Source organism: Mchenga conophoros, linkage group LG23, assembly GCF_057382185.1.
Source record: "Mchenga conophoros isolate Kocher_MC1m ecotype Shallow Benthic linkage group LG23, M_conophoros_male_GT1.1, whole genome shotgun sequence".
NCBI classification, from domain to species: Eukaryota; Metazoa; Chordata; class Actinopteri; order Cichliformes; family Cichlidae; genus Mchenga; species Mchenga conophoros.
Genome location: NC_140547.1, coordinates 53,038,149 through 53,174,274, shown reverse-complemented (window position 1 = coordinate 53,174,274; position 136,126 = coordinate 53,038,149). Strand labels below are relative to the sequence as shown.

General features: G+C 44.1%; 4 protein-coding genes and 2 long non-coding RNA genes across 11 annotated transcripts; 3 read left to right on the top strand and 3 right to left on the bottom strand.

Annotated features, from left to right (window-relative positions):
- The first annotated feature begins 6,637 nt into the window (after positions 1 to 6,637).
- pnpla4 (patatin-like phospholipase domain containing 4) lies at positions 6,638 to 12,766 on the top strand. 4 transcript variants are annotated; one of them, XM_085265325.1, is made up of 7 exons: positions 6,639 to 6,770; positions 7,154 to 7,342; positions 7,853 to 7,947; positions 9,729 to 9,864; positions 10,107 to 10,172; positions 11,106 to 11,258; positions 11,854 to 12,766. In XM_085265325.1, exons 2-7 carry the CDS (start codon positions 7,160 to 7,162, stop codon positions 11,983 to 11,985), a joined length of 765 nt encoding a protein of 254 aa, XP_085121451.1. In that variant the 5' UTR covers positions 6,639 to 6,770; positions 7,154 to 7,159; the 3' UTR covers positions 11,986 to 12,766. The 4 variants fall into 4 exon arrangements, with proteins under 4 accessions (XP_085121448.1, XP_085121451.1, XP_085121450.1 ...); XM_085265324.1 differs by adding an exon at positions 6,856 to 6,933 and having other exon boundaries at positions 6,710 to 6,770; positions 11,106 to 11,991; XM_085265322.1 differs by having other exon boundaries at positions 6,638 to 6,770; positions 11,106 to 11,991.
- A 7,163-nt stretch (positions 12,767 to 19,929) lies between these two features.
- On the bottom strand, positions 19,930 to 50,197 carry sts (steroid sulfatase (microsomal), isozyme S). 2 transcript variants are annotated; one of them, XM_085264443.1, is made up of 11 exons: positions 50,135 to 50,197; positions 46,381 to 46,437; positions 43,445 to 43,617; positions 41,899 to 42,020; positions 41,514 to 41,636; positions 29,334 to 29,739; positions 29,119 to 29,255; positions 26,522 to 26,659; positions 24,574 to 24,733; positions 24,228 to 24,349; positions 19,930 to 20,397 (listed from the first exon to the last, which is right to left on the bottom strand). In XM_085264443.1, exons 3-11 carry the CDS (start codon positions 43,597 to 43,599, stop codon positions 20,045 to 20,047), a joined length of 1,716 nt encoding a protein of 571 aa, XP_085120569.1. In that variant the 5' UTR covers positions 43,600 to 43,617; positions 46,381 to 46,437; positions 50,135 to 50,197; the 3' UTR covers positions 19,930 to 20,044. The 2 variants fall into 2 exon arrangements, with proteins under 2 accessions (XP_085120569.1, XP_085120568.1); XM_085264442.1 differs by lacking the exons at positions 46,381 to 46,437; positions 50,135 to 50,197 and adding an exon at positions 45,598 to 45,723.
- LOC146548370 (uncharacterized) lies at positions 35,705 to 40,605 on the top strand. Its single transcript, XR_014890695.1, has 2 exons — positions 35,705 to 36,260; positions 36,562 to 40,605. It is a non-coding gene; the product is annotated as an uncharacterized LOC146548370 (long non-coding RNA).
- Positions 50,198 to 53,379: 3,182 nt separating the features above from the next.
- Positions 53,380 to 53,970, top strand: LOC146548368 (uncharacterized). The gene is made up of 3 exons (XR_014890657.1): positions 53,380 to 53,501; positions 53,596 to 53,713; positions 53,803 to 53,970. It is a non-coding gene; the product is annotated as an uncharacterized LOC146548368 (long non-coding RNA).
- Positions 53,971 to 65,885: 11,915 nt separating this feature from the next.
- LOC146548367 (uncharacterized) lies at positions 65,886 to 71,182 on the bottom strand. 2 transcript variants are annotated; one of them, XM_085265474.1, is made up of 4 exons: positions 69,505 to 71,182; positions 68,353 to 68,413; positions 68,074 to 68,133; positions 65,886 to 67,666 (listed from the first exon to the last, which is right to left on the bottom strand). In XM_085265474.1, the coding sequence occupies exons 1-4, from the start codon at positions 69,510 to 69,512 to the stop codon at positions 67,469 to 67,471; spliced, it is 327 nt and encodes a 108-aa protein (XP_085121600.1). In that variant the 5' UTR covers positions 69,513 to 71,182; the 3' UTR covers positions 65,886 to 67,468. The 2 variants fall into 2 exon arrangements, with proteins under 2 accessions (XP_085121600.1, XP_085121601.1); XM_085265475.1 differs by lacking the exon at positions 69,505 to 71,182 and having other exon boundaries at positions 65,886 to 67,571; positions 68,353 to 68,842.
- A 33,186-nt stretch (positions 71,183 to 104,368) lies between these two features.
- On the bottom strand, positions 104,369 to 130,153 carry anos1a (anosmin 1a). The gene is made up of 14 exons (XM_085265603.1): positions 129,945 to 130,153; positions 127,237 to 127,296; positions 119,650 to 119,715; positions 119,044 to 119,266; positions 117,984 to 118,168; positions 117,180 to 117,309; positions 115,635 to 115,840; positions 115,280 to 115,406; positions 113,291 to 113,395; positions 111,601 to 111,689; positions 111,148 to 111,319; positions 109,635 to 109,861; positions 107,277 to 107,418; positions 104,369 to 106,309 (listed from the first exon to the last, which is right to left on the bottom strand). The coding sequence occupies exons 1-14, from the start codon at positions 130,125 to 130,127 to the stop codon at positions 106,260 to 106,262; spliced, it is 1,965 nt and encodes a 654-aa protein (XP_085121729.1). The 5' UTR covers positions 130,128 to 130,153; the 3' UTR covers positions 104,369 to 106,259.
- Positions 130,154 to 136,126: the final 5,973 nt, after the last annotated feature.

The following is a 136,126-nucleotide window of genomic DNA, read 5'->3' as shown; positions in this document are numbered from 1 at the left end:
TTCACACTGTGGTTATTTGTTGTGACACAACCAAATTAAAGCTGAGATTTAGAACACAGTAGTTTCTGTAAAGTTGTTCAGTAACAGCAAGACCACAAAACTTTTAAACCTTCTCTTTCAACTAAACTTGTCTGATTGCAGAAAACGATTGAGTTTCGACTGGGTATAATGTGATACAGGACACTGAGTTTTCTTTTTTCCTCCCCTGCCTGGGCATCCGTTCTAAAAATCGCAATTACAGTTGTTCCTCTTTTCTCCTCCTGAACGATATCCAATTTTCTCTTCCTTAAATAGTTTGTCCTCCAGTTTCCAGAGGAGACACTGTAAGATTTTAGAAATTGCTCTGAGACGCCGGGCTACTGCTCATTCCTGTGATCGATGCAATTCTACTTTTTTCCTGCTCGGCTTCTCAGAATGTTAACAGTCTCACATGGCGTGACACTGTCCTTTCACTTCGGCCTCAACTCAATCTACTCCGATGTTATTCAGTCAGGGCTGCTTGTTTCTATTTGTTGTCTGTAAGCAGCTAATCTTTAGTCCAATGGGAGATTGCTATGAAATACCACTAACGCAGAGCTGACATTATGATGAGTCATCTCCCAGTGAGGTGAGTAATTCTCACCTCCTCGTCCTCTGTATGCAGATCTGCAGCAATATGACAAGTACATGTTTGCACTGTGTTGATGTGATTGGCCTAATGGCCTTTCAGCCAACCATCACCTCTCATCTGTCGCATCGCGTCTGTTCTCCTTTTCTTGTTGTTGTTGTCTTCACACCCACATGCTGTCTTTCCATCACAACCTCAGCCTCTCTGCTCTGCTTTTCAATTTCACTTTGATTTTCTCCTCTCCCGGCTTGGCTACAAATTCCTTTTTTTATCTACAGGAACTATTTGATCTGTTAACAGATTTTCTTTATCTGTATGACCTTGTGATGGCTTTCCAGCAACACGTGTGGGAGTATATAGGGAGGACAAGGATGGGGTTTTCTTTCTCTATAATTGGCCTGTGGAAAAAAATTAAAGCTTTGTCAGCTGGCCTGAGCCCTGAGAAGTATAATTCCTCCTACAATTTCCTCCGGCCACTCAAATACAAAAACATTCAGCCCATGTTCTCACAGTAAATGTGACTTGAAGGGATAATGCTTCCTCCATCATTTTTCTGAAAGTGCCTCTTAATTATAACTTTGCTCTGGATAATGACTCTGATATCTGAAATTGGAGTTCTTCGTTTCTTTTATCCCAGAATTTCACAGACTGTGGGATGACAGTGTGTCACACGTACACTTTCTAACAGCTAAGCTTTGCCACAGGCTTTCCACTGAACAACTACCAGCTCCTTTGTCTAGAAGGATAATTAAATCACAGCTCAAGGCTAAACCTCTGCTGCTACTTGAACAATAATGAATGACTGAGGTTAGCATTGCTCTGGTACTTGTGTCACCGTGCTTGGGTATCTAAAAAAAAAAAGAGTTTCAAAATAAATAGATGACACAGCAGCAGGTACATGTTTTATTTGTGCTCATGAACATCTCTATTTGTTTCAGTGAGCTCCAATTTTTGTAGAAAGTGCTGTGAGCGGTGGTGAAGAGCATTCACTTAAGGAAAAAGAAAAAAGAAATGCTTTCTGGTTAGAGTGTGACTTGATTTACTGACCTTCTCGTATGAGCGCTCCCAAACCTTTCAAGGTCCTGTGGGCAGAGATTGCTGTAAAGTCTAAAGTGATTAGCATTTTCTATTTTCTTATTGACCACCACAAGCCTCACTCATACATACAAACACGTTGCATTTTATTTTAAAGGTGCAAAGCAGTTTCAGTATTTACCTGCCCTCAATGATCTAAGCACACAGAAGCAGCCGAATAATTCTTTGACAAGTGACAGGTACATTGTCTTCTTTATCAAAATGTTCCCTTTTCTGGACAGTTATACAACTGTATGAACAACGGCAAATGCACTGCAAACATATGATATAAAAGAAGACCTGCATAAGTATACATTAGGGGGTGGGGCGATCGTGGCTCAAGAGTTGGGAGTTCGCCTTGTAATCGGAAGGTTGTCGGTTCGAGCCCCGGCTTGGACAGTCTCGGTCGTTGTGTCTTTGGGCAGGACACTTCACCCGTTGCCTACTGGTGGTGGTCAGAGGGCCCGGTGGCGCCAGTGTCCGGCAGCCTCTCCTCTGTCAGTGCGCCCCAGGGTGGCTGTGGCTACAATGTAGCTGCCATCACCAGTGTGTGAATGTGAGTGTGGATGGGTGGATGACTGGATATGTAAAGCGCTTTGGGGTCCTTAGGGACTAGTAAAGCGCTATATAAATACAGGCCATTTACCATTAGACATAATTGGTGCTAGATTAGATCAAAAACAAATGCAGTTGAGAAATTTTGCACAGTTTAGCTACATACCTGACACGCTCATAGAGTACAAAGCAGACAAGGTGCAATGGAACCTGCATAGTCACTATATGCAGTCTTAAGTTGGTGAAAAGAATTCTAATGATCACTGTGCTTCTTTCAATACGGCTGTGATTTTTTATGAAAGATATTTAGGGTCATTTCGACGAACAAATTCTCACAGGCACTGTTTCCTAATAAAGAAGGGTGCCTCTAAAATAATAACAAATCTGACCTCTTCAACTTTCAACCCTGAGAGCACAAGTGAGTCCCTCCCTGTTTTACAAAAGCCTAATTAGCTACTGCAACACACAAAGTAGGGAATCAAAAAAAACAATAGCACCACCTGTTGGTGAGATTTCATAAAGAAACAGGACAAATAAAACAGAACACATACAGTGGTTTGCAAAAGTATTTGGCCCCCTTGAACTTTCCCACATTTTGTCACATTACAGCCACAAACATGAATCAGTTTTATTGGACTTCCAGGTGAAAGACCAACACAAAGTGGTGCACACGTGAGAAGTGGAACGAACATCAGACATGACTCCAAACATGTTTTACAAATAAATAACTGCAAAGTGGGGTGTGTGTAATTATTCAGCCCCCTGAGTCAACACTTTGTAGAACCAGCTTTTGCTGCAGTTCCAGCTGCCAGACTTTTAGGGTCTGTCTCTACCAGCTTTGCACATCTACAGACTGAAATCTTTGCCCATTCTTCTTTGCAGAACAGCTCCAGCTCAGTCAGATTAGATGGGCAGCGTTTGTGAACAGCAGTTTTCAGATCTTGCCACAGATTCTGGATTGGATTTAGATCTGGACTTTGACTGGGCCAGTCTAACACATGGATATGTTTGGTTGTAAACCATCCCATTGTTGCCCTGGCTTTATGTTTAGGGTCGTTGTCCTGCTGGAAGGTGAAGCTCCGCCCCAGTCTCAAGTCTTTTGCAGACTCCAAGAGGTTTTCTTCCAAGATTGCCCTGTATTTGGCTCCATCCTTCTTCCCATCAACTCTGACCAGCTTCCCTGTCCCTGCTGAAGAGAAGCCCCCCCAGAGTAGGATGCTGCCACCACCATGTCTGACAGTGGGGATGGTTCAGAGTGATGTGCAGTGTTAGTTTTCCACACATAGCGTTTTGCATTTTGGTCTCATCTGACCAGAGCACCTTCTTCCACATGTTTGCTGTGTCCCCCACATGGCTTGTGGCAAACTGCAAACGGGACTTCTTATGGTTTTCTGTTAACAATGGCTTTCTTCTTGCCACTCTGCCATAAAGGCCAACTTTGTGCAGTGCACCACTAATAGTTGTCCTATGGACAGATTCCCCCACCTGAGCTGTAGATCTCTGCAGCTCGTCCAGAGTCACCATGGGCCTCTTGGCTGCATTTCTGATCAGCGCTCTCCTTGTTCGGCCTGTGAGTTTAGGTGGACGGCCTTGTCTTGGTAGGTTTACAGTTGTGCCATACTCCTTCCATTTCTGAATGATGGCTTGAACAGCGCTCCGTGGGATGTTCAAGGCTTGGGAAATCTTTTTGTAGCCTAAGCCTGCTTTAAATTTCTCAATAACTTTATCCCTGACCTGTCTGGTGTGTTCTTTGGACTTCATGGTGTTGTTGCTCCCAATATTCTCTTAGACAACCTCTGAGGCCGTCACAGAGCAGCTGTATTTGTACTGACATTAGATTACACACAGGTGCTCTCTGTTTAGTCATTAGCACTCATCAGGCAACGTCTATGTGCAACTGACTGCACTCAGACCAAAGGGGGCTGAATAATTACACACACCCCACTTTGCAGTTATTTATTTGTAAAAAATGTTTGGAGTCCATCCATCCATTTGCTTATCCTTTTTCAGGCTCCAGCGCCCCGCTGGAGCCTATCCCAGCTGTCATAGGGCGAGAGGCGGGGTACACCCTGCCTCTCGCCAGTCTGTCGCAGGGCCAACACACAGGGACAGACAACCATTCACACTCACATTCAAACCTAGTGGCAATTTGGATTATCCAATTAACCTATCCCCACAAGCTGCATGTCTTTGGACGGTGGGAGGAAGCCGGAGTACCCGGAGGGAACCCACGCAAACACGGGGAGAACATGCAAACTCCACACAGAAAGACCCCGGCCTGGTGGTGGAATTGAACTCAGGACCTTCTTGCTGTGCGGCAACAGTGCTAACCACCGTGCCACCGTGCTGCTGTTTGGAGTCATGTATGATGTTCGTTCCACTTCTCACGTGTGCACCACTTTGTGTTGGTCTTTCACCTGGAATTCAAATAACATTGATTCATGTTTGTGGCTGTAATGTGACAAAATTCAAGGGGGCCGAATACTTTTGCAAGCCAGTGTAACTGTGCCTGACACATGACTGTCCGGCCTACAGTTAGCTGTTCTGGGTGTTTCTCATCGACTGGCAGCTGGTTCATCTGTGCTGCCAGATGCTTGTGGAGTGCAGTCAGCTTCTTCAGCCAGTAGATGTGAACCATGTCAGTGTCATGGTCCTGAGTCTGCCGACTCAGTGTTTCTTTATGCTTTTGTTTATTCTGAGTATGTTTTCTGTTATGATTTTGTTATAATGTTTGCCAGAAAACCATCAAATCTGAAGGAGTGAGAGAAATGTGCCAAGAAAGAATGAGTTGTATACAGTAAATCATTAGCGAAACGTCTTTGATAGAAACTAGAATAAGCAAGTGCAAATAAAGTAAATTTAAGAACTTGTAAAATACATATAAGAAAAGATCCAATAAAGCCACACCATAAAACACAGATAATAAAACATTAAAAACACAACATGGGTTTTCAACATTTGCTCTGTTGTTCCACTTTCCAAAGCAGTTTCAGTGAGGACCAGGTGCTCGTTCTGAAGTAGCAAAATGCCAAGACAGCAATACTCAAAATTATGTTCTATAATAAGATTATTCAATTATAAAGTTTTGCTAATGGCAGGCAAAGGTTTATTAAATTTTAATTTCATTAATTTAGAGTTCAGATTAAATTTCGTGTGGACATTAGAAGGATTTTCACTTTTGAACATACATTTTGATGGTCTGTGAGGTTGGTATGTTGCACAGTACTCTCATGAGTTTATGGACTATACATGCTGACCAGAAAAACAACAACAACACAAAAAAATCAGTCCACTCTTCTATCTCAGAGAAGCAGACAGATTTCATAATGCTATGGCGATTTGTGTCTTTATCAAAAAACAAACAAACAAAAACATTATTATATTATAAGCTAAAGAAATTGATTCTTTTCTACTCTCCTGGAGTACTCAAAGCGCTCTATACAGCATGCCACATCATACACACAAGCACTCTACACTTTGTCAGGGGTTTCTAACAAACATACACTTTCATACTGGTGGGGGTTAAGACTGGGGGAGCCAGGAATCAAACCACCAACCTTCTGATCAGCAGATGACCTGCTCTACCTCCTGAGCTACAGCCATCACCTGCAGTAGCCAAAGAAAAGAAAAAAACTGAACTGAGCTGAATGCATGTGTTTAGCGCCAGAGTTTGGAGGGCCAGGAGTGACTAAAATATGCCATTAAATAATTAATTAAACGTTTCATTAAATAATTAAAACTGGAATTAATTAATTTAATTAATATTTCAATAAATATTTAAATGCCCATTCATTTTATTTAAAACATGTAATCAATTATTTATGTCTTCATTTCCAATTTTTAAATTAATGACACATTTAATTAACAATTAATTAATTACTACAATATTGACACATTAAATTATTTATTTATTTAAATTTTTAATTATTTATTAACAGATTTAAATCATTATTTAATGGTGTATCTACCCTGACCCTGCGGCTGTCTTCATGAATTTATTTTATCTGTCAGCCTCACCCATCAAAGTCAGGGGGTGGAGTCAACACCATTGCTTTGGCCTGGTGGCCATGTTTTAGTGGGTGTTTCTCAGTGCCAACAATGCACATGTGGAAATAACTGAACTGTACTTTGAAATACCCTGTTTGTATGTCACCAAATATACTTTGAATATTTTTCTAGCCGGGAATGTAGTGTTTTAGTCTTGAAATATCTGGTCGGTTTGTCAAGATTTGTCAAGAAATTGGAATTAATTGATTAAATAAATATTTCAATAATTAAATGCCCCTTCATTTAATTTAAAACATTTAAAAAATTATTTATTTATTTGTTTCACATCTTAATTTTAATTATTGACACATTTAATTAATAATTTATTGGTGTATTTAATTAATTCATTTTGTCACTCCTGGCCCCCCATCCACAGAGTTGAACTCGCGTTATCGCGAGGTTGGTCTTATTTTGAATTCAGGAGCAGGGCTTTGTTTACTTCCGGTGTACACAGAAAGGTTGAAAACGGCTGGTTCTCCAAGAAAAGGTACTCAATATGTTGACAGTGATGGTTTCAGCATTAACCGCGTTATAGGAAATGTGCTTTCGTCACTTTTTGTGTGTGTTTTCAGCGAGCTTTGCTTTTCTGTCCTGTTATCCGATCACGACGGTGAGATAAGCATTTGGCCCTAAAGCTGAAGTTTACACAAGTAAGAAGCTTGGCGCGTACGCGATGAGGAGTGAAAAAAGGCTTTCTAATGGACACGTGCTTTCATGCAGTCATGTTTGCAGCAGGGCGGAGGGGTCAGACTTCCCTGCCTTCTTGGTTTATTCGTGCTACTCGTATATGTGGCACTAAATTGCAGTAATCACACGGCTGGACTCAACAACGCCACGTGTGACTCATGTCATGTTTGCATGTTTGTGCAGGTGTTAATGATGACGGTCCTGAATCTGTCCTTTGCTGCGTGTGGTTTCCTGGGGATCTATCACTTGGGTGCCATGGAGGCCTTTCTCCGGCATGGGCACAAGCTGCTGGGCTCCCTCGGGGCCTGTGCAGGTGCTTCTGCTGGGGCACTGGTGGCTGCTGTAATGGTCACAGCTCCTGAAAAGTTGGAGGTATGGTGTACAGTCCAGGGGTATGTGGGGTTAGTGAAACCCTCTGGTCTCTGAGCAAAATGGAGACAAACTATTTCTCGCTCCTGATTCTTGCTTCTTCTTTAGTACTGGCAGTTTTTATATGTGTGTGTACGGGACTAAAGACTTTGTCAGGGTGAATGATGCTCAGGGATACTTGCTGTTTTAGTGATGCACACTGTAACAGCCGATCCTATAAAATAACAACTCAGATGTTAGCGTACTCAGAGTGAGTAATTAGCTGTAAATTCAGGAATCTAGATGAACAACAAGCGATTGAGTGAAATGTTATTTACAAGGCGCACTGTGCTCATATATCCTCTGTTCTCAGTTAGTTTTGCAGATTTCAGACTTTGATTGTATTGAGATAAATCACCAGCTGTGCAGGAAAAATGAATCTGTGAGTGTAGAGCTGAGTGAATGAGCTTTGTTACACTAGTGACTGAATGATATGACTGTGCTTTCATAATGGTGTTTGTTTCCTTCTTCCAGCACTGCAAAGACTTCACCTACAGGTTTGCTGACGGTGTGAGACAGCAGCGGTTTGGGGCCGTCACACCAGGATACAACTTTATGCTCACACTCCGGTAACTACTTAGCAGAAGTCTCCTCAACAATCGCCGGGCAATGTTACACGATGGAGGTGTTGATGTCTCCCATTGTGGACCTGCAACACGTGTTGCTGTGAATACTGGTTGGTGGTCAATGACCAGCTTAAACACTGAAAACACTGTGGAGATATTTTCCACCTGCTGCAGCGTCATAGCTCTGTGTCACGCAGTGGAAGGTGCACTGAGTTTGTTTAATGCCACAGTAGCAGTAGAATAGACAGATTCATTATCCCCTGAGGTTAACTTGCAGTTACTTTTATGATCCTCATGTTTTGTACCTTACACCATTATCAGGTCAGAAAGCTAAAGCCTTTACCAAACCAGTCAGTCTCTTCAGATTCAGCAGGCATGAAGCACAAGTAGTATCTATGGGTTAACAAGCCTGTTTCAAACATTCCCACAGTTCATACTTCATGTCAGGACTAAACAAACTACGTAACCCTGGAGCACCGTCAGCTGTAGCTGTGCAAAGATGTTTGGTTCTTTCTAAACAAGTCACTGTTTGGCTGAATGGAGCCTGAGCAAGACGTGTTTGGCCCGGGTGCGATCAGGACTTTGTGGAAGAACAAGATTCGACTGAACTCTTAACACGTGCTTTCTGTCAGTGAGCTCGGGACGTTTGTCAGAAAGACTCAGCTGCAGGTCTGTTAATCAGAGTCATAATGGCTTTTTAATTTTCATCTTTTTGTTTTCAGCTTTGTTTGGTTCCAGTTTGCTTGCACTGTGCGGTTTCATGCTTCAGTTTAGTTTTTTAGTTTTAATGCAGTTATTATATTTATATACACTGCCAGTCAGACGTCTGGACACACTTTGTCATTTAATGATTTTTCATTATTTTTACTACTTTCTACATCGTAGATAAACCGAAGACATTCAATATATTTAGATTCCTGACAGTAGCCGCCCTCTGCTGTGTCGACAGCTGCAAACCCTCGGCCTTCTCTCAGTGAGCTTCATGATGTCGTCACCTGACATGGTTTCACCTCACAGCCTGTCAGGGTTCATTGGTGGAGTTTCTTGCCTTCTTAATGACGTTGGCACCATCAGTTGTGCAGCAGTCAGGTTGGTGCACAGCTGACAGCCCTATTTGACAACTGTTAGAGTTCATATTATGACAAGAACCAATCGGAGTAGAGAGAAACAACAGCCCATCATTACTTTAAGAACTGAAGCTCAGTCTGGAAAATTGGTCAAACTTTGAATGTGTCCCCGAGTGCAGTCGCAGAAACCATCAAGACCACGATGAAACTGTCTCAAGTCTCAAAGGACAAACACAGTAACTGAAGCTGAAAGCACACAAAGGTGAAAAACTGAATAATAATCTAAGAACGACAAACAGCACCCAGGACTGCAGCACGTCAAAGCTTCTTAGCTGCTGATCTTGGCCTAGTATTCCTAATTCTTCCAGCTTTAGTCTCAGGTGTGTGTATGCTATTAAAACTCATCAAATTATTCATATTTAATGATTTTTCATTTGCTGCTGACCGAGTTTGTGATAGACACAGAAAACAGGTAAAGAGGCAGGGGGCGACCTGCTGCTGGCGGTTAGTTTGTCAGTATCTATGCTTGAAGTGTAAGCTGAGGTGTGAGGAAGGCACACGGCAGCTGAATAAGGCCAGCAGGCTTCGGTCAGTGTAAGTGCTTGATAGCTTGATTAATAATCGCACGTCCCTGTAAAACAGTGTTTACGATGCCCTGTGGAGATGATTCCATTAAAGCTCTGACAAATGAACATCTGCGTGTGGATTTTCCCACAGGGAGGGGATAGAAGAGATTCTCCCCACAGAGGCTCACAGTCTGGCCACTGACCGCCTCTACGTCTCAATAACACACTCAGAAAGTGGCACGAACCACAGCGTGTCGACGTTTACCTCCAGGGAGGAGCTCATAAAGGTTCGCACCCCTCTCTGTAAACACACACAGTCCGTTTCAAACATGGTCATAAATGTTTATGATTGTTTTACAGCCTTGTTTCTCTCCAGTCTTCAGTTTAGTGCTTTTACTACTATAAATGACTCCGTGCTGTATATGAGCTGTTACCTGACTGCACGCGCCTCGTGACCAAAATGTTGAGCGACGAGCTGCTGAACCAAGTGTTTTTGCCGGATAACTGTCCCCCTCTTGTACCTGTCCAGGTCCTGTTAGCCAGCTGCTTTGTCCCAGTCTATGCTGGACTCAAACCAGTAGAGCTCAGAGGAAAGGTAAGGGTTTATGCCGGTGTCAGAACAAAATCAATTGGTTCATGATGTTCCGCAGGAACGAGCGACAGCTTGCTAGACTGATAAATCGAATGCTTTGCTGACTTCAGAGTGTTCGGTGCTAGAAAATGTTAAACATACAAAAGTAGATTATTGAGTGTGAGGAATGCTTGAATACATGTCAACTCTACTCTTTACTGGTAAAGACAACAGCCAGATATCACAGTCCAGGGTTAAAATGAGCTTTAACATGTGGGCACGAAAGAGGTTCTGAATAATACCTGAGGTTTTGTTACAACGAGCCAAAATGCCTGGTAAAGAAGATATTTGAATGTGTCTTGAGCCACTTTTACACATGAATTGTGGACGACGATGCATCATCTGAAGTTAATAGAGGCCTTTCCTTCAAATAGCACATAACAGGTCCTCTTCAGATGTGCTCTTACTGCTGGAAACCAGTGGAAACCCTGTTCCTTTGGTTCAGGTGAGGGTACACGCCACACCCACTCGCTGTAAATCCACGAGGCCTGTGCTGTTCTCACGTGGATGTAACCTGACATCACGTGGAAGTCATAGAGCGGACAGCTTTCTCTGCTCCGGCTGCTTCGTGCACCAGATTTGAACGTGTCCGTGCTGGTTGGGTTGTAGGAAAGTTCAGGTTTGCAGGGCTTGTCTACAAAGTATTTAATGACAGGATTATTTATGCAGCTGTAGCTCAGGATGTCAAGCAGGTCATCTGCTAATCAGAAGGTTGGTGGTTCCACCCTGGCTGCTTTTCTCTCCAGGCCATCCATCAGAGTGTGAACGTCAGATAAAACACACCAGCTTCCCTGTCCTGTTAGCATGTTTGTGATTGTCTGAAAGTCTAAACAGCTTTCTTTGCTCTAAACCTTTTTGTAGCTGTTGTGTGACCAGAAGGCTCTTTGTTTCCTGTAGAAATGGATTGATGGAGGATTCACTGACAGCCTGCCGATCCTGCCTGTGGGACGAACCATCACGGTGTCACCCTTTGCTGGACGGCAGGATGTGTGTCCGATCCACAGGGGGCGGTTCAAAACTCAACTCAGCTTGGCCAACATGAACATAATGGTGAGAACCGGAGCATCTGATTGGTCTGTAAGGAGAAACCTGGATTCCCAGATTATTCTCCACCTTCAGCTTTTTACCATAACTGAGCAGCGTGTACGGCTAATAGTGCTAAAGATATGTGCCAGGCAACAAAGCTTTCTCACTCTGTGAACTTCCTGTCAGTGCACGTGGAGCACACCACCACCCAGTGCTCCAACCTGCTGGTTGTATTCAGCTTCTTCAGCAGCTTCAAATTTCCGGAGAGTCCGAAACCAAAGTGCTGCAGTTATGAAACAGAGTCATGTTCAGATATGTGGAGGGTGCGTTCAGACAGAACTGACCGGTGTCCTTCACACGGTCACAGTTCAGATATTAGTCTTTGACATTACGTTAATAATAAAGGTAAAGAGTTCTGTAATCTTAGATGTGCTGCCAGAACCATAAATCTTTTGATCTCGTTAGAAGATGAAGTCGAGCTGTAGATGTTATTTGACCTGATCCAGCTCACAGCACAAAGTGCAGCACGTCCAGCCGTGAATGGCTGCGTGTGCGTGCAGAAGGACGTGTTTCTGTCACTTTGTTGATGTGAACGCAGTCTTTCCGTTGGCTTCCTCAGCTTTCCGTGGAGAACCTCAAACGTCTGAATCAGGCTCTGTTCCCTCCGTCCGCCGGCGCCATGCGTTCGTTATGTGAAGAAGGTTTCACGGACGCCGTGAGGTTCTTAAAGAGAGAGGGCTGGATGGGCTGAGCGTCACACATGGACAAATGGAGCGTGTGAAGCCTGGAGTGTCGTTTACCAAGAAGGAATAAACATTTTCTGTATTTATACGTACTTCCTGGGTGATTTTACTCACCCAGGAAACAGACACATGCTAGAAAAGTAACTGCACCGATGTTTGCATGCAGTGATGTTGAAGTGATTCAGCCTTTGACTTGGTGCATGTTTGGAAAGATGGTACATTGTGGGCTTCACTCAGATTACTTTGATCACACAGGCGTCCTCTCTGTGACAGCATGTGAACCTGGACTTTTATCATAGTTTCTTTTCTTTTGACTTGAAGCAAAGTGAAAAATATCGGATATCCGTGACCCGCCTCACAGAAAGGTTTGTGCCGCCCTCGTGGATGCCGGCGGCTCCCCCAGGACACGAGGCAGCACGAGTCTTTGAAGGGTTGGATGTTTGTGCAGGTTTGACTGCTGCTGGGTCACCGTTTGATTTCCTTCAGGAGCGACTTGGCGTGTGCGAGAGCTGCTCTGCACTCAGCCAGGCGAGGCAGCAGTTACACACATGCAGCAGACTGCAGAGGACGGGCTGGGATCAGGATATTCCAGGAACCCTCAGTGGCATTTCCATCTTTTCTATACAGTCTTTTTGGTGAACAGCAGTGTGAAGGCTGCGATGGGGCTGTCGGTGCTGCTGATCTTTAAAACCAGGAACTCCATGTGTTCTGTTTTTTGATGTCCTTTAAATGATGTTTGTTGTAAAATGAGTGATTTGAACGAGTAAACAAAGGAATGTCAAATAATAATGTTCTTGTCGTCGCTGTCATTATTCTCTCAGACCCGAGCCGGCTGTTGGGATGTCTTCGCTCCCTTATCGTCTCTTATGTAGCACGTCTGTGCTGACATGATGCCGTATGAAATCCATCATAGATACTGTGCATACTGACGAAAGTGACAGGGAGCGCCGCAGCTTCATTTTAGGCTCAAGACGTGCAGAAGTCCACCCAGGGATGTGCATCATGAACAGTCCTGAGTAGTACAGAACCTGAATGTTGTATCGTAGTCAGTTAAACATTATTAGTAACAGAGACCTGTGAAGATCTGCTGCAAACACAGAGGTCATCCTACTGTCTGCTGTCATCAGTCAACTTTTATTCTTACCTTTAACAACAAAGTCTTCAACACTAATGTCAACAGACAAACATGACCTGAGTCACCAGGACAGGCTTGAGTTTGTGTTTGAGTTCTTACTGAAACGATTCAGGATTGTTTTGCATTTTAAACTTGTAACATCTAAATTTGATTTCGACACACACACACACACACACACACATCCCACTTGTGCGTATTGTGTTATTATGTAAGCTCACCTGCTGCTTGTGGTAATAAGGCTCATTTAAAGCTTCCGCCTGCGGCAAAGAAACCCCAGCTTGTGTTTTTCTCCCTAATGTTGAGTCTCGTAATGAACTACAGTAGGGGACTGCTGTGTGGACGGAGGCCAGCTGAAGGAGCTCATTTGTTAGTGTAATTATTCAGCTGCTGACTTCAGAGTATGGGACTGAAAAGCTGTTGTTCACACCTGCAATGTGTTATTTGTGTGATAAGCCGTTCAGATCCACTGGAAAGCAGAGAATGCTTTTCAGCTCCTGGAAGTTTTTCATCTGCGAGCTGCACTGTCCTCTGGTCCTAAACGAATGCAGTGGAAACTGATTCTACAAAGGCCCAAAGAGGATGGAGGTCTAGTATTTATGCAATCCAGGAACATCCGTGCCCTTTGTGCTGTTCTGTCCACAGTTATTTGGGGAAATGGGATTCTGGGCTGTAACCACAGTACTGCAGTAGAAGCTCCCGCTGAGCCCCGGGGCTGCTGGGAGATCCAGTCGGCAGATATGATTGGTACCTTTGCACAGGCTAATAAACAACTCCACAAGCTGCAAAGATTTCTTTGTTACCCTCGCCTGCACGCTGAAGAAATAAGCAAAACATAACGGCTATTTCCTGATTGTTTTCTACACTGTACTGTCTGAGCATGAAGGAGCGTGACACGTATTAAAGTATATGGCCTAAACTGAGGGCGAATCAGGACGCGTGATATCCCACCCTGTGTTCTCAACAGACGAGCTCTGATGTGACTTACGGTCTGCAGTCCTCATCATAGTCAGCCTGTCCACGTTCCCTCAAAGCAAAGAGCTCACTGCTGAAACACACCAGGCTACAGGTCTGTTAGCGATGCTGAGGGTTGGTTTTATTTTTTTTTTTGCAGGCACATTCAGACAGTGTATCCAACTACAACAGGGCTGTCGAACTCCAGGCCTCGAGGGCCGGTGTCCTGCAGGTTTTAGGTGTCACCCTGGGTCAGCACACCTTGACCAAATGATTAGTTCATTACCAGGCCTCTGGAGAACTTCAGGACATGATGAGGAGGTCATTTAACCATTTGAATCAGCTGTGTTGGATAAAGGACCCGTCTAAAACCTGCAGGGCACCAGCCCTCGAGGCCTGGAGTGTGGCCAGGGGTGTCACACTCCAGGCCTTGAGGGCTGGGTACTTCAGACCCAGCAACACACTCAGACAATAACTAGAACTGAAGAAGCTTCTCGGATGAGAGGTGAAACGTCTTCAAGCAACTTAAAGAAGTCCAGACGCTTTTCTTTCCACGCTGTGGGCAGGTTTTATGCCTGAAACACACTGAACACATTTACAGGTCACGTGCCCCGATGCTCAGCCCCAGACTAAGCTTTCATTGGTTGTTTGTTCACACGCTCACATTCTGTGCAGTTTAGGCTGATTTCTTTGGATATTGATGAGTTCAAATTAACTTTTTTCCTCAGCTCTGAGGAATGAATAGATACTGCTGTTCTCTGATCTCTCAGTCCACTACCACCAGTGCCAGATATGATCACAGAGGTCCTGCGACTGTCATCAGCCACAGACGCACTGTTCATGGAGCTTTTCAGAGAAGTCAGGCTTGAACCTGTTACGGTGCTGCACAAGATGATGTTTTTCAGCCGTACATCTAAATGTGGTTCCAATAAGTTTATTTGAATTTCGAGCTCCAGTGACTGAACCTGAACTGGAACACACAGACACAATAACTGATTGTTAAAAAGATGCTAGGGCAGGTCCTGACTTAAACATGGGGTGGTGGGGTATGGAAAAGGGCTCAGATAAGACTGGCTGCAGGGGCCCGGGAGCCCCGCCCCTCCCTGAGCATAGTTCTGCTGCAGGTTACTTCCTGTTAAAAGGGTGTTTTTCCTTCCCACTATTGTAGAGTGCTTGCTCACAAGACATTTATAGTTTTCACTGTAATTATAAAGCACCACTGACACCATCAGTGAACTGGTGCTATAGATGAGTCTTCTCTGGGAAAATAACCCAAACGGCAGCAACATGGCTCTCTTCCTGGTGCTGCTGAAGGTTGTCACTGTCCCCCTGGCTGAGGTCAGCGTTATCTTGGATTCCAAAAGGTTTCATGCCATCCCACAGAGGTTGATTATCTTGTTAACAATTTCACTTCTTTACTGTATACGAATCTGCTCCTCTGAAAAAGAAATTCTCACATCAGAGGTATAACTTTCAAACACTCACCTGAAAGCAGATGACTCGTAAGCTGGAGAGTCACAAATTTAGAGGATCATCATTTAGCCTGGAGAAATAGTTTGCTGCTTTATAAGAAAGCCCTCCGCAAAGCCAGAACATCTTACTATTCATCACTGATTGAAGAAAATAAGAACAACCCCAGGTTTCTCTTCAGCTCTGTAGCCAGGCTGACAAACAGTCAGAGCTCTGTTGAGCCAACCATCCCTTTAACCTTAACTAGTAATGACTTCATGAACTTCTTCACAAATAAAATTTTTATCATTAGAGGAAAAATTACCAGTAATCATCCCACAGATGTAATATTATCTACAGCTACTCTTAGTACCATTGATGTTAAGTTAGACTCTTTTTCTCCAATTGATCTTTCTGAGTTAACTTCAATAATTACTTCCTCCAAACCATCAACATGTCTTTTAGACCCCATTCCTACAAAACTGCTCAAAGAAGTCCTGCCATTAATTAATGCTTCAATCTTAAATATGATCAACCTATCTCTAATGATCAGCTATGTACCACAGGCCTTCAAGCTGGCTGTAGTTAAACCTTTACTCAAAAAGCATCTCTAGACCCAGCAGTCTTAGCTAATTATAGGCCAATCTCCAACCTTCCTTTCATATCAAAAATCCTTGAAAGAGTAGTTGTCAAACAGCTAACAGATCATCTGCAGAGGTTTATTTGAAGAGTTTCAGTCAGGTTTCAGAGCTCATCACAGCACAGAAACAGCTTTAGTGAAGGTTACAAATGATCTTCTTATGGCCTCTGACAGTGGACTCATCTCTGTGCTTGTCCTGCTAGACCTCAGTGCAGCGTTCGATACTGTCGACCATAATATCCTATTAGAGCGATTAGAACATGCTGTAGGTATTACAGGTACTGCACTGCAGTGGTTTGTATCATATCTATCTAATAGACTCCAGTTTGTGCATGTAAATGGAGAGTCCTCTTCACACACTGAGGTTAATCATGGAGTTCCACAGGGTTCAGTGCTAGGACCAATTCTGTTTACATTATACATGCTTCCCTTAGGCAGCATCATTAGAAGACATAGCATACATTTTCACTGCTATGCAGATGACACCCAGCTCTATCTGTCCATGAAGCCAGATAACACACACCAATGCGTTAAACTGCAGGAATGTCTTAAAGACATAAAGACCTGGATGGCCGCTAACTTTCTGCTTCTTAATTCAGATCAAACTGAGGTTATTGTACTCGGCCCTGAAAAGCTTAGAAATATGGTATCTAAGCAGATTCTTACTCTGGATGGCATTACCTTGGCCTCCAGTAACGCTGTGAGGAACCTTGGAGTCATTTTTGACCAGGACATGTCCTTCAATGCACATATTAAACAAATATGTAGGACTGCTTTCTTCCATTTGTGCAACATCTCTAAAGTTAGAAATATCCTGTCTCAGAGTGACGCTGAAAAACTAGTTCATGCATTTATTACTTCCAGGCTGGACGACTGTAATTCATTATTATCAGGATGTCCAAAAACTCCCTGAAAAGCCTTCAGCTAATCCAAAATGCTGCAGCAAGAGTACTGACAGGGACTAGAAAGAGAGAGCAGATTTCTCCTGTTTTGGCTTCCCTTCATTGACTTCCTGTTAAATCCAGAATTCAAAATCCTGCTCCTCACATACAAGGTCTTAAATAATCAGAATCAGAATCAGAATACTTTATTGATCCCTGGGGTAGGGCTGGGCCATATTATACCGTTCACGGTAATACCGGTATAATGTTAGGCAACGATAGGAAAATGAAATATCGCGATAGAATGGGAGTAAAACGCGCATGCGCAGTGCCTTTGTTTTCATACGCACATGGCCGATTGTTGAGTGAAACAGATGAACCAGAATTGGTTTGTAAAAATGGTGCAACTTCAGTGATGTGGAACTGGTTTGGTGTTTGTCCGTCAGATACACGACAAAGCACATTTTTTTGCAGAACATGCAAGCAGCCGTCGTTATTGTCGTATTTGTCGGACTAAGATGCCCTTAAATCTGGGAGTAATCTGGGTCCTAAACTCCGTATACTTCAGGTCAAACAACACTGCAGCATCACTTAGAGTTAAAAACTGTCTAAATTCTTTCATCTTTAATAAAACGATCAGCGTTGCTGCTTTACCAGGTGTAACTATGAAGTTTAACTTCCAGGCATCCATGAAAACAAAATTTATTACATTTAACGGAGTTAGAAGCTAGCAGGAAGCTAGCGGAAGTTAGCTCGCTAGTTTCGCTAGTTACCTAAGCATGATATAGCATGTTCTGACAGAGATTTCTGAAAAAAATCAAACGTACAGCTCTGCTATCACTTCCAACATAAATGAAGACAGGAAACTAAACAGCAGTGACGTTTGTAGGGTTACTGAAGTTGGGCTAGCTGGTATATAATTATGTGCTACGTGATCGCTAGCAACACAGCTATGTTAGCATAACATAAACAGTGAAGCTGGAGGACAAACACTAACACTTTTCCACTTATAAAAGTTAACGTTAAGGTTCCTCATGGTTAGAGACAAATGCAATCGCATGGCAGGATGCTGTAAACGGACCAAACTTCAGTCAGGAGAACAACTGAGATAATCCATCCACAATACGAAGTTAGTCATTAATATACTGCAACAACATGGGAATAGAGCAGCTGCCAGAGAATTCAACATTAATGAATCAATGGTACAGAAGTGGAGGAAGCAAGAAGAATGAGTTTAATAAAGTTTGATTTATCTGACTGCTTTGTTTCGCTTAATGTGCCTTATAATCCCGTGCACCTTATGGTCCGAAAAATGCGTACTGCACACTGCAGTTTAATGTTGCAAAGCACCTCTTTTTAACTTCAGTGGATATTATACATGGTTATGCTCAGGATATGTCAGCCCATTTCTACTGGAAATGCCTTTTGGTTAAACTTTCAGCAAGGAATTTGCATTTGCACTGTTACATTTTTATAAAGCTTTAATGTACATAAAAACCAGCTTCTTGTTTAAGTGAAAATAAATGGAAGGTTGTCTTGTTGCGCTAGTAATGTTGTGGAGTTGTATTTTGTCTCGCATCAATTATATCGTCAGTTATATCATTATCGCAAATTTTCAAATATATATCGTGATAAATATTTTTGGCCATATCGCCCTGCTCTACCCTGGGGGAAATTGTTTTTTGTTACAGTGCTCCATTTTAAACCAACAGAGGTAAAGAAAATCAGGCTTGGTTGAACTAGTTACCTTTAAATCAGGCCCCATCTTATCTTAATGACCTTGTAGTACCATATCACCCTATTAGAGCACTTCGCGCTCGCTCTGCAGGCCTACTTGTTGTTCCTAGAGTATTTAAAAGTAGAATGGGAGGCAGAGCCTTCAGTTTTCAGGCCCCTCTTCTGTGGAACCAGCTTCCAGTTTGGATTCAGGAGACAGACACTATCTCTACTTTCAAGATTAGGCTTCAAACTTTCCTTTTTGCTAAAGCATATAGTTAGGGCTGGACCAGGTGACCCTGAATCCTCCCTTAGTTATGCTGCAATAGGTGTAGGCTGCTGGGGGATTCCCATGATGCACTGGGAGTTTCTACTTCAGTCACAGTTGACATCATGTTCATACTCTGCATTCAATTATTAGTTATTATTAACCTCTGTCTCTCTTCCACAGCATGTCTTTATCCTGTCTTCCTTCTCTCACCCCAACCAATCACAGCAGATGGCCCCGCCCCTCCCTGAGCCTGGTTCTTTCTTCCTGTAAAAAGGGAGTTTTTCCTTCTCACTGTCGCCAAAGTGCTGCTCATAGGGGGTCATCTGATTGTTGGGGTTTTGTTCTGTTTCGTTTGTGTTATTGTAGGGTCGACCTTACAGTATAAAGCGTCTTGAGGCAAATGTTGTTGTGATTTGGTGCTGTATAAATAAAACTGAATTGAACTGTATACAAACATGTCAGACCACACTACACTTTTGAAATCTAGCTGACGTTCTGTTTACAGTCCAAACTGTTGCTCAGCTCACAGATGGTCACCATATTCTCTGGAAACTAGTTCAACCAAGCCTGATTTTCTTTACCTCAGCTGCCTCAACAAAACCAGAAAATCAGTATCAGATCGTGGGTATCACAACATTTGTTAATCATTCATGACCCCCCCCCTTTGCAGCTCGTACTGTATCTCTTAGACTTGTATAAGACGATTCTCTGAACTTGTATTGAGGTCTAAGTCTCATAATATATTTTCTGATTTGACAGCTGACAACTTTACTGTGTTAGTCGCTCAGCTTTGTTGTTATCCAGTCTATTGTATTTTATAATTGCCACCTGTGTGCTGACTAGATTTCTAAATATGAAGCTTGTGTTACTACATCGAGTGACATAAAATCAGTGCAACAGATGACTGCGCCTGGACAAAACAAAGGTTTAATCGTGGATTTGAGAAGTTCATATGAAGTGTCCATATTAAGATTAGTGTGACTAAACAGCAGCAAGGATCTTCCAGTGCCGCCTCCACAGAAGCTTACTGGTACAGCTGGCACTGACAGAGCTGCATGACTGTGGAGCAGCAGGGCTGCAGCCAGGGCTTCCACATCAGGTTCGCGTGACTTAACTGGTTCTCCACTGGCTTCAGTGAGCGCCGATGCATCTTCACAGCTTCCTTCATTGTGGCCAGGACAGAGTGAAAGGCAGGCTCAGTGTCTGGGGTCAGCGGTGTGCTCTCTGATGGGTCCTTTGAGAGATCGAAGAGCAGAGGAGGATCGTGGAAGGTAACGTACTCCGGCGTGCAAAAGCAGATATGTGTATGGAAACACCCCGTCTTGTTTTCTGGGTAGAAGTTTGGAGTGAAGTAAAAAGCTTTCCACACCGAGCTACCTGAGAACGATAAATGAAAGCACTCAGTGCCACTTTCCCTCCATGAAGCAGGGTGCTGAAGTGCAGACTTTCAGCCTTAAATGTAAGACTTTTACAAACCACAGGAAGCACAACATTTATACATTTTCAGATGCATTAATTCAACAAACTAACAATTTTATTTTAATGCTTGGATGAAAATCTGTTGTAGAAAATGACCAGCTGGAGTCTAAAACCCATGGACATCAACAAATGCAGCTTTTCTTCCTGAGAGACGCTCCGTCAGGCATTTACTGCATCCACCTTCAGTTTGTGGATCCTTCTGGTTATCAACTGAAAAGCTGCTCTGCAAGATTTCGATCAGGTTTCTGCAGCATTTGTCTGAATCTGAGCAGAGTACAGCCCTGTGCACGTCACAGCTCGCCCTAATAAAGCTAACATTAGCTTCATCGTGTTTGGGCCTCTTATTTAAAATTACAGCAAGAAGCTATAAACTGTTAATTCAATATTTTCTCCATGGACGCCCCTCTCTGCCTTACTGCTGCTGTCCCAAAGTGTTAAAAATAGCTTTGCAAAGTCATGTTTTCCAGACTCATACATGTTAATGACTTTGGTTCTTATCTGTTCTAGAGTGTATTTTGTGTCATGATGTGTAACTTTTTGAGATCTTTTATCCTCCTTGATTCATCAGGTCACACAGTATCCAGTTAAACTCAGCTTTCCATAAAAATGGATTCATCACAGTCAGTTGCTGATTCGACATGAGGGGGGGATTACTTGAATAGCTATGGCCACGTAGGTTTAGTTTCTTTCTCCTAAATCATCATTTGGAAACTGCATTTTGTATTTACTTTGTCTTTGTCTAATATAAAATTTGTTTGATGATCTGAAACAGGATGTGGCAAATGCACAGCACTGTACATCTGATACATTTGATGAGGGAATAACCTCGCATGGTCATGAAACTGCTTGTCATTGAACTACCTAATTCATTTTAGATCTCTGCATGAAAGTGGCTGTAATTCAGTTAATGCATGTTTGTAAAACCCCTTAAATGAAAGCTGAAATACTTCAGTCACATATGGTTTGAAAACTACAAAAAAATGATGTCTTTGTCCAACAAGTTATGGACCTAACTGTAGATGAGCAGCCTACTGGATCTCTGCAGCAGCCACATGTTATCAAAAGGTTGATGAACAGAATCAACCTTTTGTAAAGTGTGTAATGTATGTTTTGTCAAATAATATCAAAGAGAAACACATTTTCCATTTGCCTTTTTTCATGACCTGATATGGTACATTACAAAATTACACCCTGCACAGGCCGCCACTCGGTCGCAGAGCTAACACTTACAGGCAGACAGCCGTTCACACTCACAATCACACCTATTCACAATTTAGAATAATCAGTTAACCTCACACTCTGCACACAGTGCTAACAACTAGCTGTTCGATATAACCATATATATCGATGACGATATAAAAGCGTCTATCGTTTCATTTTACGCTGTCGTTTGTTTCATGGTGTCGCAAAATAAACTGTTTACAGCAATATTTTTCATTGTTTTTCATCGTGGCTCTGCTGTCCGCTTGTTTGTTTTCCACATAAACCTTTCACAATAAAGTTCAAGATCCTTTTGAGACTTTTCTAAATAAACTGAATCACGTGAAAGAGCATGCAGAGAGTTTACGGATGAGAAGCAAAAAAGAGCCGTCAGGTGCTAAAAAATAAAGCTTAGACTCAAAGTTTGAGAGAAAACGGCGCCGTTACAACTTATGTCTAAAAATGTATCGTTTCATGCATCGGTTAAAACACTCGACTCCAGGTACATGACGCGCAGTTTATTCGCGCCAAACTTCAAGATGCCTTTGGCTTTCTTACTAGTTCTTTCTCTGATACTGTCAGGAATCTGGGTGTCTTGTTTGACAGCTCCTTTAAACTTGATAAACAAGTGTCTGCTGTTGTCAGATCTAGTTTTTATCAGCTTCGTCTCATCTCCAGGGCCAGACACTATATCCCGTATAATGACTTAGAAAAGCTCATTCATGCTTTTGTAACGTCAAGACTAGATTACTGTAACTCACTCTATTCTGGTCTCCATGTTACCCTTCTACATAGATTACAGACAGTTCAGAATGCTGCGGCACGTATTCTAACTAAAACCAAGAAGTTTGACCATATTACTCCGGTTCTTGCTGAGCTGCATTGGCTGCCTATCAAATACCGTATTCAATTTAAATTTTTGCTGCTTACTTTTAAAATTATCAATAATACTGCACCAACCTATCTTAAGGAACTTTTAAACCCTTATGTCCCTGCCAGGGCTTTAAGGTCATCCTCGCAGTTATTGTTAGTTCAGCCCAGATCTCGGTTGAAATCTAGAGGCGATCGATCGTTTGCCTTTGCTGCACCTGAGTTATGGAACAGCCTCCCGATTGGCATTCGGGAGTCTGATTCTATTTTTTCTTTTAAAGCACGCCTTAAAACTTATCTTTTTGAACTTGCCTTCTCTACCCGTTAAATGCTGACTGTTAACTGCGACCTATTGCATTAACTTTTTACTATTCCTTCATTCTTGGTGTTCTCTATCATGCGGCACTGGGTCTGCTATAATCTATGTGCTGCAGTCCATTTTATTAGTGGCTTTCTACTGTGAACATTGTCTGCTGTTCTTATTATATTTGATATTAATCCTCTTAACTGTATTATTTTATTGTTTTTCTGTAAAGCACTTTGGTATGCCTAGGCTTTTAATGTGCTCTATAAATAAAGGTTGTTGTTATTAATCTATTTCAGAAGTGGCCAACCCGCAGCTCCTGAGCCGCATGCAGCTCTTTGCCTGGTTTCATGCAGCTCTTATATTGAAGTTTGTGGTTTTTTTAATCTACGTGTTCGCTTCGTTTGAGTTTAACACTGTATTTTCATCAAATGCAAATGTGCGTGAGATGGAAATACCGCAAAGTTTCCCAGTAGGTGCGAGTGTCATGATGGGTGTGACCCTGTGTTTTGTGTTTGATTTATACTTGATTATTGCAAACAAAGCTTGGAGTTTCTGTTTCTGTGCCCTCCCCATGCTTCACGTTTGGTTCCACTGCATCATCCACAGGGAGCAACTCGCGTCTAAATCACTGAATTTAGACAACGTCATGAAGCCTGTGATGGAAATCATCAACTGCATCCACACACATGCACTTAACCACATGCAATTCAAGAATCTCATCGCTGAGCTGGACCCGAGGCTTCCAGGTGACCTGCTGCTGCACTGCACTGTGAGGTGGCTGTGATAAACCCAGGCACTCTCTCGCTTCTTTGAGCTTTTGGATGCCATAATAATAATAATAATGGATTGCATTTATATAGCGCTTTTCAAGGCACCCAAAGCGCTTTACAATACCACTATTCAGTCACTCTCACATTCTCACACTGGTGGAGGCAGCTACAGTTGTAGCCACAGCTGCCCTGGTGACAGAAGCGAGGCTGCCATATCGCGCCATCGGCCCCTCTGGCCAACACCAGTAGGCGGTAGGGTAAAGTGTCTTGCCCAAGGACACAACGACCAGGACAGAGAGCCCGGGGATCGAACCGGCGACAGATACGCTTCTCAACCCCCTGAGCCACAGTCGCCCATGAAACTGTTAATGGTAGAGAAGGACTATCTCGAGCTCTCGGACCTCAAGTGGATTATGGATCTGGTCTCTCTGGTCGACATGCTGTGTCACTTGGACAGACTGAACCTGACCCTGCAGGTTAGGTTAAAAATGCTGCCTGACCTGGTGCAAAGTGTGTTTGCACTTGTCAACAAACGGTAGAGGTTATCAATACGGCTTCATCTTTCTCTGTTGCACACTTACCGTTTTGGGGATGCCATCTGACAGCGTTCAAGTTGGCATTACAGTAGTGAAAGAGAAATTCATGCTTGGAACGTCCAGCTCTCCCCTGTAGCAAATCCATGAGGTCATGACCATCTATCTCCCTGCAGAAAGAAAGTGAACATGAATTACAATGGTGGCTGCAACTGATCAAAGCCTCTGGATTACCTTAACACCCCACTCTTCATTAGAAAACATGTTTCCTCTGCTCACATCCAGGATTCCCCTCACTGTGAATCGCTCTCACTGCCTCTCCTTTCTTTAAATGTGACCTAGATTTCAGGCTGACATAAGGAAGGAGCACAGTCTCACCGCTGTGCAGCCTCACCTGTCCTCTGGGACTGAAGCTCCACTCAGCTGCACCACAGTAGGAAACAGGTCCATGTGGCTGGTGGGCTCATCTATCTGTCTGCCACCAGGGATTTTCCCAGGCCAACGTAAAATTCCAGGGACCCTGATTCCTCCCTCCCAATTCGTGGACTTCCCTGCTGCTCGGTAAAAGAAAAAAAAGAACAAGAAGTCATGAAAATAATTCTCATCCGGCTACCAATTAAGCCTAAATGATAGCACTGCACCAAATCCCCACTGAGCCGTCTGCACAGGTGGTACTGTCATTGTCTACATTTGCTCTGCCGGTGTGTCTGCGGTGCTCTGCATCACGATTACAAATGAGCTGATCATGTTGAACTTGGAGCTCATAAATCTTAAACAACATTTGAAACACAAGAGAGCATAACGGCACAGAACCACCTATTTTACCAACATGAGCTAGACTTACACTCCAGGCTATTACGTTTTCCTTCATTAAGTTGAAATCCCAGTGGAAATCAATATATTGTGTTTACAGCACATACCAATCGAATGTATTACAGTTGTAGTGGTCTGCGTAACTGCATTCCTGTTGAGCGCTATGCTGGCAAAGCTTAATGCAGTACTATACATTAAGCATTGCCTTAGCATGTGCAGTGTGAAAACAGTGCTGGGTTAGTAACTAAAGGCACAACTGGCTTCTTAAGACTCGCCTCCTGCAGAGATGAAAGGGCAGCGAGTGGCTGCCTTATAAAAAGCTGCTCTTTGAATCAAACCTGCTGAGTCCCAACAGAATCCCTGACACGGGTCTGCTCACTGCAAACTAGTGAATGTGAATCAAATGAAGAATAATATTGCTAACATTTTTAGATATGGAGCTTTCGGCACATCCAACAGCAGAGCTTCATTGTCTCATAATTACTTGTGAATTTTCCTGAAGGAAACCGAACGAAGCTCAGAGGCAATGATCTGAGTCCTGCATGCTTGCAGTTTATTCCAGTGCACTGACTCTAAAAGCAACTCACTTTAAACCACTTAAATATTTCTTTGTTTCTCTGTTTGCTTGCAGGTCATTTTCTAACACAGCCAGTCTTTTAAATGTAAATGCTTATAACTGGTACGTATTGTAATATATTGTAAAGCACCTTTAGCGCTCAGTAAGACTCGAAACATGTCGTACAAATGCTGCTCTATTATTGTCAAAGGAGCTTGCACAGACATATTGCTACTCTATTATATTCTGTTTACATAATCTACTGCTTTAGCTGTCACCGGGAAGAAAACGTAATACTGTAGCAGTGAAATGACATAAACACACTCAGCAAAGTTAACTCTTCAACACATTTAGCCATCTGCACCACCCTGGTTGTCAAGTCCAGAAACTCCACATTCACAATGTGGCTGCCCCCTCATTAGATCAGTAACCGGCTTTGATTGATTAATCACCTCACGACCAGCTCCCGATCATCGGTCGTTTGGTTGTAAGAAAATCCAGCACGGCGCATGCCCAGCTTTACATGCCCTCCAGAGAGCCTGTTCTTCAACAGCTTCACTGGCTGCCCGTAGATTATACAGTCACTTGCTAAATATTGCTAAATATTGGTCCCTCCCTACCTGTGCTCCTTTCTTAGGTCTTTGTTCATCGCTCACCTAGTTGTTCCCTCTGGCCGTCTCACCACAGAGCAGAGCTGATCTGTTCCCCGGCTCTGGAATGAACTTCCTCTTGATATCAGGAATATCTTCCTTATTCCAAACTGGCTTACTCTCTTCAAGCACTGACTCTAATTGTTTTCTATCCTTTCGCTATTTGTTTTTATGCTTTGTAACGTGACCTTTGCTTTTTTCAAAGGCACCCACAAACAAAATGTATTATAATTATTAACTAAATGGTTAAAATCCTGCTGATGTATACAGGCAGAAAGGTCATTACAACCAAGAACAGTTTTCCGTTTTTCTTCTCGGTGTACCTTTATATATTCCGTTCGATCCCCCGTGGACATCGCCTCTGGCAGAGATTTCCTCCAGATGCGCCCCATGATCTGAAGTCAAGTAAACAAGAGTTTTTCCTCTCAAGCTGAGTCTGTCCAGCGTCTCCATGAGCTGACCTGAGAATACACACAGTGCAAACTCCAGTCTGTAATTATTTGGAAACATTTTTCCGTTTGAGTATGAATAACAGAACGAGAAAGAAACTGTAAAACAACACGTGTTAAAGCTGCCAGGCAGGAGGAAAAGAGGAAGACCTCAGAGGAGGTTCGTGTTTGTCGTCAATGATGTCATGCAGGACAGTGGGTGTGACAGAGGCAGAGGGACAGAGCGGGATGGATGCAGATGAACTGTGGTGACCCCTAAACGGAGCAGCTTAAAGAAGGAGGAAAAATACATCTTCTATATTAGATTGGTCAAAGTAGGGATCAGTGCTCGCTGGCTGCTCTGCTTTCTTTCTGTGCCTCTCTCCTCTATCTGTGCACGTGTGTTTGTGTCCTCATCTCATCAAGGCCACTCTTCACTGGACCGTTCAACAACACAATGAGTTAAACCTTCTGTGTTTGTGGTGCCTCCGACATCCTCGAACACTAAGTGTTTCTTCTGTACATTTCCCTGGATTCCCCTCCTTGGTGTGTGGTGGGTCGAACCCTGAGGTGGACGGTTTTATGTGGGTTCTCTTCCCCCCGGACCCCTGGAGCACTATTCCACTATTTGCATTATGTCTTTATGCAAATATACTTTCACTGTAAACAAACACACTGAACTTTTATCTCCTGAGTCCAGCGTGCCCATCAGCCTTGACACAGCGATTGTATTGATCATGTCCATCATTACTACCCATATGGAAAAGATATACATAAATCTTATAAAGTTTGTATCTGTCTTGTGTGAAACTTGTATGAAAAGCATGTAAGAGTGAAAACAGATATAAGATCCCTTGAAAAATTATATAATGAAACTTGTATGTTTTGGATACTTACTAAAACAATGTATGAAAGTAATGCGAAAGTGGCCACTTTCATGAGTAAATCATGTAAGCCTTATATGATTTACTCATGAAAGTGGCCACTTTCATGAGTAATCACATATAAGTTTTTACTATTTCTTTTCCATATGGGTACTGGACATTAAGTTTTTTCAGTCGCCAAAAACATCAAAGAATACTGTGTAAGAGACACTTTAATTCAATTCAACTTTATTTATACATCGCCAAATCAAAACAACTCACTTCAAGGGGCTTTATTTTTAGATCCTAATATAGAGAAAAACTGTTGGCTTTGAGAGTGCTGATGGAGAAGTAATGACTTATAATTGTAATGACAGAGAGACCTATTAACACATAGTGACTGAAGAAGAAACTCCCAGTGCATCATGGGAATCCCCAGCAGCCTACACCTATTGCAGCATAACTAAGGGAGGATTCAGGGTCACCTGGTCCAGCCCTAACTATATGCTTTAGCAAAAAGGAAAGTTTGAAGCCTAATCTTGAAAGTAGAGATAGTGTCTGTCTCCTGAATCCAAACTGGAAGCTGGTTCCACAGAAGAGGGGCCTGAAAACTGAAGGCTCTGCCTCCCATTCTACTTTTAAATACTCTAGGAACAACAAGTAGGCCTGCAGAGCGAGAGCGAAGTGCTCTAATAGGGTGATATGGTACTACAAGGTCATTAAGATAAGATGGGGCCTGATTATTTAAGACCTTGTATGTGAGGAGGGAAGGGAAGCAGGAGAAACCTGCTCTCTCTTTTGAGTCCCTGTCAGTACAGTAGTTATGATGATGCAGTTCTTCACTCCTATTTATACTCCTCTATACACCAATATTGCATTTAATTATTAGTAATCCTTACCCCAATCTAGTCGGCTCAGATGGTTGAGCTTCCTGAGCCTGGCTCTGCTGGAGGTTTTCTTTTAAAAAGGTGTTTTTCTTCCCACTGTCGCCACGTGAGACTCATAGCGATTTGTCTGATTAGGGCTTCTCCCTGACATGCAGTATACTAAGGTCAGGTCATGATAAACACTTGAATTAGGGGCAAACCTATATGGGTACATTTAAAGCTGTTATAACATATTATGAAATGCTTACAGCTGCACTAATTTACAGTCTTAACAGGTTTTATAAAATAATCAGCTCAATCTTTTCTAATATATTTGTGATAAATAATTTGAGCTGATGATTTGACGAGAAATGTATAAACAATATTTCCTATTTTGACTACAAAGCACAGTGAGATCAGTTCTCCATCCACAAGGTTTTAAGTGGATCTCCTCACATCTTCCACCTCGCCTCACTTACTGGTTCTTCTCTCCTCTGCAGCAGCAGGTGAAGCTGGGGGGGTTTCACAGAGCCTACCCTCCTAACATGATAAGATCGTGACAAGATGTAATTGCTATGACTACACACTTATCTTCTGTTCCCACTTTAACGAATATTCCTGAAGGCTCTTTCTTTCTTAGTGTCATTTGACTGAACTGGGCAAAGAGGAGAGGTCGGAAGCTTCTGGGCTTTTTTTACTGGATTTGAATGAACTGACAGACATAGAAAAGCAGCTTTTCCTTTAAACAGACAGAATGACCTACCCACACTCCAGTCCACCTCCTGCACAGCGTCCCCGTAGATACCGTGGCGGCTCGTTCCTCTGAAAGCGGCTGAAGCAAAGATGGCTGTGTGGACTTGGAGGAAAGAGAAAAGGAGCAGGAAAGGCCTGTTTGAAGTTCTGCAGAAACAAACAATGAATATGAAACATTGCAACAAGAGTTTTCAGATCCAGGTGAATCAGGAAAGCTTCACGTACCGCTCTATGAAGTCCACTGCCTCGTGGACCATCCTCTGTGTCATGTTTTCAGACTTATATGGCTGCTCCACAATGCTGTGGTCCCTCAGGAGAACACAGTTTAAGTATGGGACAGCCATGATGAACGCTACTGGCAAACCAGTGACCAAAAGCAACAGAAACATCAAGCTCAGGATCAACCTTCTGCCGATGACCCCTCTGTAGTGCAGCACAACTGCAGTGAGCAAAACGATGCCCATTGTTCTGTATGGCAAATTTTTATGGAAGTGGAAAATGGTGCCATGTCCAGGCTGGCAGTCCTTCAGGTTAGTCAGAGGGATACCGAAGAAATAATTGAAGCCGTGGTTGTTAGGGTGGTGGCAGTGATCGTCACGGCTCTCACAGTTCAGGCCCAGGTGCCATTTTCCTGCAGACAAGAAGAAGAAACAAAAACTCAGAAAGTAGAAACGCGATTAAGCTCGAAGCCACAATAAAAGAGTAAACTGTACACTTCCTATAACAAACAAATCTCACTACGGTTACGGGTATAAATATTGACATCAGTGTGAGCTGCTAATAACGCTCAAAACTGTCTGTGATGAGCACACGAGACCCTCGGCCAAAGACCTCTTTATTCAACTTGTCTGACATAACATTTAAAGCTGTACTTAATAGACTGGCGCTTACATAGCACCTTCCTGCTGTCTGCATTCATACACCAGCTTTTTCTGTGCCTAAGCACTTTTACCCGCGTGTTCACACACTCACAGGCACTGGGGTCAACTCAGGGTTCAGCATCTACCTCAGGATACCTCAAGACAGAGCCTAGGGGATCTGGGGCATTCACCACCTCTCTCCTTAACCTGGCTTCAACCAGTCTTTCCCATAGTGTACTTCTGTCATGATCCTGGGTCTGCTGACCCAGCGTTTTGTGTTTAGTTTATGTAGCCTTCAGGTTTCCTAAGTTCATCGTTATCATGCCTAGTTGTTTCCAGTTAATTTTACCCCTCGTGTTCCCACTATGTTAAGTCTCCCCTGCTTTTCATGTATTTCATGTCTGTGGCTTATGTTGTCAGTTCAGGTTGTCATGTCTATATCTCACTGTGTTTCCTGTTTTATTGTGAAGAGGTCTGGTGTGTCTGTGTTCATCATGTTCAGTTACTCTCCCCCTGTGACGTAATTATGTTCATGTGTCAGCTGGGTTCCCATGTGTTGCCACTTCCCTCATTATCCTCCTGTGTCCATTTAGTCTGTGTGTTCTCAGTCATTCTTTGTCAGGTCGTCCGTTGTATTCGTCTGTTGTACTGCTCATCCATGTCTCATCTCCAGGTACCCATGTCACTTCACTATGGTTAAGGTTTTTCATGTTTTGTTATTAGTTCACCCAGTTTAGGTTATTGTTTAGTTTTCACCGATGCCCTATTATTTTGTACCCTCGTTGCTAGCCTCAATAAACGGCTTGTTTTGTTAATCCACACCGCGTTTTGGTCTGCGTTTGAGTCCTCCTCTGCAACACATACGGTCTGCCCCAGCCAGACCGTGACAACTTCATGGTATGGCTCATCAGCATTAAAGCTCTGTAGTTACTACATCTGTGCACACAACCCTTGTTCTGCAAAACTCTCCATTTCTCAGGCATCTTCTCACTCTCTGTGACTGTTAAACAGTCAAAGGTCCACTGCCCTGTCTCCTACACATCTCCAACCAACCACCTTTTCACTCTTCATACACCTTCATAGCTGTCCTCACTTCCTCCTTTCTTAACCTCTGCACTTCCGCATTCAGCCATTCCATCCTATTTGCAAAATCCACACTAGGGCTGGGCCATATTATACCGTTCACGGTAATACCGGTATAATGTTAGGCAACGATAGGAAAATGAAATATCGCGATAGAATGGGAGTAAAACGCGCGTGCGCAGTGCCTTTGTTTTCATACGCACATGGCCGATTGTTGAGTGAAACAGATGAACCAGAATTGGTTTGTAAAAATGGTGCAACTTCAGTGATGTGGAACTGGTTTGGTGTTTGTCCGTCAGATACACAACAAAGCACATTTTTTTGCAGAACATGCAAGCGGCCGTCGTTATTGTCGTATTTGTCGGACTAAGATGCTCTTAAATCTGGGAGTAATCTGGGTCCTAAACTCCGTATGCTTCAGGTCAAACGAACACTGCAGCATCACTGAGAGTTAAAAACTGTCTAAATTCTTTCATCTTTAATAAAACGATCAGCATTGCTGCTTTACCAGGTGTAACTATGAAGTTTAACTTCCAGGCATCCATGAAAACAGAATTTATTACATTTAACGGAGTTAGAAGTTAGCAGGAAGCTAGCGGAAGTTAGCTCGCTAGTTTCGCTAGTTACCTAAGCATGATATTGCATGTTCTGACTGAGAGATTTCTGAAAAAAATCAAACGTACAGCTCTGCTATCACTTCCAACATAAATGAAGACGGGAAACTAAACAGCAGTGACGTTTGTAGGGTTACTGAAGTTGGGCTAGCTGGTATACAATGATGTGCTACGTGATCGCTAGCGACACAGCTATGTTAGCATAACATAAACAGTGAAGCTGGAGGACGAACACTAACACTTTTCCACTTATAAAAGTTAACGTGAAGGTTCCTCATGGTTAGAGACAAATGCAATCGCATGGCAGGATGCTGTAAAAGGACCAAACTTCAGTCAGGAGAACAACTGAGATAATCCATCCACAATACGAGGTTAGTCATTAATATACTGCAGCAACATGGGAATAGAGCAGCTGCAGAGAATTCAACATTAATGAATCAATGGTACAGAAGTGGAGGAAGCAAGAAGAATGAGTTTAATAAAGTTTGATTTATCTGACTGCTTTGTTTCACTTAATGTGCCTTATAATCCCGTGCACCTTATGGTCCGAAAAATGCGTACTGCACACTGCAGTTTAATGTTGCAAAGCACCTCTTTTTAACTTCAGTGGATATTATACATGGTTATGCTCAGGATATGTCAGCCCATTTCTACTGGAAATGCCTTTTGGTTAAACTTTCAGCAAGGAATTTGCATTTGCACTGTTACATTTTTATAAAGCTTTAATGTACATAAAAACCAGCTTCTTGTTTAAGTGAAAATAAATGGAAGGTTGTCTTTTTGCGCTAGTAATGTTGTGGAGTTGTATTTTGTCTCGCATCAATTATATCGTCAGTTATATCGTTATCGCAAATTTTCAAATATATATCGTGATAAATATTTTTGGCCATATCACCCTGCTCTAATCCACACCATCGGTCCATTTCTCTCCTTCAATTCAATTCACTTTTATTTATATAGCACAAAATCACAACAGTTGCTTCAAGGTGCTTTATATTGTAAGGTAAAGACCTCAAAAAGAAGACGCCACACATGTCCATTAAATTCTGCTTCAGTTACCATGCTGGCAACATTCAACGTCATCCTTTTGATTTCTAGCTTCAGACTCATGATCTTGTCTGACCCTCTCTTCACCTGCAAAACACTATTCACATAAAAGTAAAGATTACCACGACACTATTTCTTTCACCGTGGCTCAGGGGGTTGGGAAGCGCATCCTTAACCGGAAGGTCGCCGGTTCGATCCCCAGCCTCTCTGTCCTGGTCGTTGTGTCCTTGGGCAACACGCTTCACCTACTGCCTACTGGTGTTGGCCAGAGGGGCCGATGGCGCAATATGGCAGCCTCGCCTCTGTCAGTCTGCCCCAGGGCAGCTGTGGCTACAACTGTAGCTGCCTCCACCAGTGTGTGAATGTGAGAGTGAATGAATAGTGGCATTGTACAGCGCTTTGGGTGCTGTCGAGAAGGGAAATTATTTTACTGCTATTGTTAAATAATTGTCATTATTACCATTGCATTAATAATATAATCTGCAGCATGGATATTGCATTCAGAGGGTTAAACAGTGTCTCTTTCAGAAAGACTGAGTTGCAGGCTGACAGGAAGTTGTATGCAGAAAGAAGCAGGAAGTTATTTTGAGCCGCAGGCTAAGACGAGGCTTTAACAATGTAACAGATAGCTTTAAGAAGGCCTTAAGCAGTTATGACTATTTCATACACAATGCATATCTGTGCTTATTAAAGAGTTGGAGCTCGGTCAATTAATTGGGGGTCGGAAGCTTTGTTCGGCGCGATGTTCGGACAATCTATTGTGCAAGTGACTTGGAGCCATAGAAGGAATTGCAATACATGCTTACAAAACACTTATATATCAGATCATTTTATATTAAGGTTTTAGTAGAGGTTCTTGGTTAAAACATTTATTTAGTAGAAGACATACACATAGTCTCAGTGAGCTTCTGGTCTGGTAAAAGGTCAGAAGTGCAACAGGTGAATTGAGAAAGAGCATTTGAGGACGAGACACAGACAGTAGGTGAAGAGGTGACACAAAGAGCATGTGAGGTCGTGACACACACACATAGAGTTAAATTTATTTAGAGGAACCGTCCTTGTTGTCTCGGCAAGAAAGAGGAACAATTCATTTTAAGATAAGAACGGAAAGTACCACGCCATGAAAATAGAAGATGATTTTCTAGGTGAAAAGTCATGATGATGTTGATCTGATCTATGTATAAAATGTACCGGTGACGCATGAAGGGGCGTCAGTAAACAAACCCTGATGCTATAAAATATCTGTTCATGCTTTGATTAAGTCGAAGACTACTTCCTGTCTGCGTACAGAGTTGTCTTCCCACACGTGTGTTCATTAAAATCATCGTTTGACTTCACCCGGCCGGATCGGTGTGGTTATTCTTCGATCACCTCTTGTACCCTTCCTCAATATTGAATCTTAACATTTGGGGGCTTCGTCCGGTTATTGAGGAGGGAGAGTTGGAGGTTTAGACGGAGAAATCCGGGGTCTTAGGTGGTCTGACGGGCAGACATGAATTCCAGTGGTCTAAGTGAGTGGGCATAAGCCGGCTTATCCAAAAGGTAAGGCACTACCTGTTGAATTATTTCCAAAGTGTGCCAAATTGGATATGATAAAATTTAAGTCTACTCACTGAAGTTACTGGTGGATGTCTGTTTTGATTTTGATGAGAATGTCATGACAGTACTGAGGATTTAAAGCAGTTGGACTGCTGGAAATGATTTTAGTATGTTAGGGAATTTGGTTATTTTTTGGTTATAAGGTTGGACCTGCTTCAGTTATACACTTGTTTTGGGTGTTGATTGTTGTTTCAAAGTATTATAAATTATTTTAGAACGGAACCGAGGGGGTTCTAGGAAGCGCAGAGCCCGGAGGTTACGCTCCCTCCTTGTCGTGGACGCGCGACATTGACCTCTCGGCGAAGAGGGATAGTTCAGTGTGGTTTAACTGTGGGGTACAGGGCAGCCTGGAATTAAACTAGGAGTTAGTCTCCTTACCGTTTGGAACGGTACCTGCGCTTTTTTGGACAGGAGAAGTTGGTCTTCGGGCGTGTAACTTTAACTTAACACTTCGAGGTAAGCCTTGGCTGTGAAATGCCAAAAATAGAGCTTCAGGCAAAGTTTGGGTTGGTTGACGCTTTTAAATTGAGTTAGGGACTTTAGAGATGAGGCCAGAAACTGTTGGACAGATACTGGTTAATTGATTACAAAAAAAGTTGGACTTTTATCGGTTAGACCGTTAACTTAAATTTTTCAAAATTCGGTAGGTGTTAAAAGGCATAAAATCTGTGCAGTTGTAAATATAAGACGTCTTTGTGAATATAAAATAATAGATCTCTGTGTGAAAGGAGTCTGAGGCAATGCTGGAGCTATTTTCAGACGGTGTGTGTGAGTGAAAATGCAAATGAGTAAGCAGTGAACTGTTTAAGCCACAGTTGGTTTTACAAATACTGCTGCAAACATTGCTGAGTGATGTTATAAGAGTTTAGTTTATTTAAAAGGTGTGTGTGAGAGGATTATGAAATCATTGTGTGAATGATGCTACATTTTAGATCAAAAGTTAGTAGAATTACAGAGGGTTTGTAGATTGTAAATACAAAATAAGTTTGATTAGCCTGGAGAAACAGCAGAGCAACTGCGTGCTGTGTGTGTGTAACAGGAAATGGTGTGGGTGACAGGAAGTTTGCATGCCCATATAAGGTGACGAGTGAGCACCCAGAGAGAGAAACAGATGAGTTAAACTCTAGGCAGATAAAGCGAATGGAGGTTTTGAGAAAAGAAATGAAAAGGATATTAATTGTATGTTTTAGTGTGTCAACACAGATTACAGATAAATGAAGGTGGACTTCTCTCAACCTGGAATTTTGAGTACGGCGCCAAAACCACTAGAGTAGCATAATTGGGGGAAAACAGGCCAGATTTTGGCTTAAAATTTTACAGCTTGACCTCGCACTTGTCCCCATCCTGAGAAGAAGCTCAAAGGACAGTTAATCTCCTGATGAAGACCAACAGAACATCGTGGGCTTGAGAAGAATTACTAGCAGGCAAAAGACAGTGCAACGGAAACCACACTGACGACACCAGCAGCAGCATGTAAGGAACCACGAGGTGGAAACATGTACTGTAAATTACAGGCTGGGCAGTTGAACAGTGGGATAATGAACGGTGGTAAAGCACTGGACATTGATTGTCAGATTTGCCATGCTTGGAGTAATCTTGAAAGAGATGACTGAGAGGATCAACAGAAAAGAAGAAACCACGTGATGAACCATGCACGGTGGACAGCAGGCTGGTAAGAACAGTGTGACATGACTGTTTAAAGGCACTGAATGTGGTATTTTGCCAGGCTGGGACTTGATCCAAAAGGAAAATACTGAAGAGAAACAGAGAAGAAATAGACTGTGTTTGCTGGAATTCAAGACAACAAAAGGACACTGAGAGAAGAGGACAGTGACCAGTGAGAGGTGAAGCCGGACGAGTTCGACTGTGAGAATACAGGGTGTAATTGGACTGAAAGTGAAGCTTGAACTCATGATGGTTTAGAGATGTCCACCGTCACAAACAAAGAGGTAAACAAGAATAGAAAACATACATAGACAAAGTGTTACATGTGAAATTATTTCTGGAAAGAATCAGAAGTGAGATAGTTTTGAATTAAGAAATCAGAGAAAAGATGCATGAATTAAACCTGACTATAACATATAGAGGCAATGAAGAAAGCAGCTTACACTCACTGAACATTAACAAAATACATAGGAAAAGCAATGAAGACCTGCTTACACGTATATACATGACATAAGTTGGGATTTCTGACCAGAGAAAGGGAAACGGGTAGTTTAAGTACTTATGATAATAATGAAAATGTCTCAGTTGTGTTTCTATAGGGGCGAAACAGATCTGGATCAATTTTCCACGTGCAGCGGTCGGAAGAGACCTGTAGGTTAACTTGACTGGACATGCCAAGGCAAGTTTCTGGTTGAATTGTTTACAGCGCCATGTCTCCATAAACCTGACAAGTGGGCCCTAGCTTCTGGCTGAGGAGCAGGAAAGCTGTTAATAAGGTGGGAACTTAAAATTTGGGTTAGCAAATTTGGGAAAGAAACTGACGGCTTAAGTGGAGAATTGTGCAGGAGTCTGACACACTGCAAAAGCAACATATGCAAATTCACATACACAAGCAGAAAATGCATTAACCTTATGAAGACAAGACAAGCTCATCGAGATTGATGCATAGATACAGATTAAACTTGGCTAAGAACACAAACATATGCAATGAAGAACAGCTTGCTATTTTGTATGAATGATACAATGGTGTGAATGTTTAATAAAATACATTTGTGTTTGTAATTGAGGAATAGAAGAAGCCATATGATAAAGGGGGTTATGTTTTATGCTGAATTGAAGTATGTTACAGAGCATAAGGGGGTGATTTTTGTGTGCAAATTATGTGGTGGCAAGACTTGGGTGTTTAAGGTTGTTGAGGTTGTTGTGGTGATGGGTTGATTCTGTCAGTTAGGTTGTTGTTGTTATTTTTGTTTTTAATAGAGGGAGTTTTAGGAAACATGGACATGTCTAAAAAATTGGGCCCATTATTTTGTAACAGTGCACTTAAAGAAAACCTGTCAGGTGATTTTGTTTTGTTTTTATGAGCTAACAATCAGCTCTATTTTTCATTTCTGTTTTAAGCAGGCCTGCAACAGTGAATAACGGCGCTGAAAATTCTCGGGAAGAGCAAATATAAGGCGGCTTTCCAGATTACAATTGGCTGAGGAGAGCTACCTGTGGGGACTGATCAAGGTCGTAAGTCCCTGTAAAAAGGATTTTATGCGAGTCAATCCAGTCCAAAAGCATAAAGAAATATTTTCCTATGGAAAATAAAAAATGACTGAGCTCATTTTGCTGAGGGTGGAGAATCTGATCGTGCGGGAAGCTCCACTATCAGCAAATACATGGTGTGACTGCATGTGAGTGAATGTGAGGGTGAATAAACGTGGACAAACAATTTGCTTTTACCAGAAAAATTTTTGTTTTGTTGACTGGGGTTAGATTATGGGATTATAGTATATTGTTGGGAGAATGCCAAATGCTAAAGGGGAAATATTTTTTGATGTAACTCAGTTATCATTAATTGAAGAAACACATGACTGATAACTGTTCTGTTTTAAGTTTATTTTTATGACACAGATTGGATCATGAGTGGGGAAACTGAGCATTTTTAAGTTTTGTATAGTATCTTGACACATGAAATGTATCAAGATAAAGGGGGGTTTAGGGTTTATTAATTTAATTGTTTAATAATTTAGGATCATTTTAGGACCTTTTGGGTTTTTGATCATTTGGATATGGTAAAACTGAAACTGTTATTTTTAAGTTAAGGTTAAAGGATTAAAGGTGAACTTGTCACGGTTTGCGAGGCAAGCCGTGTGGAGTTGTAGAAAAGGACCCAAAAGGCGGCAGCTCTGGTGCAGGTGAATATTTATTTACAACGGTGGGCACAAAACAGCACTGGTGGAAAAACAAGAAACCGGAAACCTAAACTGGGTAAGCTAATAACACAAACCAGAAACGAGGATGCAGGGAGGTCCGGGGAAATACACAAGAGACGCAGGGAGACCGAGGGGAAACAACATAGACAAACCAGCAACTACCATAACAGAAGACACAACTTAAATACACCCAGAGAAAGTACGGGGAGAACATAGACATAACAGGCTGGGGGAAACATGGAATAAACACAAAGAGAGACGAGAGCTCATAAATACACAGAGGGGCACAAGGGGGTAAGAGTCACAAAGGGAAAAACACTTAGGGAACACCACAATAGGACACCTCAGAAAACCTGGCCTAAATAAGGAGCGAAAATACAAGGAACCAAGAATGCTGGGCCAACATGGCCCAGGACCATGACAGAACTGAATCCTGTTTAGAAGATACAATGCTGGTTTTTCAAAGCTGTGAATAAATCTTAGAGGGAAAATTAGTGAGGGTTGAAGGAGTAGAACAGGTTTGATTTTTTGATTTCTAGAAGTAGTGGTTATAATGTAGGCTTACACATACAGATATTACATAGGAGGTATTTTTAGGATAAAGGGGGAGCTTATAAATAGAAATGATTTTTATACATATTGCATTTTGTGCTTTTAAAGGAGTTGTGGCTCAAATTTGTCTCTGGAGGGTCACGAGCCTTTGGCTAGCGCTATGATTAGCCAATCTACTGTGAGGATAATATGAGTTCATGAAGGATTGCACACGCTTACAGACACAGAGTTAAGAAACACACATGACAGTATTGATTCCAGGCAAAAGGCCTTAAATTCATTTAGCTTTTAACTGAACTTAAAAGAAGGACCAAAGAGGAAGGAAAGCAGATATTTTGGTTAGGTCTGATAAATTAGAATTAGAAGGTATTGTTACATTAAAGGGAGCAAATGAAATAAAAAGGCTATACCAAAATGGGTTATAACATAGGAAATGTGAGGTTAAAATGAAGTTAACACATAGGAGTTGTTTCAAGGCAGCATTTAGCTATGATGAAATGTATACAGGAGTAATTGCTTATATGCTTAAACTTAATTGATTAAAGTGGTTGTTTTCTTTTAAGAGTAGAGGAACTTGCAGCAGCGACAATTTGTGCACAGGATGTTGATGATCAGATAAGGGAAAAATAGAGCGAGCAACCGGACGTGAAAGCAGGGTTTAAAGAGTTCTAAAGGGATGAGTAACGTTGAAGAGTATACATAAATACAAGTCAATAAGTTAAGAAGATAATTAGGATCAGGCTTTTGATTAAAGAGTCCCAGATAGGATAAGTTAGGGAGATGCAGGAAAAGGTGTTTTGTTTCTTTTGCAGAAGATCGATCTCGGCGACCACAGGAGGGGCGAGGATCCTGGAGATCTCGAGGTTCGAGACCACCAGAGAAGGGTCTGCGTGAGGACACAATGTATTGTGACCTCTGGTGTTCCAGAGGTCAAAAGAGGGAGTGTCGAGAAGGGAAATTATTTTACTGCTATTGTTAAATAATTGTCATTATTACCATTGCATTAATAATATAATCTGCAGCATGGATATTGCATTCAGAGGGTTAAACAGTGTCTCTTTCAGAAAGACTGAGTTGCAGGCTGACAGGAAGTTGTATGCAGAAGTGAAAGCAGATAGTTATTTTGAGCCGCAGGCTAAGACGAGGCTTTAACAATGTAACAGATAGCTTTAAGAAGGCCTTAAGCAGTTATGACTATTTCATACACAATGCATATCTGTGCTTATTAAAGAGTTGGAGCTCGGTCAATTAATTGGGGGTCGGAAGCTTTGTTCGGCGCGATGTTCGGACAATCTATTGTGCAAGTGACTTGGAGCCATAGAAGGAATTGCAATACATGCTTACAAAACACTTATATATCAGATCATTTTATATTAAGGTTTTAGTAGAGGTTCTTGGTTAAAACATTTATTTAGTAGAAGACATACACATAGTCTCAGTGAGCTTCTGGTCTGGTAAAAGGTCAGAAGTGCAACAGGTGAATTGAGAAAGAGCATTTGAGGACGAGACACAGACAGTAGGTGAAGAGGTGACACAAAGAGCATGTGAGGTCGTGACACACACACATAGAGTTAAATTTATTTAGAGGAACCGTCCTTGTTGTCTCGGCAAGAAAGAGGAACAATTCATTTTAAGATAAGAACGGAAAGTACCACGCCATGAAAATAGAAGATGATTTTCTAGGTGAAAAGTCATGATGATGTTGATCTGATCTATGTATAAAATGTACCGGTGACGCATGAAGGGGCGTCAGTAAATCAAACCCTGATGCTATAAAATATCTGTTCATGCTTTGATTAAGTCGAAGACTACTTCCTGTCTGCGTACAGAGTTGTCTTCCCACACGTGTGTTCATTAAAATCATCGTTTGACTTCACCCGGCCGGATCGGTGTGGTTATTCTTCGATCACCTCTTGTACCCTTCCTCAATATTGAATCTTAACAGTGCCTTGAAAAGCACTATATAAATCCAATCCATTATTATTATTATATTCCATGTAGAAAGTGTGAATCAAGCTGCCGTGCTCCTGGCTTTGCTTCTCTTCCACTTGGTCTCCTTCCATCAGCACACTGTTGGCCAACAGCACCAAAGGCAGTTATCATTAACCTGGGCCCCCCACAGTGTGGAAATCTTACTCTTAATGATTGACATGTTTGATTTGGCAGAGACTTTACACCAGAGGGAATAAAAAATGCACTGGCTTGTACCTGTAAATGCACTGTGCTGTCACGATCTCAAGCTCTATACACACAAACAGAATTTAAACTAATAATACACAAAAATCTGATTCACAGGGAAGGATGGAAAAATCAAGTCTCTGTACTAAGACCTGTCTACAAACACAGCAACATAATTGTCATCATTAAGTCATATCAGCAACGCAATCTAAACTGCAGATGTTAGAAACCTTGTTCCAAATCACTAAGTCGAAGGTAAGCAGGACTGCACTGCAGTGTGACCAGTGTACCAATGGTTAGACTCCCAATGACACTGGGAGTCTGCCAATGAAATGCCTATCCACGGTATACATTGCTCATTTCTTTCACGCCGTGTCTAAAACAGCTGCACTGGTAAGTTCACAGAGTCACCAGCTTAGACGCTACATCAGACAAATCACACCAAAGTACAGCACTTATAATGTCAGCTTCTAAACATGTTTCTTGGTGACATAATGCTTTTTCAGCGTTTCCACATATTCATATTCATTCCTAACAGATGTGTAAGGGTCTGACAAGCTTTTTGTTGTTTTTGCTAATAAGACACATAAGATTCATGCATCATACCTATGAGAGCAGTCTCGTAGCCTTGTTGTTTGACAACCTTGGCAAACGTAATCTCCTGGCTGGGGAGACCTCCAGATGCTGCATTAAATAAAAAGTCACCTGGTCTGATATAACCAGCGATACCTGGAAAGAAAGAAAAACAAAAACAAACGTGTGACTTCAGCATGCATAAAAAAAATGACTCAATTCACAACAATGTGCATAAAGAGTTTTATAGACAGTTTTATTGTAATTGGGCTCAAAGCGATCTTAAATAATTCACTAAATGAATGGCCTCTGTTAAAGGTGTTTAACGCTCCTGTATTCTGGAAACTTCTCCACCAGGCCAACATTGAGCACTGCTCCTGTCGGGGAAGCTTGTTTCTGTCTGCAGCTTTTAACTGGCCTGATCGCACTGGGTATCGTCCGGTGAGAAACGCTGCCCTGCTGGGAGTGCAGAGGCTGGCTGCAGCAATGTGGTGGGTCAGCTTCACCCCTTCCTTTGCCAGCTGGTCAATATTGGGGGTCCTGCAAATCACATCATCAGCAATTACAAAACAGGTTTCTCATCAAAGCAAAATATGTCAGACTTGTCAATGCCTGAAATAAAGTTAAAGCAACTTATCTCCAGCTGTTGCCCAAGAATCTCTTGCTCAGTTCTTAATGCCCAAATTTTCCAATCAATCACAAATCACCACTTTACTGTTATTTTACAAAATCAGTGTCCCTGTTTCATAAAAAAGGTCTTATCAAAGAAAAACTATGACTTAGATAAAAATCAGTAAACAAAACTAACCGGGACACGCCGCTGTGATCATTCTGAATCTACTCAAACACTGGAGATGAACGTAAATATTTGAAAGCACCGACGTCTTTGCAGAATTAAAGCTCTATTAAAATTCCACTCACCTTTACTGTAGCGAGACAGAAAGAAATATCAGAAAGAGAACCTCGACAAATAAAACTTACTGCATGGAAACAAGAGCACAGGAATAAAATCTCATTCAACAAATATAAAATGGCATGTATGTATTTTTATTATTGCACTTGGATGCAATAATAACTGCTCGACAGCAGTCATCTATAATAATATTGCCCCTACAAGCCAAAACTCCCCAATGGGCAGCACTCGACAGGAAGAGACCTTGAGTAAAACCAAGCTCGACGAAAGGCTCTTCACACAGAGGCCACAACAGGAAACAGGACAAGAAACAAATGAACAGACAAAGAAATCTTTATTCTCAATTAGTCGGCTCCAATTAAGTCAAAGGAGAATTTTAGAGCAGTACATTGAGACAGAGGTAGTTTGAGATTGATCTGAAAATATCTTTTAAAAAAGTTCCCTTGATTTTTGTACTTAGCTCACATAGGCTTCATATTAGCGGATATTCTTGGGTAGCGTCACTTTAGTATAATAAATGCTAAATGTAGCATTAAATAAAGCAATAAATGCTGAATTTATGTTGTTTGCCCAGCATCCAATACAGTGAAGTAATCCCAAATGATAATATCTCCTGCCATGGTCCTGGGTCTGTGGGTCCAGTGTTTGTGAATATTCTTTCAATTAGTTTGTTTCTGGTTATATTTGCCAGTCTTTTATGAGTCCTCTCTCCTCTACTGGGCTTCCTGTAGTGTATATCCAAAATATCAGAGGAACATGTTGTGCTCTTCTACCCTCTCTGCAGCCTGCTGTCCTGTTTATCTACAGATTCAGTAGTCTAACCCCCCCCCCAGACAACTGTGAACAGTTGAACAGTGAACAATCAACAGAGCCACAATCAAAGATATTCACTCCAGTATGGGAACAAAACGGCCTACAATAACAGGAGGTCAAATGAAAGAGTTCTGGGAGTAGCAGCTTCCCCCAATTTCTGCCAATCACGTCTCTAAGAACCAGTAGCCAAATTACACTTAAGCTTCACCAGCGTCAGTGAGAAGCAACATGTTCTTACCTCAGTGAGTTATTGCCATAACAGCCGAGGTCTCCAATTCCCAGGTCATCCACCATTATCAGGACAAAATTAGGCCTGTTGGTCTCCTGCAGAGAAGCACTGTTCACCTCTAAGAGCAGCAGCAACAGAGAGGACAGTGGCCACGTGGACTTCATGCTGTCAGAGCAGAAACACTGGAAGAAAAATCAAACCACATGTAATTGTAGTGTAAAGATACACTGACAGGTACCTGTATTACAGCCAGTAGTATTCTGGAGTTTCCCATCAATGACTCTGAAGCGTCCGTCAGTCGCTGTCAGTTACCGATGAATATAATTTAACTGACCATAGTTGACCATAGCTTTGACGCTACAGTAACATTTTCACAAGCATTTCACAAACCGTGGTGAAGTCATTAACCACGGACTGTACTCGTGTCTTCTCCTAGTGCTTTTAATCATGAATAATACAAACTGGTTATGATTCCAGCACACGGTCGAGTGAAAGGTTGACAATGAAGACTGTTACAGGCAGCATTAGCAACACGTTCTCACTCCCAAAGCGGAACATTTTACGCTAGGTGACACATCGTCACCATATTACGTTTTCACCTACCCACCACGTTCCTAAATGACGACCTCGGAAAAATGAGGAAATATGAGAACAGTCTGGACTCAATCTACACATGTTCGCTCTTTTTCTTCAAATCGCTTACAAACACACTATTTAACATCATTAAAGTCCTGGTTAAGGTCGGGGATAAGGTCATGTTTAGGGCTGGAATACAGGGCCCTAAACACGCGGGAGCGTCATTGCACTGGATTTCATAACCCTCTGTGTACCATAAGAAGGACCGAAGGTCTCCTTTCACGTTCCTCAGGAACGCCGCGGGATGTGACAAAACATCGGCATGTTACGCCTCGGGAGTGAGAACGGGCTGGCAAGAAAGCTGAGAAAAAGCTACTAACTCCTTTTACTGCTTTACATTATATTTTTATTACTTTTTTACATTTACACGCTTAGTTCCTTAATTTTAGAAACACGGGAAACTTGAACTGTCTGGATCAGTGCTTAGAAACCATGGTGGAAATGGTGTCCCCACACTTAAAGCAGCCACAGCCTAATCTTAAACAGGTAGGTTAGTAGGTTAGTAGAGTCCATGTGAGTAAACTGGTGGCACAGCTGTGGATGCATATAAGGCAAAACACAGAGCCTGTTTCTGTGACATGGGAACATCAAGAGATGTCAACAAAACACCAGGAAAAGAACTGTGGAGCTTCATAAGTGTGGCTCAAGTTTGAATACAATTGCAATTAAGAAATACAGATAGAAAGTTAACAAATATGTTTTTATATTTATCAATCTAAAAAAAATAAACATTTAGTCTGATTTGATGTTACAATTAAAAAAGTGTTTTTATCTGAAGAGTAAATATGTGGTTTCAACTGTATATTTGATGATTGTCAGCACAAAGAGAGAGAGAGAGGAGCAGAGAGAGAGAGAGAGAATGAGGACAGAACAGATGAACAAGAGCAGGTGAGACACACATGTTAGTCAAATGGTCGTTTACCAGAAGTATCACCGTATCACAGGTCCTCATGTATCTCGTACCTAGTGTTTCTTTTTAGGTTTGCTATTTTTCAAATTCTGTATTTATTAAGTTCTGCAGCTTGTTTGCACAACAAGGATAAATAATTATATAAACTTTTCTCAATCTAAATATTGGACTTTGGTAGAATTAAAAAATAAGTGTAGTGCAGGTCTATGATGATTTTTAGTGCTGCTATCATCTAGTTCTGATTCTGGTTCTGTCTTGGTTAAGTCCTCAGTAGTCCTGATTTTGAACTGTTGTAGTCCTGTTTTATTTCTGGATCAGTTCTGGGTCTGGTTGAATTGGGGTTTAGTCCTCATGTCTTGATACAGCCCGACTTTGTTCTGCCTCGCTGCTTAATTAAAAAACTAGTTTAAGGTGTCCTGCACATGTGATATTTATTTTTCCTTATATGAAGTCATTCTTTTTTGAACAAAACTCAAAACAGAGCCTATTAATCTTTCAGTCATTTGTACCCCCCCCCCCAAAAAAAAGAAAAAAAATGCGTTTTGTGTTTCTTTTTGGGTTCATCTTGTGTTTGGTATTAATTCTTTGGGTTGGTTGTCGTGTCTATTATCCCTACCTGTGTCTCCCCTCTGTGCTCCGTTCAGGTCCCTGCGTTTTGTTGTAAAACAGTCTGTGTGTTTCCGGTTTTACTTTGTAGGTCTGCTTCTCATCATGTCCATTAGTGTCAGCTGTGTCCACTCCTGCATGTCATCTCCTCATTACCTAGTGTGTATTTATAGTGTGTGTTGGCTTCTGTTCATCGTCGGATCGTCTGTGTTTCTCGGTGTAACAACGGCTCGCTGCATTACCTGCTCCCCGGTTCATGCTCAGGTTTGTCATTTAGTTTTCCCAGTCTAGGTTTTCAGTCATTTGTCTTTTCTCACTGCCTGTTCAAGTCGCTCCACTTCTGTAAATAAAACATCACTCTCATCACCAGTCAACTGCCTGCATTTTGGGTCCTTTTCCTCCTACACCACACGGCTCACCCCGCCAGCCGTGACAGTAACGCCACGAGTCCCAATGATCCACTTTGATTAGAAATGTTCCTAAATGAGAGTGATGACCAGAGGTAGTGTAGTCGCCATAATAAGAGATGCTCCAATTCCCCAAATACTGAGGAAAGGAGCTTTGGTGCTTCCTATATCAGCTCTGTTGGAGCAGCATACACTGGGCCATCTTTTCTTAATAGAGAGGAGAAAATGCTGTCCCATGATTCACTGGGACAGACCCTCCGGTCATTCATGAAAACAACAACATAATAAGCAAAGTTGTGCAGATCATGTAAATGTTCATTATAAATGCATATTTGCATTCAGTTCAATTAGTGAGAATTGTGTGATTATCATAAATTAATTTTTACCTCAGGTCTCGTGGGGTAAGTGATGGATGGAGGGAATTTTACTGCGTCACAGAAATCCTAAACAAGGAGGAAGGAAGACATTCCACTAGATCAAAGCAGTTAAATAGGTAATCAGGACATTTACATATATTTAAATATTAACAAAAATTCCCACCTGTGGGATTAATAAAGGTATCTTATCTTAAAATAACATGCATTTGATTTTATAGGCTAAAGGGCAGGATCTACTGTGCTATAATTTATATATTATGATGCAGTCAGTTTGCAGCAATAACTCGCATTCTGCCAAGAGCAGCAAAAACTAGTGGCTCAAAAAACTGCAGCCCTGAGCAGGGAGAGTCTCGTCCCATCCAAAATCAGTGTAAGCTCAGGCTTCACGCACGTTTGCCTCTTAAAACAGTGAGGCAGTTCAAAGGAGCCTGAAGGGAAATCAATGTGGTTTTGATGGAAATCTCTGACCACTGTTTATTATTACAAACTGCAATGTGTGTGAAAGCAGACCTAACATCATTTGCCATCAGATCCAATCCAATCCAATCCAATTTTATTTATAAAGCACTTTAAAATACCCAGCACAGGAACAAAGTGCTGTACAGAAAATAAGTTAAAACAATAGAATAACAAAAAACAGCAAATTAAATAAATAAAACACATAAGACATAAAATTAAAACAGCCCTATGTTAAAGCAAAAACAAGATAAAACAGCATCGAATCACCTAAAAACAACTAAAATAAAAATAAAAAACCAACATCTCACGTGGTGTCAAAGGCCAAGGTAAAGAGGCGGGTTTTCAAGAGTGACTTAAAAACAGATAAAGAAGTGGCCTGTCTAATCTCTAAAGGAAGCTCGTTCCACCGTTTGGGAGCTGCTACAGCAAAAGCACGATCTCCTCTAAGTTTACGCCCAGTCCTGGGTATCTTCAGGAGCAGCTGATCAGCTGACCTGAGAGAGCGGGTGGGTGTATAAGGCTGTAGCAGCTCAGAGAGATAAGATGGAGCTAGGCCATGGAGAGCTTTAAAAGTAAATAAAAGAATTTTAAAATGAATCCTAAAAGAAATGGGCAGCCAGTGAAGTGAAGCTAAAACAGGGGAAATGTGCTCAAACTTTCGAGTGCCAGTTAAAAGACGAGCTGCGGCATTTTGCACCCTCTGTAGATGACTAATATATAATGCACTGACCCCTATATAAAGTGCATTACAGTAATCCAGCCGAGTGCTAACAAAGGCGTGGATCACTGTCTCAAAGTGCTGCCGTGAAAGAATTGGCTTTATTTTTGCCAGCTGCCTGAGGTGAAAGAAGCTCGATTTTACCACGGCCTTAATTTGATTATCAAACTTTAGATCACAGTCCACTTTGACCCCCAGGTTTGTGACAGTTGGCTTAACATACTGTGCCAGGGAATCTACATACACATTGGGGGTCTCAGTGGGGCTGCCAAAAACCATCACCTCTGTCTTTTTATCATTGAATTTTAAAAAGTTAACAGACATCCAAGCCTTAATGTCATCGAGACACTGAAGTAATGGCTGTGTAAGGTATCTGCCTTTTTTCTTTAGAGGGACATAGATCTGACAGTCATCAGCATAAAAGTGGAAAGCAATGCCGTGCTTTCTCAGTACAGAACCAAGAGGAAGCAGATATAAAGAGAAGAGGAGGGGGCCTAGAACTGAGCCCTGTGGGACACCACACAAGAGGGGAGCGGAGGACGACGCATAGTCACCAAGGCTGACACAAAAAGTTCGCCCCGTCAAGTAGGACCTGAACCACTCCAGTGCTGTGCCCCTAATGCCCACCCAGTGCTCCAAACGAGAGAATAAAATGGCATGATCCACGGTATCAAACGCAGCTGTCAAATCTAAAAGCACAAGAACAACACAGTCCCCAGCATCAGTCGCTAAAAATATGTCATTAAAAACTTTTAAAAGGGCTGATTCAGTGCTATGAAAGGGTTTAAAACCAGATTGGAAAACCTCTAAAACATTTTGCTTTTCCAGGAAGGCCATTATTTGGCTGTAAACTACCTTTTCAAGAATTTTGGAAAGAAAAGGTAGTTTGGAGATAGGCCTGTAATTTGCAAGAACCATAGGATCAAGAGCAGGTTTTTTAATCAGGGGTTTGACTACTGCATGTTTAAAATCTTTAGGGACAACACCTGACATCAGACTATGGTTTACCAGCTCAAGCACCAAAGGACCAACTGTAGGTAACACCTCTTTTAAAAGTCGAGGAGGGACAGCATCATTTGGAGACCCTGCAGGCTTAAGATGACCAACAGTCTCCTTTAAAAAGGATAGAGTCACAGGCTCAAACCTGTCAAAGACAGCAGAGCAGGAAACAGAGACTGAGAGGTCGTGAGCATGAGGAGAGATTTGAGCCCTTGTGGAGGAGACCTTCTCGATAAAAAAGTGTAAAAAATTTTCACAGGCTTCTGATGAGGGCTCAATACAGTCAGTATATGGTGCATTAAGAACAGAGTTAATAGTTTTAAATAAAACACGTGGGTTGTGGCAGTTTGACAAAATAATGTCAGATAAGTGTTTTCTTTTGGCATCTTTTACAGTTCTTTGATATCGACACCAACAGTCCTTCAGCATCTGGAATGACACTTGTAGTTTGTCCTTTTTCCACTTGCGCTCAGCTCGACGGCAGTCGCGTCTGACAGCTCGGGTCAAGTCGTTCAGCCAGGGCTCAGATTTAGTTTTAGGCAGTCTGGATTTTAATGGAGCCACAGTGTCCAAAGCAGTCCGACAGGTAGAATAAAACCATGAGCTCAGTTCCTCAGTCTGGCTGCATAAAAAATCCGGGATCTTACAGATCTGGTCAAAGACTGTTGAAAAGTGTTCAGCAGTGGAGGAGTTAAAAACACGACAGCGCTGAGCAGCAGTGCGAGTTTTAACTGAGGCACAGGCAAGAGGAACTTCAAACAACACAGGACTGTGGTCAGAAAACACAGCATCACAAATCAGATGACGAGACGTTCCAGTTACTTAGTAGCACATTATCACATGGAGATTAATCGAACGCACTAACACGGATTCATTCATAGGACATTTCACTTGTATTCGTTACAGATTCTTCAGCCAGACGTGGCTTGCTGTGTGCGCTCTTCACACTTCACTTCCTCACCCTGCGCACAGAGTGATTTAGGACAGAGAGTTTTGGCACTGCGCTCACAGCTTAAGTGCCAATTATGCAATCGTTTTAAAAACATCTGCCACTCCTTAAAAATCTCGAAATCTTTATTCTAAAAATGATCAATATTGTTTTTTCTTATCCAAGTAACCTGCAAAGATCAACAGGGTAAGAACACGTTGGTGAAGCATTTCTACAATTTCGTTGGCACATGTTCAATGACAACAAAGGTCTATTCTATTCTATTCTATTCTATTCCATGTGCATGTTGTCACCCATCTTCTCCATACTGTAGTTTCCACACGGCGAGCACGCAACATCACGCATCACGTCAGGTTGTTGTTGTCAGAGGACCGTCCTTTCCTCAGTCAGTGTTCAGGACTGTGTGTCTGCATGCGGGAACATTTATCTTTAATGTGTGGCTTTATCCAAACTGCTATAAATGTATTGTTGTTATTTATTGTTGTTGTTGTTGTTGTTACTGGTCTCCATCCTCTAACAGAGGAGTTTTAGTAGCAAATAACTTTTGCCTTTGAGTTTTACTTCTAACCTGCAGATAAATGAACAGAGTTCGAGTATCCGCACATTTGCTCCTGCAGACAGACGGAAGTGTTACTCACCTGCTGAATGACAGACGGTGATCCGGAGCGCAGGCTGTACTGTTGCTCTGTGGGACGCTTCTCAAATCTTGCAAAGTTGTTTGAGCTCCTGCTGTGAAGCCAGAATCACGCGAGAAGTGGGGGCTACTCTGTTTTTCTGTTTAGCTTTAGTAAATAGAAGTACTTCCTGTCATGAATTTCAAAACAAAACTCCACAGTCAGACCAAGGAAAACAATGGAGAAAACATAATTAAAAATTCGCCCATCATATTTGACTAAGCCTGCACCGCCTGTCTTTGATGCTCAGCTCAGGGTTACACTGCTGCTCACAGTACAAACTACTGACAAATATGTGACCGATATGAGTCATGAATCAGGCCACTTTTTAGCCCTTTTTCGATTTAAGTCATTCAAGAACGTGATTATGATCCTGTCTTATTTCACCACCTCGGTGATTATTTATTGTACTTTTCTTTCTTTCAGAAGTGTCACTGACAGCACCAATGTCTCAAACCTACACACATACACAGAGATGGTACAAAGAAAATGAAGTGTTTATGTAGCACCCTTCTACTCTGCTTGAGCATTCAAAGCACTTTATACATCATGCCTCATTCACCCAATAGTGATGGGATTTCCGGCTCTTTTTAGAGAACCGGCTCTTTCAGCTCCCAACCGGATCTTCAGGTTGTTTTGTTGCTTTAATTAATTTATTATTAACAATAATATAAAATTATGCACAAAATGAATTACTAATGTAAAAAAACGTGGTTTTATTTATATGTTTATATATAAATATATACGGTGGCCCCTAGAGACAAAGCACGTACAAACTCCAAAACACATTTCTAGCGTTAACTGAACCTCCAAACAGAGCTACCTAGATCACTTAAATTACACAGTTGAAAGCAGGTGTGTATTGTTTGTGTATTTATACACAAGCACTCATATATATTCAAATAATTTAAAAAAAAGTTCATTTACCTGTTACTACCACACACCACATCCGGTCGTTGGTAGTGATGTTCGATTCGTGAACGAATCGTTCAATACTCGAGAATCACTTTACTGACTCGTGAATCATGATTCACAAGCCCAACTGACTCACTGACTCATCCCTGTTGCTGTTAGCAAACTAATTCCATTATCGTAAGCATAAGCGAATCACTCAGGACTCACTCACCCCCTCCCTCCTGGCTCACAGCTTCTTCTTCTTCTTGGTTGGCAGCCAATGTTAAGGTGCATTACCGCCCCCTGGCTCACAGCGCAGTGGACATTTAGATGAGAAAATATATATTTGACACACTTAAGGAAAATACTAATAAAATACAAATAAACAAAATAAATGTTTATTAAGCAATTTTGATAGGAAATTGCTTAATTTTAGAAATGTTTTTGCTTTTTTTCTCTATAAAATAGTTTTGGGGTTTTTTTTATCATTCATCTTAGCAGTGGGATTTACATGAAAAGGGAAACAAATTAAGTTTGAGTGAAAATGTAAAATTTTTGCACTCTCTGATCAACTGACTCAGTGAATCAAATGACTCAAAAAACCCGATTCACTTTGGTGAGTGACTCATTAACACTCGATTCAGTAAAAAGAATCAAATTTACCATCACTAGTCGTTGGTACTTGCTGGCTTGTGTAGCCACTAGGTAACAAAAGCTCAACACTGCCCCCTAGCATCCTGGAGCACTTCTGTTGTGTTTTGTACGCGTTTTGGAGTTTTTATGTGTTTTGGAGTTTTTACGTGCTTTGTCTCTCTAAATATACTTTTATTTTTTCACTCCACATAAAATGTAATAAATAAATCATATAATACAAAAACCAACTATTCACATTTCAACTTTTAACTAATTAAATTTTCAGCTTTTTCCTTTTAAACAAATTTAAAGTGAAACAACACAAAACACTGCAAACCACAACACAATTAAATATAAATGAAAATATGAAAACTAAAAGAAGATGCATATTCTCTGTCATATGGACCTGCATGAATAAACTTTCTCAATCCTTTATCATCTGCAACTGAAAATAGTTGTGGATGATTACTATACCTTTCTAATGTGACGTTGTTGTCCCTGCCTCTCTTTCTCTCTCCCTCCCGCTCTGTTCCTGTGCTACTGAGTGTAACTACCGCCCCTCCCCCCTCTGCCCAGCGCAAAGCACAAGGCTGGCGTGCAGAGTGAAGCGGGAAAAAGTGCGAGAGAGAGAGAGAGAGAGAGAGAGAGAGGGTGAGAGAAAGAAAAAGAAACCATGGCTCCCAATAAGGAGTCGGCTCGTGTCGTTGACTTCAAAGAGTCGGCTCTAAGAGCCGTTTCGTTCGCGACCGACACATCACTATCACCCAAGCACCAAGTGCTTTCTATGTAACATTCACACATGTTCATACAATGATGAACGTATCAAAGAGCAACTTGGGGTTCAGTATCTTGCCCAAGGATACTTAAGCATGCAGGCTTGGGCAGCCAGGGATTGAACCTTCAGATTAGTGGACGACCTGGTCTACCTCCTGAGCTGCAGCCGTCCCCACATAGATGGAACTAGCACGCTTTCCATTCACAAACTTTGCTCTGCACTGTCAACATATGCACAAATATTTGATTAAAGTGTGGTGGACCACTAGAGGGCTCCACTCACACCCAGTGTAGAGGAAGTGTGTTCCTGTGTTTTGTGGCGCGATATGCGCAGTTGATGTTGGAGACGAATAAAGAAGGAGTGAGAACTGAGAGCTGTGTCGTTGATGCTTACCTCCACAAAAGCATGATTCTACGAGTATCTGTAAATAAGACGACACAGTGATACTGGTCAGTGCATTTCAGAGAAAGATACCACTAGCTTCTTTCTTGGTGGTGCTCTCACACTTTTTTGCTTATTAGGATTCAAATTTATTGTCTTTACACATGTGTGAATGCAGGGTGACGAAAAACAGTTTGCATCTAATAGGAAGTGCAAAGTGCAGTAAGTGCAATAAGAGCCGATTATATACAGATAAGTTAAATAGAGAGCAAATACACAGATGTACTGATATATACAGTTGAGGGTCGTTTAAATGGTGGAATAGTTATGCACTGATTATGTCCAAAGAGACCAAATATACAGATGAACTACAGACAGATATACAGATGATCTGTATAGCTATATATGCAGGTGTAATATGAACAATTATACAGATGTGCTACATATATTCAGATGTATGTGTTAGGAGGTGGTGGGTAGGTGTATTGTTGTTGTTTGGGTTTTGTTTTCCTTTTTGGTTATAGGTAGGCGAGGCTGGGCTTGATGGCATTCCAACACACCTGCGACGCATCGGACGTCATCAGTGAGCGCTCTTAGGGAGCTGAGTCACGGACGTCTGGTGTCGGAGTATTGTCGCTGTCACAAGTGGTAACTAGTCAGCACAGGCTGCATCTGTTGATTTTACGCTGTGGAGCTGTATGTTTTAAAGGATCCACGTTTCGCCTACTTTTCTTTGTCTTAGCCTGTTCCATCGCCTGCCCGCCTACCTAGGATTTTGTGTTGACTATTGTGGATCCGCGACGGAGTGCTACGTACCATCAGGCGGCGTTCACCGCAGCGGCTGTGGTTTGGGTGGTCAAGTAAGCTCTCCAACTCTCTCCGTCCACTTGTGTTTAACGTTCGGCTATCAACGGTATGTCATAAGCCCTGTTTTGTTCCCTGTTGTCAGGTAGCTCCGGTGCGTCTGCTGCCTACCTGCATGCTTCGGCTCCGTCTCATCGCCTCGGTGTTTACCTCCTGGCACATTTTTATTTATCACTGTATATAGCCCCTTCCCTTGTAAATATTCCCCCTTACTCGTGTATATAAAAACTTGCATCACTAACTATTCTGCGTCCGTGTGTGTTTCTGCCACGTAATCCATCTGTGTAATCCAGCCCACCTAACAGTATGAGGTAAACAGATCTACAAAGTGCTATGAATATATCTACAGTAGTGGAAGCTTAGCTCTCTGAACAGACTATAATAGTGAACAGTGTAGGCACTATAACAGAGACTATGTCCGTGTCCTAAACCAGCGGTCTCCAACCTTTTATGCGCCACGGACCGGTTTAGGTTTGGCACTATTTTCATGGAACGGCCTTTAAGGTGCAGCGGATAAACACAACAAAATCAAACTGTCATGATTCGTTGTGTGGCAGGCAGGAGAAGGACCCAAGATGCAGACTCACAGACACGGGGATAAACTTAAAGATCACAGTTTTAATGCTGGCTTAAAGGTGAAACACAAAACAGTACTGAACTAAACTGGAAAAACTAAACATGAGATGTACCAGGAACCACGGGGAGAATAACACACAACATGAGGGAGAACGCGACGCCGAACAGAGGGAGACGCAGACAGAAATACACAGAGGGTTAACGAGGAAAGTGGGAACACACGGGGAACACAGCTGACACAGATAACCATAACGAGACAGGGCGGGGTGAACATAACACTGACGGGAGACGGGCAGAGTCAAACAGGAAGTACACAGAGGTTCAGACAGGAGGAGAGAGCACGGGGAGAACACAGACATAACAGGCTGGGGAAAACATGGAATAAAACACGAAAGGGGACAAGGGCTCATGAATACATAGAGGGGCACACAGGGGGTGAGAGTCACAAAGGGAAAGCACACAGGGAACAACATAACAGGGCAACTCCGGAAACAGAACCTAAACAGGGAACTGAATACAAAAATACAAGAGAACTAAGAATACTGGGCCAACCCGGCCCAGGACCATGACATCACCCCCCCCCCCCCACAAGGGCTGGCTCCAGACAGCCCAAACACAGGAAAACAAAAACCAAACAGAAAACGACCCAGGGCGGGTGGCGGGGGCCCAGGACGGAGGGCCCGGAACAAAAAACAAAAACGAACAACAGAAAACACAGGAGCACAAGACCATAGTTCAAATAAAGTTCAAGGGGCCGACCCAGAGCCCACCGGCACAAAAGTTCACGGGTCACACGGTCGGGGGGCCGACCGGGCGGGTGGCACAGGTGACAGAGCTGGTCCGGAGGCCGGCCGCGCGGAAGGCAACGGCGGCAACGAAGGAGATGGAGCAGTTCAGGAGGCTGGCCGCGCGGAAGGCAGCGGCGGCTCTCCAGTGTCAGGCGTACTGGCCGAGGCCCGGTGGGCACAGGACCAGTCGAGGCGGGACCGGTCGAGGCGGGAGACTCTGAGGCTGGGCCAGACGAGGACGAAGACTCTGAGGCTGGGCCAGACGAGGACGAAGACTCTGAGGCTGAGGCTGGACCAGGCGGAGCTGCAGAGGCTGATGGAGGTTGAACGGGCCCCTCGGACCCTCCAGTGGAGACAGGAGGCTGAACGGGCCCCTCGGACCCTCCAGTGGAGACAGGAGGCTGAACGGGCCCCTCGGACCCTCCAGCGGAGACAGGAGGCTGAACGGGCCCCTCGGGCCCTCCAGCTGACGTGACGCGAAGCGGTGGCGTCGCCGCAGGGTGCCGGATAGGCACACCTGGGAGTCCAACAGCAGAGGCAGGATAAACTGTTATGAAGGCCCCTGGCTGGACTAGGAGCTGAGGAAACACAGGCTGCTGAGGCACAAACCCAGAGAGAGAGAGAGCAGGTAAAAAACAGTCTATAGGGCTTAACATCTTAACACAAGAAACCATGAAGTGGACAGTGGTAGGGACCACCAGTTCTGAGCCAGCAATCATTAGGTTCCCAAAGTCTGCATCAGTCCAAAGTGGCTCAGAGGTTACTAGCCCAGTCTGTGTAGTCCTAGGAGAGGTCAACATAAGCTGGTTGGACTCAACCGGTGGTAGTGTGCGGCTCAGAGGAGCTGGTTCGACCATACGGAAAACAAGAACCACCACTCGATCCACAAAAACAAAGCTTAGATCATCAGGAGCTGACTCCTGGAAAAACAGTAAATACACAGATATGGACCTAACTAATGGCACCGTGGTAGCATGACTGTGGTGTGTTGGATGGATGTGTTTGTTGGAACCCGTACCCGCAGTGATCTGTGGTTTCAGAGTGCTAACCCTATTGAGTGGAGAGACAGATATAGGTGAAACGGTACGTGAACCATTAACTGAAGCAGGTGACACTTCAGGCTGAGAGAGGGTGGTTACGACATTGTTCAGGGCCAAAACCCTATCTAGTGACGAGTTCATAGAGGCAGGAGAAAATGGTGTCACATAAATCCTGACCCCAGCTTCCATCTCCTGAGTGGTGGTTATGGTGCTGGAGCAAAACAGTTCAGAACCACCTGGTTTGTTATCTATGGGGAGACAGGAGACGTGTTGTGACATTACAGTGTCCTGGTCACCATGATCTGCTGTTATGTGTGCATCTTGGTAACATGCTAGGGGTTCATGACCAGTGTTCACAGTCTCTGGTTCGTGAAAAGCAAGTGTAGCTGGGCACACCGGAGCACTAGCTATGCTTTCGTTGCCTTCATTCAGTGACTGATGGAGGAGCAGGGCCGGCTCAGGAGGGAAGAGAGAAACCACAGGCAACTCAGATTTAGTTGGAACTGCAGACACGGAAAGAGACACCAAAGGAAACACCTCCCTACTGCTATTAAAACCAAAGGCGGTGGGAAACCTTGTCAGTCTGTGAATCGAGTCTGTGGTCCCTGCCGGGTTGAGTGAAGCGGGAGCGGAACTGTCTCTGGCCTGCGGCTCGGTGAATGGCTCATTGCTAGCCACCTCACTGGCTAAGTCCGTAGCCTCCTCACATGCCTTCCGCTCAGAGGTAACTTGGAGCGACTGGACAGTTTCACTCACGAGCGTCGGGCGATGCGGTGGCGACGCGAACGCCGTTTTCTTTTGGCCGTGGGCCCCGTAGACATGGGAGATGGAGGCTCCTGAGGCGTCGCAGCGGCTGAGGAGGCGGTAGTAAGCGGAGTGGCAGGCGGGAGTCCCAGGCAACTCCGGGTGCCCCCAAGGGCTAGCCGTGTCCCGCGGAAAACCTCATCGTAGGGGGGAGCGAGCCATGGCTCCTCTCGTAGCTCTTCCTCCGGTTGCGCGCATACGGCGTGCTGCCGCTCCTCGAGGTCGGAATCCGCGCCCCCCACAGCCACCTCGTGTTGCTCAGTGGAGGGCAAAACGGGCCGTGGCGGTGCGCGACAGCGGCGGGAACGCCGTTTCCTCTTAGGGGCGGCCGTGGGCTCAGCCTGGCCTTCCGTGGCGACCGGCTCCTCGCCCTCAGACCACATCCGTGCCAGGCAGGAAGCAGGAGACGAGTAGCCCGATCGCGGCGGCGAGGGTGGGTGGTCGATCTGTGGTGGGACAGCTGACGAGAGCTCCTCCTCGGTGATAAGCCAGGGCTTCCAACGGAGCTCGTCCTCCCGATACGCCCGTAGCACCTGCTGCCGCTCCTCTTCACCGAAGTCGCTGGCCTCTGGCATCTCCGTGCGCCACGTAGTGTAGACAGGCGGTGGCGAAGATGTAGAAGCTGAAGAGAAGCGAACAGGCGGCGTAACGGTGGTGAGCCCCATGGTCCCGATCCTGACCGTTTCCGGTTCTTTCTGGGACAGCTGCCCCGGGGGGATTGCCCACGGCGGACACAAGAAAGTCCCGGATGTGGGGGCGCAGCGCGCCGAATAGCCACGGGAGCCCGGACACCATCCGCTGAAGACGGACGGCTACGGTCTCCCGGTATTCGCCTCTAGGCAGCGTCGCCCATTCCTCACAGTGGTATTCCACCGTGTAGACCAAGTCTTCCTGGAGGTCCGCGGAGGGGTTGTGAGCTGCTGGGTCCAGTTCGGGGTCGCGTTCTTCTGTCATGATTCGTTGTGTGGCAGGCAGGAGAAGGACCCAAGATGCAGACTCACAGACATGGGGATAAACTTAAAGATCACAGTTTTAATGCTGGCTTAAAGGTGAAACACAAAACAGTACTGAACTAAACTGGAAATCTAAACATGAGATGTACCAGGAACCACGGGGAGAATAACACACAACATGAGGGAGAACGCGACGCCGAACAGAGGGAGACGCAGACAGAAATACACAGAGGGTTAACGAGGAAAGTGGGAACACACGGGGAACACAGCTGACACAGATAACCATAACGAGACAGGGCGGGGTGAACATAACACTGACGGGAGACGGGCAGAGTCAAACAGGAAGTACACAGAGGTTCAGACAGGAGGAGAGAGCACGGGGAGAACACAGACATAACAGGCTGGGGAAAACATGGAATAAAACACGAAAGGGGACAAGGGCTCATGAATACATAGAGGGGCACACAGGGGGTGAGAGTCACAAAGGGAAAGCACACAGGGAACAACATAACAGGGCAACTCCGGAAACAGAACCTAAACAGGGAACTGAATACAAAAATACAAGAGAACTAAGAATACTGGGCCAACCCGGCCCAGGACCAGGACACAAACCAGTACCGGCACCAAAAAAAAGATTTATTCATAACACACGGGAAAAGACCCAGGGAAACCGAGTTAACGATAAAAATGATAACAATAAAAACTGATAAAAAACCCGAAAACCATAAATTTCACACCTGAGCCTCAACTCTCGCGGCCCAGTACCAAACGACTCACGGGCCGGTACCATACCGGCCCGTGGCCCGGGCGTTGGGGACCGCCTTCCTAAACTATAGCCGTACCCAATTTGAGCATATGGTGAATGTTGAGAATGAATGACAGTCATGATCATGGTCATTGGGAGGGATGGTGGGAGGAGGAGTGTCCAAGGATCAAGTGATTCTTCTTCAGAGTCCCCAAGAAAAAAAAGGGCTCTGATGGGCCTTCTTGACCAGGCTGCAGGTGGTAGTTGACCAGGGCAGATTCTCAGAGATGTGGGTCCCCAAGAACTTGAAGCCGGAGACCCGTTCAACTGCTCTGCCATTTATGTAGATGGGGACATGGGTTACTGTCTTCTCCCTCTTGAAGTCCACAATGAGCTCTTTGGTTATGCTGATATTCAGGAGCAGGTTATTGTCAGCACATAGCTAGGTGCTTTACCTCTTCCCTGTAGTAAATGTATCTACTCATGTGTTTCTTTACATCGTTTAAGCAAAATAAATGAATATGAAACATAAATTGATACTTTTACATGCAGGTAGGTTACTGCGACTCTTTGTGTTCCTGTCTGACTCCGTATACAGAAAGGCAAGACCTGCAACCACCAAATTACCTACAGCTGTTATACATGTATTAGACCACCTGTCATTTAAACAAGAAAACACCAATATTTTTATTATTTACTCAAAGTGCACACATTTGTTGTACATTTGACAATTAACTTGTACTATAATACATTGTACAGAGGGGGTTGTTAATCAGTGTCAACTGCTTTAGTGTTAATGACAGTAGATGCACTAAAGGGGCAACAATTCCCTAAAATAGGAATGGTTTTACAGGTGGAGGCCCGTCACATTTTCTCATCTTTTCTGGGTTTTTTTTACTGGATTTCCATTTGGCTAAGGCCACCATCACTACTGGTAACATGAGGTGAGACTTGGACCCTAATGAGGTTGCATAAGTAGTCCAGTTACTCCAAAATAGCACATCAATACGCAACTTTGGCAGGTATGCTGTGTCTCCCAGCACAGTCTTAAGAGCATAGAGGAGAATCCTGGGGACAGGCAGTGACTCTATCAGAGCTGGAAAGAGCCTTAGGAGGTCGTTCACCCACCAGCAGGACCAGGATCTCCTCCTTTGTGCAAGGAAGAACAGGATGCCAGGACTGCCACAACCCTACAAAATTACCCCCAGCAGGCCACTGGTGTGAACGTCTCTGACCAAACAAACAGGAACAGACTTCATGAGGGCCCGACATACTCCAGCCTGGCACCATGGACCCAGACTGGTATTAGCCGTAGAATACTGGAATTGGCAGGTCCATCACTGGCACCCTGTGCTTTTACAGATGAGAGCAGCTCCACCCTGAGCACACATGACAGACATGAAAGGGTCTGGAGAATCTGTGGAGAGTGTTATGTCACTGTCACGGGGTGGAAAGGGACAAGTTATCTAAGTTTTTTTACTGTGCATGTTTTTGTTGTGTTTTATCTTTTTAATGTTTTAATATTGTACATTGGGTTATTTTTATGAGTTTTACTGCATGTTTTAATGGTATTTATTTGTTGACTTGTCCTGGAAAGACTCCGCCCCTACCTGATAATAAACGGATCACACCTGCGAGAGATCCCAGAGAGGCCAATAAGAGGGCCTGGCAGACCACAGGAAGCAGTTCGACCGAGAGGCAAGAGAGGACCGAAGCATGAAGGCACCCATGAGTGTCACGGGAACCCACGAGAGCCTGAAGTGACACGGAGGCTTAGGAGATGAGGCCTGAGAGGCCTGACGTGAGGCTTCAGGGTGAAGTCACAGAGGCGTGACACATGGCGTGGGACATGAGGCCTGACATGAGGTTTGAGAGCAACACGAAAAGAGTGACACATAAGACGGGTTGGTGCTTGGCATTCCAGGGCACGATACAGCACCAGCGACTAGGGACGCGGAGCGAACAGTTGGACGGCAGTAGCAACAAGAGCCCAGCTTGTGCACTGCGGGAGAGCAGAGGCGGCGAGACAGCTGGTGCCGATTTGCAGTTTTAAAGAAGCGGCGGGCGGAGTCGAGAGCTCTGCCCACCCGGGGTAAGTCTTCGACTTATCCCCTTTTATTGAATGAAAACTGCCTGAAAAGAATAGTGACTGCCGCTCCCTCCCTTTCTTCAGCGTACCAGGACGCGGAACGCGGGGAGGAAGGCGAGGACTCCGCTGGGTTTCCCTTTTATATCACTTCGCTGGATTTCTTAGTTCTTTGTGACTTTTATACCGTGGCGGATGCCACTGGACTTTTAATGTTGTGTTTTATTGATTTTTATTGTGTTACCCCTTGGCCAAGGTTGTTTTAATTCATTTTACATTTTTAACTATTTAAATATAATAAATTATATTTTAATTATACAGTTTTTTAATCGTGTGCTTTCCCTTGGCGGCTCCACTGCTCTGTCCGTTTGGAGGAAGGTTTCCTTCCTTTAGAAAAAACACTGTGGAAATAGAATCACCTTCCCTCCGTTACATCACCGGTTACATCATTCTACAGTATATACAACGGTGTGAAGACCCCATACCTCACTCTGCCCGCTCATATGTGGTGTTGATGCATGCTGTCCTAAAGTGGTACCAACGAGCCTCTGCCAGATAACAGCTGGTGTCAGCATGGCCCCTCCCAAGAATCCTCAATATCTGCATGTATTTAAAATTGAGAGGTGGGCACCAGCACCTGAGGTGAGGCTGAATAAACAGCCTGTCCTCTGGTCGCAGTTTAGCGTGCCCACCCCCAAGGCCCTATGTGTGTGTGTCATGAGAGTGTAAGTAATGTGAGTGCCTAAGGTGTGGAATAAAACTGAGACAGGTGGCCAAGAGGGGACAGAGGAGGAATGCCTCCCCTGAACCGCAGTGACACACCTGTACCCCGTAACACGTTATTAAGTAACGCGTTACAGTAACTACGTTATTATTGTGGTAACGAGCACGGTAACTAGTTATTATGCCAAAACCAGGAACGCGTTACTCGTTACTGGGATTTAGAGAGGCTCGTTACTCGTTACTTCGTGTGGTGGCATCGCGGAGCTTCCACAGATTCAGTAACATCAGCAAGTGGTGGAGGCCAGCAGGTGGATGAAGGAAAAGGGACGCAGGAGGAGAGGCCCGAGGCGGCCGCCGGTCCGAGTGTGAACTGAACTTCAGGTAAGAAGTTATGACCTGCAGTCTCTCTGGGTCAGATATGAACCAAGTGTAGGTGGAGTTTATTTTCGTTGTGCTGACTTTTTCGTACTGCGTGCTAGCTAGCATGACGGAGTTTCTATACAGCTGGGTGTGTATGTGTTAGTCCCCATAGGGAAATAGTTCCTCTGCATTTAACCCATTCACCCAGTGAAGCAGTGGGCAGCCACCAATGCAGCGCCCGGGGAGCAGTGTGTAGGGACGGTACCTTGCTCAGGGGTACTTGTACAGAGTGAGAGGCTCCTTGAACCAAAACAGCTACCACAGCATTCATGCAGCACCGTGCAGGACCCTCTGGTATGAGGCTAGTTGGTCAGGGGTTCATCCTACAGCACGATGACCCAAAACATCAGTCCAAGCTGTGCCAGAACTACCTCAGGAAAAAGAACAAGATGGTGAACTTGAAAACATGGAGTCCAGCACAGCCTCCAGACTGAAACCCCATCGAGCTGGTTTCAACTGGACAGAAGAGCAAAGCAACCTACAAGGTCCACATTTATGGGAACTTCTGCAACAGATATGGGACAATATTTGATTTCTATTGTAGAAAGAAGCCACGGCTGTGTTCAGCTGTTATATCTGTCAAAGGGGGCTCCTGATGAGTCAAAGGTTAGAATACATTCTGGTCTATAAACGGATTCCATGAATTCTGCTTTCTTATTTGTACTATGCTTTCCTTTCAGAGTTCAATGAGACATTAAACTGAATAATTTTCAATAAAAACTGGAAAAATTGAGGTGTTCTAAAACTTTTGATTGGTATATGTAAAATTACCCTCTGGCCCCTGCAGGCAGTCTTTAACCTTCAAGCTGAGGTCCTCTACCAGAGGTGTGGGAGTTTGAGCTTCCTGCGCAGTATCTTAGCTGTTCCTACGACTGCGCTCTTCTGGACAGAGATATCTGATGTTCTTCTATCTCCTCCTTTGGCCAGGTTATTATCCCTGCATGGGATCTGATCGCAGACAGGGCATAGGTGTTAACTGCCTGGATCTTGTTCTTCCCATTCAGCTGAGTTGTCCAGACTTGCCTGACTGCCTGGAGCTATTTAGTGGCTGCAGCTTTCCTGGCCACCTCTTCATTATGCCTGTGGGTGAGATGGCCCTGTTCAGTGAGCCTTTGTGCTCTATGGATGTGGGAAGATCAACCAGGATAGAATTATTTTTCATTACAAGATTAAAGTTAGCCAACAACTTTGTTTTGAACCTTACGTCTAAGAGGAGCCAAACAGTGAGGAGCCAAAGCTCTGTCACAGCACGACTAACTGAAGAGGGGGAGCTATGAGTCAAGTCTGATCCCTCCAAATAATCACTATCAATGTCACTTACCCATTATATTGTATATTGTATAGCTTTCTTGTTATATGTAAAATTGTATTTATTTAAATTTTTACTTTTTAATTATTTTACTTGCATTTTTAATCACTTTTATATTTAAATATATTTAAATGTTCATTTGCTATTTATCTAGGGATTGAGAGTAACGCAATTTCTATTCTCTGTATGTCCTGTACATGTGGCAGAATCGACAAATAAAGTTGACTTTGACTTTGACTATCCTATTTACCAGTACGACACCTGTACAGCCCACAAGAAACTCAGCCTACAAAAACTCTGATCACTGCATCTACACTATGTGGACATGGAAACCCTGCAGCTGCTGGCACACAGATGTCAGTGCCACAGTAGGTTTGGAGCTCTGCAGTTGGCAACATTTACGCACTGTGCACCTTAACACGTGCACAAATCAGTGACCTAATTCTGTAACGTTACTTGGTCTGCCACTGTGTAAATGGACTGATTCTTATATAGCACTTTTCTACTCTCCTGGAGTACTTCAAAGCGCTCTATACAATGTGACTCATTCACACATGCACTTCTTCTCAAGTGCAAACTAATAAACACAGTCTGATAGATGCATCGAAGGGCAACTTGGGGTTACCACCTGAGCCACAGCCACCCCCCAACTCAGGCTGTCTGAGTTTCTTTGATTCTTTAACTCTCCCAATATGCAGTGAAACCATTTACTGTTGATCGTGGGATATTTAGGTGTGCAAATTCATAACCTGACTAGTTGCAATAATGGCATCTCATTACACTCCCGCATTCAAACATTTGGGAAATACTGACCCATTCAAACGAATGTCCGTAAAGGGAGGAGGCGTGGCTAAGTGCCTGATTTTATACAACTGTGGCATTAGGACTGAAAACATCTGAATTCAAAGACTAAGATCTCTGACCCATGTGGCATACCTTGCCATTGTGCAAAAAGCTAGTAAAATAACATTCACTTAATATTCTGAGGATTCACTAAGTTAAACAACCTCCACACATTTAACTTGTTTGTGTTTTAAAGTATCTTGAATTTTATCTAACACGAGGAATAGTAACGTTTCTGCATATGCAGAAAGTGTGCGTGCGGATAGTTTTGTTCACTGTTGCCTGTGCACATGTACATCTCTTTCTTGAAGCAGTGCTTTGTGGCCAGGTGGACCATCTTGTAGCTTGCAGTGAAGATAATAAACCATCAGCACTTGACTACACCATTATTGATCTGCCTCAAAACCCAGCAATTAAACATCGTCATGAACAGTCAATTCACATCCCTGCAGGTTTCTGCAGCCCCCACTGTGCAAAGCTCTTAAAAACACTCCCCTCTTGTCTGTGCTATCTGATGCATTAAAGAATTTTTATTCTCTTCAAAGACTGTTTCATTGTCAGCCTCCTACACAAAGGGTGGAGAACACAGCGCACCATCCTCCTGCAGGCTGTCTACTAAACACCTAAGGAACTGAGAGGCATCAAATGCATGCTGATACGATCCAGTTATGGCAAAGCCCTTTGAACTAATACTGCGTCACTGGCATTAGGACATAAAGTACCACAATATATAATACAGAGTATGAACATGAATAGAAAGCATATTGGCAAGGTCCAAACAAATGAACATCTTTAACTAAATGAATGCAAAGCTGAAGCAGGACATGGCTCTGCAACCTTCAGTTCATCTTTGAATGCTTATAACAAACTAATAATTTCACATAGAAGAAATCTGATTATCCAAAAGATAATAATAGATCTCTGCATCTAATGTGATGTATAAACTGTTTTTACAAAGCACCGCTCAGATGGTTGGTGTTAGGTATTTTAGTACCATGGGAGCATTTACTGGATATTGTTTTATAGTGACATTATACAGGAAAACTCTGTCATTCAATAAGGCCCCTTTGTTTTAGTTATTTTTCTCTTTGACCCAAGAATTGATGTGTGAGAATCACAGGCTGGTACAAGGTTGAAATACCACAGAGATCACTCCCTCAGCTACATTAGTTTCTAAATCTTTTAGACGCCTGTTGAAGGCCAAATGGTTTGTTTCAGAATTCACTAATGAAAGAACTCTTTATTTCGTGCCTTGAAAATATGTCGCTGAGATAATCACAATTGTAGCTGAACTGATAAACTATACAAAGGATGCTTCTTCACCCAAGGGCAGGAAGACGCTCCCTTATCTTGGTCTGTACTGGTTTAAACTGATAATCTGCTGTCTCATGAATTTTTCCCTCTATATAAACTGTTGTACTTGTGAATAAAGTTGAGTCAATTTGGGAAGACAACCTGAAGCAGTCTCTGTTTTCTTGTTCTCCCAAGCTGCTCCCGAGCTCGTACTAACACGCTGAATGGCATGCTTGAATATTACTTGAGAATATATTTGACTGTGTTACAGACTAAGGGACTTTCTCTGCTGATAGACGTCCACGCCTCGGAGGAAGCCGATCCACGGATTAGGCCCTGGAAACCGTTTCCTTCAGTTGGTAAATGTTTTTCTGTTCAAGCATCTGACTTGTAATAGGTCTGGAAAGAAAACTACATATGCAAAAAAATGTAAGCACAATACTACCCTAATTATTTATCATAACACATGATCACATGGCTTTGGGGGCTCGAGGCAAAGCTCTCCATTTACCTGACTACTTCTTGTTCCGGACCTCACCTCATGCCACTGTCACCAGGCAGAGATCAGGAGAGTTTGTAAGACTCACACTGATCCACAGTGTCCCTTTGTTGACACTACTCGCTAGCTATTTGAATACCAGTTAAACAATCCATGTTGAACGGTGCAGAGAATTCATCTGTTTGATGGCAGAGACCTCAGGATGGACCAAAGACACAGAGGGCTGTGACAGAAAATGTGAAATACATCATTTACACCTTCATTTCATAAAAGACGCCGAGCATAGAAAATTTTACTTTAAATACTCCCAATTTCATTTGGAATTTTATAGCCGTACAAAGTCAACAAGAATATCAGATATGATACCAAGCAAGCTTTAAGCAAACCAAGGAAGAAGCAAAATTAAAAAGAAAAATCATCATGAAACATGAAAACAACAAGAATACAATGAAAAAGAAGCTCCCAAACTGAATGTCTGAAAGAGGAAAGCATGAGAACAAATACAAAGACGTGAATAGGATACAGGGATGCTCTGCCAGCCTCCCTTGGGTTTTTTATTAGCTGGCTTGGTCCAGAGATTGTGTCAGGGTTTAGAGAAATCTAGTATTTCCCCAGTTAAATGTGATTCATTACAACATGAAAGAGTCACACAAGCAGAAAAATAACACAATCAGCATAATATGGGCGATTATCCAGATTTTGGCTCTAGTGTCTAAACACACCATTTTACAGAGAAGCTAGTGAGCGATGAAGAATTTCAGCAGCAGCTGTAACCATGTGAAACACTGCATATCGGCAGAAGGCTCACGTGTGTTTCATTTACCAATAAATTCTTTACAAATCCTACCATGTGGATTCATGGATTTTTCTTTCACATTCTGTCTCTCACAGTTGAAGTGTACCTCTGGTGCAAATTACTGACCTCTGTCATCATTTTAAGTGGGGGAACTTGCACAATCGGTGGCTGACTAAATACTTTTTTGCCCCACTGTATGTTTGCTGGGAGCAGTTCTGGTTGTACAGTCTGACAGCTGCAGGGAGGAAGGACCTGCAGAAACGCTCCTTCATGCATCGAGGATGCAGCAGTCTGTCACTGAAGCAGCTCTGCAGTTCAGCAGCATTTACATGCATGGGGTGGGAGACTCTGTCCATCAGAGATGTTATTTTGGCCACAGTCCTTCTGTCTCCCACCACCTGCACTGGGTCCAGGGTGCATCCCAGAACAGAGCTGGCCTTCCTGATGAGTTTATCCAACCTCTTCGTCTCAGCTGCTGATAAACTGCTGCTCCAACATACCACACTGTAAAAAATGACAGATGCCACCACAGAGTCATAGAAGGTCTTTAAAAGCGCTCCCTGGACTCCAAATGACCTCAGCCGCCTCAGCAGGTGGAGTCTGCTCTGACCCTTCCTGTAAAGAGCATCAGTGTTGTGGCTCCAGTCCAGTTTATTATTCAGGTGAACACCCAGGTACCTATAAGAGTCCACTATCTCAATGTCCACTCCCTGGATGTTCACCGCTGTCAGTGTGGTGGGTCTGCGTCTCCGGAAGTCCACCACCAACTCCTTGGTTTTCCCGGCGTTTATCAGCAGGTGGTTCTGCTGACACCAGTCTACAAAGTCCAGAGTCCACCGTCTGTACTCGGAGTCGTCCTCACCTGTGATGAGGCGACTATGGCAGAGTCGTCAGAGAACTTCTGTAGGTGGCAGCGTGGGGAGTTGATGGAGAAGTCTGCAGTGTAGAGGGTGAAGAGGAACGGTGCCAGCACAGTTCCCTGTGGGGAGGGAGAGGTGATGAGCTGTATGCCTCCTTGGTGTTGGCATACAATAAGTCCAATGTTTTATTGTCTCTGGTGTAGCAGGTAACATACTGGGTGAAGGTGGGGAGAGTGGAGGACAGGGAGATGTGATTAAATTATGTGTATAATGATGTTCTCATTTGGGCTGCAGGTACCTGTGATAACATTACACATCAACTATTTTTTTGATCAATGCATAACCAATATATATCAAAAAATAAACTGTTTTTTCACACATTTTCTGTATATGAATTTTACTTAAATCTTTCGTTTAAGAGGATGACGTGAATACATGAGAAAGAGATGGCATGTCATGAGAAATGTACCACTACACACCAAAGACAAGAAGGCAATCACTTAAACATCAACCAACATGCTCTGGTTGGACATATATGTATGCATTTGCATGTATGTATTTCTCTTTGTCAGTTTAACAGTTTCTGTTGTGCCCGTCACTGCTCCCTGTCTGTTTTCTTACCTGCTTCTTCCTGACCTTGTACTTTCTCCTCACGTTCCCTCTTTCCTCGCTCCCTTTGCACTGACAATCATACACAAATAGATTGTATGCAATGAGATGAAAAATTACATTAATATGAAAAAAATTCTGTTAAGATCACTAACAAAAAGTCCTCTCAGTGTACTTTCAACCAAAAGGCAAATAACCAAACCACATGAACATCTAATAAAAGATATAAACATTGATACACTGATCCAACATTATTCTTGATTGACGGATCATTTGATCTTACACTTTTACCTGATGTGGCTCCTTTTTTTGAAAAAACGTCCTTATATCCATTATGAACCTGGCTGTCTCTCTGTACACAAACACACACGCACACAACAGTTATAAGGTTAATGGGCATTCAGTCAGTTAGCATCCATTTCAAACAGGACAGTGGTAACAACAGCAGGCTGCGGACAATCTAAAGTTTTAGATTTTAAATAGGCTGTATACATTTCAATGGGAGCAACAGGACGGGTCAAATGTCGCTGAATTTACTACAGAGTAGGACGGATTGTAGGGCAGCAAACATCGTCGGAAAACACGTTTTCAACACTGCAGGTTACCTGGTGTAATGCTTTTCAGCTAAAAAGAAACATGGTCTGACTCCTACCTAACTGTAGAAAGAGTAACTGAAGGTTAAATGCAGCTAACATGCCCTGTTTTAAGCCAGGCACTTACACCTCTGCACCGCTGCGTCTCAGCCACCATCGCTCTGGCAGCCAGAGCGCTAGAGTCAGAGTAGGGGAGAGCTGGAACAAACCATTTTGGGAGGGGGGGTTATCTATACTTTTGTTGTTAAAATATTACGCCTCAAACAAGTACAGTACTGTATGCTTTTTATATTTTTAGTAGTGTGTCACACAAACAGCAAATATTCTCAAAAAAGTAAGAAATCTTTGGGGGTGCTTTGATTAATTTCGCACAATTACACTGTGCTATCAAGTTGCTTGACCATTACACAACTTAAATTTAGTCCCAACTTATCACATATGATTAGGTGGTGTATTTGTGAATCAATACAAGTTTGTGACATGTTCTTTTAAACGACTCAACCTAATAAATTAACAAGACACTGTGCTACATCGAGAAATATAGAAACCAGGTAACCAGGTACTGCTCAACAGTAGCCGGGGGTGGAGCTTAGCAAATGCGTCAGATGCGTTCTGTTCAAATGAATGTTGTCATAGCATTTATGGAAAAAACACATTTTGAAAAATGCTGGCAGAGCTGGTACATGCACTTTGGATTACAGAGGAGAAAAAGAGAGGAGAGGAAAGAAAAAGAGATTATTTTTTAAGGTAAGGACCGCTCGACAAGTGACATTTGCTAAAGTGGAATTATTAAGGGGACATGCAGTGTCCACGTTTATGTTCAACTTTTCTAAACACAGTGTGGAGGGACCTGTACATGTGTTGGTCTTCTAATGCTGGGCAGACACTGTGCGATTTTTTCAGCTCCTGCTCAAACTGTACGGTTGACTCGCAGGGGTCATAGGTCACGATGCAGGGTCTCACACTATACCGCCCGATGCTCTGATGCGACCTGAGTGCTCACACTGTGCGTCCATAAAATGAAGGTTATAACAGAAATTCTGTCGCTCGCTCTCTCTGTCTTTCACTCACACAGACACACCACCACCATCAACTTTGCTAAATTGCTAATGAAAAACATTGATCAGCTGTGATTGAGCAGCAGTGTAGATCCAACTATTTTCACGGTTGTTGTGGTCGTGATCATTTTGTGAGGCCACATCGAAAAGGCTCGGATGAGCTTTCCAAAGTTCTACAAGTTGTTCCTCCATCGCTTGTGTCCAGATCACACGCTGCACTGCTGCTCCGTCTTTTTCGCTGACATTTGTGTTTGCGCGTGCGCAGTGTGACAAACTGCGGTGACACCCTCACGACGGTCGCGAGGGTCGCTCACGACCAAGCGATTGATGATCGGGAGCTGGTCGTGAGGGGTTAATCGCGTCTCGTTACCCCACGTATACTATACGATGCATGACGCACGATGAAGGCCAAAATCGGGCCGATCGCCAAAACGGTCGCACGACTCAAAAATCGGCTCAAAATGGGCCAAAAATCGCACAGTGTGAGCCCAGCATAAGGCAGCGGTCCCCAAACCACGGACCGGTTTATGCCCGACAATATTTTCACGGACTGGCTGTTCTAAGGCAGGGGTCCCCAACCCCCGGGCCTCGGACCGGTAGCGGTCCGTGAGTCGTTTGGTACCGGCCGCGAGAGTTGAGGCTCAGGTGTGAAATGTCTGGTTTTCAGGGTTTTTATCGGTTTTAAGCGTTATTTTGTTATCGTTTTTATTGTTAACTCGGTTTTCCTGGGTCTTTTCACATGTGTTATGAATAAATCTTCTTTTTTTCGATACTGATACTAGTTTTATTTTGTTGTATTTATCTGAGACACTGGTCCGTGAAAATATTGTCGGGCATAAACCGGTCCGTGGTGCAAAAAAGGTTGGAGACCGCTGTTCAAAGGTACCTTCTTGCTGCATAAATGCTTTAAAGAGTAGAATTTGATATTCGCTGCATGCATGTACATGGGTGCTCACATTTTGTAATTTCTTTAGTGTGATATAACCAAGCAAGTACTATCTTACAGCCTGTTCTTAGACAAATCATGTTTGTGTTCATTTTCCTGCCTACCGCTAGACTCTGAGTAACTGCTAAAATCTAAGAGGAATGAAAATGTTTGTATCTTAGGATCTGTTATCTTTTGTTTGGCTACAGAAACTATGTGTGTGTGTGTGTGTGTGTGTGTGTGTGTGTGTGTGTGTGTGTGTGTGTGTGTGTGTGTGTGTGTGCTTCTCTTTCCTAAAAAAAAAAGTGAGATTTGTGCCATAAATCAGGTCGATTATTTTAATTAGAATGTGTTTTGTTCAAATGAATGTTGTCATATTATTAATAGATTGAAACCTTTTGAAGAGTGCAGTAAGGACCGCTCAGCAGGTGACATTTGCTAAAGTGGAAATGTTAAGGGGACATGCAGTGTCCACGTTAATGTTGAACTTTTCTAAACTCAGTGTGGAGGGGACCGGAGTGTTTTTGTGGCGTGGGTGTGGTGTGATCCTGTGCGCGTGCAGGAGTAGCTCGGAGTGACATAATCTGGTGCGCGTGCGAGAGGTGGCCCGGATTGAGTGGTGGCTGGGTGTGGCCCCCTCTCGTGCGCGTGTAGGAGGGGCTTGGAAGGGTGTAATCTTGTTGCGAGTGCAAGAGTTTGTCCAGTGTGACACTCTCTTGCGCACGTGCAGGAGTGTGAGGTTCAACGCTGGAACGTTGAGCCTCCTCCCCCCCACTTCCGGACCAGGTTATGGATCGTTCCTCAGTGGGTTTGTGAGAGGTGGCCCAGATTGAGTGGTGGCTGGTTGTGGCGTAATCTTGTGCATGTGCAAGAGGTGTGTAGGAGTAGCTCAGAGTGTGAGGTTCATCTGTAGAACGTTGAACCTCCTGAATCCCTCCTCCCGGACCAGGTTATGGACCTTTCCTAAGTGCACGTGTGAGAGGTGGCCCGGATTGAGTGGTGGCTGGGTGTGGCCCCCTCTCGCACACGTGCAGGAGGAGCTCGGAGTGGTGTAATCTGGTGCGCATGCGAGAGGTGGCACGGATTGAGTGGTGGCTGGGTGTGGCCAACTCTTGTGTGCGTGCAGGAGGAGGTTGGAGTGTTCAATGTTCCAGCGTTGAACCTCCTGAATACCCCCTCCCGACCAGGTTATGGACCTTTCCTCAGTGCACGTGCGAGAGATGCCCCAGATTGAGTGGTGGCTGGGTGTGGCCCCCTCTCGCACACGTGCAGGAGGAGCTCGGAGTGGTGTAATCTGGTGCGCATGCGAGAGGTGGCACGGATTGAGTGGTGGCTGGGTGTGGCCAACTCTTGTGTGCGTGCAGGAGGAGGTTGGAGTGTTCAATGTTCCAGCGTTGAACCTCCTGAATACCCCCTCCCGACCAGGTTATGGACCTTTCCTCAGTGCACGTGCGAGAGATGCCCCAGATTGAGTGGTGGCTGGGTGTGGCCAACTCTCGTGTGCGTGCAGGAGGAGCTCCGAGTGGTGTAATCTGGTGCGTGTTTGAGAGGTGGACTGGATTGCGTGGTGGCGTGGGCGTTGCGCACTCTTGCAGGAAGGGCACAGAGTGGGTAATCTTGTGCAGGAGTAGCTCAGAGTGACATAATCTGGTGCGCGTGCGAGAGGTGGCCCGGATTGAGTGGTGGCTGGGTGTGGCCCCCTCTCGTGCGCGTGTAGGAGGGGCTTGGAAGGGTGTAATCTTGTTGCGAGTGCAAGAGTTTGTCCAGTGTGACACTCTCTTGCGCACGTGCAGGAGTGTGAGGTTCAACGCTGGAACGTTGAGCCTCCTCCCCCCCACTTCCGGACCAGGTTATGGATCGTTCCTCAGTGGGTTTGTGAGATGAGCCCAGATTGAGTGGTGGCTGGTTGTGGCGCCATCTTGCAGGATGAGCTCCGAGTGGCGTAATCTTGTGCATGTGCAAGAGGTGTGTAGGAGTAGCTCAGAGTGTGAGGTTCATCTGTAGAACGTTGAACCTCCTGAATCCCTCCTCCCGGACCAGGTTATGGACCTTTCCTAAGTGCATGTGTGAGAGGTGGCCCGGATTGAGTGGTGGCTGGGTGTGGCCCCCTCTCGTGCGCGTGTAGGAGGGGCTTGGAAGGGTGTAATCTTGTTGCGAGTGCAAGAGTTTGTCCAGTGTGACACTCTCTTGCGCACGTGCAGGAGTGTGAGGTTCAACACTGGAACGTTGAGCCTCCTCCCCCCCACTTCCGGACCAGGTTATGGATCGTTCCTCAGTGGGTTTGTGAGATGAGCCCAGATTGAGTGGTGGCTGGTTGTGGCGCCATCTTGCAGGATGAGCTCCGAGTGGCGTAATCTTGTGCATGTGCAAGAGGTGTGTAGGAGTAGCTCAGAGTGTGAGGTTCATCTGTAGAACGTTGAACCTCCTGAATCCCTCCTCCCGGACCAGGTTATGGACCTTTCCTAAGTGCATGTGTGAGAGGTGGCCCGGATTGAGTGGTGGCTGGGTGTGGCCCCCTCTCGCACACGTGCAGGAGGAGCTCGGAGTGGTGTAATCTGGTGCGCATGCGAGAGGTGGCACGGATTGAGTGGTGGCTGGGTGTGGCCAACTCTTGTGTGCGTGCAGGAGGAGGTTGGAGTGTTCAATGTTCCAGCGTTGAACCTCCTGAATACCCCCTCCCGACCAGGTTATGGACCTTTCCTCAGTGCACGTGCGAGAGATGCCCCAGATTGAGTGGTGGCTGGGTGTGGCCAACTCTCGTGTGCGTGCAGGAGGAGCTCCGAGTGGTGTAATCTGGTGCGTGTTTGAGAGGTGGACTGGATTGCGTGGTGGCGTGGGCGTTGCGCACTCTTGCAGGAAGGGCACAGAGTGGGTAATCTTGTGCAGGAGTAGCTCAGAGTGACATAATCTGGTGCGCGTGCGAGAGGTGGCCCGGATTGAGTGGTGGCTGGGTGTGGCCCCCTCTCGTGCGCGTGTAGGAGGGGCTTGGAAGGGTGTAATCTTGTTGCGAGTGCAAGAGTTTGTCCAGTGTGACACTCTCTTGCGCACGTGCAGGAGTGTGAGGTTCAACGCTGGAACGTTGAGCCTCCTCCCCCCCACTTCCGGACCAGGTTATGGATCGTTCCTCAGTGGGTTTGTGAGATGAGCCCAGATTGAGTGGTGGCTGGTTGTGGCGCCATCTTGCAGGACGAGCTCCGAGTGGCGTAATCTTGTGCATGTGCAAGAGGTGTGTAGGAGTAGCTCAGAGTGTGAGGTTCATCTGTAGAACGTTGAACCTCCTGAATCCCTCCTCCCGGACCAGGTTATGGACCTTTCCTAAGTGCACGTGTGAGAGGTGGCCCGGATTGAGTGGTGGCTGGGTGTGGCCCCCTCTCGCACACGTGCAGGAGGAGCTCGGAGTGGTGTAATCTGGTGCGCATGCGAGAGGTGGCCCGGATTGAGTGGTGGCTGGGTGTGGCCAACTCTTGTGTGCGTGCAGGAGGAGGTTGGAGTGTTCAATGTTCCAGCGTTGAACCTCCTGAATACCCCCTCCCGACCAGGTTATGGACCTTTCCTCAGTGCACGTGCGAGAGATGCCCCAGATTGAGTGGTGGCTGGGTGTGGCCAACTCTCGTGTGCGTGCAGGAGGAGCTCCGAGTGGTGTAATCTGGTGCGTGTGTGAGAGGTGGACTGGATTGTGTGGTGGCGTGGGCGTTGCGCACTCTTGCAGGAAGGGCTCAGAGCGGGTAATCTTGTGCGCCCAGATTTTATGTGGGAGCAGCGCCCTTTCGCACATTAGCGAGAGGGCGCTGCTCCCACGCGTTTTTCCTGTCCCTGCAGGAGCAACAGGAACTGAAGGAGGAGCAGGAGCGGCTGGAGATGCGACAGGAGTAGCAGGACCTGCCGGACGAGCATGAGCAGCATTCTTCACCTGATGGAAGAGACAGGAGCAGCAGCCATCATTAATAAATGCAACATCATATCAAAATAATAAAATCAATCAGTGTCATTCATAAAGTTGAAGTTGTGTCACTTCAGTCTTCAGCACTTCCTCAAAACATGAAGAAATCCTTTCTCCTTACAAATATCTCTGCCTCACATGATTCTTTGATTAAAACTCATTGTTTAAGTTTATTGGTAAATATTGACACTGATACACACTGTGAATGTGTATGCCAGTGTTGGTGGTCATCTCAAGTTCACTGTACAGATAAATATATATATACGTATACATAAATATATGTAAATACGTATAAAGTATGCATTTTTAATGTGCCGTGCTCAGTTATGTTGCAGCGCTGACTCTACAATGTGGAAGGTCGTAAAAAATGAAGAAGAACCATTAAATCAGAAGATGTGTCCAAACTTTTGACTGGTAGTGTAAATAATTATATGATCAACAATGAGATGAGAGACTTTTTGTCATGGCTGGGGCAGCAGACGTGTGGTGGAGTTAAATGAGGACCCAAGATGCAGGAAACGGCTAGATGCAGGTGAGTGTTTGTTTACAAAGGGTGAAATATAAACAGAAACAAGGGTGGCGAGGACTGCACAAAGACACGAACCTAACCTGGGACAATCGGTGGCTGACTAAATACTTTTTTGCCCCACTGTATGTATATGTGTATTTCATGAGGGCATGTGTGTATTTCCAGGGTAATACTGTCATACTGTTTTTGTCCTCTTCATTGCTGAATGTTCACCTCCGTCTCTACACACATCCACACACACACTCGCTCTCCAGGTCAGAACCATGAAAGGCATCCGCAGCCTGCAGCAGTTTGGAAGCGCTCCCATATACTGACAGCAGAATTAGGTCAGAGCGTGAATGTGGCAACAGGGAGATGCAGATGTATGTGCACACGAGTCAATACAGCAGTGCAGTAACACAAAAACAAAAAAGATGAAAGAGACTTGATCAAAACTCTTGGCCCTCGGGGTTTTCTGTTACACAGAAAGGCAAGATTCTAATAAACATGAAACAGCTTTCTTTTGATTCAGAAATAAAGCAAACCTTCACAATAGTTTGTTTTCTCTGAACATGCCAATGCTTCTTTGGATTTCATCCCGTTTCTATCTGCATGCAGTTGCTGACTTCAGAGATGACGGGAGACACATTCAGACTAGTTAGATGGATGCTGTGTGCTGGCATTTGGACCGGCTCTTCATGATTTCATTTGGCTGAAGATGCAAAGGTTGAAAGTGTTCATTCAGAGGCCCGGCTCTCTCAGTCTGCACACACAGACTTCAGTCTTTGCAGTCGAGTTTCTCTGCTTTTAATGGTTTTACGCGCCTTATACAATATAAATCAGAATACTTTATTAATCCCGAAGGAAATTAGGGACCTGGAGGCAACTGACATTGTGACTTTGTGCTATATAAATAAAACTGAATTAAACTTAGAGCTGACCTTTAGTAACTATGTGTGGCTTTTTAAGGGCAGGTATGTATGTGTCCGAGCAGTAATCGCTGCATAATTGTAGTATTTCTTCAAGATTTGAAGGTACAATATCAGGATGCAGCCCTTGTGAGCCAAAGTAGATCTTTGGATCTTTACTTTGGAATTCTAAGAATATAACATTCCAGTTTCTGGAGAAGTTCCTGAAGAACATCACAGAAAGCTGGTTTCGTTGGACAGACCTGGCCTCGGGAGGCTGGATTAAAATAGGAGGCTTGCAGCAGAGATGAGGAGCAGTCCAACACTGATGAACACAAAACAAAACAGTGTAGCCCAGTGGTGAGACACGGTTCAAGCAGGAGCCTGATGATTATTTGGCAGCCTTTTGTCTGGGATTATAGATTAATGAACTAAATACACAGCTTATCTGATCATCTGTATTAACATTAAATCAATGCCTTACAGCTTATACTCTGAAACTGATGCTTACTTGGTGTTTGCTGCCTGGAACCTTTAAAAAGTACCCAGGATGCTTGGGGACTCTTTCGGTCCGAACACGCTTTAGAGGAAACACAGGTGGGTCACCACAGGCCTCCTGCTCGAACATTTCTGATTATCCAAAATGAAACTTTGTCAAAGCTTCAAAATATTGCTCTGAAATTTTAGCTTTATAAATCAAATATTTAAAACTGGTCCCCTGACCCAGTTCTAGGCCTTTGCTTCACACACTGAAGTCAAATTCAAATTCAAATTCAAATTCAAATTCAAATTTTTATTTGTCACGTACACAGTCATACACAGTACGATATGTAGTGAAATGCTTGGACAACTGCTCGTGACCTAAAGAAAACAAAAAAGGAAAAGGCTATGAATAAGATAGGAAATAAATATGAAAAATTAAAAAGGGTAAATTTAACTAGGAAGGAATAAAATATAAATTAAGGTTAAAAATGAAATAACTGTACAACACAAATTAGAATGAAGGGTAAATTTAACTGGGAAGAATAAGATAAAATATATAAATTAAAGTTGAAAATAAAATAACTGTACAACAAAATACACAATATAGAACTATATAAGAATGTATGAAGAAATATAAATAAATATATACACAATAACAGCAGTGTGATTTAAGTAATGAAGTGAAATGAAGTCTGATGTTTGACCATGAATATCTCAAAAACTCTTAAAGCCTGAAATTTTCACTTGCCTTTCTTACCATCAGAATTGATCCAGATCTGTAATTTGGGACCTACATGTCGAAAATATCTGAGTATTAGCTTGCTAATCTATTAAAAAGGGGCAATTTCTGGATGGTACATACTTGTATTTCACAATAAGGCAAAAATAAAGCAGTTCAGGAAGAGACAACCAGGAACTGGTTCTAACTGTGTTGGAAGATTTTGAGTTTCAACGATCCAGCGACGAACAGCAGACACCTCCTGGCTTAAATGCTGATCGTCTTAATGAGACCCAGGTGTCTCATCTCCCGAGGGCGTGGACCGAGGGCGTGAACCCGCAGTGAGCTCCGCCCCGGCGAGAGAGAAGAGGGGAGGGAGAGCGGAAGATAGAGAGAGAAACAGAGGGAGCGTGCCGTGGCACTTTAGATGCCAAGGACTGCTGTGTGACACATTTTGTACATTTGTCAAAAGTATTTGACACTGTAGATCATAACCTGTTATATCACAGACCTTTCCCTACAGACCAAGCTATTCACTGGTTTTCAAATAATCTTTCTGATCGTAAGCAGTTTGTTACACTCCATGACTGTTCTTCTTAGTCAAACACTTGTTGTAATGACTAACTGCTCCTGACATGTTGGAGATGTTTGCTCTTTATACAGTAAAGTTACAGCAGGATACAAATAACATCAGGCTGATCCTGCCACGATTTGTTCCCTCGGTTCAAATCACAGACAAACAGGATCCCACAGCTGTTTATGTTTTTGAACCTATTTTGCACAGAGAGACATTTTTTGACAAATGTATTGATGCAATGTTGAATATTATTACACAGGAAAAAACAACTACAGTAAAATAATCCCACCGTGACGCCTCTGCCTTTGTAAATGGAGGGACAGTAACTGCGTGTAAAACCTGCAGACAGTCAGATTAACAGTATTTTGTCTCTATCATTCTGCAATTCATCTCCTGTAAACAATAATGTGGCCACAGCGTGACGTGAAAAAAGGTGCATACCTCTGACGTTGTGTGATGAACTCTGCATTCCTCGTCCGCAAAAAAGTAGTTTTAAAAATCTCCGTTCTCGGTGATTCGAAACGCTGTTTCCGTGTGGACGAAACAGCTGCGTTGTCAAAAACACCCGTGTAGGTGCGGACGCAGCGTAAAAGAGTTAGTGGTTTATTTTAATACTGCCTGTCATTATTGCAGGTTACTTGTATTTGCTTAATTGTTCACTAAATGTTTGAGGTGTGAAATAAACCACAGTGGAGTTTGAAAACATGAAAACATATCGGTGGTTGGAGGATGGGTTTTTTGTTTTTGTTTTTTTGTTTTTTGTTTTTCTTGGGGGGGGGGGGTTTAGGTGGTGGGGTGCGTGAACATTTTTCTTGTGAAACAAAGGGGGGGCCTAGCAAAAAAAGTTTGGGAACCACTGATTTATATGAACACTCCTGTTAGTCTCCAAAAACTGATTCTGTTCATCTGGATGTTTTCAGTGGGAGAAACGTTTCGTCACTCATCCAGGTGACGTCTTCAGTCTCAGCTGACTGCAGGTTCCAATCTTATAAACAGGACATTTGCATAATGACTGAAACCAGCCCACTGAAGCAACAATGGGCTGGGAGGTCAGCTCCTTCATCATTAATATGCAAATTCTCATGACCATTGATCAACAACCACTGATCAATAACCATGAGTCCCTAATTTCCCTCGGGATGAATAAAGTATTCTGATTCTGATTCTGATTCACAGAGAGTTGGGGAATGGCTGCAATCACAGCATTGTAAGATGGTGACAGATGTACCCTTAGGCCCCTCCTCCATTCAGAGATGGTCTTTTCCTTTTCACGTAAATGGCCTCCTTGACTCCGCCCTCAAACCAGCGTTCCTCCCTGTCCAGGATGTTACATCCTCATCATTGAAAGAGTGTCCACTGGCCTGTAGGTGTAGGTAGACTGCAGAGTCCAGGCCTGACGAGGTGGCTCTGCTGTGTTGGTCCATCCTCTCAGCCAGAGCTTGTTTGGTTTCCTCGATGTATAAATCCTGGCACTCCTCCTGCACTTAACAGCGTACACTGTGTTACTCTGTTTGTGTCGGGGACCCGATCCTTGGGCTGGACCAGTTTTTGGCGCAGCGTGTTTTGGGGTTTAAAAGCCACAGAGACCTGGTGTTTAGAGAAAATGTGTCTCAGCTGTTCTGATACTCCTGACACGTACGGGATCACTGCAGGTTTACACTTGGGCGGCGATTGTCCTTCTCTCCTGGATCGGCTGGAGCTTTCTTTAGGTGCCTTCCCAGCTTTGACAAAAGTCCAGCTGGGATAACCACATTTACTCAGGGCCTTCTTGTCAGTGGTTGTTGATCAATGGTCATGAGAATTTGCATAATTAAGATTAAGGAGCTGACCTCCCAGCCCATTGTCCCTTCAGTGGGCTGGTTTCAGTCATTATGCAAATGTCCTGTTTATAAGATTTGTGGAAACCTGCAGTGAGCTGAGACTGAAGACGTCACTTGCATGAGTGACGAAACGTTTCTCCCACAAAACGCTACGTAAAAATGAACAGAATGAACTTTTTGGAGATTTACTTTCCTGGATGATTGAGATGCATCAAGACTCCTGTTAGTCCTTTACAGATGCTGGACGCTGTTTATCATGGAGCACTGAGATTCATTCATATAAAGCGCCTTGAGGCGACTTTTGTTGTGATTTGGACAGAGGTTTGAAAGAGGAGTGAAAGAAGCATCTACGTCCACTGTGAGCGACCATCTTTGAACAGAGGCGGGGCTTACGACACCAACGCTCTGCCATCTATAATCCAGTTTTGAGATCCCTCCCCAGACGCCTTAACGCCCACTCACATCCTGGAAAATCTGACCTCAGGAATTCGCATGATAAGGTGGGGCCAGGTTTCACAATGAGCTCACCCGAAACTCTGGCTGATTGTGACCCACACCCAGTTTCCCACCTTGGCTCAGGCGATTAGAGGATCATCAGGGGGTCCTTTTATGTTGTGTGTCTCACTGTGTTGTGTGTCCACATTCTTAGACTTAAGAGCTTAAAAGCTCCTCTCCTCCTCCCGTTCCTCTGCCCTCATCCTGCTTCTTCTTTTGACTGGTCACTTTTGGATTGCAGATAGCTCTATAAGAAGCTGCATTCCGCTTGGCCTGTCGGTACCTGTCAGCTGCCTCTAAAGTCCCACAGGCTAACCAAGCCCGGTAGGACTCCTCCTTCAGCTTGGTGGCTCCCCTCAACTCAGGTGACCACCATTTGGTAAGGGGGTTACCACCACAACAGGCACCAGCTGACTTGCGGCCGCAGCTCCGTGCAGCAAATTCGGCAACGGTGCTGAACATGGTCCATTCGGCCTCAATGTCCCCAGTTTCCTTTGGAATGCTGTTGAAGCCCTGCCGGAGGTGTGAGTTGAAGATCTCGCGGACTGAGGCCTCTGCTAGACGTTTCCAGCACCCCCTCACTACGTGTTTAGGTGCACCAGGTCTGTCAGGTCCACCAGGTGGTGATCAGTTGACAGCTCAGCCCCTCTCTTTACCCGAGTGTCCAGAACAAATAGTCGCAGGTCTGGTGATACGATTACAAAATTGATCATCGACCTGCGGCCTAGAGTGTCCTGGTGCCACGTGCACTTATATTCACTCTTATGTTCGAACAAGGTGTTCGTTATGGCCAAACTGTGGTTTGCACAGAAGTCCAATAACAAAACACAGCTCGGGATCAGATCCGGGAGGCCGTTCCTCCCAATCATGCCCTTCCAGGTCTCACTGTCATTGCCCACATGAGCGTTGAAGTCTCCCAGTAGGACAACAGAGTCCCCAGGAGGAGCACCCTCAAGTGCTCCACCCAGGGACTCCAAGAAGGCCGAGTACTCTGAACTGCCCCTCGGCGCATAAGCATAGACAACAGTCAGGACCCGTTCCCTGACCCGAAGGCGAAGGGAACAAACCCTCCACTGGGAGAAACCCCAACATACCAGCAGCAAGCCGAGCGGATACCAAGATACCCACCCCAGCCCGACGCCTCTCACCAGGGGCAACTCCAGATTGAGACAGAGTCCAGCTCCTCTTCAGGAGACTGGTTCCAGAGCCCAAGCCACGCGTTGAGATGAGCCCGACTATATCTAGCCGGTACCTCTCAACCTCACGCAGTAGCACAGGCTCCTTCCTCACCAGAGAGGTGACATTCCATGTCCCAATTGCCAGTCTTGGTAGCCAGGGATCGGTCTGCCAGGGCCTCTGCTCCTGGCCGCCGCCCGACTCACATTGCACCCGACCCCTACGGTGCCTCCTGTGGGTGGTGGGCATGCAGGGAGATGGGCTCCTGTCCCTTTTTCGGGCTGTGCCCAGCCGGGCTTCATGGACTAAGGCCTGGCCACCAAGAAAAAATGGATTCCACGTAAAAAAACAAAAACAAAAATAGGACTCTAGGGTGGATGGTGGTTATTCAAACAAACAAAAAACAAAGCCAAGGTGAAAACTAGTTGACCCACCAAAGCCTATCTCTGGACAACAGGCAGAATAGTTGTTGCTGTGGTAACAACTAATGTGGATCAACACAAAGAATAAAGAAAGAATAAAAGCCTAACTGCTCTGTTGAGCAAAAGGAAATATATGAAATCCTGCGCTCACTCGCCTTTTTGTTCAAAACTAAAATTACAGACACTTGATCATGCATGTAGGTGTCAGTCACTAGCTCCTGGCTCTACCACTCAGTGTTAGCAGGCAAGGAGCTAGCAGCACTCTGCAGCCCACATCCTATAAATGTGTCAGCAGCCAATCGTCTTTCCAACCTTTCGGAAGAGTGAAGACTGAAGAAATACCAGCCTTCCTTTTTGGTAAATGGTAAATGGACTGGTTCTTATATGGCTGAGCACTCAAAGCACTTTACACAACTTGCCTCATTCATCCATTCAAACAAACACTTTTTTCAAAGTGTCTGGTCTAATTCATGACCTACAGCTTTGAAATAAGATTCTGGACTCATCGCTCACTGTGTGACAACAACAAAAGGCACCAGTCATCCTCCAACCGGTCTTCCTCCAACACCACAGTGTTTGGGATTTTCACATAGCAGTCTAAATCAGCCTTAGAAGACTTAATCTGGTGTTGGGTCTACATGCAGAGGTCTGCTCTCTTTCTCAGTGCTGGATAATTGTGTTGATCCCACAGGACCTGATCTGTGTTGGATCAAACATGTCACACTCAGAATCAGGAAACGTGCTGAACAGCATTTCTTCAAGTCCCCGTCATATGCATCTTGACAGGATTACAGGAAGCAACTACTTTTTTCAGTAGTGTATTATTGTAAAGCACATTTGGTTTCCCTCCTCGTCACATGTTCTCAACACTCTCTCAGCTATTTTTCACAGTCCATCTGCTCAACACTTGGTGTGGAGGAAACAGCTCATGATGGAATTTATTGTACTTAACTAAGAGCTTTGTTAGATGTTTGGATTTCTACTTTTCTACTTCAGTTTCTAATTCTGTACTTATTCATTCAAGTGTTTGAAACTGGATTAAAGAAATGAAATACTGCAGTGGTGTCGATATCCACTACTTAAACAATGTGAATGTATATAAGGATCAGTTCATCCAGGGTTGCTGTGGTTCAAACTGATGGCCAAAGGCTGCAAAGCTAAAGCTATGCACAGTTCTCTGTCATGGTTGTTCAAGCTCTGCACAAAAGCAGATGCCCTACCCCAACACCATCACCTGGGCTACATGCAAATAATAATGAGTTTGTCCTCCGGTCACTCAGTTCAGGTTTTCCAGAGCACTGATATATTGATTGGGGTTGAATGCAGACTGACAGAGGTCAGCGCTCATTCACGGTGCATTGCTTTAATCCAACAGCGGCACTGCCAGTACATTTTGATGATCATGGCTGGGCCTCCTTAACCACGAATGGCTGCATAAGTGCAGGTCTGAGATAGCAAAAAGAACCTGCAGGAGAGGGAAAATATAGAAAAAATTAAATAGAAATTAATTTTGAAAAGATGCACTTTACTGATACAACCATGAAATCAAACCATTCTGCACCTCCCAACTGATCAACAATAACAAGCCTAATTCGGCTTTTTTATTTCATCGATTGATAAATGATTTATTTAACTGAACTGGTTTCAGCAGATAAGTATAATGAATTTGCATTTTTCTACCAAAACAAAGTTTCCAATATTAGATGTTATATCCTAGTAATTTATCGAGCACTGCCTCACATCCTGATGAAATCACAATTCTCGCCTGTCATTTCTAAAGTCTTGGATCTCTTTGCTTCACCTCATTCCCACCAAAGTATTCAAATCTGTATCTCACTGTCTCACAAACCATTTAGAAAATATTTAGAAAACAGCTCTCTACAGTCTTTTGTAATGACACCACCGGTGAAGAAAAAAAACTTGGACTCATTAAGACTCACAGTCCTTATGATAAGTATCAATCAGGGTTCAGAACCAATCAGAGCACAGAAAAAGCTCTTACTAACGTCATGACCTGAGGATCATCATGGGGTCAAAACTAATGATGCCATTAACTGTTGGATGTCTCCGAAACTTTTAGGACGGCAAAGAAACAAGACACAAACAAACACAGTTCATCATACATTTCTCTGAAAGCCTCGGCACGATTAGTGACCCATCTCAAATTGACTCTGAGAAATTGATCCACACATTCGTATCAAGTAGGTGAGATTATTGCCACGCTCTATTTGCAAGGGTCTCCAAATCACAATACCACAACCAGAATCTTTACAGGTACATTTGACCACACTGAAGCACTGAATGTAACACAGAATAACCCTGAAAATTCTTCTTTTAGTTAGCAAAGCTCTCAGTGGTTTGGCCCCCAGTACACCTCGGACATGCTCGCTGTCTACAACCCAGTCAGACCCCTCAGCTCATCAGGTTCAGATCTGTTCCCAGAACCGGATCTCAGTCAGCGGAGGCTGCTTTCACTTATTGTGCTGCTGTTCTTTACAACAAGCTGCCTGCTGACCTGACATCAGTTACATCTGCATTCACACAGGCCTGCACTCAGTAGGTGTTATTGCTGTTTTCATTGGCTTCAGACAAACTTTTTTCTGTGTTAAACACATTGAGTTTTCATGTAATGAAATGTTCAATATGAATAAAATCTGCTCTGATAGCTGTCTTTAGTCTGTGGGGGTTTCTGGGTCCGCTGGTTCTTGTTCTCCTCTTCACAGACTCTCTGTGGGGTCCAAGTCAGGCAAGTTGACTAGACAGTCAAGCAAAGCATTCGGTACCAGTCGTGGCGCTGTGGGGAGGCTCTACGTAGGTCCTGCTGGAAAAGGAAATCAGCGTCTTCACAAAGCTAGTGAGCAGATAGAAGCATGAAGAGGCAGACACCAGCAGAGGGTCACTCCTCCTCCACACTCTAGATTTCTAAATGAAAAGTAAAATTTACTTTGATTTGAAAAGAGGACTTTGGACCAGCTCCTTTTCTCCATAAACTCAACCTCAATCTAGAGGATTAGTTCCTGCTTAGGTCAAAGGTTCCCTTAGACAGCGAGGTTGAAGGAACCTGAAGCTGCTCTTCAGATGTCCCGTGTGTTATGGAGGGGGTGGGACTCATTGTCCATGATTACCAGCAGTCTTGTCCACGTTCTGTCACTGATCGCCTCCTCCAGGGTTTCGAGCTCTGTGCCAACAACAGACTGGGCCTTCCTGATGAGTTTGTCTGCGTCCTTTGCTTTGATGACTGCATAACAAAATCAGAGATAATGAGACAGGGGAAGGAAAGCTTACACAAGGCACGAGGACTATCAAAATAAGACAGGAAACACGACAAACAAAGAGACAGAAACCCAAACTCAAGACACACAAACTTGATGCAATAAGCACATGTTCAAGTTCAAGGAGACTGGAGGGAAACGCTAAAGGGAACCTTAAGCAACCTAAAGTCATCTAACATATTACGAGGTAACAACAATACGGGAATCAGAAAAAGTCATAAGCAGAAGGAAGCAAAGCTGCACCAATAGAAACTATAGATAAAAACAATAATGAGTTAACAAGATTCAAAACAGAACTCGTAGTCTTTGTGTGATCAGTACAACTAAAATCAAAACTGATACCAGTCTCTTTCCATTTATTGAAGGGAAAGTCAGAGGCTCACCCCAACAAACACAGAGTAACACAGCTTGTATAGTTGTTACAGTGATGCACCAACTGACAAACCTGCTGCAAAAACACATCATTAATTTGTGATTATATCTCTCCAGTGTGCTGTGAGCGCTTCTTATCCCACGAAAACTGAATATTTTTCAGAATATTAGAAGGCAGAGGAGCTAGCTTCCTGATGGATTCCTTCACATTTCCCGATGTGATGTGACACATCTGATTAGGGTTATTATTATAACATTATTATAACAGGTTATTATTACATTCACAGTAAATGTTTCTTTAAAACCTTTAATAAGAAGCGTTGAGAACTATCTACATGCTGGCAATGTGACTGCTGTCCTAGAAATGTACATGTGTACTTTATAAGGAGTCTTTATAATGCAGGACTGTCGTAAGCTCAGTGAATCAGATGTAATTATTCTCTTAATAAATGACTGTTTTTATGTCATATTATGAGGTAACGCAGTGATTGTTTATCCCCTCGCCTGCCTCTGAGGTCTCTCTCTGGGATCAGTCATAAGACTCCAGTTTTGCTTATTTCGTGTTTTGTATAACATAACAGACGCTGGAACAGATAAACAGATAAACAGGATGGCAGAGGACGTCAGTAGGCAGCGCACACGCCGTCAAATTATATTTCTATTTCAAGGTCTTCCCACTCATTAAGAGCCAAGAATTCATCATCAAATCTCTTTGTGTTGCTGTGTCCTTGTGCGCAGTTCAGTAAATACAGACACGGTGTTAGCACCAAAGCAGCGCCGCCTGTCATATCATCAGTAAAAGCACGGTGTGTGCAGAGCTGAACTATTGCTTTCCCACATTACGAGCTAGAGCTAGATATTATCATTAATTATGGTTGTCTACACCATCATAAAACACTAAATGAACTGAATGAAAAGACGGAATAAATGTCTCCAACAGATGTGTGCAATCAAAAGGACGCATTTGTAACAAACATATAAGCATAAAACATTTCTGATGCTCCCCACACAGCAGGTTATCATCTCATTCCAGTTCCTTTAAAAACACGCTCCACACGGTCCATTTCAGGGCAAAAATAACGTGTTGCCTTTCATGTTTAACACATCAAAAGTTTCAATTTATTCTTCCTGAACAAATTCTGTTAACCAAAGCCAATCTCTGTGTTTGAGAGGGAGGGGGGCTCTTCTGAACTCTCACACTGTGCAAGAGATGTTGTGCAAATTCAAAAACGCCCACTGCCATCTCCACTCTCTCTCATGCACAATCACTTACGGTTGCTTCAAGTGAAATACACATTTTCCGTGTAAAGTTTCCACAAACAATATGAAACGCACAAAGTGCACTATGTGTATCACATCGTTTAATGAAGTCAAACTGCTATAACTTCATTCAGTGATACAGTGAAACGTTTTAATGTCCCACAGTACAAATTTGGTGTCATGGAGATTGTCTAATCTGATCCACACAATAATCCAAAAATAATCCACAATGACTCCTAAAATAAGGACTAAGATTATGTTTTCAAGGACAATCTCTTTGTTTGACAGGAAGGAAAGAAACCTTAAGAGGCTAAGACGGGGAGGTGGGGCGAAAAAGAGGAAATCAGTGAAAAGAACGGAGAATGTTTAAGCATCCAAACAGGATCACAAGATACATACAAATGACAACGAGACTGACAAACAGAAATGAGAATGCTGATCTCATACTTCTGCTACCTTTAAGGATAAGCAGACAGAAAGCAATGAACATCTTCCATAACGCTTTGTTGGTGTAGCCAGATGGGCTACTCGCCTTCCGTTGTTTTTCTTCTCTCATTCTCTCTCTCTCTCGCTCGCTCTACCACCCTCGCTCTCTTTCCACTGCACTCGCTCCTTGTATCAGGTGATCGGGTTAATTGGGAACCCACCTGCACATTGATTGCAGGGTGGCGCTAGCCTGTATAAAGCTAAGCCGATGTCTTGTTGGATTAATTCCTCCCGAGCTTCTGGTACGATACAGCAGTAAATGCTGGCGTACTGCGACGGACTGATCAGCAAGAGCCGATTATACGACAGCTACAGGTATGCTCTCGCTTAACCTTGGATTCCCTCCGAATACTGGAATTGGTGTTAATATCCTTTTCCGGCCTGTTGTAGCGCAGCAGTCTGTTTAATTCTGCCATTGCGGAGAGAGGTGTTCGTGGTATCTCCACCAATGAGAGTATAGTGCCTCCGGTCCTGGGGTAAGCTGTTAGAACTACTTTTATTAGCATTCATAGCTATAAGAGTTTAAGGTTACACTTATCTGTTTCAGGGTTCACTGCTGTACTCACCTCGCCATGGTAAATTGTCCAACCTAAATTGGAAGAGTGGACTGCCTGCTCAGTTGCTGTTGTGAACTCCTCCTTGGTGGAGTCTGCTGTCTTGTCTCGTTTTGTCTTATCTTGTTTTTATTAAGTAGGCTTACCTTTTTTTGGGTTCGCCTGGTGTTCTATTTTACCCTGGACTGTTGCTCGTACCCACACTTCTGTGATCGGGCTGAAGTGATTCTCTGCCCGAGTGTCGTGCTGGGACTCTAAATCGCCTGGGTGGCCGGTCTCAGCCGGTGGGGAGCCAGACCGGCCTACGCTTGAGAATAATTATTACCAGCACGAGTGGTAGTTTGACCCGTGGGGAATAAGCCTTTCCTGTGTGTGTGTGTGTGTGTGTGTGTGTGTGTGTGTGTGTGTGTGTGTGTGATTTCTTTTATTAAAGTTATTAACGTGTGTTTTAGTCTTTTTATGATTTGTAGCGAGCCTGACGCTCAGTGTCCTTTTATTCTTTTAACATACTTTTCTGTGTTTTATTTCAGTGAAGGAGGACGAGCCAGTGGCCCTGGGACCTCAGGTGGTGGGTCGTTTTCACTTTCTTTTGTACAGCACTGGGTGGTCTGCAGTGATTCTTTTGGTGTGATTTTCTTTTGGTTCCACGGCTGCTGGTAAGTCCAAGTTCCACGATTGTTTATTTTTACTGTAGGACACTGTCAATAATGACGCTACATCTTGCCTTTTAATATTTTATTTATAAAATATTATTTATAATATTTTATTTCTATAAATAAAACTGTTTTAATATTGGAAGCCAACCTGCCTCAGTGTGCATCCTTGAATCTGTGCGGTCTTCTTTTATTCCTTTTATTTATTTTTCTTAAATATATTTCCTGGGGGTGTAATTCCCCTAGGTGGCGTTGTCCAGTTTATTTATTTTGTGCATAACCCCGCCGACCACTTGGTCACATACTTGGCGTTGTCGACAGGATGCACGTTTGAGGTAGATGTTTGGTTTTGTAAATTGTTTTATTTTTTTGCAACGAGTCTAGTTCACCTGTTTGAAGGCTCTATTTGTTTTAGAGTGTGATTATAGACAAGACAGCAGTATCCAGGTAGAAGGAAGAGTAATAGGATTTTAGCACCTTGCTGATTTAATTTTCTCTTTTTTTTTTTTTGGGTCAAAATTTATTATGGAGGAAGAATTGCAGCAACTTAGAGACTTGGTAGCGCAGTTAAGGGCAGATAATGAGCAATTGCGCCGGGATGGGGGCGCTGTGCTCGAGTCTGGTGGCGGGGCCGCGTCGTCCTCTTTCGTACCAGCTGGTTGCATACCAAATGTTGGTAGCCAGGCCGCCGTTACAGAGCGTCTGGTGGTGGTGCCTAGGGACCGTAAATGTCCCATGTTCAATGGTAGAACAGGCATCAATATAGCTGAATGGGTCGAAGAGGTTCAAGCATGCATGCGTGCCCGGCACCTGTCTGTTGCTGATCAAGCTTTCTTTATTTTTGACCATTTAGAGGGAGAAGCAAGGGAGGAGATCAAATTTCGCCCTAATTTAGAGCGAGGGGATCCTGCTCGGGTGTTGACCATTTTAAAGGAACTGTATGGCAATGCGCAGTCCTATGTCACTCTGCAGCAGGCTTTCTTTTCGAGGAGACAACGGGAGGAAGAGACTTTGCAGGAGTTTTCCTTAGCGCTAATGGCTCTGATGGAGCAAGTAAAACAAAGTGCACCTGATGGTATGCGTAACGCAGAGGTGCTGCTCCGAGACCAATTTGTAGAACATGTTGTTGATAGTGGTCTCCGCAGAGAGCTTAAACAATACGTTCGCCGTGTGCCCACTGCCACCTTGTTAGAGGTGCGCGGGGAAGCAATTAGATGGGAAAGAGAAGGGTTTTCAGGCGGTGTTCGCGACCGTGGCTATTCTCAACCATCGGCATATGGTTTTCAGTGTGGAGTGCACACTAGCCCTAGGTTCGCTCCTGTTGGTACACCCGAGTCCGAGTGGCGTGAGCTAAAGGAACTCCTAAAGCGCCAACAAGAGCAGTTAAATCAGCTCACTGAGACAGTGGCTTCTTTACAGAACCCCCGAAGAAGTGTTCGGCCTTCACGGGCTGGCTCGGTGATTTGTCGCCGGTGTCAGCAGCCAGGACACTTTGCTAGGGAGTGCACTGGGGAGCGGGCTTCACGCCGCCCTAGAGCAGGTTCTGATTCAGGCCCTCCTTACGCCGCAGTTGGCAATCATCTTCCCGCTACCCAGTCGGAAAACTAACGCCATCTGTGCTGCAGAGTCACAGTTCAGGTGGGGAGTTCACTGGCTCACAGAAAGATAGGATTGGCAGGCTAATTTCATCGTGTCCAAAGATGGATGTGCTTATTAGTGGGGTAACTGTCCCTTGTTTGGTGGATACTGGGTCCATGGTTTCCACCATCACAGAAAGTTTCTTTTTGGCACATTTTGCCCCTTGGGGACAAGAACGCCTTCAGTCATGTCATTGGCTACAGCTTCGGGCTGCCAATGGGCTTGCCATCCCTTACATTGGCTATTTGGAGCTCAGTGTACTCCTGTGTGGCAAGGAAATGCCCTCTTGTGGAATCCTTATAGTGAAGGACCCTCCTGGGGCTACGCCCTCTGTCCCTGGCATCTTAGGAATGAACGTAATCCGCCGCTGTTATCAAGAACTGTTTGGGGCTTTCGGTGGCTCCTTGTTTCATTCTCCTTCTGTGTCACAGGCACCGAGACCAGTTTTGGAGGCCTTACATCAGTGTCACCAGTCTGCAGCCCAAGCCCCAGAGGACCCTGTCGGTACCGTTAAGGTACAGGGCCCGCGGGCCGTGCGGATACCTGGTGGTGTTATGCAGCTGGTGGCCACTACTTGTTCTCAGCAGTTGTCAGGTCAGGCTGTGCTTTTTGAACCTTCTGAGTCCGGGTTGCCAGTTGGGTTGCTGGCCTCTCCATGTTTGGTTCAGGTGGATAAGGGCGTTGCCTACATCCCAGTCACCAATGTAGGGACAGCGGAAGCTGTTCTCCACCCGCGGACCCGTTTGGGAGTGATAAGCAAAGCTACTGTTGTTAGCCTCCCTGCCGGTGTTAGCGAGGAACACTCTTTTCCCGTTACCGTTTCCTCCCATACAACCAGCAGCCCTGCTCAAGAGATGGTGGATACGATTGACCTGTCTGCTCTCGCTGAGTCAGAGCAACACGAGGTACGGTTACTTTTGCGGAAGTACCGCTCTGTTTTCTCCACTTATGAGGGAGACTTGGGCTGCACAAACCTCATTTCGCACGACATACCGCTACTCGATGACGCACCTGTCCGGCAGAGGTACAGGCGAATTCCTCCTTCTGATTATGAGGCTGTCAGGGCTCATATCAACCAGCTACTGGAGGCCCAGGTAATTAGGGAAAGTAGCAGCCCTTATGCCTCTCCCATCGTGTTGGTCCGCAAGAAGGATGGAAGCCTCCGGCTGTGCGTTGACTATCGTTTGCTGAATAGCAAAACAAGGAAGGACGCCTTCCCCTTACCTCGCATCGAGGAAAGTCTGGATGCCCTAGCTGGCGCACGCTGGTTTTCTACCATCGACCTGGCCAGCAGGTACAACCAGGTGCCAGTTTCTGAGCAGGATAAGCCCAAGACCGCTTTTTGCACGCCGTTTGGCCTGTTCGAGTGGAATCGTATGCCATTCGGGCTGTGCAATGCTCCTGGTACCTTTCAGCGCCTAATGCAGAGGATGTTCGGGGATCAGCAGTGCCAGTCATTACTGCTGTACCTAGACGACATCATTGTGTTCTCCTCGTCTGTCTCTCAGCACCTGCAACGGCTAGAGATGGTGATGGCAAGGCTGCAGCAACAGGGGCTCAAGGCTAAGTTAGAAAAGTGTGCCTTTTTCCAGCAGAAGGTTAACTACTTGGGCCATGTAATCTCCTGTGAGGGTGTCTCGACCGATCCAGCCAAGGTTGACGCAGTAGCCAAATGGCAGTGTCCTCGTTCCGTGTCAGAGTTGCGATCCTTTTTGGGTTTCGCCAGCTATTACCGGCGCTTTGTGGAGGGGTTCGCCGCATTGGCGGCTCCCCTGCATCAAGTGGTGGCTAAATCGGCTGGCACAAAGACAAAGAAGGGCTCGGGACAGAGTTTGAGTGCTATTTGGACCCCTCAGTGTGAGGAGAGCTTTGAGGCCCTGAAAGCAAAGCTTGTGTCTGCACCTGTGCTAGCATATGCTGACTTTACGCGCCCATTTATCTTGGAGATTGACGCCAGCCACAGTGGTTTAGGTGCAGTTCTCTCCCAAGATGTAGAAGGTGTCGTTAGGCCAGTGGCTTATGCTAGTCGAGGTCTTCGGCCACATGAGCGCAATATGGACAATTACAGCTCCATGAAGCTGGAGTTTCTTGCACTCAAGTGGGCCATGGCCGAGAAGTTCCGGGAGTACCTGCTGGGGCAGAAGTGTGTGGTTTACACCGATAACAATCCACTCAGTTACCTCTCTTCAGCTAAGCTGGGTGCCACCGAGCAGAGGTGGGCCTCCCAGCTGGCGGCATTCGATTTTGAGATCAAGTATCGCTCAGGCCGCAGTAACAGGAATGCTGATGCTCTCTCTCGACAGTATGAGACGAGCTCCAGCTTGGCCGAGGGTGTGTTGCCTGGGACTTGTGTCCCGACTTCACTTCGGCAGGCTCAGTGTCCAGCCGTTTTGCCCTCCGTTACTCAGTTGGAGATTGGGGCCTTTCCATCTCACTCCCTGGAGGATATTCGTGCTTTGCAGGAGGCTGACCCCCTCCTCAAGGATTTCTTGGTACACTGGAGGAGGCACACCCTGCCCTCTTCGGAGGAAAGGAATCAGCTCCCCAAACCAGTCATGGTTCTGCTGCGTCAGTGGGATCGTCTGGTGGAGAAGGATGGCATCCTTTATCGCCGTATTTTGCGTCCAGGTGGAGGTGAGGAAGCCCTCCAACTTGTTCTCCCAGAGGCTCTGAAGCCTGAGACCTTGAGGCAGCTGCACCAGGACCATGGGCACCAAGGTATTGAGCGCACCACTGAACTGGTCAGGCAGCGTTGCTATTGGCCCGGGATGTCCTCTGACATCAAGCAATGGGTTCGGCGTTGTGAACGCTGTCAGGTCGCAAAGGACTCAGGGTTGGGGCCTCATAGTTATATGGGTCACCTGTTGGCGTCTAGGCCAAATGAAATCCTGGCCATAGACTTCACGGTGTTGGAACCTTCCCGTAGTGGAGTTGAAAACGTTTTGGTTATGACTGACGTTTTTAGCAAATACACTGTTGCAGTCCCTACTCGGGACCAGCGGGCCTCTACTGTGGCCCAGGCCCTGTTAACAGAGTGGTTTTTTAAGTTTGGCGTTCCAAGCCGCCTCCACTCTGACCAGGGTAGAAATTTTGAGAGTTTGGTGATGCAACAGTTATGCGAATTGTATCGGGTAGCCAAGTCCCGTACAACCCCTTACCACCCAGCGGGTAATGGGCAGTGCGAACGGTTTAACCGAACCCTCCATAACCTCCTCCGGACTCTGCCATCATCTCAGAAACGTGACTGGGCTGCATGCTTACCGCATGTGCTCTTTTGCTATAATAGCACGCCACATCAGGGCACCGGAGAGTCACCGTTTCTCTTGATGTTTGGCAGGGATCCTAGGCTGCCTATTGATTTCCTTCTAGGCCGCGTTCAGGACCCAGTGCCTGGAGAGGTACAGGACTGGGTGGCCGAGCACCAAGCCAGGTTAATGGTGGCTTTTGAGGGAGCTCGGGCACGGTTGTCGCTGGCCGCTGACCGTCGTAAGGAACGGCATGACCAGAGAGTCCACCCTGTTCCTTTAAAGGTCGGTCAGCTGGTGTATCTTCGAGATCATAGCACCCGGGGCCGGCACAAGATCCAGGACCTTTGGAGCTCTGTGGTCTATCAGGTGTTGAGGGCACCCCAAGAGAACGGGGCTGTTTATACCATTGCCCCCGTGGGAGACTTGGAGAAGGTTCGACATGTCCATCGTGACATGTTAAAGGCACAGGTCAGCCTAGGGCCACCTACACCTGGTCCACCGGTTCCACCCCCACCTGTACCCGCTGACTCAGAGCAGACCTCTCTGAGTGACGACGAGTTGTGGCTCCTTGTCCCTGAGGTACCCTCACACCCTGTCGCACCTGTGGTGTCACTTCCCGATGCCTCTAGAGTTCCATCGGTGGAGCTCAGGTCTACTCCCAGTGTGATTGTAGCACCCTCGACCTCTGCTCCCCCAGGTTCTTCCTCAGGCTCTGTTGAACAGTCTGAGGTGAGTGGGCCACATTTGCGGAGAACAGCACGTTCAACAGCTGGTCATCACTCAAATGTTTATCACTTGCCACGTCCTGTTGAATCTGCGTCAGTTGCTAATGCTCAGCTTGCCATATTCAGGCCATGGTGTTAGGTTCCTTGAGTTATTGTCGGGGCGCCAATACAAAAAAAGGGGGGTAGATGTAGCCAGATGGGCTACTCGCCTTCCGTTGTTTTTCTTCTCTCATTCTCTCTCTCTCTCGCTCGCTCTACCACCCTCGCTCTCTTTCCACTCCACTCGCTCCTTGTATCAGGTGATCGGGTTAATTGGGAACCCACCTGCACATTGATTGCAGGGTGGCGCTAGCCTGTATAAAGCTAAGCCGATGTCTTGTTGGATTAATTCCTCCCGAGCTTCTGGTACGATACAGCAGTAAATGCTGGCGTACTGCGACGGACTGATCAGCAAGAGCCGATTATACGACAGCTACAGGTATGCTCTCGCTTAACCTTGGATTCCCTCCGAATACTGGAATTGGTGTTAATATCCTTTTCCGGCCTGTTGTAGCGCAGCAGTCTGTTTAATTCTGCCATTGCGGAGAGAGGTGTTCGTGGTATCTCCACCAATGAGAGTATAGTGCCTCCGGTCCTGGGGTAAGCTGTTAGAACTACTTTTATTAGCATTCATAGCTATAAGAGTTTAAGGTTACACTTATCTGTTTCAGGGTTCACTGCTGTACTCACCTCGCCATGGTAAATTGTCCAACCTAAATTGGAAGAGTGGACTGCCTGCTCAGTTGCTGTTGTGAACTCCTCCTTGGTGGAGTCTGCTGTCTTGTCTCGTTTTGTCTTATCTTGTTTTTATTAAGTAGGCTTACCTTTTTTTGGGTTCGCCTGGTGTTCTATTTTACCCTGGACTGTTGCTCGTACCCACACTTCTGTGATCGGGCTGAAGTGATTCTCTGCCCGAGTGTCGTGCTGGGACTCTAAATCGCCTGGGTGGCCGGTCTCAGCCGGTGGGGAGCCAGACCGGCCTACGCTTGAGAATAATTATTACCAGCACGAGTGGTAGTTTGACCCGTGGGGAATAAGCCGTGTGTGTGTGTGTGTGTGTGTGTGTGTGTGTGTGTGTGTGTGTGTGTGTGTGTGTGTGTGTGTGTGTGTGATTTCTTTTATTAAAGTTATTAACGTGTGTTTTAGTCTTTTTATGATTTGTAGCGAGCCTGACGCTCAGTGTCCTTTTATTCTTTTAACATACTTTTCTGTGTTTTATTTCAGTGAAGGAGGACGAGCCAGTGGCCCTGGGACCTCAGGTGGTGGGTCGTTTTCACACTTTCTTTTGTACAGCACTGGGTGGTCTGCAGTGATTCTTTTGGTGTGATTTTCTTTTGGTTCCACGGCTGCTGGTAAGTCCAAGTTCCACGATTGTTTATTTTTACTGTAGGACACTGTCAATAATGACGCTACATCTTGCCTTTTAATATTTTATTTATAAAATATTATTTATAATATTTTATTTCTATAAATAAAACTGTTTTAATATTGGAAGCCAACCTGCCTCAGTGTGCATCCTTGAATCTGTGCGGTCTTCTTTTATTCCTTTTATTTATTTTTCTTAAATATATTTCCTGGGGGTGTAATTCCCCTAGGTGGCGTTGTCCAGTTTATTTATTTTGTGCATAACCCCGCCGACCACTTGGTCACATTGGGAACAGTAGCAGCAATCAAGAAAAACATTGAAAAACAACCACAGAGCAGATCAGGTGTTACGACGCCCTGAAGTCACAAAGCAAACTGCAGGAAAGAGAGAAGAGAGGAGACATAGTGTAGCATGTAACCGACCTGCTGACGTCAAAGTCATCATAGGTGATCATTCCAGTCCTAATCTGTTTTGGAGAAACTGACATTTTTGGAAAGAAATACAAACAATATTACATATTCTGATAGAATTGATTAGAGGCGGGACTAGGGTTGTGGTCGTCACTTCATGTGACTTAATGTATGTCACTGACCTCCTACATCAGGTGATGCCACAACTGCTGGTCCCAATAGGAAGGTTTCCTATTATTTTATGGTTTGAATGACCTTTCTACTAGTGCATTTAGGCTCAAAGGAGGTCAGGGTCATAAAAATGGTCAAATATAGTATAAAGAAAGCAATGAACTACACTTGTGTAAGTGTTAACATTAGATATTGGAAACATGAACACAAAGCCAGCTGCACAAAGAGACTTTAAAGTGATCGCCACAGTGATTCTGCTTTAAAATCATCAACAGGTGCAAACTGAGGTGCAGCCTGACTGATTATAATAATAATAATAATAATAATAATAATAATAATGGATTGCATTTATATAGCGCTTTATATTATCACTGCTCGAAGGTCACTTTGGGTTCCTGGCTAGCTTAGCGTTAGCATGCTATCTGTGCAGCTGCTTGCAGAGAGCAGCATATTGCAGTAGTTTCTGTCTTAGATGCCATATAATAATAATAATAATAATAATAATGGATTGGATTTATATAGTGCTTTTCAAGGCACCCAAAGCGCTTTACAATTCCACTATTCATTCACTCTCACATTCACACACTGGTGGAGGCAGCTACGGTTGTAGCCACAGCTGCCCTGGGGCAGACTGACAGAGGCGAGGCTGCCATATCGCACCATCGGCCCCTCTGGCCAACACCAGTAGGCGGCAGGTGAAGTGTCTTGCCCAAGCACACAACGACCGAGACTGTCCGAGCCAGGGCTCGAACCGGCAACCTTCCGGTTACAAGACGAACTCCCAACTCTGGAGCCACGATCGCCCATATTCACACTGTAGACTGCACATCAATTTCCTCCCTTGACACTTGAACTGAAATCAGCTGATTGGAGCTCAAGTGGAGTCGATAAACGTGATGGCAAGCTGACAAGTTCAAGGAACTGAGCTGTTAGGAATCAGCTCGTTACAGATCATTAGTTAAGGTTAAAGGAATAATTGCCTCAACAAAACTCTGACTCTTTGTTCACCTGCCTACAGCGCTGAAGAAAGACCTGTGATTGTTCTTAGTGTCTTCAATCACTGATCAATAGTAAGCTAGCTAGCTTTTATAGAACTTTTTATAGCCTCTGTCCTCTATTCTATTCTAGAGGGGGGTGTGGAGCAGGGAAATTATTTTACTGCTATTGTTAAATAATTGTCATCAGTACCATTGCATTAATAATATAATCTGGAGTTTATATTGCATTCAGGGGTTGAACAGTGTGTCTCTTTCAGAAAGACTGAGTTGCAGGCTGACAGGAAGTTGTTTGCAGAAGTGAAAACAGACAGTTATTTTGAGGAGCAGGCCAGACGAGGCCATTTGAATTACTAGGTTATTCAAAATGATCATTGCTGTAACAGAGTAACAGATAGCTTTAAGAAGGCCTTAAGATGCTTATGCACACAGTTATTATGTTTAGTAGAGGTTCTTGATTAAAACATTTATTTAGTAAAAGTCATATCCATAGTTTCAGTTCGATTATTACATATACGAGAGTGGTTTCTGTCTCTCTGTCTGGTGAGGGGTCAGGAGCTAGTCGCGAGGTGAAACAGGGTGCAATTGTGGTTAGCACGCAGACACACACACACTTTTAGTTAGATTCATTTATGGGGGAAAGTTTAATTATGTTTTGCTGATGTTGCAAAGAGCAGTTTGTCGCAGAACTGCTGCTGAGGTGTCAAGATGACAAGCGAGCATCCGGCAGTGACAGGATGCACCTGTTATGAAGATGGAAGACTATGTTCTTTTAAACTGTGTTAAAAGGTCATTGTGGTTTTGATTTGACGTATGTATATATCCTGTCTGTGACGTATGAAGGGGCGTCAGTAAACAAACCCTGATGCTATAAAATATCTGTTCATGCTTTGATTAAGTCGAGGACTACTGGCTGTCTGCGTACAGAGTGTCTTCCCACACGTGTGTTCATTAAAATCATTGTTTGACCAAAGACCTTCTGGACCAAGGCTGGTTTGTACTCTCCTTCCTCAATTTTGAACCTTAACAGGGGAAAAGTCATTTTCCAGACTAAATAAAGATCTTCTAAATTAGTGAGATGGCATTTCCGTCCAAGCTTATAGGTTATGTGCTTTAAGGTGCACACGTGAGAGTTATACCAGGGAGTCAAGTACTTCGATTTGATGCTTTCTTTTTCAGAGGAGCCACAGTATCCAGAGTCATACAGTGTGAGGATGTTATACAATTACTAAGATAACTGAGTGTACACAGTAGCTGCTCTGGGCTGTGTTGCACATGGTATTGATGAAATTAGCAGTGGAGGAATTATGTCCTTAAATGTAGTTACAGCACTTTCCAAAGACATCTGCTGTAGTGAAAAGTATTCAGCACTGTTGTGTGATCCATTGTTGTAGAGTAGGCCAGTTTATAAGTGCTCAGGCCAATAAGAATCAAATTTTATTCCCAAAAACATTTTCTGTCAGGTTCAAGGTTCAAGGTTCTTTATTTGTCACATGCATAGTTATACAAGTATAACACACAGTGAAATGTAGCCATATATATATATGCCTCCTGTCAGGCATCATATCGGCTAAGATGAACAGGCACATGGGTCAATACATGAGCGGGACACAGAAAGGAATTGGCAAGAATACCAGAGGCGCAAAACACCAGCTACTGGTAGACAGAACAATCAGCCGAGACTGCAAGACCAGACTGACCAACCTGTGCACGGCCTGGATTGATTACAAGAAGGCCTATGACTCAATGCCCCACAGCTGGATACTGGAATGCCTAGAATTGTACAAGATCAATGGGACCCTAAGAGCCTTCATCAGGAACTCAATGGGGATGTGGCGTACAACACTAGAGGCCAACCTTAAGCCCATAGCACAAGTCACCATCAAGTGCGGGATCTACCAAGGAGATGCTCTGTCCCCACTGCTGTTCTGCATAGGCCTGAACCCCCTCAGTGAGATCATTAACAAGACTGGCTACGGATACCGACTACGGAACGGAGCAGTTGTCAGCCACCTCCTGTACATGGATGACATCAAGCTGTATGCCAAGAGTGAACGAGACATCGATTCACTGATCCACACTACCAGGCTATACAGCAATGACATTGGAATGTCGTTCGGACTGGAGAAGTGTAGTCGGATGGTAACAAAGAGAGGGAAGGTAGTCAGAACTGAGGGGATTGAACTACCAGAAGGCAACATTGCAGACATAGAGGACAGTTACAAGTACCTGGGGATCCCGCAGGCAAATGGGAACCATGAAGAGGCCGCTAGAAAGGCTGCAACCACCAAGTACCTGCAGAGGGTCAGGCAAGTCCTGAGGAGTCAGCTGAATGGTAAGAACAAGATCCGGGCCATCAACACGTACGCCCTGCCCGTGATCAGGTACCCTGCTGGGGTAATAGGCTGGCCAAAGGAGGAGATAGAAGCCACTGACATAAAGACAAGAAAGCTCCTTACCATGCATGGAGGGTTTCACCCCAAGTCCAGCACCCTGAGGCTGTACGCTAAGCGGAAGGAAGGGGGCCGGGGACTGGTGAGTGTCAGCACCACAGTCCAGGATGAGACAAGGAACATCCAAGAATACATTGGGAAGATGGCCCCAACTGACCGAGTGCTCAGTGAATACCTCAGGCAGCAGAAACCCAAGAAAGAGGAGGGAAACGAGGAACCATCATGGAAGGACAGGCCCCTGCACGGTATGTACCACCGGCAGATAGAGGAGGTGGCTGATATCCAGAAATCCTACCAGTGGCTGGACAAAGCTGGACTGAAAGACAGCACAGAGGCACTAATCATGGCAGCACAAGAACAAGCTCTGAGTACAAGATCCATAGAGGCTGGGGTCTATCACACCAGGCAAGACCCCAGGTGCAGGCTGTGTAAAGATGCCCCAGAGACAATCCAGCACATAACAGCAGGGTGCAAGATGCTAGCAGGCAAGGCATACATGGAACGCCATAACCAAGTGGCCGGCATAGTGTACAGGAACATCTGTGCCGAGTATAACCTGGAAGTCCCGAGGTCAAAATGGGAGATGCCCCCAAGGGTGGTGGAGAATGACCGAGCTAAGATCCTGTGGGACTTCCAGATACAGACGGACAAAATGGTGGTGGCTAACCAACCGGACATAGTGGTGGTAGACAAACAGAAGAAGACGGCCGTAGTGATCGATGTAGCGGTTCAAATGACAGCAACATCAGGAAGAAGGAACACGAGAAGCTGGAGAAATACCAAGGGCTCAGAGAAGAGCTCGAGAGGATGTGGAGGGTGAAGGTAACGGTGGTCCCCGTGGTAATCGGAGCACTAGGTGCGGTGACTCCCAAGCTAGGCGAGTGGCTCCAGCAGATCCCGGGAACAACATCGGAGATCTCTGTCCAGAAGAGCGCAGTCCTGGGAACAGCTAAGATACTGCGCAGGACCCTCAAGCTCCCAGGCCTCTGGTAGAGGACCCGAGCTTGAAGGATAAACCGCCCGCAGGGGCGTGCTGGGTGTTTTTTTTTTTTTGTTTTTTTTTATATATATACACACATATAGTATATACACTGGGTGAATGTGCAGTAGTAGCAGCAAGCAGGTGAATTCTGTACATTAATATGAATAGACATCTGACTATTTTACAGGATAGACAATATAAACATATTTAAAATTAAAGGAATTGAAATGTACATTGTGCCTTGGTTTAGTGTCTGGAAGAGTCCTGTCTCAGTCAATTATAGATGATGTGAGAGGGCGGGTGTGTGTGTTTAGGGCCCGGATGGCTTGGGGATAGAAGCTCCTCTTGAGTCTCTCTGTCCTTGCCCGGAAGATGCGGAACCTTCTACCAGATTGCAGAAGTTGGAACAGTTTGTTGCCAGGATGGGACGGGTCCTTCAGTATCTGCGCTGCTCTAGTCCGGCATCTCCTGGTGTAGGTGTCCTGAAGCGGGGGGAGAGCAATCCTGCAGCAGCGTTCTGCTGTACGGATCACTCTCTGGAGAGCTTTTTGGTCCTTCACACAGCTGTTCCCAAACCACGATGTCATGTTCTGTGTGAGGATGCTCTCCACAGCGCCTGTATAGAAAATCCTGAGGATCTCTGGAGAGACCCTGAACTTCCTCAGTTGTCGTAGGTGATACAGGCGCTGCCTAGCCTTTTTGGTCTGGACCTGAATGTGGGCAGCCCATGTCAGGTCTGAGGAGATGTGGACACCAAGATACTTGAAGGACTGCACCCTGTCCACTGGAGCTCCATTGATGATAATGGGCTTGTAGTCTCTGTGCTGACCCCTTCTGAAGTCCACCACCAGTTCCTTGGTCTTGCTGACGTTCAGCTGGAGGTGGTTGTCCTGGCACCACGATGCCAGATTCTTCACTTCATCCATGTAGGCCGCCTCATCGTTGTTGGAGATGGCACCCAACACCACTGTGTCGTCAGCAAACTTCACAATGGTGTTGGAGCCGTGGGTGGCCACACAGTCTGAAGTGTAGAGGGAGTAGAGCAGTGGCGAGAGGACACATCCCTGAGGTGCTCCTGTGTTGATGGTGATGCTGTTGGAGAAGCACCTGCCCACCCTCACCACCTGAGTTCTGCCAGTGAGGAAGTCCAACACCCATGCACACAGACGGCTGTTAAGTCCCAGATCCCTCAGCTTTGTGAACAGTCTGCAGGGCACTATTGTGTTAAACGCTGAACTGTAATCAACAAACAGCATTCTCACATAGTTACCCTGTTTCTTGTCCACGTGGCTGAGAGTGGTGTGTAGGACGTGGGCGATGGCATCCTCTGTGGATCTGTTGGATCTGTAGGCGAACTGCAGCGGATCTATGGTGTCTGGGATGGAGGAGGAGATGATGTTCTTCAGCAGCCTCTCAAACACCTTCATTACTACCGAGGTCAGTGCAACTGGCCGGTAATCGTTCAGGGATGAGGGTTTGCTGTTCTTGGGCACAGGGATGATGGTGGATCTTTTGAAGCATGTGGGGACCACAGACTTCGCCAGGGACTCGTTGAAGATGTAAGTGAACACACCTGCTAGCTGGTCAGCACAGCAGCGCAGCAGACGGCCGGTGATGCCGTCTGGCCCCGCCGCTTTCCTTGTGTTCACTCTCCTCAGTGCCGCTCGGACGTCATGCTCCGCGATGCTGGTCACCGGTCTCTCGCTGATGACGTCACTGTCCTCGGTAGTCAGGTGGTAGATAACATTAGCCGCCTGGCTAACCTCGAAACGGGCGTAGAACCGATTCAGCTCGTTGGTGAATGCAGAGTCGGCGTTGATCGGCGCAGTGTCCCTGGCTTTGTAGTCCGTAATGGTGCGTAGTCCGTGCCACATACTCCGTGTGTCGCCCTGGTGGAAGCGGGACTCCACACGTTCCCGGTACCGGCGTTTGGCATCTCTCACCGCGCGCCGCTTTGTAGGCGCTCATATCGCCAGTGGCGAGACCCGCGTTGTAGGAGGCGGTCCTGGCGTTTACTGCAGTGCGGATCGATCTGTCCATCCACGGTTTGTGGTTTGGGAATGTGGTGACTCTCGCAGTGGGGATAATCTCCTCCGCTAGCATATTGACGAAGCATACTGCTACTTCCGTAAACTCGTTGATGTCGACTGCGCATGCTCTGAACATGTCCCAGTCTACGTCGTTGAGTGCGTCCTGTAGCGTAGCTTCTGATTGGGCAGTCCACCGTTTTACTTCCCTCTTGGTCACGTCTTCCCTCCGTATGCTTTGTTTATACTGTTCAGTGAGTCTGTTCAGTGACAGGTTGCTTCTCCCACAAGAACTAACAGACTTAAAAACTCCTTTGTCCCACACGCCATCAAACTGTTTAACTCCTCTCTGGAGGGGAGAGGGAGGGGAGACAGGAGGACAAAGGAGGGGGGAACAACTAAGCTGTAGTGCCTCTTCACCTCACTGTACAATACCTTGTGCAATACTTTTTGTAAATAGTCAACAGTGCAATAGACTCAATACTTGAAATGTGCAATTCACTTGTATTTTTATTTTTTATTCCTATTTATTCTATTTATCCCCTTTGTATATTTTATTTATATTTGTTTCTGTATTTATATATGTGTGTGTGTGTGTGTGTGTGTGTGTGTGTGTGTGTGTATATATTGTAAAATTATGATATTATTTTATGCCATGTTATACCCCTAATTAAAGATTGTGAATTATTATGTAGTTTTAGTTTGCATTATTCTCCTGAATTAGAAGAAGCTGATAACTATTGCATTAGTTAAACTGATTTGCATTACATTAAATTGCTGACTTGTTGTGAATGAATGATATTGTTTTATGATGCATTATATTGCTGAGTTATAAGAAATACTGTTCGCAGAAGGTTATTGTCTAATTTGTCTGAGTAGAAGAGAACAGAGTGTGCTGGAGTTTTCTGCCCCATTTCAGCAGGAGCAGATAAACAGGGAGCCAAGGTCGTAGCTCAGGCGCTGTGTGAGAGAAAGCATGTGAATGTTTAGGCTTTTATGATAAGGTGGAGGCACCAGAGGTTATAAAAGTTTGAGCAATGCTCCACCATTTTGAGATTTTGAGGCTGTCTGCATCAGTGTCCATCTCCCACGTGTGTGATCATTAAATCATCGTTTGACTCAACCCGGCCGGACCAGTGTTGTTATTGTGGTTTTTTCTCTTGTCTCCATCCCCAATATTTTGAACCTTAACAATATGTATATATAAAACAATTCTGTAACTAACTTCGGTCGTTGCTGTGCTTTTTTTGGAAGTCGAATTTCCCAGAGGAACCCACCCGAGGGATTAATAAAGTTCTATCTTATCTTATACTGGGGGATGAGGAAGATGGCGTTGTGGTCAGACTTCCCAAAAGCCGGGTGTGAGACAGCTTTGTAGCCCTGCTTGTATGGCGTGTAGCAGTGATCCAAAATCCGATCCCCTCTCGTTGGACACGAGACATGCTGGTAAAAGTTTGGCATGACTTGTCTGAGGTTCGCTTTGTTAAAGTCTCCTGCTACAATGAGGGCTGCGCCCGGGTCCTTGTTTTGAAGCGAGCTCAGCACATCATGTAATTCGGACAAAGCCATACCTGTGTCCGCTTGGGGTGGGATGTAGACCGCTGTGGCGATGACCGAGGTGAACTCACGGGGCAGATAGAAAGGGCGGCACTTAATGCTCAGGAACTCCAGATGTGGCGAGCAGCCGCTGGAGAGAGTAGAAATGCTCCTGGCATCACACCACTTTCTGTTTATCATGAAACACACTCCTCCACCTTTGGTTTTGTTCGACTCTGCCGTTCTGTCCGCGCGGAGCACAAAGAATGAATCCGACGGAGTTACGGCCTGGTCCGGCACGGTGGGGTGTCAACAGGAATCCAAGTCCGTTTACAACAGCTGAATGGTTGGAATTAATTAACGATGGAAGAAAATAAATCACTAATTTACCACCGGGTGAGCCACTGTGTCACCCCTGAAACTGTAGCTGTGCACACGCCACACAAGCTGCTAGCTGAACTAAGAAACAATGTCCAGAGCTGACGATAAATGCATTTAATTTAATTCATTTATTATGTATTTATTTTACACATTAACAGGTTTCAGGTTGTATTGACAAAACATATATGCATGTGTAACCAGGCATGTTTTTAACGAGCATCATAAGACACTTCAGTGCTTTTCATGAATATGTTTAACACGTTTTTGTTTTTCACATAAACACATTTGATTCATGTCTGTTATCTTTTACCTGGTAGTTAGTTTTATCATGTAAAATTGTAACAAACTAGGGAAAAAGAATCGCATGTCAGATCGTTTCTGTCCTTTCTGCATTATAGTTGTACACAGTGTCCACTGTTGTTTGTTGTTCTGCATGTGGCTGCTCCAATCACTCAGATTAAAGTTCATGTATATAGATTAACGATAAACATGTATATGGATCGAAAGGAGCCCATTGAGGTGGTTCGGGCATCTGACAAGGATGCCTCCTGGGCACCTCCCGGGCGAGGTGTTTTGGGCATGTCCCACTGGGAGGAGGCCCCGGGACAAACCCAGGACACGCTGGAGAGATTATATCTCTCGGCTGGCCTGGGAACGCCTCGGTGTTCCCCCGGATAAGCTGGAGGAGGTGGCTGTGGAGAGAGAGGTCTGGGCTTTGCTGCTTGGGCTGCTGCCCCCGTGACCCGGCCCCGGATAAGCGGAAGAAAATGGATGGATTAACACAACAGCAAATACATACATGTGTACCAGGTTCTCCAAAGGGTGACATGATGGTGACGAGTTGCATCTTTTTTATTGTTTATGGTCTGAACTATGATAAATATTCTTCATAGCCTTAAACTTAAACCAACCTCCTGTGTTCAGTCTTTGTCTCTGCGGCTCTGTTCACTGTGGTAAACGTAAAGGAAACATGCTCTTATCCAAACAGACTCAGTGTCTGTATGCAGCCATCTGTAGCACAACTTCATCATGGAAATAAACTCTATTCGAGGTTTGTTAACATACAGCAGCTCATACTGGCAATGAGACGTTTTACACTTCAAGAACAATAGAACCACATCTGGAGTACAACCGTCTTGGTTTAGTTTCTGTCCACATGAATAAGTCTTGGTTACACTTCTCATGGCTAAATACTGAACCAGGAGTACAGGAAACAAGAAACCTGTACATGGGTGCAGCGCGCTGTATTTGACACGTATCTGTAGTTAAAACCATCTTTGCACAGAGAGGTGAACAAATGTGCGCACACACATGCAACGCAGATGTAACAGTCCAGGCACAAATATACCACAACCAATAAATAGAGACACAAAGTATATACAGCATTTGAAGAGAGAGTGGGAGGAGCTACATGTCATTTATAAAACAACAAATCTTTTTAGAAAATAAGTTGCAAGAGCTCTTAATGGCACCACTCAGTGACACTGACATTAATTTCTATCATTACATGCAATTGTATCAAAACTGTTGATCAGACCTTAGTACACATCAGTAAACTAATCCTGAACTCGAATCCTTAAGATCCAGTTTTTAGGATCCAGTTTACTATCAGTGCTCGTTCGTGGTGTTAATATATCTTTTGCATCTCTGATGTCGTTGTCGACTAAATCCATTTCATGCTTTTATTGTATTTATTTTTTACATATAACTGTAGCAAACAGAAGTAAAAAGAACTGAAAACACAAAGAGAGCTTTTTGTTTATCTTCCTGTTGGTGAAAGTTGTGTCCATACTTTTACTGAAATATGTTGTATACATGCTTACTTGAGGGTCAAGTTTGGTAAAGCTTCGGTCCATTATGGGACACTGCAGGGAGGGATTCACATGTCTGTCAGCTGTCACTTGTTGTCTTGTTGTAACTGACAAGCTGCCATTTGTCAGTTAGCACCGCTGCTCTGTGGCTTCTTCTTTATTGTTTTGGGAGCTCGGGTCATGAGGCCGTCTGGTCTCAGTGTCTGTCAGTGATTGGCTGCTCAGGATGCTTCCTCAGCCTTGATCCTGAATGCAAGCATATATATTTTAATGTTAACATAAAGTTTTGGTTCTGGTTTCAAAAAAGGACACGTAACTTATAATAGCACAACGTTGCCAATACAGAACAAGGTGTTGTTTCTCCCCTGCAGCGAAGACTCCCAAAGACGTCTGCTCATAGAAAATACAGTTTCAGGCGTTCGTGGATACAAATATTTAACTTGTAAGGCAAATTAAAGCGAGCTTTTTCTAGTCTTGTGCAGGCTGCTGATCAACATCAAAGTGAGGGTCGAGTTTATAACAGTGGTGAGTTATTACTGTCCTGTATGAGCACAGGAAGTGTCAGACAGCTAGCTTGGCTCAGGCTAACTATTAACTGAAGCTCCACTGTTGTGCTTTGTGACTGGATGCTGCTACTAAAGCTTAAACCCCGATGGCAGGCACACTCATTATATCTCTGTTTCTCTGTTATATTCATTTATAAGACACCTTCCTGCAGCTTTGGGCATTTTTATTCAAACTCCAGAGCCTATCAGTAGGAGTGAGGCAAACACCTACAGCTGGTGACTACAGAGGATGAAAATACAGCATAATGAGGGTGTGTTTGGCACTTTAGCCATGACGTTATTCAATCAGGCTTTGCTACTTCCCAGTGACAACATATACACATGGTTGGACTTCCAGATATATCAGGAACCTTGGCTTTGCTTTTATTTTCAACACCATTTTTTTATTTCAAGTATTTTTGCCTTTTTACATTTGTCTTCACTTACTGACCATGTAGGACACTTAAAAGGAAATATGTTGTGCATCACCAGTCAAGCTACAAATATGATAAAGTATGGTGTGACTTTTTGGCCAATATCAGACATTTGCACTGTGTGATGCAGGCTCAGAATACACTGATTTTAAAATGTAATTGTGCTTTTACCAAAATGTCCAAACAAAAGATTTTTCTATGAGTGTTTTCCTTTTGATTGTTTTAACCTCTTACTGTGCAGTAAGGTGCTTTGGTATCCAGGGGTCTGGAAGCTTCTCCTGGTTGTAGGACCTTCACCCTCCGTTGTGATGGCCTGTACCTCCAGCCTGTACAAACTAGCAGGGCGTAGGCCTGACACCACTAGAACATTACCATCCTGAAAGAGAGGAGACAACAAGTCAAGGAAACGTACGGGACAAAGTGTGAAACACTCATGTTGTGTGAAAGTGCAGGACGACTGAACCAGCTTTCAGCTCAGGGCCCCTGAGATTTGCCCACAGAAGAAAATAATTTTGAACTTGCATTTAAACTAGAAAAGAGAAAGCCAAGTATTTCACTGTACTATCACAAAACTAAGACACAAAGAAATCGATATCAGCAGACGGTGATTTTTGTTGCTTTTTTACATTTAATGTGATCAATTTCTCATTTCACGTGTGAAAGCAGCTCCCAGCCTGGCAGATCCCCAAAGGAGGCATCCTCTAGAACCAGTAATAACTGTGCGTTACAAAGGTCAGAGACCAGCAATAGAACTGGTAGACAGGCTAGCAGAGATAAGTAGCCCATGGCCTCAATACGGTGGCTGAGGATGCCAAAGAGTGGGGCGGATGAGCTCAGAAAATTAGGAATTGGAGGAGAAGAGATCAAAGGAAATTATGGACAATGTAAGAACCTGATAGATGAATGAGGGGAAACCTCAGTCAGGTAGTGATGTGGCTCGACTCTGAACTGTAGCTCAAATGATAGATGGCAGAAGCTGCCAATCTAGTGCTGGAGAAGTGAGCTGCTGCATTTTGGGAAAGAATGTTAGGGAAGAGAGAACCTGGCTAACTTTCTGCTGCATTAGTACGTAAGGGATAGACACAGGGAACCTGCCGTCGTACAGAAAGGAATCGCTGCTGATTAGCATCTGAAGGCCGGATGCAGGGAGACTGGCCAGTTCTACAGAACATTGCTTCTGCATTTTGCGAATGAAAACTTGTTTTTTGGAAACGATAGAAAGATGCACAGAGCTGATCTCCAGAAGGCAGAAGGGTTTCCTGCAGAGAAGCTTGTTGCTGCATTCTGCGACTGAGGGATAGAGAAAGAATCTGGCATCCCAGTTCACTGCTGAAGGGTCCACTGCTGCTTTGTATATGAAGGATCAATGCGGAAAAACCAGCATCCCAGTGGGATAGAGAGAAGGGAAACTGGCAAACCAGTGCCCCCTCTTTTTTCTTTTTTTTTTTTTGCAAATGATAGATAGATGCAGAGAACTGGTGGTAGAAAAGCCTACTGGTTTTTGTGAATGACGGATAGAGAAGAACCTGGCATCCCAGTGACAAACTTGCTTCTTTAATTGCTCCTGAAGGAGGCATAGAAAACATCAAAGCTGGCATCCCTTGTCTAACACAGACAAATGGAGGCAGGTGCACAGAACTGAGCTTGCCCCTGCTACCTGGCACTGATGGGTGGGAGGAGCTACAAGATACACAGTAGCTTTTGCTGTTGGAGGTACAGTTTTGCTTCAGCATGGAAGAAGACTTCGGACAGACATTTGGATGTGTGAGGTTACAAAAGTTAGCTTCAAATGCTGGTGGTAGAAGCAGCTGACACCAGGCTACGGTCCAGTTTGAATCCGTAATGGAAGGATATTTGGGAGACCTTTCGGAAGCGCTGGAATGGCACGGCTTCTGAGTCGGGCGGCTTTTCGACTAACTTGCCCGGTCTGTGGGCCTGTTTCAGAGCAACGTGAGTGGAGCTGTGAGCTTTGCTGGTGGGTGATCTTGTTGAATTTCACGGAGGTGGCGAGTGGCCAGAGTTACTTCATAACTGAGGGTATTCGGCATTCGCCATAACGTTGAGAGTGTTTGGGTTTCTTGGATTGCCTGGAGGCAAACCGATGAAGCAGAGCTCTGTAGTTCTTCGTCTGACGTGGTGACGGACAAGAGGGCGACCGTAAGCAAATGGAAGGTGACTGAGGGACTTTTTTTGCCTTTTCCTGCTTCAGTTCCAGCAGTGATGAGTTCCCTTCACTGTGCCTTTTCTCTATTGCTGGTTTAATAGTGAGTAAAGACAGATGTTGTTATGCATCTCTCACAGACTTTAGAAAAGCTGGTGACGACCTTTAGGCCCAGTATGAGTTGAGTCACTTTTACAGGTTAAAAACTTAGATGCTCATCGTGGTTCTTTATTTGTACATTTGTACATATAACCAGCAGTCGAGGCACACTGGAACTCTCTCATCTGGAGCATCTCTCAGTCATGCTCAGGGCTTTGATGTTTTGCAATAAGGTGGATTTTGCCATACCAAGCAATGCATGTATTTTAAAAACATCACTTTTCAGATTTAATTTTCCACATTGTATAGTTTAGTAAAGTCACTTCACTGACCGGCGGTAGGATCTGGGACTGGGAGATCAGGGTGCGAGGCAGCTTGACATTGTAGTTGCGGTTAGTTGAGATGACTTCTGCCCAGGTAACCTGGTAACCAGTTAGCTGCTGGTGGGATGAAGTCATAGATATATCCCAGCTAAAGATAGCTGTCACATTGCCACCCAGGACCTCAAAAGATGCGATCAGGTTGGTTGCTTTCACCAGGACTTTCTGAAGATTCATAGCTGAAAAATACACAACCGGACAGTCCAATGAAGTCAGATACTGGAAAGGTTTTCCTCTCCATGAGGAAGCAAGTGGCATAAACTTCCAATCGCTCACCAGAAGAAGTATAAAAACAGACAGACTGGAACATGATTATGTCTCCTCAGGCAGTTTTGAATATTTGTGCATATGATTCCTCTGAAATTACATTTCATGTTTACATCATTGTGTTGTGTATTTATACTGCTTTTGAAATGTGAAGGCTTAAAATGGGAAAAACAATCTGGAACGCTTTCTGGCACCTTCAGGAAATGAGTAGTTAAATCTGACAGATAAATACACAATACTGAGTTAGGTTTTCACGTTGTGCTCCAGCCGACGACATCCCGATATTTGCTCAGTAATAAGAAAAGGTGTCGATGTTGTGCTACCTCAGAAGCTACTGAAAAAAGCATACATGCATTTACATTTTAAGGTCATTTGAAGCACATCTTTTCAAACAGCTCAACAAATAACATCAAACAAAAGATTTTAATATGTGTACTTTGTTACTGCATCATTGTAACTAATGTAAAAGTGCTATTTTTACCAGAAGGAAAAAAATATGTTAATGTCATGGTAATGTGATGGACACTCGATGGAGAGGTGTAAGAAAGAGAGGACATGACAGGAAGTTAAGATTTTATTTTGAAAGGTAAGGATTGCTCAACAAGTGAGATTTGATAATCTGGAAAAGTTCAAAATTTAATTTTAGGCTTTTAATGTAAACACCTATATGTACTGTTGCATTATGTTTTTGTTAACTTTCAAAACTAACTGAAGCGCACAAATCTTTGTGCCATTCGAGGATTGTGTGAAAAACGGGGCAGTTTAATACAAGCTACACTGACTGGTTTGCAGTGTTGCTATTTACAGTTGCATTTGCTGCACTATTTTGCACCATGTTATCATCATAATTCTTTTCTCAGCGTTGCACTACTACACCCAGTCTTAAAGTTGTCTCACTTCCCATTTCCAAGTTTAACCCTGATCATGGGTGTAAAGTTTCAAATTCCTCAAACGATGTACGGAAGGTAGGGGAGGGGCTGGTTGCATCGAGAGATTTGATTGGTCAGTTCAGCGTCAGTAATGTTTTTATACATATGTGTGCTGTGAGTCAGGATTGTTTTGTGTCTAAAGAAAAAAAGGCTTGATTAGAAGCTAACAGAGTTGACCTCGCTGACTCGTGCTGCACTTAGAAAGTGTTGAGGTGTGCAGACACTGATAAGTAAAATGAAATAAACAAGCCATTATGCGTTTGCCTCACCGGTTTCTCTGGGACAGTTGACAGGTGTTGGACTCTTGGCCTGGATGGTGGTGCAGGGAGGCGTATGAAAGCTGGTGCTTTCTGCCAGAGGATGACTCGTTTTGCTGACTGGCTGCAGAAGGACTTTGTACTTACAGGAGAAGAGTAAGCCCTGCAGGCTGATAAAGCTCTCCTAGATTAGACAGACAGGGTGTGAGCATGGCTGACTGGAGACTGATTCCCAATTTCAGATTACTGCAACTCTCATTTCACAGCAGGCAAGGCAAAGACTAAAATCACCTGTTCACAATGCATACGTTGTCTCGTCTTATCAATAACAAGATTAATAAAAGCAGTCCTTTTTATCTGTACCACCCATGTGATGCCTTTCAACTCTGTTTTATTTTGGCTATGGAAATGAAATAATTTCACCTCCATGATCAGAATGATACTCATTTATTTGAATAGGGTTACCTTTGTACTGGTCTCCTCCACAGGGCTGGTCTGGTCGTGTCCACAGTATTCAGGTCCCCACTGGATTCTGTAGAATTCAACCAAAGGATCTGCACACAACAAGCCAGAGAAGAAGCAATGTTTATGTTGAGTCTTGCACTTTGTTCATTAGCTGTATTATCCTGCTATGTCCACGCAACCTTTAAAGTGTTTTTCTTCTTTGAACCTGCTTTTTGAAACCTAGTTATGTCATGACACAGATCAGAATTGTTTTGCTCTGTCGCTTTTTCCCTCACGCTTCCTCTGAGTGCTTTTATGGAGGTTGTTAGGATGAGAGTTTATACTGTAAGGATCCACCAGCTGTTATTCACTATAATACCTGACAAGGTGACGAGATTTGAATACTCATTCATGAGATCCAATATGGTGTCTCACTCCCATTTCTGCTTTATCAGATTACATATTCACTTTTTATTTCGTGACCTATAACCCTGTTTTCAGGTCCATGGTGGAGATCTAGGATTTTACTGCAGAGATTTAGGTTTTTGATTCCAACCTTGCAGAAACATTAAACCACCAGCCCTGTTGTGATTGGGGCCATTTGTGGTGTCTTCTTGTCATGTGATGACACTTGTCTCCAGTCACCAAGCACTCGCTCGGTGAACGTGTGTGCTTCCAACCACAGCCCTAAAACTTCAAATACATGAATTTATATTCACCCAAATCTCTGCAGCTTCCACTGTGCTGGATGATTCTGTCACCACCTGTCACCAGTCCTCCCAATCCTTTCTGCTATTTCGTTCTTCATCCTTGTTCTTAGGGTAGAGGTTTTAGCAGTGCTGCGCTGTGTCTTCCTTTTTTCCAGATACCTGAGCCATTATTTTTAAATGTCAGCTAACTAGTGAGCTTACTGCCCCATGTACACCAATAAACCTTTACTAAACTGCTGAACTTTTAATCATTACATCTTATTTCTGACCTGTATGTGGGTTAAAGCCCAACAACAGCTTAGCGTATTCCTGCGTTTCCATATCCTGCACAGCCTTCGGGCTGCAGAGAAATAGAAGCGAGAGGTAAGAGCTCACAGTTTGCATCATTGAAAGACGGATTGTCAGTCACATCAGGGAAAGATTACGGGAGCGACTAAATCCCTCACTCCACAGGACATTTTTGCACAGTCCACTGTTTGGCAGGTCAACATAACTCTTTCTTCCCCTGTGTTAACTGTGAGTGTGGTACAGAGCATTTATTTAGTTTTTAACTTTGAGTCTGTGTTCATAAAATTGTGTTTTTGCTCTGTATACTTTAGTTTTGTGCTTGTTTTCTTGCCTTTTATGCAGTTTGGCACTGACTGCTGTGATGCAGTAGTTTCCTAGAGACATTTAGCAGCTCTAACCTAAGCTCGTGTTTCAAGATTCGCTTCAGCCTCTTGCTGATGTTGTGAAACTGGTGGTTAACATTGTGTCTCATGGCAGCAGACCAGCCTCCTTCCATAACATGAATTACTCATCATATTTACACCTTCTGCACAGAAAATACGTTTCTTTTTCAGAATGAAGTGTATTGCAATTTTTGCTGAGTAAACCTTGGCACATTTATCTCTGCACGCTGTTTCAAACGGGGTATTTGTCTTTTAACAGCAGTTGTTTGAACGTTTGCAGAGCAGCTGCAGGATAGCTCAGATGTTACGTGTGATATGATTTGTACATACCCACGCTTCTCTGCCAGTAAACATGAACCCTGAGCTGTCCGTCCTGGTAGAACGGTGTCCCCACATCCAGGACGTCACCTGCAGGGCTTCTGGGAGCACTCGTGCCTTCAATACAGACAGAATACAATTAAACATGAACTGCATCACATACAGTGATATCCAAACACATGCCATGACACAGCCGCAGGTACAAAAACCTTTGGTATCAATCATTGGAGGTAATTATTTTCTGTATGACTTGTTGGTGTCTCAAGCTGCTGTGGAGGAATTTGGGCCCCCTCTTGATGCTGGTGGCCTGTGAACAGCTCTTCTAAGGTCCCATCACAGTATTTCATGTGGAGGTCGGGACTTTGGGCCACAGCTTTCTGTTATAGATTTTGTCCTGTTGAAGAGTTGCTGTTTTGCAGTCGGTGCACTAGCATGAACTCAATACTAAATATGCTAACTGAGGCCTTTGCAGTCTGACTCTGGATGAATTTGCTCGGGCTCCTGGGATGGGTAACCATCTTTCCACACATGAATAATATTTTTTCCTGTGGTGTACTTCGTTATAACCCTTCCCAGACTGATGATTACATCACTGCTGATGTCGTTCCTCCTCAGTGTGTTAGTACACACCTGAATGCTGCAGACTTTGACTCTCATCTACTGATAACCTCTTAATAAAGTGCATCTGACTGGGAGAAGCTGGACACTACTTACTTTTCCTCCTAATTCGGATGGAAGCAGTAAGGCTGCGCTGCACAACAGCATAACCCTGTAAAACCTTTGTTTTTCACATGACTACCTTTATGTTACCTAATCTCAGTGAATACAGAGCATCACTGTGGAAAGCTGATAGGTCGATCTCATTCAGGGTTTTTTAGAAGATAAAGTTGAAAATGAATATTAACTTATCATCAACTAGATGTACAGTAAAACCCAAAGTAAACAGAAACTGACTGAGGGCCTCCATTGCACATCAGAACGTGTAGGTTTGATGACAGTTTCTTCGTTAGTATTAACTATGACTTTATTTTCCCATCCTCGTGGATTATTCTGTATCTGCATGCAACAGTTATTCCCACCCGTGTCACACGGGGGGCTGTGCACGTGCTGATGCATCTCCAGTCGCTGTTTTCAGCCTGTTGCCTGTGATTTTAATGCTTCACTTTCAAGTTTTTATCATTTCATCACTGCAAGACTTAGAATAAAAAAGCAGTTTCTCCTTTACATTAAAGACAAATCTGTACATTTAATTTTGCCAATTCGATATATACATTTGGAGGCGGGGCTTATCACAACGTGCTTTTGTGAATGAACTCTGGTTTCCAAGCTTGTGAAGGTTTTTCCAAGAACAGAAATCCTTCAGCTTGTGAAAATGCTGAAAAACACACATACTTTGCATTTTAATGTCACGTACAGAAAACGTTGATGTGCTGGTGAACCTTTTCACCTTGAACGTTCACACGCCGCTTTCTGCTCTGCACAAAAGCACAGACGCTGACAGCGACTTCACTTCAATCCTTCTTTCATGAGGCACTCACTCTCACGCTCATTTCTGTAATTGTCAAGAACATTTCTATTTTTTCTTTGTTTAATGTCAACCACCTCTTTGAAAGGAACGCCTTGACATTTTGAATTTCAAAGCTAAGAGTTTTCAGCCCCGTCACACTGATAAGTTCGTAGGTGTGGAATGTTAAGGTTGCATCTGGAGTGAAGCTCTGAGATACAGGAGATCAAAGAGTGAACATCCCAGCAGGAGAAAACCTTTGAAATATTAAACCCCAACGTGCTTTTTTTAAAAATAAAAAGTGTCACCATAAGAGTGTAAAAGCAGACCTATCGACTATACAAACGGAGGAAGCTTTCAGTGCGAGCCTGAACATCTGAACACGCTTTTACACTTTGGGGAAATTTTAAGCCGACATGAAGACGTTTTCTGTTCTTCACGACAAAATTTCGAGCTCGAGCTGAAAAAGCCTCGGTGTCGTGTGCGTGTTTCCGTACTTTGCTGCGTGGTGAAGTGGAGGACAGCGCGCGGTCCTTTGAACTGAGTTTGTCCCCAGTAAGACACAGCCTGAACCTCCACACTGTAGCTCCTGTTGGTCCTCATGCTGTCCAGCTCCACCTGGCTCTGTGCACACAGACACACACAGACACACAATTAGGCACACACCACACCACTGATTCCATGTTATATTCAAGTCATATTTGCTTCCAGTTGTGATCACAGATGTAAACATGCTACACACACTCCACTCCACGAGGGTTTCGGAGAACATTACATGCATTATATCTTTCTTGGGTCTTAAAGAGAAGTCATGTTTTTGACGTGCTCCATCTGCAGCTGTGGCATTCTCACCTTTCTGACCGTCTTCCTCCTCTTGGTCAGGGATGAGGCGGAAGAATGTCCAACTGCAGTCCAGCTCCAACTGACCTTGTAGTGGTGGATGGGAACATCCAGGTCAGGAGGCATGCTCCACTCAATCCTGGCTCCCACTGTGCTCCCAGGACCAAAGCTCATATTTGCTACTCTCAGCTCAGTGGGAGCAGGAGGATTGGAGGGATCTGAGGGGCACATGTTGGATGTTATTAATATCTGTTTACATGCAGAAACAATGACCTTTAGTGCACTGACATGTGCTTAGTTTTTAACCCATCCTGCAAAGTTCACAAAAGGCCGATTCATTCACACGTTACTCTCAAAAGAACCAAAAAATCGATTCCGGAAGACATCTGCCGTATTTACAGGTAGTACTGTGTGGCAGGCTGTGGTTTGTGGCTTGGCTGCAAGGGAGGAGCAGTGGGTTCAGGGCATGGTGTCAGGGGGGCTGACTGCCATCATCTGATCATGTATTTGAGTATATCAGCAGGACCAGAGCAGCGGTCTGTGCGGCGTGAAGCGGAGGAGGGCAGCTGGAAGGCTGCTGCAGAAACAGATTACGGATAAAAACGAACACTCGGCGTGTAACGCTGTGTGCGTGGGTCCTTCACTATCACACACTACCATTGCATTCATTAATAGTGAGGACTGCTGCCTGCCATTAGCATGAACTGGCTGGATGCTGGTATTTATATCCGGTGCTTCCTCAGCCTGATCACGATCAGTGATCAATCAGATGGTAAAACTGTTCTAATAATACATTCCAGCACATGAGGGCACCACCTACACTGCGTCCCTCAGTACCTCAGCACCGTGCAGCAACAGTGGGAGAACGCCATGAACACGTCTGAACTGATTAAGGTTCACATCTTTGCGACTTGCCGAGGCGGCTCCTCTGAGACTGTGGCAGCTACAGAAACCACACAGAGCAAAACAATGAATCCTCTGAGGATTCTCTCCATAACCTCTGCATATATACCACAGTACAACCATTTGCTAAACAGTCTATTTTCCCTTGCATAGCTTCTAACTGTGCCAGTGTTGATATTAAGAACTTTTGGCTTCTTGACTTTAAGCTCATTAAAAACATCTCTCTTCTCTATCTCTTCTACTTCGGGTAGTAGAGGCAGGGGTGGGCCTGGTGCTGTGCTCTGTCACTTTGTATTTTCTAAGCTGTTAAAATATATTTTGCTTTCAGCTGATGTCACTGTAGCTGGTCGGTCTGAACTCCTCTTCTGTCACCACCTCTGCCTGTTTGAACGTTGCTGCATCGCCTACTTTCTTCACTGGCCTACAGCCACTCTGAGGATCACCACAGCAGCACGGCTACATCAGCGCAGTCACTCTCTGTTGCCAGACTTTGCTTTTGTGTGTCTGCAGCTGGCAGCTTGTCCAAAGTCTGACTGTCACCTGGCTCCAGCCCCCTGACGGTGACTCATTGTGGTTAATGCTGCTGTTTGGCGAATGGGAGGAGCGGACTCTACGAACACACACACACACACAGACATGCAATGTGTGTCTGACCTGTGCTTGAGTGGAAGTGTCTGCTGGGCGTGGTGAAACCTCTGGTCCCGTGAAGGTTAACGGCTGCCACTCTAAACTGGTACCAGCGACCGGGCCGGATGTCTGACAGCCTCGCTCTCTGCTCCGTCGTCTGTTTGAGAGAAAACAGCGTGTTTGGTCAGTGTTTAGGTTTCTGTCTTGGCGATGACGATTTTTAACGTCTAAGAAAATAAGTTGATAGATTTTTAAGCATGTCACAATTCATTGTTGAGTTAAGAGGAATTTACCAAAATGTCTTATGACCCGTAAAACGTTTGCAGAATATTTGAACATGCAGTGATGAATTTTAGCAGATCCAGATCCAGATGCAGGCTTGTCTTTCAGATTTCCACCTCGGACACTTAACCTCACATTAATGCACAGCTGCTAGAAACTGCAGATGAAGTTATTAAACTACAAGCAAAATAATAATCTCATGTCTAACAAAGTTAAAAGTCTGAAAATTTGAAATAAATGTGGTAAAATGTGTTGTTGCTGTGCCCGCCGTACATGTGGAAACTGTAACATCTACTTTTACCAGCAGCACTTTATGAAGTTCATGCCGAGCTGAGTTCATCTTATTATTCGCCTCCACAACAGTCCCAGTGCATCATGTGACGCCTGTGTTGCAGTGCTGCCGCCATCAACAAAGCAAAAACAGAAACAGCAGAGCTGTTCTGTCAGCACTTGGAGACCCAGCACCTTACAAAGAGATTTTATTTGGGCTTTCTTTCCTTTAATTTGTCACGTCTCAGTAACAGTCTATATTGGAGGCAGTTAACTAACCTGTGCAGCCACCTGCCACGACGTGGCCGTGTCCTCGCTCGGCTGGATGCCAAAGTTCCATCTCCTCTGCAGAACGTAGACGACAGGCTCGGCCGAGATGTTGAAGCGCGATGACCAGTGCACCTCCAGCTGGCCAGAAGACACTTCTTCAAAGGCTAGCTCCTTCCTTGGCTTCAGAGGAGCACCTGGACAGACAAAACATCCACCAAAGGTGAAACAGAGTACAACTGAAGGGACAGTGCTGTCCATCATCTGCTGTAGCTCCGCAGTGGGGCTCCTAGTCAGCACCCACCAATGCTGCAGGGATTTGCAGATTTACTCAGGGAGAATTTCCACTTCATTTGTTTGAGTAAAGGCCCAGGGGGGCAGTTTTTAGGTTATCAGGACTGATAACATTAGAGTGCGTGTGCCTGCATGGGTTCTCTCTGGATACTCCGGCTTCCTCTATGTCATCAAGTGTGACTCATTTGTGACCAGTCCAGGCTGTAGCCTCTCACCCTGCGACAGCCGGGATGAGCTCTAGCTGAACTGGATAAGTGGGAGAAATGGACGCATGAAGCTTCTTTATTATTTCCTACAGTCAAATCGTTAAACACATTTATAGTCAGGGCTGCACATAAGTGGTCCGCAGGTGCGAATGTCAAAATAAAAGACCGCACCAGATAAGAAGTTGCAGCGCGCGTTTGCGCACATATCAAAGGCAGTGTTTCTGTCCACTAGAGTGGGATTTTCACGGCACATTCTGCACCACATCTCTGTGCGTTCATCATTTCTTTGAAGCCAGCTCACCTCCTGCAGCCACTTGTCCGAGAATACGCGCTTCTTTTGTGGTTCGGACTCCTCCTGACATTTCTTCGGAGGTGGAGGAACACCTGCTTAAAGGAGCTTCTTCGACATCTTTAAGAGTTCTAAACAAACGTCTGTCCTCCTCCACAAAATCTAATGGACGCGAACGCGCGTTGCAACTTCTTATCTGGTGCGCGTCTTTTATTTTGACAGCGAATGCTCACCTGCTTATGTGCAGCCCTGGTTGTAGTGATGTGATTCTGGCTCAACATACCCTTGTAGATGTCACTGGGAGTCTGGCAGGTGTGGCCACAGCTGTTAGAGCAGCATTTCTTCTGAGCAGAGCATTCTTTGTCGTGGTCACAGCTTTCCACACAGGCAGCAGCAAAACCACTGGCTCTCTGTGGAGGTGGACAGCTGCCCTGCTTCACCATCAGCACAGAGTGCAGGAACTCACAGCTGGTCACACACTCCCAGTGCTTTCTGGGAAACACCCGCTGGATGAATCAAAGGCAAAGTAGTTAGCACAGGTTAACTACTGTTACAGCTACTTCCTGCTCTTTGCTTAGAACATGGTGTAATTCTCACACTTGACATACGACAGTGAAACAATGAATAAACTGTGAAATATGATAATGTCAGGTTTGCATCAATAAGTAGCATCTAGACAAGAAGATTAAGAAAAGCGAGACAAAAAGAACAGCACTGAATATGAATAATATTTCCAGGAACAGGCGGACTCTCCAGGTCTTTACTGGGACTGAGAGTTTAACAGACTCTCCACCTTTATTTCAAACTGTGATTGCACAAACAACCCTCGGCTGTTTTTGCACTGTACTCAGAAAGCATACAGTACGACTGACTCTATGCTGCACCATACCTCACATAACTCTCTGCAGTTGCCTTTCCCCTTCATATCCCAGGAGTCTCTGCAGGGCTCCAGGCACTGTGGAAGTCAAAGCAGTGTGAGCACGTTTAAGGTTTATGGTCAGAGATGAAGAAATACATTTGGAGGTTATGCACAGTGAAGTGTTCATGTTTTATTGCTGAACACAAGAGTGTGAGACAGTTTAATGTCTCTGTGAAACTGCAGGTAACCACAGATTACAGCCTGTCACATCTCGCTTTAGTTAAGTATAAATAATTGTAAAAATTATACAAACATGTACAGGGATGGTGTGTGTGTGTGTGTGTGTGTGTGTGTGTGTGTGTGTGTGTGTGTGTGTGTGTGTGTGTGTGTGTGTGTGTGTGTGGGCATTCAACTGATTGTACCCATAATATTAACTTCAATAAAATGAAGAATAATTGGTGCTTTTTTCATGAATGTTATTAATTCATAATGATGCTGTTGTTTCCAGGGGAAGTGGACATGAAAGTGTGGTGACATCAGACTAGCTGCACAGTGAGGACATCAGTGCCTCCTTCTGTCTCGTCCTTTTTAAATATGATCATATTTCTCTGTCATGTCTGTAAGCAAACACACAAGGTGACACAACTCTGTGTAGGTGCACACCTGTGTGAGGGGATTTATGTTTCTGGAGCATGTCAAGCGTTAACAGTGTAGTGCTCTGCACCACAAAGCCCAATCCTGCACCAGTAAGCAGAGGCAGCCCAGGGGAGCAAGTGTGCACTGGTTCTAATTTCATGCTGTAGCGAGAAGCAGTGGGGGAAAGTGAAAAGCACGACAGCCTCACGAGGGCATAGCAAGTCATCTGAAAGTTGGAGGAGTGCTCCAAATGCTCAGCAGATAAGGCACACGCTGCACAGGAAGTGACGCTTCACTAACTCACAACACTTTTGTCTGACCTGGAAAAACCGTTTGTTGCACTGTAAATTCAGACAAAACACAAAGTTATTGTACTCAAATCTTCCAAATATGGTATCTACTGCCATACTTACTCTGGCATTACGTTGACCTCCAGTAACACTGCTGGGAATCAGGATGTGTACATCAATCCACATATAAACAAACATCTAGGACTGATTTCTTCCTTTTGTGCAACATCTCTAAAATTAGAAATGTCCTGTCTCAGAGTGATAACGAGCTCATGCATTTGTTTACTTTCACAGAAAGAGCGAGCATGTCTGCTGTACTGTTACATCCAGAATCACATTTAAAATCTTTCTCCACAAATACTTCGGGCCCGTCTTACACTCATAGTCTCTCATTGTGTCTCAGACTGTGGGCTTGCTTGTGTTTCACTGGATATTAGATGACTCTATCACTCATACCCTCCTAATCCAAGCTGTAGATCTTTAATGTCAATAATATGTTTGCAACAAGCAAGTCGTAAAAGATCTACCCATGAATGATTTTTCTCGCCATGCTGAAGCCTGGTGTCGCTCTGATTTGGTAGGACAGAGCACCCTGAGTAAAGATCCGGCTCAGCTGGCCTCAGGCTGCTTCCCAGTTCTCATGTGCACAAACTAAACTCAGTCTAACGTTGTATTAAATGGACATAAAGCTGCAAGACAAGGTTCCATTAATTGTTTCTGCATTATTTCATACAATAACATGAGTTGTGCATAATCATGAGCATCATCCTGGTCTCCCGCTCAGACAAATGGTTCGATCCACTTTGCAACACTGGGAGATGCAGTTGCTTCAAGTAATGACACCGATTCCTTTGATTCAGGTACGCAGCACAATAGACCGCCGCAGAGGAAGAAGAAATGAAACGACACAAATTGGGCTTTAAACATCTTTCTTGGTTAAGCTCATAGTCCAGGCTGCGGCTCAGGAGACACAGCGGGGTCATTTACCAACCAAACGTCAGTGGCTCGATCCTCACAGTGTAACTGTGGTTTACAGTCACACATGTTTACTTCTGTGTATTTTCTGTAAAGCTTACAGATTTGTCATCGCTGCTTACAGGGGGGACAATAAGCTTTTGGGTTAATATGAAGCCACAAACGCCCTCCGATGAAAACAAGCCACACATGCCGGGTTGTAGACGTGCTGAATGAAGCAGGTGTCGGTGCTCTTAGTGCTCCACGAGGAAGAGTTCAGCAGCACAAGCAAGATGAAGAATACGTTAAAGATTGTACACGAGTCCACAAGACAGGAGAAGCAGCATGTTGTGTGTGAGCGTCGGAGCTGCTGCAGAGCCAAGCAACAACACCGATGACAGACTCGCTTTGTGCCTGATGTTCCAACTAGTTTGGGTCATTTGCAACCTGACGGAAATATCTGTGCACAGAACAACAACGAGCGACAACAAATTCCAGCCACTCAGTCGGCGGCTTTATCTGTTTGTTCTTCCAGCATCACAGATCAACCCTTAATGATTATGTACAACTCTGAGTTTGCTGTCACAGCGTGAGAGGCAGTTACACCCTGGTCAGGTCGCCCTGCAGGGCTGACAAGGGAGAGCTGCACAATTATGTGACATGATGTACTGTTTTAGAGCCCCGTGCTGAGGCAACCACATCTTTTAATCAACAAAAGGGTTGTGAAAGTTAAAAAAGGGCAAAACTCACAGTCAGTGATGTGCACTAAGATAAGGGAAGATACAGGGAAGAAGAAGTTGCTGCAAAGTAGAGTGTGGCCCACACTGTGCTGCTCCGCAGTGGAGTGTCTGATTGCCCTGTTCCAGGCCTGTCATCTCCCATCTCCTGTCCACGCTCTCCACAACAGGACGCTTCCACTAACGCACACTGACATTCCCACTCTCGTGTCATTCCCTTTGTAGCTCAGCATCACTGAGTTTTCTGCCCCATTTCAAGCTTAAATCATTTTTGTTTCACTACTCTGAAGATAAAGCAGCCCATGAAATGTATTTCTTACTAAAACCTGAGCCGTGCTGTTCTTATTTACCTACAACGCACAGCAGTGTGTGTGTCATTACACTATTATTATTGTAGTGCAGTAATTCTGTTTATGTGGTCATGTTGTGTGTCTTGGTTTAATGTTGGGGTTAAAGTGAGGCCAGGTGCAGGTTTGGGCTGGTTGGTGTTGGGGTGAGTTTCAGCTATGGTCCATATGTCAGCATGATGCCTTCTAAACTAATGGAGACATTATTGTGCTGTTGGGTTATTTTGGCAGTGGATGTTCCTTATTCCTCCATGACCAAACGGAGATAATGGAGCAGCATCTTCTCTGCTGACCGTGTAAAATGCCGTTCCTTTGGTTCCTGACACGGTTTGATTCTCTGCCCAGACGAACCCCACAGAGACCAAACAGGCCGTGTTTGTGTCTTGTTTCCTGTTTGACATTGTCTCTGAAAATGTTCCAGATTTTTGAACATCCACAGGCGAACTTTAACTTTTCCTAGAAAATTATTTCGCAGGTACTTGAAAATATGAGTTGAAGGAATGAAAGAAAAGGTTTTCTGGCTCTTAATCAAACATCACATCAAGGCTGTTGTGTATTGAAGGACACTAATTACTGCTGAGAGGAAGAAGGTCATTACACTGCGCTCGATGCCAGTTTGTGTATGTTTCGCTCAGGACACTGGTGTCAGCACGTGACTATGATGCTCACTCATTGTTCCAGTGCCACAGTGCCATCTTAAGCCTTTTTTAAGAGCTGAATCGAACTAGACTGTGTGGGAGTGTCTTGTTAATCAACTCTGGCATTTGCAAATGGCTGTATGCCTGCAGGAAATAGTGACAGAAGGATTAACAAGCTCTCATTACCACCAGAGCCCATGAGGATGACATGAGGCCAAAGTGATAGGCTGTCTCACAGCAACAAGGATCAGCAAGCTTATCATCAGACCTCTCTAAGATTAAGAGCTGGGCAGGGGTATGTTGGAACTGGGACTGTCATGTTAGCCACACTCACAAGTCTGACATGAGTAATATTTTATAACACGGAGGAATATTAAATCTCTAAAGTTGTCACTACGGAGATGTTTTATCTTTTACTGTGGTTCATATTTAAAGTGCTGGAGTGAGGCCCACATCCAGCCTCGGTGTTATTACTGCTGAGGTTCGATGGCATCCGTGATGTCAGACAGCTGACAGGTGAATGTGGGCAGACATGAGTGGAGGATTTCGTACTTTAATAAAGATCTGCATCGTCATTTAAGTTTCAGACGTTCGTTGAAGTTCTTAAATCAGTCTGATATTTTAAATGTGCATGTTTGTTATAAATGTAAGTAGGTATTATATATTTAAGCTGTTAATCAGCCTATCACAGCGGCCCCCAACCTTCTTTGTGCCACGGAGCAGTTTAACGTCAGACGATGTTTTCACGGCTTTAAGGTGTCGCAGATAAATACGACAAAATTAAAGACACGACCGAGACAGAAACTGGTATTTTGTAAATATAATAATAGACGTGAATTCACTGTGTAACTGTGTAACGTTGTTAGCAGCGTCCTCCTGAAATGCACCAACAACATTGAGAGTAACATCCTCCTCTCTGCCCCTTAATGCTCTCTGGTAACTCTTAAATATTTCTTTCAAAATAAGACGCACGACTACAACACGGGAAAAGACCCAGGAAACCGAGTTAACGATGAAAACCCTGAAAATCATAAATTTCACAGCTGAAAGTGTGAAAAGCCTCAACTCCCTCTCCACATCCAGCCTCGGTGTTATTACTGCTGAGGTTAGATGGCATCCGTGATGTCAGACAGCTGACAGGTCAACTCTCGCAGCGCGGTAACGACTGTACCTGCTGATTCCAGGTCTTTCTGCAGCTCAAGTTGGCTCTGGGACAACTCTTCTGATAACTTTTTTCACTCCACTGTCTGAAATCTTGTGGGGAACAACTGTCTATAGTGACATGCCTTCCCCTGATAAATGTGCATACAGTTCAATTCAGATTAATTTACACAGCACCAAATCACAACTACAATCACCTCAAGGTGCTTTATATTGTAAGACTGAACAATAATACAGAGAAAGCCCAACGATCAGATGACCCCTGAGAGCAAGCATGTGGACACAGTGGAATCATTAGAATCAGTTTTTATGATCCATAAAGCCTGGTGGCATAAATCAATCAATGAAACTACAGGCTTATATTAAAGACATAACGCTGTGGACGACCTCCAATTTCCTTCTAAACTCAGACAAAAAAAGGTTTATATTTACGGCTAAAAATCTCAGAAAGATGGTGTCTGACCGGATTCTTGGGGCATTACCTTCATTAACATATTTCCAGGCTGGACGACTGTAATTCATTATTATCAGGAAGTCCTAAAAACTCCCTGAAAAGCCTTCAGCTGATCCAAAATGCTGCAGCAAGAGTCCTGACAGGGACTAGAAAAGAGAGAGCAGATTTCTCCTGTTTTGGCTTCCTGTTAAATCCAGAATTCAAAATCCTGCTCCTCACATACAAGGTCTTAAATAATCAGGCCCCATCTTATCTTAATGACCTTGTAGTACCATATCACCCTATTAGAGCACTTCGCTCTCGCTCTGCAGGCCTACTTGTTGTTCCTAGAGTATTTAAAAGTAGAATGGGAGGCAGAGCCTTCAGTTTTCAGGCCCCTCTTCTGTGGAACCAGCTTCCAGTTTGGATTCAGGAGACAGACACTATCTCTACTTTCAAGATTAGGCTTCAAACTTTCCTTTTTGCTGAAGCATATAGTTAGGGCTGGACCAGGTGGAGTTGAACCATCTGTTATACAATTATAAGCTCAGACTATTGCAGTACTTTGTGTGATGAGCGGCTCTTCTTCTTCATTCATCTCTTTTCACCCCCACATGTTTATAGACCACTGCATCGTGTCATGTTTGTCTTCTCTGTTCCTTGTTGTGTCCTGTTACATTAAAATTAAAAAAATATTTATGCCCAAAATGGTGACTTTAAGTAAATTCATTACATGTAAATTTTCCATGTATAAATGTTACATTTAATGGAATCTGATATACAGTCAGTTCATACAAAGGATGTTTTCATTAATGTTTAATTATTTAGATAAATAACCATTTTATTTTGTATAAGTTACATTATCACATTATTACATTATCTTATCAAAATGATTGCTTGATGTTGCGTGTTAGAGTAGCTCACATTGATAAGCTCTGATTTGGGTTTATTTTGCAGCAATGGGACATGGGCACCTTGCACAGGACGATGATCTCAGCAGCAAATCTACAGCACAAAGGCTGAAAAAGAAAAGACTCAAAGTGCTGCAGTGGCCCATCACAGAGCAGAACTCCGCCTGGCTGAAAGGACAGAGAAAAGCCCACAAACGTCAATGAACTGACGTAACACTAAAAAGCGGCTGGCCAACATTCCCCACATGAGTGTCAGATACTAATAAGTCATATAGAAAAGGATTGTTTCTAATTATTGCTGCTAAAGATGGTTGTTCACGCTGCTGAATCATGGATAAGCTACTTTGTTTTTCACATGAGTGGATTTAAAAACACCAGGACTACCTGAGCATCATTTCACAAACAATGTTCAGATTATCAAAAAGATAGCCATCCATCTTTTACTGTCTGCCTCTTTCATGACTCCTGATGTATTAACAGGGAAACTGCTTTGACATATAGGATGTCACAGAATAAAGAGCCACAACTGGTGATGAATGGCAGACTTAAGAAATGGGTAATAACCACTACAATCCACCAGCACGTCCCAGTACATACAGATGTACACCTGTGCACAGAGCATGCTGTCAGGTTGCATGTGGCCTGATTTATTGCTGCAAAAGCATCGAGCATAAAACTACACACACATGAGGAGAGCGAGAAAGAGTGATTTATTACTCTGAAAGGCTCCAGCAGTCCCACATGACTTCCTATTTTTACACTCACAGCTAACTGAAACTCTTCGGTTCTTGTCCGTGATGTAAACGTGTATATGAGAACAGTGTGTGCCAATAATTCTATCATTTACGTTTTAATCTGCATCTTTTCATTCATGCTGCAAAACAAGGGGGAATTTACATGATATACATTTATAGATTTTTTTCCAGGCAATTCCAGGATTTTTAAAAATGTACTAAGGGAGAGCAAGTCAGAGGGGCCCGTGGGAAATAAGAAAATCTATTGGAAATAAATATAGAGTTGAGAAACGAGGGAAGTTGTTTTGGATTCAAAACTGCATGTTAATGGAAATACTTGCATCCTTACAAAGGTACAAAAATACTTCAATAAAGTGCTTCAGATTGAATGAGGAGCACATTCACGTTACATGCATTCATGCATTCATGAGCGCATCACTTTATAAACTTCTGTCTTATACTGTATGAAAATAGCACAATGTAAAACACTTTAGACTACAAGCCACATTTAAATCATTTAGTGCACTTCATCCATCGTGCATCCACACTTACAACAATTAACTTAAACTGCATGTAGTGGGGAAACCCACACAGGGAGGAAGAACATGTAGTGTGGCCCAGTTAACCAGGAGATTTATCCAGGAGGTGAGAGTGTTGTTATTTTCTATGGACAATCAGAACACTTCATGCAAATGAGGTTCAGGAACAACCCACTGTCTCAGGTTTGTGTGACGAATGGAAAATCAGAAGGACGTACTTTTAAAAATGTCTCCTACCTTTGCACACTGTTTATGATTATGACACCAGCCCAAGGATCCGTTATTCTGAAGACGAGACTAAAAGGAGGAAGACAAGGACACAAGCATAAACAAACGGGTCTGTCTGAGTTAAGCACCAATGAATCCAGTTTAAAGCTGAGTGATGTCACTTTCAGAGGAACGTGAGAAACCAACAGGTGTCTAACTTTGCAGACTGTTAAAGTATTGAATAGGAACATCTAGTGCCAACCCTGTTCATTTAAATAAAGCATGCAGACCTCATAGCTCAGATACTTTATGCACGACGATCTTTTCCAGCAATATTCAAACTTCCAAACATGTTGCTGTTGTCGGAGCAGCTCCTGTCTTTGGGATCAGACAGCAAAGACTGGTTGCAGGCCTGTTACTCTGATGTTTTTACACAATACAACCTCCAAAAAAACCTTATGACCTGGTTTTAAAACACAAACATCCAAAGTGCTCAGTTGGAGACAAGACAGGATGCCACTGACCAGTAAGTAGTGGTGGCTAGATCCATTTTTGAATGAACGCTGAGAGTCTCCTGCTCTTCTGGAGTTAAACCTGCTGACTTGGCTGGTGAATAAAATGACAGTAACAAGAAATGTTTGTTTCTTTTTAATCTATGAGCAGCTGGGGGATTGTTCACTGTTCTCCTTTTTTCTTCTTTTTTTCCATTTCAAAGCCGTTGAAAATGTTGGCAGCAAACAGTGAGATTGAAATATCGAACAGTGATTGTCTAACAGCGCTGTTTGCTCTGTCTGTAGATAAATGGAATATGAACGATCGAGAGCAGAGACAAACTGTCTTGTTTGGTTTTATTGAAGCCAAGGTCATTATGTCAATCAACAGTTTTACTTATTTTGTTATTGGCTGTTTAAAACTGAGCTCGCATCAATTTCCTGAAAAAGACTCCTTCTACAGAATCACAGGAATCAGATAATGAAAAAGTATTCATTGACTTTTTCCATGCAATCTTTGCCCATTCTTCTTTGCAAAATAGCTCCAGTTTAGTCATCTGTGAATCCCAATTTTCAAGCCTCGCCACAGAACAACAGGATCTAGGTGTGGACTTTAATTCTAGCACTGTCCACACCACTGCAGTGTAGCTCTGGCCGTTACCAGTTTAAGCTGGCCAGTGAGCCTCACATGTGGGTGTCTGTAGCTCAGGCAGTAGTGCAGGTCAGCTACTTATTGGAAGGTTGGTGGTTCGATTCCTGGCTTCCCCTAGTCTGCATGCCAAATATCCATGAGCAAGATACTGATCCCAAATTGTTCTCTGATGTGTGTGAATGTTAGTTAGAAAATGTGCTTGTGTCAATGGGTGAATGCACAAGTTGTGTAGTGCTCAGAAGAGCAGAGAAGCGTTATATAAGAACCAGTCTGTTTGCAGTGCAGTGGGGAACTACTGCATCAGGTCGATAACTGGAAACATCACCAGCGTTAACAAATGAATCATTTCTAAATTTTGTGAAAGTAGAAATAATAATAAATCATAACAGAGGTGCTGGATTAGACAGTGGTGAAACATAAAACGTATACTATGGCCCTACAGGACAAGTCGTGCTTCTAATTGTGACTTTCACAGGAGCTTTGTGAGGAATGGAGCCCAAGAATAATTAGTGTGAAAAACCTGAGGATGGACGTTAACTATAGTCTAAATCTAAAACAGGGTACAAAGAATAGCCCTAAAATAAAGTGACACGCAGATTCACAAAGTCAATGTGAGCATGTTTCACACTTCAATAGTTAATGAATTGACGTGAGTGCTGTGGGAATACTGGCTACTGCAAAACTAGGAATGGCAAATGATGTATCAGTGATACATGTCTGAGGGGCAGCTTTGGAGAGCTGGAACTGAAGCAGGGACACAGTACAGTAGTCTGCTTCTTGGCATGTTTGACGAGCACCACAGCACACATTACAGGCTGGACCGTCATTCTGTGCAGTTTCATTGGACTAAGTGAGGCACACTCGAAAGCCTGAACCAAAGAGTCACACTGCAAGTGTGTGCATGTGTCAGTGTGCGTGTGCACGTGTGTGTGTGTGTGTGTGTGTGTGTGTGTGTGTGTGTGTGTGTGTGTGTGTGTGTGTGTGAGAGAGAGAGAGAATGGCAGAGGAAGAATCCGTTTGAATCCCTATAATGAGCCGTATGGTCTATTCTGGCCTTTCAGTTGAACAGTGAACATCAAGCATGACTGAACTTATTTTTATCATGTTGTCAACTCCATGATGTCACTGTTTTAGATCGTTTCAGACTCTTAGAATTTTATGATATTTAGATATCATTTCTAAAGTAAAGTTTTTTTTGTTTTTCTTGTTGAGTCAGTGTCTCTGGAGTATACTCACCATCATCCTGAGACCTTATTTTGTAGTGTAAACGTGACTTTCCATTACCTTGTGCACTGGTTTCCCTCAGCTTTCCCTAAAGTGCCCATATCTGACTGCATATGTTTCATTTTATAGCAGTATATATAATAAGAAATATATTTACTTATATTAAAAGTTATTTTATTAACGTAATGTAACTTTACATAAACATTATTGCACAGATCTATTGTTTGAAACTCTTTTTCAGAACTCATGTAAGGGTCATGGATATTTTCTTTCAAACCAATAAAAAAAGCATTTGCTGATTAAAAAAAGTTAAATAAGTGAAATTTAAGGACTGGTTATGTATAAACAGCCGTTGTCAAAGGTGTCCTGACCTGCAGAATCGAGAGCGCCGCTACACTGTGCAAGCTGAGGCATCGCGACGCACACCTGGCCCTGGAAACGCTCTCCGACCAGGACTCATCAGCATCGGCGCGCTGCCTCCTGGCACAGACACCTGAGCTGCAGAGGAAAATAATCCACAGGCTGGTCCTGACAGCGCTGTTTGTGGTCAGCATCTCCGTTCCGAGGTGGGATGCTGAAACAAAAGATGCGGAGTAATGTGATGGAAGCCCAGCTTTACTAGCTATTATATAGCCAAGGGTGGAGCTATGAGATCTAGGCGTACACAGCTCGGGTCATGAGGCTGAGGGATGCTCATGAGCCGGTGTTTTCATTCCAGTCGGTCAATGTGCGCACAGCCAGGAGTATTGGGTCAACAATTCAATACTTTATTGTCCCACAAGGGGGGATTAGTTTAGCAGCAAGGGCAACATTAAGAACAAACAAAACAATGATAAAAAGCCACAAGACAGTTATTTACTTGTCATTAGATGTAGCCAGAGTAATATGATGCTCACAAAAACGCACGGAGACGAACAATGACGAATAAATGAGCAGTGGCGTCATAATTGATCGTGACTAGTTCAATGGCTGATTTGCAGTAAGGTACAGTAGTCAGGCAAATTGAAGGCTAGCTATGAATGTATTAATGAATGACCACATTCTTCACACTCTTTATTACCGGTTCCTATTTTACCCTCTCACGGCTGCAGCCTTCCAGCTCCCAGCCGAACACACACCACCAACACCAACAGTCACGGCCCACTTCAGTCCTTTAAAGAGGCTTGTTGAGCCGATGCAGCTCCGGTGCGTCCGCCCCCGCGCTCCCGCAGCCGCGCCACCGACCCACGCCCTGCCACAGAACCAAAATACAAACTTAAATTTGCTTTCATGAGCACTGGTCGTGATAAATGTCAAGCTCGAACATCTAATTACACCATCGTGGTTTGTGTGTCTGATACCAGCTTCATTGATGTTCGTTGTTTCTGTATTTTATTGATCTGCTTCTGAATCACGGGCTGCACTCCTGTGAAGACTTCCTGTTTTATGAGCCAGGGGGATTTTACGTCTATTTTCAGACTTTCGTGGAGCTGAACTTAAAAGGTTTTGCATGTGTGGCGCTGTTAATTCAGGTTTGGATGTGCACATTTGTAAAATAGTTTTACATGCAGTCAGATTGCTTTGTATTTTTGTGTGGACTGGAGTATGCATTTGTGAGCCCTTTAAAGTTACGCACAAATCACTGTACACGATTGTAAATCTTACTTTATGCTCGTGGATCATATCATAAGCAATTGTGACCTTTTTTGAGGCAAATTTCTGTCCATATATAAACAATGACCAGCTAAGCTAACCCCATTAACGTCTGTGGGAGGAAGCCAGGGTACTCGGGGAGAACCCCACGCAGAAACGGCCCAGGCTGGATTTGAACTCAGGGCCCTCTTGCTTTGCTGACCACCACACCATCCTATTTTGAATTTTTTTCATGTAAATCGGGCCTTTATTTCACAGAATTTTAGTCAATGAAATATTTTACTGTTACTCTAGCTTGTGTTTCCTTGGTGTGTTTTCTGAGTGAATGAAAAAGGAGTCTACCTACTCTGTGCTTGTATGTGCTGCTTGATGCCAGCACAGGTTGCTACTCCATTAGTAGAAAGGAAACATTTATGTTCCTGAATCAGTGATTTTACACACTGGAGACATTTTTTCCGAGGATGAGAGCTTTTTCCTCAACATGACCAGGGCATAGCAGGGAATGTACTTGTCAGGGAATTCTAGCTGGTATGTTTAGTGGTAGCTGCAAACACCATTTTTATAGACTCCTCTATTAAAGTAACCACAAGCATATCTCTCATAAGTAAGCGGTTCACTGCTGGTTTCCTTGCCCAAGGAAAGGAGAAAAATGACGTTTTGGAAATTCTGAAGAGATCCTCCTTGGATTGTCAGTTCCCTCATGCCTGGCGTAAGGGCCCCCCTTGCACTGCTAGAGCATCCTGCAGTGTTAATAGGCGCTTTTTTCTCCGCTGCACTAGATTTCCAAACAGTCACTCATGCCTCCCCGCTCCCTCTCAGGTTTTATAGTACTGTCTTTGACCTAATGAGCCTTTACAGCTGAGATTTTTTACCTCTCAGAGGTTCAAAACGAGAGGCAGAGCAGGTTCATTACGCCTCTACATATACATTCAAACACAAGGCGATGAAATGCTCCGAGTGTTTTAACTAACAGTGGCTCCTCAGTGTACTCACTGGAGAAAATGACATGAAGCCTACAAGCAATCCTCTGAATTGTTTTCCGATTTGTTTTGCATCTGCCAGGGATAGTCCTAAAATAGGCTGTTAATGAAGTGAGTGTCTCCAAAGAAGTGGTGAGCTGCTGCTGCTGTGGTGGCCCACCCACTACAGGATGGAGAAAATCCCTCTGAGCCCCCCGGTGAGGGGTTTGGCTTACTCACAAATAAAAACAACATACTATGACAGCGTAGACTCACTATGTGTGTGTTGTGTCTGCCAGTGTTCTGGGGCTTTTTTCCCTCTTTTCCCAAAATGTCCTCTACACTTCGACTGGGAAGAACAACAGCATGAAAGCAGACTTTTGATAGAGCCTGTGATCCAGTGCATATGGACAGAGCCTTATCAGTTCTATTTCCCCACACGAAAGCCATTATTTTGGCCTTAATGCTGGTGGAGTCTTGGAGAACAAAAAGAACTACGTGCTTTGACCTTTACTCACAAAGTTCATCATTCATGGGAGATTTAGAAGTAATGCAATACTGAGTCTTCATCAAATTATTACAATTTCATTGTGAAACATTGCAAACATTCCCAGACAATAACGAGAGGTTTTGGATGCGTTTTAGCACGTCCTTACCTGCGATCATTTGAAGCACCGTGAAACTGGGGATTCCAATCAGAGGTTAATGTTGAATTGGGCTGGTGGGTGAACGAGGAGGTTTGTCTTTAAATAACTTCCAAATTGATTTGTTTCTGTTTGTTTCTTTGTGAACAATCTGTGCTGCTGCTGCTCCGCGACTCATTCTTCTTTGGGAATATAACAAACTGCATTCTACAGTATACCAGCAAATGCTACATGAGCTGTCGTGCTATGATTGATGCTTTCCACCTGCTAGAATAACAGCAACAGCTCCCACCTGCCTATTCACAACGTGTCTGCCTGCTCTCCACCTGCTGATGGTCTGCAACTCTCCTGCCTACTCAGTTCCTCCTTCTTGCTCTCTTCGCTCACCATAACAGTAAGACAGAGTCAGACACTTACACAACTCACCACTACAACACTTACCTGTTGGATCTCGCTAAGTGCTGCTCTCTTCTGTGGCAGAGCTCCTGTGATCCAATTCTCATTGAGGCTCTCCTTTACTCCCAGTTCCCTGCTTGATAACCGTTTCTCCTTCTCTGATGAACCCTACTGCAAACTCAGGCCTGAGTCTGCTCTCTGAGTCCTGCCTGATTCAATCCCTGGCTGTATTACTACATAACAGTAACAACTAAATATAAGCATACGTGCATATGTGTTGCTAGTAGGACTCAAACATGTCATAACTCACTGGATGTCCACTTTTGTGATGTTGAACGAGTTTTCACTTCAGCTCACCTCTGAACAAATTGCAGTAACTCTCTTGCATCCTGCCTCTCATTAAACACAACTAACATCCCTTGATGGTTCTTGATCTTGCATCCAACTATCTTTTCTATGGAGGTCCCTGATTCTTAATCTATAACCACGTGGGAATAGTAAGTGGAGCTGTGTTAATGTTGGTCCCATTAGTCCCAATCCCCATCTTCTGCTCAGTGAATGTATCTTCTGACAGGCACAGCTACGCATTTTTGGAGTTTGATTGCAGCCTCTGATCTCCAGCTCTAATAGTAATTTTGTATGGCTTCGCGGGCCAAATGTAATTAGGCTGCGGGCCAAATTTGGTGTGTGTCATCTGGAGGCATGGATACATAAAGCTGGGTATCCTTTGCATAGCAATGAAAATGTATGATATGTTTTCTAATAATACTACCAGCACGTGTAATATAAAAAATGATATTGGTCCTGGCACAGACCTCTGTGGAACTCCATAATTACCTTTAGTGTGTGAATATAATTCACTATTTACATGAACAAACTGGAAACTGTTGATTCTGACTGATATGACTCAAACCACTGCAGCACATTAATCTCTATGACAATAGGTGTTCACTCGTACTCTACCAAAAGCCCCTCCAGGGACAAATAATGATCAAGACTCCAGACTCAGATCAGCAAATTCCTCCACAGGTTAATGAACAGACTCCTTACTGCTTCACATTAAGGGGATTGTGGGTTTGAACCTGCTGACCGACTGGGGCCTTTCAGTCTGGAGTTTGCATGTTCTGTGTGTGTGCCTCCAAAGACATATTGGGGTAATAGGTGACTCTAAATTGGCCATGGTGTTGTTGGTAAATGGACTGGTTCTTAAATGGTGGTTTTCTACCCTGTCTGAGCACTCAAAGCGCTTTATACAACGTGCCTCATTCACCAGCACCCATTCATACAAGCACTGTGCCTTCCAAGGCTTTGGAACAGCTTACCACTCACTCTTCACACTAACAGCTTGAACCTCATCAGTTTGGACAAATGATGTTATTTTTGCTTAACTAAAAAGATTGCACACTTCCTCCACCACTCACATTTTGGGGGGAAAAACTGCAGCCGAACAACAAAGCAAAGCAAAAAAGTACTTAAGCTGAAGAAGTTTGGAAAGCTTACATTCCAATAACCCAAAGCTGTTTCCTCATGTGGAACCATCGCAACGTACTCTTGTAATTGTTCAGTATATAAACTTCCATCATGACTGTTACTAGAGAGAACAACATTCCCTGCCCATTACACACTCAGGAAACTTGTAGACCTCCTTTATGAGGTGTACCCCCATTGAGTGGGGTTTCCCTTCAGTAACAAGTGCCTGAAGCAGTGTGGAGCTCTCCTCACAGCTGCAAGGAGCCTGAAGGACCCCACACTGGAAAATGAGATTCCACCAGGACACATACAGAGAGGAAGACACACACACTGTTGTAAATCTAAAACAGACTTACAGTATGGTATTTTTTTATTCTATTTATTTATTCGTTTCTGCATTTGGGAAAACCTTGAAAAACAAGCAGATACCCTCTGGTACGATATGAGTGTTGGTGATGGTGAAGATTTACTGTCAACTAAAGAACCTCATTTTTAATGGCTGACATTTTGGAACATAGTGACAGGATGTTTAGGTTGTAAACAAAGCAACCAATTCATTGAACTTATCTAAATGGATTTAGATTAAACACTGAAAAAACAACTGAGATGACACTAATAATTTATAATCACTCATTTTTTGTTTTTCCTCCAAACAACTTCTCTGACTGTATCACTTTGTGGTTTTTCCAGCAAGTGAGTCCACAGTGGGCAGGTGTAGGTGAGATGTGGGGCTGTGTGGGCTGGGCAAACCCACATTAATCCCATGGATGTCCCAAGTGGGTGTGCCCACACACGGCAGTTTTGCCTTTTCTGGTCGTTATTTGGGATTTCTGATAAGAGCTGGCTTGTCCACAGAAGATCCCTGTGTGGTCCATGTAAGCTGCATTTGAAATGTGTTGTTTTTTTCTCATAGACACTGTCAACAGAACCCAAGCCGACCTGAAATGGTAGCTTCAGTGAACACATGGTTGAACAATGCTTGAGGCCAGTATTGGGGAAGCAGCAAAATACCTTTGCAAAATGTGACTTTTTATTTCATGTTCAAGAAAACCTTATGGGATTACCAGAATTTCTCCCCATCTTATGATTTGTAACAGGAAACAGCTGTTAGTAAAGAGTGTTCAATGGTCACTTTTTCAAGCCTGCTCTATAACGTTATTACTCCTTCTTGTTGAATAAACACATGACCAGTACGTTATTTCTTAAGTCTGATAGTGTTTGTCTACAATGGGGGGGCTTCAAAGCTGCTTGGAGATGAAGAGTGGCTACCACATTACAATCAGACATCAGACCAAGTGGGAAACAAATTGTTAGAGTTGTAGAGTTCGCAAGAAATAGCAAATTGAGAGAATCCTGAATATATCAGCTGCTACTGGAGTGAAAGGAAGTGAAGGTCAGTGATTAGTTGATGCCAACCAGGTATCTGAATGCAAACAGTATCAGTTCCTCCAA

Excerpts from the sequence above, each read along its gene's own strand:
- anos1a (XM_085265603.1), bottom strand. The coding sequence starts at position 130,127 with ATGCTGACCACAAACAGCGCTGTCAGGACCAGCCTGTGGATTATTTTC. Across the intron at positions 111,690-113,290 it reads TTACTGGCAGAGAAGCGTGG|ATCCTTTGGTTGAATTCTAC; the intron begins GTATGTACAAAT and ends TGTTGTGTGCAG. Across the intron at positions 109,862-111,147 it reads CAACTGTCCCAGAGAAACCG|CTATGAATCTTCAGAAAGTC; the intron begins GTGAGGCAAACG and ends TGTATTTTTCAG.
- LOC146548367 (XM_085265474.1), bottom strand. Across the intron at positions 68,134-68,352 it reads AAAAAAAGGAGCCACATCAG|TGCAAAGGGAGCGAGGAAAG; the intron begins GTAAAAGTGTAA and ends TATGATTGTCAG. Across the intron at positions 67,667-68,073 it reads ACAAGGTCAGGAAGAAGCAG|TATGTTACCTGCTACACCAG; the intron begins GTAAGAAAACAG and ends ACCTTCACCCAG.
- pnpla4 (XM_085265322.1), top strand. The coding sequence starts at position 7,160 with ATGATGACGGTCCTGAATCTGTCCTTTGCTGCGTGTGGTTTCCTGGGG. Across the intron at positions 9,865-10,106 it reads CCAGGGAGGAGCTCATAAAG|GTCCTGTTAGCCAGCTGCTT; the intron begins GTTCGCACCCCT and ends GTACCTGTCCAG. Across the intron at positions 10,173-11,105 it reads CAGTAGAGCTCAGAGGAAAG|AAATGGATTGATGGAGGATT; the intron begins GTAAGGGTTTAT and ends TGTTTCCTGTAG.
- sts (XM_085264443.1), bottom strand. The coding sequence starts at position 43,599 with ATGAAGTCCACGTGGCCACTGTCCTCTCTGTTGCTGCTGCTCTTAGAG. Across the intron at positions 26,660-29,118 it reads GGAGGTGGACTGGAGTGTGG|GTCAGCTCATGGAGACGCTG; the intron begins GTAGGTCATTCT and ends GTGTATTCTCAG. Across the intron at positions 20,398-24,227 it reads CAGATGGCATCCCCAAAACG|GTAGCTCGGTGTGGAAAGCT; the intron begins GTAAGTGTGCAA and ends TATCGTTCTCAG.